A 109,021-nucleotide genomic window follows, 5' to 3' on the forward strand; every position below is an offset into this window, starting at 1 on the left:
TATTTAAGTAATACAATTTAAAATTTACCATGCCTTTGCTTTTTAAATCTTTTATTTCATTTTGATGACATTTACATTTTATGGTACAATAAAATAACACGAAACAATTGTTAAACATTCCATGTAAGAAGGTTTATAAACAAAATCCTTTGTAGAATTTTAAAACATTGCATGTAAAGAGATTAACTTCGATAGAAAAGAGGAATTATTGAACAAACGATATTAGGACAATCGTAACTTGTGTTCTCGAGTTACGCGCGATAAATTCGATCTGACTGGCTGTTTCAGTCACGCTGTTTGATCTACGGACCGAATGTTTAATCGTGAGTAATGTCATTATTCTTCCACTGCATTTACGACAATTGTAATAGGATTTCCAGTAGCCATTCGATAGAAGTTACTCGTCTACTAGATGATTCAGTCGGCCGTCAGGTGTTGAATGCGTTGCATCGACCCACCTGTGTCATGGATTCCCTTTAATTTCTTCCCTTTGGATTTTCGTATCAACGTCAATGCGAGAATAGGACCTGAAAAGCATGAATACGTCAAAATGGAGCCTCATCCCTATAACAATGGTGAGAAAAACATCTATATTTAAAAAACATTGTCGCGTAAAGGTCGAAGAGAAATTAACTCATCGTTTTTATATTCATAAAAAATAATATTAATAGTAGTAATGAGCACTTGGCATTCGGTACTTTAAATGCAATAAAATAACAATCGAGTCCAAAATTTGATTCTTAGAAGAACTTCGAGAATTTCGATAGCGTATTTTACGAGATCTTCGAAGTACCTTTATTTTTCCTCCAAGGTAATATTCTAAACTTTAAACATCTCTTCCTGACGAATTACCAACTCGAACAATCTAAAACACTCTCCTCGAGAGACCTACAATTCCCTAACAGCAATCTCAGCACAAGCCACCCTACAGTAAGCTTTAAACCCGTCAACTTTCCACCAAACTTTCCACTCACCTTTGCAATTCTTTTCGCAGCTCGCGTTAATCTCCACGGGCGGTCCAGCCTCGTCGAATCGTGTGGAACAGCAACAGCAAGATCCGCAGAAACGTCACGTACCAATTGCGAACAATTCGCTTGCCGTGCAACCCTACTGGGAGCACATGCTCCGTGAATTCGTGTTCAAGACAATCTCACCGCCGCCACCGGGCAACAACCGGCTGTACAAACGCCTGTTGGACGCCCCATTTTACGCTGGTCCGTTTCCAATGGTCTCCAACGATGTGCCCAGCATTACTTTGTCGCGCGGTGACGTTTATTACCTGCCGAACGGACACTGGCTGTTCTGTCAGGAAGGTTGTATCAGTTGCGAGGTCTGCTCGGAGCAGACGCACCCAACAGTCAAGTGGGTGCTTCGTAGGGTGAGAAGGTACTCGACTCAAGGCTCCAGCAGGCACGATCTGCAACTGACGATCATACCTCAAACCGACGGTAGTTACCACATGAATAACCTCTGGCCTCGATCTTACGTCTACGTAACGTCACAGGGCGAACAGGCTGCTTATTGGAACGACAAACTTGGTTACCATGGGTTAGGCGCTTACGTGAATCTCGAAGATGGGTCCTCAGGGCCGAGAGAGAAGACGAATAATTTCTGGAGGTACGTGCAAAGGGATTCCTTCGCTGATAGACGACATCCCGGGGAAAAGAAGAACGATACCGTTGCTGGAGAGACTTTGGAGAAGATACCTAAGGTCGATGTCGAAAATACCACCGCAGCACCTCTTGAAGAAAGTACAACTACAAAGAATTCTCCATCGAAGGATCTTGGAAAACAACGTCCACGTGTTATTCAGAATAATTCTGATAAGAAAGGAACGAACGTCACCTCGATTTCGAATGAGAATTGGAGGAATAAGTTGAAACAGCTCGTGCCGAAGCTGATCCTTGGCACTGATCAAACGGGACAGAAGCATTTGGTGCACGTGGTACCGGCTGATGTGCCGACGAACGCGACATCGATAAATTCTCTTGCTTCCAATCTCCTGAACTCGACTGGTCAGAGCAAGATAGCCTATCAGCGGATATTGAGGAGGATCTTCGATTCGTTGAACAGCAACAGGCGGCCTATAGAGAATTTTCTTGAACCTTTCAAGCAATCCAGTGAGAGGATTTGTATATTACGCTACTGAAGTAATTTCGTCAGATTCATACTAACGATTTGTACATTTTATTTTTTAGGAAAAATTAGTAGGCCAAATGAGGAACATCAGCAAGAGGAAACGAAGAATGGTGTTATGGGATTGAAAGAATTGGCTCGTCTTTATCCAGTTCTTGATGGGAGAACTCGAAACGAATCTCTGTTGCATAATCGCTGGCCTTTCACTTTGAACTGGAAAAGGCAGCGAAGGAAATCGAACGATGGAGTATTTGTCAGTAATCTTACAAAGAGTACAGGTAATCCTGGATGGAACAGTAATCATAATTCGAATCCCGAGATACAAAATCTCATTGATTCAACGATCAATCAGTATGTTAATAATCGAAACGGTTCTGTTGGATTCCATCCTGGAATAGTTAATCGTGATGATTATAGCAGTAGCGCTTCAAACGATAATTTGGAATTGATGAACGTCCATCAGAACAACCGTATGTACGAATTTACACCTCGTCACTTTCAATTATTCGTTGGTCCCTTGCAAACGAGAAAACCAGAAGAGATTGTACGTCCAATTAAAAATATTCAAAATCAATCCGATTCGATTCCTATGAACCAAAGTATCGAGCTCAAAGATGTCTAAGATTCGTCACATATTAATTAAATAAAATTCAATTCGATAGTTTCGTAAATTTTGTTTCTGTAAAATAATTTCTTCCTGTAGATAAATTAAAATATTATTTTAATTCGCGTTGAAACGAAATCCTCTCGCTATTGTATGCCTAAATATCTCATAATAAAACAAAGTAATTGCGTGGAGGCTCGTTACCCCGTTTAAACACCATAAGCCTAGGGTAGCGCCATCGGCGTCGCCGCTAAGAGGATCGACGATCCTTAATCAGTTCAGGCACGATCGTTTAAAACGATTATAACCCTTCCTTGTCCTTAGATCGTATCACCAGTCTCGTATCTAGGGGTGAAACTGTAGTTCTATCCTGCATTTGACCTTCATAAGCTTATTCTACCCTTCTAGTAATCGTGTGATAATGGAAACACACTTCAAGACGCCTTTACATATATTAAATCATAGTTTCTCAACATTTTCAACTCACTGCTTCGTTCGAATAATTTTTTATAAATTTGGGTTAAAATTGACCCCGATGTTGGTTAGACAAGTGATCGAATTCCTACAAGAACAGAGTATCCTTTGCTCCATCAGCTAGGCAGAGGGTGGCAGGAAAGATGGGGTGAGAGAAGGGTGCAGGTGCGAGACGACGGATTCAGGCGGTAAGGTTTGAGGAGCAGAGGTAAGCCGGCGCTTATATTTAATTAAGGAGGATACGGGTTTGAGCCAAGAGAGAGAGAGAGAGAGAGAGAAAGTCGGCAGCAGCCCGGAGAGACTCCTGCTGAAGAAAGTGATAGAAAAGGTCTGTGTTTCTTGTCTAATTATCTACCCTTCGCGTCCTGCCAGCCACGTTCACTTTCCACGTCTGCTCCTGCTATCTCCCACCCGATTTCCGTCCAACTTTCTTACTCATCGTTTCATTTCCTCCTTGTTTTTCCACCTTTCTTTTCTTCCTTTCCCTTTCTCTTTCGCTTGTCTATTTCTTATTGAAGTCGAAACAAACCGAGATATCGTTCCTCTTTTTCTTGGCCGGCTCCGATTTCGTCATCTCATAGTTGCGAATCAGAACGAACGTCTTGCACGTGGTTGGAAGTTTTTAATTAGATCGAAGTTTTCAGATGATTAACCATTAACGTGATATCAGAAGAGGATCTTGCGTACTGGGTAGGGAAGAGGGTGGAACAGACCCTCCTTTATCGAATCTTATCTTAATGAAAATAAATATTTAAATCAAAATGCAATATGCAATGCGACTAAAACATTCTTTATTTACTTCAGAATGTTGTCAATATAAGCAATTTATTTTTTGAGAATTGAGTAAAATTCAAGATATCAAGGAATTTTATACTAACAATGTTTATAAAGGGCATTAACTATCTGTGTAGCTAGTTTTGTTTTAAGAAAGCCCCAGTTTTAAAAACTTTCAATGAAACTAGGGGATCTAGTACATCTTAGACAAAATTCTAGTTACGACAATAATCTCACGATTTACAGCTGCGTCTACAATAATAAAAGAATATAATCTTCTTTCTGCTTTCTTTCGAAGCGTCTCTCTTTTCAAACCACCCCAACTTACCCTTCGAAACTCTTCAGCTTCCTGTCTTTCTTTTGCGTCTTTTCGAACCGCGCAAAACGATCGATTCGATCGCTGCTGGATTGGTTTTAACGAGTTTCCTTTCAGCACGGTTTATCGAGAATTGTGGCCGCTTTCGTGGAGCTCCAGAAGCCGAATACGCCGGGGAAATTTCGACGGAAGATCTTAATTAAAGACGCTCGATCAAAAAATCAGAGAGAGAGAGGGTGGTACTTCTTTGTCGAGCACGGGACCGAGATTGGTGTTATTGCTTCGATGCTAGGCGCTTCTATTATCATCTCGTCGTCGATTCCATTAACGACTGTGTATATAATTCGAGAAACGCTCGTGTCGATCGTGGAATCGAGAGGCGTCGCTCTTAATGGGATCGTTAACTAGATTCGATCGAGAAATGACGAGAATCTTACTTGGAGGATACGTAAACTGGCACGAAATTAATCTACCTTCTCAAAAAAGATAGGTCGTTCGCGCAAATAATTTTAATGGATTTTCACGAAGAAGATTCGACGCGCTGAAACAAAATAAAATTGCTTACGGAATGCTTTTACGCGCGTTGCCGTTCCGTACGAGTCGAATTGAGTTCAGTTTAATGAATTAAAAATAAAAATCAACAAATTCGAAGGAGAGAGAAAGAAATCTGAAAAGCACGGTTTATTTCCATTAGGATAATTGTTATTTACGTTTACCGGTGTAACGCAAAGAAGAACGACGATACGTCGAGGATGCGCACGCGTGCACGCTAATAAATTAATCTTTAAATTAGTCTCTTTCGTAATTAAAATATGCTTCGTCGGGATAATGATACGTTCCAGCGGTGCACACAGTTAACGGGATAAATTATATTAAAACGACAAGTCTTTGTTCCGCGGACCAGAAAATGGAGAATTACAAAAAAACAATTACTCTTTGGTAATGTTTCTATATGTATGTGCAGGAGTAAAATATTTAAAGCGAAGGGTTAAACTAAATTTTCTCATCCTGCTAGATCAGAATTACGTGATGTGTCTCTTTCAATCTTTGTTTCTGTGTTTCCACGAACAGCTTTTAATTACTTGTCTGACCACTCAAGGTGTCCGGGCTGTTCTACTTGTCTGACCACCGAGGGTGGCCGGTCTATTCTACTTGTCACTGACTTATACTACTTGTCCGATTACCTCATTGTCAGTCCTGTTGTCTCTTACTACCTACAATTAAACATTCTCCAATATTTTAAATGATACGAAATTTCAATAATAATCAGTATAATTAATTATGAATGAGTTCGTGAACTTTTATTATCTTCCAAATATGGTTGCTTTCTTGTGCAGGAGAGTATCAGGCATTTCATTAATATTTTCCAAAAATATCGTCTGACCAGCCAGAGGTTTCGGCTCAACGTGATTACACGTTGCGTTCAAAATTATAAATTTCGAATTTCGGTATTGCAAAAATCACGAGTCAACGGTTGGACGGTCGCACAATTTAAGTAATATTTATTTCAATGATCACGGATACGCACGATCACCACCGATTTGAATATTTTCTACGTTCCGACCATCGTGGAGTTTCGTTTTTATCTCTGCAGGGTATCGTTATTAACGATATTTGCACCGTCTACGTTGAAAATGCGATTTAATAAACGTTTGATTAAAGCGTACGTTTATAAAATGAAACTAAAAAGGGTGCGGGGGTTATAGAGGAAGAGAGATGAAGAGGAAAGGTGACAGTCGCTTAACGAAACGGAATTACAAAAACGGTACTTTGACCGATCAAAAAATAATGAAAATATTATTTCCCGGAACAATTCGACTTCCTTTCGGCTATTTTTACCTCTGGAATCCCATTGAAATATCTCCTGCAAATATTATTGCAACAAGAATTTAAATTTTATTATATCGCCCGATCATTCGCCATTCATTTGATTCCTCGCGTTCTCTTCAATCAGACATCGAAAATTAATTACGTTAATTTGCCATTTTCACATTATCTACGATGTAAATATTATTATACATACTTTTATAGTATGCAATTAATTTAACAAAGAAAATTTCTGTTTAGTCCAAGTGTCAAATAAGAATGTATAATTTTTTTATTACGTTACCCCATATTTTATGCAAAAGCGTCCCAATGTGCGTCGCCTCGGTTGCTCGCGAATCTCCGTGTACACAGAGGAAAGGTGATCGTGTAAACGGCGCGAGGCGTTCCAGCGAAAATAAGAGGGGCTAAAAACGAAAAGAAATCATTCGAAATAGAAGAGGTAGGGGAGGAACGAGGCTTTTAGCGTTAAGACCGTGAGGGTTTCCAGCTGGTTCGATGGAAGATTGACGCTTCGCGAGCAAGGAGCCAAAGAAGGCAGGTGTAGCCGAGCTAGAGGAAGGCGAATAAAAGAAAAACACAATGGGAAAGGCTGTCTTTTCCGTTCCCGGATATTTAAATCCGTACGCCGAGCTGCGAGCCGAAATCTCGAAGATATGGGGCGACAGGAGGTGTTCGTCTGGAACGGTGTACGTTGAACGTTGCATTGAAAGCAAGCTTCGAGGAAAAGAACCTTAAGGATGGGGAAAGGTAAGAAGGAAGAGGTAGTTGTTCGAGCGTAACGTGTATGCTTGTCAGGGTAAGGCCGAAAGACGTAGTGCTTGGCAGAGTTTTGCGGGCCTCTCCCAAGGAAACACGGAAGAAGGCGTAAGAAGGGAAGGTAGGAAAAGATTCAGAAGCTTCTTCCTTAATGGTGTGGGTGTGCCGACAAGTGGAGAAGCAAGTTTTAAAAACATCCTATCCAATACGCCTCTGATGCTGGTTTTATCATTGCCTCCTACTACTTCTACGAACAAGTCTGATTCCTCCATGAACCCCTATCCGACAAAGGCTTTTCCTTTTCGGGTTTGCTAGCCAAGCTACTCGCGTTTCACGTGCCGTTGCCTGTAAATCTTGCCGAAAAGTGTACGCTGGAATCGAGAAACACGTCAAGGAGTTACACATGGAACGCTTGAATAAGTAACTGACGAGTCTGGCGGACGATCCCGAGACGAAACGCCTTTCTCCCTCCCTACAGATTTGTTATTAAAACATTTTCCCTTCATTTTAAAACCTACTCCATTTTATTGAATTAAATTAGTATTCGCGTGTTAACCTCAAAGTTATCGCATTTTCGAAGGATAAAATATCAAAAGCGTCGAATCTTATTTTTCATAATGGATACACAGTTTCCGGGAAGAGGTAGAAGCTTCTCGACGCCGATCTGATATCGACGTTTAGACGTTTCCGTTATCCTGGCGGCATGCATCAACGCAAAACTACGTTCCCGCTTCATTCTCCGGCTCTTTTTGCGGCACGCTTTGACCGACACGGGGAAGATTGGATATTTCTTCAGGGAAAGGTGTACAGCGGCGTTTTCCTTCGACAGCCAAGTTGAACATGACGCACGCGCACATCTCAGACCGGTGCACTTCCGTTCTTTCATAGGCTTTACGCAAAATTTGCACAACCTCGACGACAGGAGCCGGTAACATGTGCAAGAAACATTCCATTGAAGGGAATGAAACGATAAGATATTGACGAACGTCGAAGGGTAGAGGTATAGCGAATATAAGGGGAAGGAACGACTAAAAACAACTCGATCTATCGACATTCTATTTCGTTTCCTATTACAGGAACGTCTGAAACACGCGATTTATTTGGTTTATTTTCATATGGAACGTTCTTTGGCACGATCTCAAAGGCAAAGTCGGGCTTGTATGCCCTCACCTATGCCACCCCTGCAGCTCTTTACCCAACGTCTCGAGCTCTCTTTTGCTCCAATGCCCTCGCGGATCGACGATTCCTCGCACATGATTACGATCGAACCCCCTCAACTAATATACGAATTTTTCTCATTCCTTTTCCTATGGATATTGAAAACGTCTTTCCATCGATCCGCGAAACTTGCTGGCTCGATTCTGTTTCTCTTCTTGACGAGTCCTCGAGTGATAGCAAATTCTGACATTTGATGACACGAAGAAAAAACATCGACAAGATTAAAACGAACTGAACTTTAATTTCAAGCGGGTAAAATTTGGTGCATCAACGAATCGTAGGAACAAGCGAAACGCTCTGCAGTCGTGTCTGTCGCTTTCGCGTCAAACAAGTTGTCGTCCACAAATTAGGTTTAAAACGAGAACAGTTGTTTTGGTAATTAGAGTCGAGAAAGTTTTGAACGGCTGGAATAAGTTTCTGGTAGCTGGTAGAACGTGAACGTGCACCGAAATATTTCATTATTTGCAATTATAACTGTTGCACCCCGGGAACTTCCGTTCTTGCAAACTAACCGACTAAAATTTCCCGTGTTTCTTGGGAAATTCTCGTTTATTGTCTTTCGTTATCACGCTTCTTCTCGCTTCCGACTATTTTTCTATAAAAGGAACAGTTACTATTTTTGAGTATCTGTTTGTAATTCGAGAGATTAATTAAAAGTATTAATTTTCATTCTGAATTATAGTACCTCTTTTTCATTCTAAATTCATCAAAATTAAATTCTATTCCTGATGAAATGAAATTAAACTAGATGTACTAGAATTCGTAAGGAAATTACTTAACTGGCTCTACGTGAATGGTTTAATTTATACATTGTATCACGTAAAACAACCCCTCAATTACAAGGAGATTTTAATAAATTCTCGGATAGAGGAAATTCAAACACGAATCACATATGAATGTAATAACAGTGCAGATACATTAAACGAAGAGTTGAGAGTACATGTTTTGCATGTTGGAACGAATATAACAACAATTACAATAGTCAAAAGCATGCATAGGATTCACGTTTCCACAAACCAACAGACGCTAGTATCGTTGCGTTTATGGTAGATAATAATAACTAACTTTGTTTTCAAAAGTTGAAGAGTTGCAGTTGTCATTACCATTATTACCCTCGTGATATCTATTTCGTTTCGCGAATTTTATTTTGCAATAAAGATTAAATAGATATTAAACGATCGTCCACCAATTTATAGGAATCCGTATTGGGAAGCACTTTGCTGATTACACGCCTCGATACGCGTATAAATGTCGAAATAAAATTCACCGTCGTCGATTGTATCCGATAATTCCATAAAATCGGGAAATTTAATCATTGCGATTGTTTCGTGACTGTAGAAATAAAACGAATTCTCGTTAACAATAATTTCTTCCCTCTGATCTTCTATTTCGTTCGGAGGGTTGAAAATACAATTTTTGTTTAACGTTAATTTTTTATTTTTCTAGTTTATTAGGGGGAAATCATCGATATCTTGATACGAAATTATTGAATTTGTCGTTGATGAGATTGAATCAAGATTCGATCGAGTGTTGGACGCGCAACAAGTTAGGTAATTACAGCTTTGTCGCTGTACTTTTCTCATAAACGAAACGAGTGTTAATTCCCTCGCTACCGGCGACAAAGAAACGATCGAAACTTTTATACTTTCACGTTTCTGTCGGAACGACAGGCAATCTCGAGGGTTGTACCGGTGCCGAGAACGAAAATGTCTCGGTGTCGCGGGAACAGAGCGAATAAAAATGTCATTAAGTTTCTTTTTAGCAGTTTGACGCACGACTGAAGGAAATTGGGTTAATAGAATTCTAATTCGACCTCGTCACGGAACAAGGTCGACAAAATTATGTTCCCTTGTTGAACGGGGATGGAAAAACAAGAAATTTTCGTTTCATTTTTTAAACACGGGCTTATAATCGCATAAAAATTTCCCATCTCGCACTTTGATCTCTCGCGAAATCCTCGGGAAAGCGAGGAGAAAGGTGGAAGAAAAAGAAGCTGAAGTGCGAGTAATGAGAGCGAAAGAATTTACGGCGAACCGGTGGATTTCTTGGCGGACGCGATTCTTTTTTGACCGGGTATATCATGTTTCACGAGCTGAACGTACAAATTGCTTCTCTTGCTACATACACCGGGGATAACAGAATCTCGTAGATTTTGATACGTTATACTGCACGCTTTTTAAAATCAAAGTTTCGAGAAGAACGGAGAAAAATCTGGGTCGACTGCGAAACTTGGGATGCATAAAATTTGAGGGGCGGAAAAGTTGAAAGGGAAAAACTGTTAAATCGAAAAATTCTGACGATGTTGCAAAAGTTTGAACCTCGAAAGTTTTCTTTATTTACTTTGCAATATTGTCAATATAAGCATTGTATATTTTCAGAAAAATAAAAAGAGTATTATCTCTGTTATTCGCTTTCAAACTGCAGACCATGGAGAGAGCCCCAATTTTAATCTAATTTCTAAAATTTTGCATGGTTCCTTTAAAAATTATTCTTCTAATATAGTATGAAACTGTTTCCTTTCAAAATGATACATTTAACTTTATGTAAATATCCTCGTATATGTTTTGTAAATTTGGGTCACGATTGACTCAAAATCCGCCATTCAAGGGTCAAGGTATTATCTGTACTGAAAAACTCGGATGGCGTTCGTTCAAAGTTTGTATTCCCTGGTACAGTATCCAAATTGCGCGTTTCGGGAACCATGTCCGTCGAACGATCAATTTTTAATTCCAACCGGTTGGTTCGCGATACAGCCTTTCATCCGCGTTTCGTTTAAAACGGTAAACAACACGGTTCATCACACAAAAGTAGCCGTCGGTGAAAATTCATTTATGCTCGAGATTCGCGATCAATCAAGTGTTAATCGACTAGATAAAGCAGGTCCAGCGAGCCGATCCACGTTTTGTACTCGATCGTGGACGATAGACGAACCATTCTCGACGAACAGAGGCGCGACCATCGATTTTGTACCTTTTTTTTTGTTTTTCGGCAACCGATAACTATTCCGTATGATTGCACGGGGCCAGAATAATTTAATAATGCCGCTGGCCAAGCGACCACGGCGAATTTAACAATCGACCAGTCTCGTCGTTCGTGCACTTGGCTATTTTTGACGCGAACTTCGCCCCGGCCAATAATGGAATTAGAACGGATGATCCCGAAACGACTGCAATGTTTTTTTCGTAAAATCCAATAAAGCGCCTATTGATCCGCCTATAAAGAGGGGAAAAAAATGTCTGTCCGCTTTTCGAGATTCTCCTTCCATCGAAACATTCCCTGCCGCTTTCTCTCCGCAATTTCGAAACACTGAAAATTCTCATTGTTTCCCAACAATAGGATAGCTTCGAGCAATGAAAATTATTTAACGACGACTTTTGGTAACAATATTTTCGAAGTGCCATTATTTTTGAACGATAGTTCAAGTAATTCGATCATCTACCAAAAATCTAAACTGACTCAAAGCGTTGATTAAACAGAATTGAATTCTCCAACTCGACGAATTTCGTGTTTTGCGAATGAACAGCAATTAGAAGGGTGTAGTTACTAGAAACTGTCGCGTCGCCCTTGGGTACAAGCGTAGTCGCGCCCCTAAATGAATCATTCGATTGGGAAATAGCATCTGTTTCTGTTTTCAGCGGAGCAAAGTTATTAAAATCCCGTGGCTCTTCGAGCGACGGGCTACGAACAAACGATTTCTCTAGTAATAATGTCGTTTAACTCGAATGAAACGTTCAATTAAGCCGTGCTTCGTATCGCTGCATCTATTTCCCCTCAGAAGTAACGCAAGCAGTTTCAACGAAGCCAATCAAGGCTTTGACATACAAATCGGGCAGCCTTTACTCGCATCCTTTTAATGGAACAACAACGTGATTGTGTACATGTATATGTGTGTGATATCCCTTCAAAAAATAAGAATAAAAGCATTATAAAACTAGACTAGAATCTTTTTCTTAACTGAATAAAATCAAAATAAAATTCATTTTAGGGTTAACTTGGTTTTAGTTGCAATTCGTAATGGAAGGGTAATAGGATGAAGATGGGTCAAAGAGAACATGAAAAAATAAAACACACCAAAAAGAGGTTTACACATGATGCGATTTACTCAGAACCTGGAGGTCTTTGTAAGACGAACAGGGACAAGAGGGTCGCACGTGGAAGGGGTTGGAACGTGTGCAGCGAGAAGGAACCAGTTGGTAAAGAAGACAGCGAACGGATATCGGTGCAGTTCCGTAAAGTTTCGATAAGTCGGTCCCGAAGCGTTTACTTCCTGGTGAGCACGACTGCCTCGGATAGGATAGGAGACTACAGGAAGTCTAGACTTTGAAAGATCAAAAGGCATCGTCGGTCTGGCAGTAAAGCGTCCTGGTGTCTGGCTTCCAGGAAACCTCTTTTCCTCTTCTTCATTCTCTCTCGTCTACCTTTTCCCTCGGCTCTTCCCGCCCGTGTTCTGTCTTAGTTCCTATTTCAATCTACCACCGTCCCCTTTGTCGAGCCTATTCGCCTCTTTTTCCCTCCGACGACGTCTTATGGGTTATGCAATCGGTCTTTAAACGGTTTAGAATCACCAGGACTTTGATATCGGAACCGACGTCGTTCTAGAAATTGCGCCACTGACTCGCGAGCGCGTTGGTCGCCATGTAAAATCCAATGCCTGCGGTGGCTGGGATTAAATGAACCGGCCAATCTAGGGAACCGATGTAATTAGGCGGATTTTGGATTCGAAGAGGATGGTAAAATTGTTGCTTTAATCCCTCTTCGGTGTTCCATGTAACCTAGTTGTCGTCTGTATTCTGTAACGAGTTTGCGCGATCATCTGATACGCAAGAAAATTTAATTCTTCATTAACTTTTAGTATATCTTCAATTCGGGTACACGGGTTCGATGATAAAACATTCGATTTGATTGTCCCGAACAACGACGGCATACTAACAGGGAATTAGTGAAAGGGTTAAACCGAAAAGGAGGATCGATTCGCAGCGTTTACACAGCCCAAGTTTTCCGATGGAATACTTTGAGGGATCACAGCAGTTGGTAGACAAAGTCTCGATTGATCTTCTGTTATAGGGCAACAGTGGCTGCCAGTCATCCCACCCTTTATAACCTTCACCCCTATCCTCCCCCTGTTCTGGTTAGTAGAATCCTGGTCGTCGACGAACAACATTTCAGCCACAACCCCGTCTCGCTACTTACCTTCGACTACGCTGAATTAAGCTAAGGGAAGTCAATTGGAAAAGTTTTTATTGAGCAACGTTTAGGAATTCCACCGCGTCTGCCCATATCGTTCCGATTCCAGACAATGCTACCCACCACCACTCACGCGCCCCTCCAACTCGTTCCTCTGCTTGGGATATCCTTCGTACCGAACCTTCGGCGAATCCTTCGCGTGCTATTGCGTCCCGTTTCCTCGGCATCCAGCTCCTTTTCCCTTGATTACGTTTTATTTCTCCTCCATTCGATGTCGTATGCTTTACGAGCCTACACGTAATGGAGCCTGCTGCTCGGATTACGCGCAAACCAATCGCGAACCGGCTATAAGTTAGCGGAACTTCACCAACTAACGACCTTGTGTACTTCGATTCCAGGTAATACATCGAATACATCGTAAATTTTAAGTAAATCATTGAGAAGCTTAATGAACCCATCAAAATTAATCACCCTCTTAATGAAAATTTAGCAATTATAGGAAAGTTTTATTCGTAATAAATTAATGACGAATGTTTAGCCCGATGTTCCGGATGAAAAATAAAAAAACGAGATAAGAAAATGTAAAAAGCACGAATGTTTAGACGTACAGTGGAAAAAGCTTACCCTTAGAATCCTCGTTCGCCGCGACAGGGTTAAACGCGTCCCGTCACACAAGCCGACGCGGGAATAAATTAAAAAAAATATTCCCAAACAGTCGGCGGCAGTTTCGTTTTAAACGGGCCGAAATTTTTGGGAACACTTTACGATCCGTAAGCGATTCGATATTTGTGAAATACGAGGGACGCGGAACGTGTACACGACTGCACGTTGGTTGCAGATTAAAAAAATGAGTGACGGAAGCTAGCGTGGCTATTTATTAAAACCGCAGAGGAAAAGAGACACAGCGCGCGTATACGATGGAATTTTATGAACATTTCCGGCTGTTGGGAGCGGACCGAGTGTATTTGCGGACAAAAGTCACGAGGCAGAAGTGCTGACGCCATCGCGACGAGTCGGTTATTTGTGGACAAACAAACGAGAGATATTTTTATTAAAGATCAAACGATGTTGTTCGAATATATTCGAAGAAACGTAAGTATTCCTTATTTGGATATTTCGTAAAAATTATTTCATTTTTCGTATTCCTAATAATTAGGGTTTCATAATTTATGGATCATTCATTTATGGAGCAATCATTCCAATTGATCGAACTATCAACTTTATACCGTTTAATCGAAACTATTCTACGTGATTTAAATTTTTCTCTCACCTACATGCACGTAGTATCCAAATATGGATGCGTTCGCGTTTTTGTCGTCGTTTATCGCGAACGACGAGGCAACATTTCGTACAAACGGGTGTTTATCGCGTGGCTCGTCCACTGATTTATGCATCGCAACAAAATCACAACGAAAAAGTACGGGTTGGTTCCACGGGTCGGTGGGTGGGGGCCATTCATAAAATTGATCAGCGTTGGCGAAGAGTAGCGCGACGCTAGACAGGCTGATTGTAAATTGTAAGCAATTTCGTAATTGCGTGGACAAAGCAATTAAGCCATTTGACTGGCTGCATGGCACGGCAAAGCGTTCCACGGTAAATACACTCCCGGCACTGACGATATAACCGTGCAAACAGCGGACGATAATGCAATTTGGATAATACACGACGCCTGCATCGAAACGTTCGGTAGGTATACGCTTGTGCAGGTGACCGGAAACGAGAGTGAACACGGCTGACACGCGACCAAGTCGACGAACGGTTGATGAATTTCGACAACTGCAAAGAGTCGAACGTTACTTTGTTCATCGTGGCAGGGCTTTGCTGTCCGATACTGTTTTCACGCTTCTGAACAACTCTGTCGGAGTTAATAGGCAGTACAAATGGCGTTTATAGAATGCTCGATTTTAACGATCGCTTTCTAGCGTTCACGCCGTTTTCCCTGCAAATGAAAATTGTCATTTTCTTTTTCTAATAAAGAAAAATAATATTTATTAATTGCAAGTACGATATCAACATAATAATTAATTTTATCAAGTGCAATCTTGATTCACTTAATTTTCTTTTTAATTTGTTTTACACGTGAAATGTTGTCTAGAAGAATAATTGTCCAGATCGATGAAACTTTCTCGATGAATATTTTAATAACCATCAATATATTTCGTGCATCAATTTGCAGGTTACCCTCGGAATCCTTGTCAAGAAGCACGACGGCGACGAACAAAAGAAAGGCAAATTGAATCGAGGTACCAATCGTCCGAGGAAGGTTCTTCTATTTCCCATAAAGATTTCCATTTATTATTGTCCCGTCCGCTCGACGGTTCAATTAATTGATCGAGCCGCCGAACCTTCGCTTAATTTCGCGGTGGAATGCCGATGGACGTCGCCGTTGAGATCCTATCGCGTCGTTGTCAGAATTTTTTTATCGAATTCAGCACGATATAGAGCGACGTAAAGCCTCGAGAAATGACCCATAAAATTGAACATTTCCCCCGGTTAGATGTAGGCTCTTTCAGGTGCGGTCTTTTCGGTTAGCCAAAAAAGACGAGGATGAGAAGGTAAATTTTTGATATTGCTTATTTAAGCAAACCGTTAATTATCGCTTCATTTTTGGTAACTCAAAAGAAATTAATGTTATGTAATATTGACGCTATTTAGAATTGATCATCCGTCAGTTGTTCGAGTATACTTTTATAATTCCAATCCCCCAGGTGTTAATAGAAAAATTTTAAACCTATCGCGGATTTAGCAGAGTTTAACCTACGATCTCTGGGAGCAATTTCAACGCAAATGAGAAATTCTCTCTCTGGTTGCGCGATAAACAATCCAGATAAAGGATTTATGGCCGCGCGGGAAACAGCTGCCGTAAAAGTCTCGGCCTGTTTCCAATCTGTCAACTGGCTCCCATCGTGGATCGAGCGAACCGACGAATCGTTTGTTTCGCCTCGTTTCTCTTCCCCCATTTTCCTAGCTATGTTTCGCTACCGTTCCGTCGTATATATACGTCGTGTAACATTGTATTTGTTGGCAATCACAATATTAGGTGCCGTTCATAACTTGTAACCGGAAGGAAGGTCCCGTATCGAGTCACTTTCATTTTCGTTATTGAAAAAGGGAGGCATTCCCCAGTGGCTCTCGAACTTTCCTTGCCTTAATGGCCCTTCATTAATTAACCTTTCGCTCTTGGCTGATTTTGCCAGCGCCGTTGACCCAATTTTGCTTCACTTATCAATATTTTATTGCGTCGCTGACGAGAAAGAAACGACGCGAACAAGAAGTACTCGGTTAATCAACGACAGCTTTGACTTTAAAGAACAGGGACGGCTTAATTATCCGACAGTTGCAGCTTCTAAGAATGCCAACAGAAGGAGAGCAGGTTTCTTAAATAGGTTATTTAATATTGCGTTAAGAGGTCGGTCCCGATTGAAAGCTTTACTGAATATTCTCTGCCTTTATTAAGTTAAGTTACCGAGCTTAGGAATATTGCAGCAAAATTTTATGACATAAAAATGAAACAAAGTGACAGTTATACTATATCAATTTGAAGCTTAAAGTCTTACAAAAATGACTGTTTCAATTTCCATAAATAAGCAGCCATTTAATTAAACTAATTGTACACGATCAATTTATAATTCGATAGCTCCCACAATTTTTCCTTTTTCCTAATCAACAAGTGACCTGTGAAGCTGCAGAAATCAATAATAACGTTTCATGCTTCGAGTAACGTGGAACAATAGAAGAAAGTACACAACCAGATGAACAAGAGGTTTTATGACCCATAAACGGGCATCTTCTGTCTCAAAGATAGCCTATCTGCTTCTCTTTACGCGAAACCTCCAAACGCTGAAGCTTTCCTTTGTATTAAGTCCACGACATGTCAGCCGTGTTGATTGTATTGTGGCAAGATTTAAGATACCTTCGAATTCCTACGGGGCAAATTAAAGTGCGTGGTTCGTCGCACGTATTAGCGAAGAACTATGGCGCGCACGTTAATGGACGTTTAAATTATGCATACGCCGTACCCTCGTCTCTTGGCTAATCAGTTATTTATACATTCCAAGTGGGTGTGAGTCAGTATCAATGATTAAAGGGACGCGGGGGTTGGAAGTTTCGCGTCGAGTATTTAACTTTGAATGAAAGCGAACTGCAATGCTTGGCGGCGATGAGAACTGGGCAAAAGAGGGATGGCAGATTGTGTCCGGATACCGTCGAGTTTATAGGAATTTAAAGGGCTGCCTTTGAAGAACACGAAATCAAGTAACAGGCTGGGAAAGTTGCTTCTAGAAATTTGGCGGCTGGCAAAAAGGTTGTCTGCCTTGATGAAGAAAAGTTAAGAATTACCCCGGGCGTGGTATTCTACTAAAATAATTATTCTTCATTAATTTAATACCAGAATAGCTGATTAAATTGAAAATAAATTAGTAGATGTTGTTAATTTTTTAAAGCTTTAAAATTTCAAATATAATTTTAGAAAATATAAAAGAGAAGTGCAAAATTAAATGATAACTTACGATACGCTCGACAGCGCGATACCGTAAATTTTCAATTTAATTTCAACAGAGTTAGATAGAGGAAATCGAACGTTTCGTTCCTTCGTTTTAAAATTTATTTTGTATATTTCAGAGCAGCAGGAAATATACGAGCGACGAAGTTTCATCGGTAATGGCTGGCAGTCCATTTCATTTACAAGGTGGCTCTCATCTGGTACCACAAAAAACTGGCACGTACGCCACGTGGGTTACATTTGCACCACAGATCGTGGAACGGGGATGGGTCAGCCTCATCATTAAAGTAAGGGTGGAAAGGAGGGCAAAGAAAAATAGAGGAACTCGCATCGCTTTGAGCAACTGCTTCGCATGCTGCTCGTATCTTCGTTTGCCCTCTTTGTTTCTCTCCCCTCCCTTTATTTCGAACTTTCTTTCAACCTCTTTTTCTTCTAGCATATATTTGGTAGTTTATCTTTCGAATTTCAAGAAACTTGTAAATATTTGATAGCTGCAAACAGTCAAGAATGTATTTCAATATCCAGAAGGAAAGAGCAAAATATGAAATTCCATCAAAAGAAAAGACATAAATAAATAAAAGTCACTGTCAAATCTTGATATTCAATAATGGTTTATAAAATACAAATTTTTAGCAAAGTATAGTATAGTAAATTTAAGTTTAACAAAAAATAGATAAAATATCATCCAAGGATGTTTTATGTAACTACATATTTCTGAAAACAGTATGAGGGCTAACTTTGTCTTGTATCCCCTTTGTCTCATTTTTCTTTCAATTCGTGGAGTTTCGTGTTTCAGGTTTTCAGCGAGCTCGCTCGAAGAGGGAAAGTGAAAAATTAAGAAAGCTGGGCACGCTCTCTCGCCCATTACCGCGGGGTAAACATACGGCTTAGGTACACGACCAGAATATCGGAGAGTGTGCTTTAAAGAAGAAAAAAAGAAGAGAAAGAAAAAAAATAGTCAGCTCCAATATCCTTCCATGGCTGTGAAAGGACGACGTTGATCCTCTGATCGGATTCTCCACTAATCGCGTTCGCCCATTCTCTTGTTTCAGTCCCTCTTGCCTCGTCGATCGAATTCTTGGAAAACTCGAATTTCCCCCGTCTTTTGTACTTGGAATAGAAAATCCAATCGGGACAGGAAAAGAAGTTAACGGTATGAAGACTGAGGTCTGGCGTTATTGGAATAATGAAGAAAATCTTTGCAACGAGATCTTGTGAACACAATGTTTCTCTTCGTTATTATATATAGATAAAAATTCATTTTTTATATTCAATTTTCAAATTGTAGAATAACTGTCCTCACCCTCAAAAAATGAATGAAATATAAGAAGACATTTATTATATCAACATTGTCGCACCCTTCTAAGTGTCTCCTATTTCCAAATAAATTGCAATGGAAAACAGTTCCATCTTCAGCCAGCAAAGGTCCCCTTTTTATTAAAGAATAATTCCGTGCCCTTCTTCGCCAGTGAGTCCCGTAATCCAGAGTACCAAGGTATCATCCGTCAGTTCGTCTTGATGGCGTCACATTTTCTCTCTGCGCCATCAAATCTGAGAACGGTTGCATTAGATTCACAAACATTTGCCGGTTGTGTCGGTTTCCCAGGAGGGTTGAGGAACAGTACGCTAGGGTGGACACACGGGGAAGTGCAATATTGAATTCCCGCAAGGCCTCCGGGCTTCGTTCTCATCCCTCCCCAGTCATTCTGACAAATCTACGTCCCGGGGATCAGAGGTCTGTGCCATCTATATAAATTTAATAACACGAAATGACGTGACCTTCGATCTCGAGGCTTCCTCCTCGAACGCATCGATACCGCAGACACCGTGCACTATCTCAACCCCTCGATCCCCTGTAAACCGGATCGTAAAACTGATTTAAGATATATGATCGTTGGAAAGAAATTGCTTTCTCGACCGCAAAGTTGCCCGTTTGATGGAGCAACTCGGCTTCACTGAAATTTTAATGTTCCTCGTGTTCGACCCGTTAACGACCATCGCGAGAGATTTTCGCGGTATACATGAATAAATTTTACGACTTTTCGAAGGGGCGAAGAAATTGAGTCTCGAGTGACGGGGCTGTCTCATACAGTGATCTGCATCAATTACTACTAACTGGTATTATCAATTTAATTAAAGAAAAAAAATGGCTATTTATACTGTATAATAATATTCCATTAGTGAACTTATCTTTGGCATGATTGATTTTTAAATAATTCACTATAGAATTTAACTGGTTTCCGATCGGAAACCGCAAACAGACACTTATTGTTCTTTAACGTTTAAGTTTCAGTTAGCGTTGGACGTTTGCCAAGTTCGAAAATCGATTTTCTATAATAAATACTTCCATTCGACGAGCGTTCGGCGCAGATACTCGAGGCGGACGAAGCCACGCTGTAATTTCTCGCCACGTCCAGGCGCTATAGATTATTTTATGTAAATACAGAATTGAAAGTGGTACTTGTCTGTGCTCCGTCCTTCTCTTTATCGAGCCGTACCTCTTCCACGCTTCTCCTCTTCTCCATCTAGCCTTTATTAATTCTTCAGATAACGCACCGGCTCGAAAGAGAGGGGAATTGATTAGTGGATAGTAATCTAATTTGCCGGAGAATGTCTCGCCGCGACAGACATTCCAGATGGCGTATTTTTAATAAATTTGCATGAAAATAACCAGGGAAATTGAAACGCTGCCGTTAATTCCTTCAATATAACGGAAATGCATGACGTTTAATTGTTGATTAGTTGTGAAACAATTGAAAATGTGACTTGACGCAAACTTAGTCGTTCGTTTTGTAATAAATATTTAAATAAAATTTTTATACGAAGGTAGATATAATAAAGAGCAAAAGTAGATCATTTTTGGTGAATTGAATAATATGACAATGTGTAATCAGAAAGAAAAATAAGTAGTATGAAGAGTACGCGGCGCGACTAGTAGTATAGGTCAACGCTTTGTCAGACCAAAGGACTGAAAATGTATTTAATCAAACAAGATCAATACTAACTTTCATATGATCATTCAGCAGACTTTTTAGGAAAGTAACGAAGAATATTTCTTTCCAAAAAAATATTTTCTGTATATTTACAGAAAAGTAATATTTTATTTTAATTTTTTATCAAAAATTTCAACTACTAAAGTTTAGCCTGCTTTATCCTTTTCATATTTGTACATTATCAATACTTTTGTGTTTTAATTTCTTTTTTAATATTTTACTACCATCATCCAATTCAAAGAAACTCAAGAACAAAATGTCGAAGCATTTATATGTTATCGCGTTGTATTACAGATCTAGTGAAATTTCAATAGGTACGTGAAACCAGTTGCACCGGGCCTTCCTGTTTCGCGAAATCAACGAATCAGTCTCCGATCTATTTGAAGTCAGAGGCAAGTGCACTTTGCACACTTGATCTGCTTGTCAGGTGCGTTAGGTAGGTACGCGAATCAATCCAAGCAATAATTTCCCGGGATTAATTGGCGAATGATTGACACGGTGATTCGAGAGGACCTGTCGTGTTCCATGGCTGAGACTCAAAGCCCGAATGCAGAAGGATAATTGGTTTCGGCGCTCTTGCAGAAGTAGCTCGCCCCGAGTCGTTTACTTTGAATTTCCTGACACGAAAGGATTAAACGTTCGCGTATACATACTAGCAGTTTATTCGCTTTCATCCATTACAAAAGACAAAATGACACGAGCGAATACAATTTCCTTCCATCCCCACCGGTTACAAATTATTTCGTTCAATTGAAAAGTTTATTTCAAAACTAATAAATGTCCCCTTTCTCTATATGTAGCTTTGAAATTGATGTACAAACTGTGTTTATTTATGATTTCAGTCACGGTATTGTATAGAGAAATAAATTTTTAACATTTATATTCAAGGAAATATAAAAAATCGGTTATAAAATACTGTGCAAACAGAAAAATAGAAGAGTCGATTGAATTTCATCAACGCGTTTCCAATTTTTGAAAAAGATTCTACTTAACTTTCACCGGCTGGTATCACTTTAATTAAAAATACTCAAGATTTCAAGCGTAAACTGAAAAGCTTTGCTTTAACGCTTCAAATTGGATGGGATTGCTGGAAACTCCTTTGAAGTGGTTTTGCCAGAACATTGCGCCGTTTGAACAAGTTTGAAACGATATTACATTAACCAATTTGTCGATTTCGTGTATCTTTGTTTTCCTATCTGTGGATTCCATTTATTACAGTAAAGTCGATCGACGTTTGATGGAAATCAAAACCGTATCCCTATTTGTTTCTCTTCAATTTCAAAATATTTCCAATAACATGAATAAGAAGCTGTTTTAACCTTTCAGCGTCTGTCATTTTGAAAGTTTCAAAATATATGGAACTTCTATGTACATATTCATTTTTGTGAGATTTCTTTATTGAGAAAGAGATTTCATTGTCTTCAGTCAATAAAGATTTCTTTAAGATTTCTCGAGAAATGAGAAATGCGACGTGATTTATTATGATATCAATATTGAATGAAACGTCCTCCTTTTATCGTGAAATACATAAGTATCCTCTTAATGTATAACATGTCATTTGAGAGGAATGCGATGAATAGAACATCTTTCCAAGAGTTCTACTTAATTCATTATTTCATCAAAATATTTATGGAATTCTTGGTCTCTTAACTTTCCATAATTAGCACTTTAATTATTGAATATTAATGTTTAGGAATTAATTACTGATTCCAAATGTTGTAAAATGAAAACTTTAATAATTTTATTTGAAAATTATCTACGTCAAGTTAACGAATATTGCATAATAAGAATAAAAAACGAATCTGAAACATTCTTTATATATTCTCCAACTTTTACTTTCCTCTTTCACCGGATCTCCATCGAATAACGTGAATGAAACATTCTTCGTATCCAAAGGCTATTTCATTCTTCTAATTTCATCGGGATGTATAACGAGCATCTAGAAACTCGCAATATATTCCTGGAAGTCTTTCAAAAAAGGCATCCACTCGAGATACAAGAGTCAGGGGGTAACAGTGCTTCCCCCTTTCGGAGGGATCTCATCGATCTTTCGCTTCCTTCAAGCCTGCCCGCTTGCTTTCCATTCATTTCCGTTTTTCGTAATTCCCTCGTTGCGGTTTCTGCCTTTAGACCGCGCGTTATTTATTCGAGCAGGAATACACCCGTTCTTGTAAGCACACTACGAGAGATCATTTGCACCAATTTAAAGGGGCGCAGTCGTGCGCATACTCTACAATTACAGTGGTTTTCGTTTCGAATTACATGTTACCGGCTTAAGGTAAACTTGTACGTATCCGTACAACCTGTTACGATATACGTATAAACTAAAGTGATTCGTACATTTGTTCATGTTAAAGTAACATTTATTCGCGTGAAATAATTATACTTTATGAATTTAACGCGGTAATTGCCGTAGTGGTCGTTAGTATACTATTGCAGAGAATTTAATATGACTGAACAATTGAAAAAATCATTTATAGCATGATGATCTTAATTGTGATCAATGAAAATTTGTAAAAATTTGTAGAATTACACGCGGAACTTGAAATCTATGAACTTTGTAATAAAAATATCTCAAGATATCGAACTCGTGGTATTCTTTCCAAAACTTTTCGTTCTTTCGTATCTATCTTCCATTATAAAGTTATCTAATTAGAGTTTCTGAGCGAATGAAACTTGGTAAATTCTCATTCCCATCGATCAATCAATAATCACCAATTTTACCTAAATAGTCAATGTATTATCAGTAAAGCAAATTATAGAAATATTCAAAAACCCTTGTTGTTTCGATCTTGACATGTATAGAAGCGGTAACAAAGTGACATGATAATAAAATTAAGAGCAAACTGAACGAGACATTTATGTTATTTCCTTGACAGATTCACAGTACGCTTTTAGGAAAAGAATTTCGAAAGGATGTTGAAAATTTCAAGTCGACCCACACTCGCTGAACCGTTGTCCATCAAAACTTGAAAAACGTCGACTAATTCCTGGCTGCAAACCGACTTCGGTTTGCTCGATGAGCATTTTTCTGCCCGGTTGTCCACGAACGGGGCTCCTTTCTCGTTTATCACGACCAGCTTTTATTTCGTTCCTGACAGGGCGCGAAGGAATTTTTCAATTAGTTTTGCAAACACCCTTGCGCGCCCTCTCTTTCTCTCTCTCTTTCAACGTGACCAGCCACGGGATCATGAAAAATGAGCTTCTTGGACCGCGTTATTGTACCGTTATTTCGAAGCGAAACACAGTGCTCGGATAATGTTTAGCGAAATGTAAACAACTCGGAGATAATTGAACCAGTTGAAAGTTCTCAGCGGGTGAAGATTCACCGCGATGCGGAAGTGAACTTGTTAAACGCTCCGTTGGATTTAAACAACGATAAAGCATTCCGCTTTACCTGCACTGCAATCATTCCCTCGAATTTCTTAACACATTACTCGCTATTCGCAAATGAAACGAAGCAGTACCATTTTATAAATTAATAATAATGATGAAAAATAAATTTTTAAACGATAGAGTCTTGATTTCTTGATTTACAGCTGTGATTATATTTTAGATATCGTTTACACAAGCTCATGAAAATTTGCAATTTTAATTTTCATGGATGCGTTTAAAAATGATTAAGACACCGAGGATGCATCTGCCGACAGGTAGTTTGCATTCGCGGAGTCGACGAGTATAAAGATTCGACGAGCCAGTAATAGACTCGGTAAGCAAGTCTCGCTGGGTACTTGAAAGTTTTTTCTTCTGCTCTCAAAGGTAGAAGTGAAAGTTCCTCAAATCCGGAGGATCCTCCAGTCTCAGGAACGCCAGCGTAATATGCTGTAGGCATGGCTACCAAAAAGACGAGGAAAAGGAGAACGTTCTATCCCCTCGACGCGACATCGTGGAATCTTGTACAAGTACGGGACAATCGTGTACTTCAGAATCATGTATACATATGAGTACTGGGGGAAGTTATTTCAATAATCAAACTACCAACGAGAGTAGTAGATGTACGGATCTACCATTTTAACATTAGAACTCTCGATGTTTGATGCAATTTTATTTTTAAGTTGAAAATAATGTAGAAAATTAAATAGATAAAGGATTAAAAATAATTTAGTATATATGTTACCAAATGTTATAAAAAGCAGGCATTGTATAGAATGTCTAGACAATATTGATCTAATATGAACTATATTAATTTCCTTTAAATTAAAATTTTTAATTAAAAACCCTTTAGGATTATTTCTTATTTTACTAATTTTTAGAATAATTATTTTACAAAATCCTTACAATACCTAGGAAAAATTTATATAATACTAAAATAATTCGAATATTTCATACTTTGCCCAAAAATACCAGGCATTCTATACAATGCCTGCTTTTCATACATTGCCGGTAACATATACATTTATGTTTTATCCCAACAATGGCCAACATACATTTCAACAAAAAATACCTCCATAAAATTTACGAATTAAAATAACTGGTTTTCCACTGAATCCACTGAAATATCCCAATAATTTTATTTTTAAACGTAGCAACGTTTTAAAATTTCAATTTTTTTAGTTGAACCTTTACTCACATCAAATATTTTCCCTCATAACATCTTTTATTTTTCGTTTACAAGATGAGTATATGGGTCAGGTATTGTTGATGTCTGAAGAGTGAGCGTGTGAAACATTTCGAAGATTGCACGCGAAATAGAGGCGAACAGACGCCGGTGTTTGTGCTAGTTCACCGACTCGTGCTTCGAAACACCGAAGTGTTCTCAGCCTCTCTTTTTCTCTCATCCGTCAAGCCATAGCGGCACACCTCAGCGATCCACGTGCAACGCGCCACCCACTTCACCGATGAAATAATATTCCATGTAATCTCCAACGCTCAAACGAAACTTGAGTGGATGCAAAATGTGCGTAAATGAGGTGCCCGCGGCGTTGACGTCCTCTCACCGTTTACACGGCACGCAGATAGGCTCTCACCGTGACTCGGTTTGTCGCACCTTCCACGCGCTTTTTCGGTGAAATAATTTCGTTTCTCTTTCCTTCTATTACCCGCCTCTTTAATCTTTCCTTTTTAATGAAACGAACTTCACTCGAGAGCGTGGCTGTTTAAAGGCACAAACGAATGTCGCTTCGCGGGACCGTCAAAATAGATACAAGAAGGGGTGGTGATGCTTCATTTGAAAATTCTTGAAATTAAAATGGAAATTTCGTTTTTAATTAAAAGGTGTAATTTCAAAAGTTTGGTCGTGACAAAAAAATTGAACTAGAACTTGACTGTAATTTGTTGAAAATTTGGAAAGTCGTATGGATATTATTTCGATAACACCAAGTTTAAGAGCAATAGAATTCTTTTTCTGTTTTATCAGCTGAGAAAGTTTGCATTCATCTGCTGTTTGACGTAAAACGTAAATTTTACTGGAGCTAGCTTAAGCATGTTAATTAAGGATCCACGAGAGAAGCAGTTGCACACTGTCCCGAATAAAGATAGCCCGGGTTTCACCACGGGACAAGTAACTTACGATGGCCGTTGTAAAATTTCACTTTTTTTTCTAGTTCTATAACGTAAACTATGCCAAATTAACTTGGACGCAGTATCCTTTGCGGTCGTGCCACAGGAGTACTGTTCCACTTCGGAACAGAAATAAAACTTTTGCGATCTTTCCTTCGACCGCTTCCTTCCCCTTCCTCCTCTTTTTTATTTCTTGCAACGTGGAAAAATAAAAAAAAAAAAGAGCAACCGGTAAATTCATTTAGAACTCTGACGAATAAAGTTGCAATTTCTGTCCGTCCTTCGGGTTAACTTTCTTCCAGAGAAATTCTCTGATCGTAAAACGTGCTTGATTAAATTTCATGAATATTTTATTTATTGATCATTAAAGTGTAACTCGATTACTGCGAAGAAACTTTTTCGATACCCCATAATGAAAATTCGAAAAATGTGAAACATGGCGCCGATGAAAAATGCACGCTTCCGCTATTCTATTTATCTCCTTTTTTCTCATCGATTATCGTTTATTTACCACATCAATTATCGTTTGCTTCCTGGATAAAATATAGCTCCCAGTAAAAAATTCCAACGTTTTCGAACAGCTGAGCGTTGGATGATTCGTTTTTCATATAAATAACAGAAAGTGGAGCTACTGTGATTTTAATTCGATTGAAAATAATTTTCAACGATGAAATTTGCAATTTTCATAAAAATTATTCTTTGCGATTAAATGTGCACATTGGTCGTCCAATTTGTATCATCTATTTACAATATTTATAAAATACTGTCTTTAGGAATTCAGAAGATATTTCTCAGAATATAATTGATCCCATTATATCTTGAAATTGTTCCGAAGGAATGTTTCGAAGATTGAAAGGCAAACGATAAAATAGAACGGAACAGAAAAAGAAAAAAAATATCTTTTGTGAAGTTTCTTTAGCTCTGTTCTTCTAGAAATTCGTTTTATTTGTAAGCAGAAAAAACCAACTCGATTCCAAGTATTCATTCAAGATAGCTCGTTAACGACTGAACTGATTCTAAAGATAAGAGTAAACTCTTCTTTGTAGTTGTTCATCCCATTTATAGAAAGGAATGGATAAAGCAAGTATGTAAACAACCTTCGAACAATACATACAATTGGAAGAACCTACCCCAAGATGGGAATTGATTTCCTACATTATTTTCTTATTTCAGGTCGGAAACTACTATGCTCAAAGATCAATGCAACCCGATTGTTTCCCTGTACTGAAATTTTCTACTGCAAAGCCTGTAATAAATCTACAAACTGGCAGACCCGATTGGAAAATTTAGCCCATGGAAATAAATGTCGCAATGAAGAAGAAGATGAAGAAGAAGAAGAAATTGTTGTAAAAATGTTTATGGAGAGAAAGCTATAAAGACGGAGGGTAAGAATGTAAGGTAGGACTGGTTTATGAGAGGGTTTAGTTGTCCATCAAAATCTATCGAGCTTACACCCCAATTTGGGTCTTATTTAACCCCTGAGATTCTTTTTTTCATTCATAGTATGTGCATGTTATCGAAGTCTACATTTAAAAAAATTTTAATTTCGATTCATATAGAATAGCAGATTAATTTTTATCGTGCATGCAACAACTCAGACGAATACCTGCAGAAGTAAGGGATGGTGACCTCCGGCGGAAGTGGTGTCGAAGGGTGAGGGGGCAGTTTACGTGGCCGCGATTACGGTTAATTATCGTCGGGTTAATAAGCCGCGACGATTGCACGTGGCTGGTGTGTAGTGGTGCTCGTCGCGGCGAGCCGAGGGGGGGTGAATTTTCTGCAAGCCTGCGCGAGAAGCGGTTGCAGCCGGCGGTACACAATCGTCTGCTTGCTAGAAACAGCCAGTTACACGATTCTAACTGGAACGGGTCAGAAGTTGAAGCAATTAGCCCAGTTTGTCGGTCGCACGGAAAACAATGCCAGAAAGTTGTTAATGACGTCGTACCGACCGCTGCCATTCTACGGTTTAAACGTTGTCCCAAGCCAAATCCAGTTCCCTCGTCTGATGGCTCCTTTTATCCTCGAGCGGCGTCAGTCGAGCGTTAATTATAAACAAATAACGATACACCGTGGAGTCGTGATATAATTTCGAGCGAACGAAGCGGTTGCTCGAGGGTCGAACCAGCCTCGAGGAAGCCTGGCAAGATAAGAGCGGAATTCCTCTTGCCGGTTTAATCGCCTTGCAAAACGTTACGTGCGCTTAATTAGCTCCGCCGTCGTGTCAGTTAAGAGGCTTCCTTCTTTGTTCGTTCAACAAGGAGGTGAACGGTGTACAACGTTCTTACGCGTACCCCTTAATCACTGGAACAGCTCGGAGAAATTGGTTTTACGAAATTTGTTGCTTTTACTGCCGCGAGATTGTCGTGCATTGGATAATCGAGTATTTAATATTCCTCGATGTTATATCTCAAATGATTTCTATTGCAGTTCACCGTTTCAGAGATTGCACTTCTATATTAGGACCTTTGTATCCAGGGCACAATGCCGCGATATCTCTTTTAACCCTCGGGTGGGTAATATTCAGTATATTCGAGTACCAACAGAATTTCAAATTTAATTTTAATTTGTAATTAAAGGAATCAGAACGAACCACAAATTTATCAACGCTCCTTGAAGATAATCGCCTGCGAGCGGGGATGAGGGCTCTTCGAAGAAGTATAATGACTTCGGTGAGCACATGCAGAGCATCTGGGTTCCCAGTTCTAAATCTGCTCGCGACAGCGCGGTGTATTAACATTTTTTGCAAGAGTCTCGTCTCGAGTAGAAAAAGTCCGAGCATTATGCTAATCGGCAAGGACACGTGTTTGTAATGGCTTATTTTTACGCAGCCGAAACAATGTTACGTTCCTTCGGCAGCCGTTCGAGCCCTCAAGGGAACCAGGCCAACGGTTTCGAAGGACCTTCGATTAGACAATATTCAAACCGAGCCTCGTAACATTTTAATATTCGATCGTGTAATTGATTCGAAGCCAGGCGTTCGGTGTCGTTTTGTGTCTCTCCTTATTGCACATTTCGTCAGTCGTAAAGGGATCTCGTTTTCTTTCCCTCATAAATATCCTCCCTCTGTGTTTCGATATCGCGAGGAAAAGGAAAAAAATATTAGGCATTACTTTCTTTTTTCTTTCTTTCTTTCTTTGGAAGAATATCAGCTGGAACTTTTCAGATTTTCTTCCCACGAAGACGAAACGAGGTATCCAAAGTTCTTCCCAAGGGCGGTAATCTTCGGATAAAATAAATCAGACGGCCGGGAACAGATTTCACCGGGACACCTAGAGGGATATTACACGCGTGCACGCGGCAGGATGCGACGATTCCTCGCGAACGATAGCGTTAATTACGCTGGCAACTTCTTTCCCGACGAGGCCGGGCAATTACGCGAAAAGTCGTATAAATATCAGACGAGATCCCGAGCTGGTTTAAACGGAAAGAGAGAGAGTTAAGTTCTCAACGATCCCCGGGGTCGGGACGGCAGCATCAGATATCACGAAAACGCACGAGGGAAGCTTATTTCCTCTTACATATTACTTTCTGGCCTTCTGCTTCCTCGCTATTACACCCAGCTGCTTTTCGCCATCCTTCCAGTTTAAAGACCTCGATATAGAGGAGGAACATTCGCAAGAGTCCCAAACCTTTAATAAATCGAACGAACGCGGTTATTTACGGGGATTGATAATTAAAATTAATATCCGCCCTTTTATTCGAACTTCTACTCGATTGTGAAACGTGAATTAAGAGAATCGCTCGTTCTCGTGAATACTAAACGAACCAAATCGTAAATTCGATTTATTTTCCTTGGTGAACGAGTGCTCGAACGTGTAAAACCGATTTCCTCTCCGACTTTACATAAGTTCAATATTTTCTTTTGTAAGGGTGTTGAAAGGCAAAGGGTTTGAAATGGTATTCGCCAAGAATACCATACGTTCGTATCAGTGTTACGACAGAAATTAATTGATTATTCTTCCACTTGCACACGTAATAATAATAATAATAATAATAATAATAAAAAACTTGAAGAGAGAGGAATCGAAGCGCGACACGGTTAGGTAACAAAAATTTGCCCAACGTACCGTGAGAAGAGTTACCGAACTTGGTCCTCTTCCTTCCTCGCGAAACTTCAAGATCTTCAGAACGGTCGTTTAGCGTTCGCGGTGACGAGGTGAATCTAAAACTTTCCCACCGAACGTTCGTAAACCGTCCGTGGAACGACGGCGGGCCCTTACCCTCTCGAAATTTTACTACCAACAGGGTTACGCTCGCCGAAGTGCTATCCTCCTCCCCATAGTTTTCTTACCCCCGCTAAAACGATGGATACCGGATCCGCATCTTACCTGACGAACTGTTACTTAGAGGGGCATCAAGCATGCAGCCGTCGCGTAGACAAGCAACCGAAGGATCCTTCCTATCCTGGCGATTCATGCATAAGCTTCCATCTCCATAAAGCAGGTAACGGTGACATCCCAGTGGGTACTCGTGTTTCATGAGGCTTACCAGAGCCACTAAGCCGCTGCCGACCCACATTCTATGCGAGCCAGAACAACGCCTCGTCTAAACAACACCCACATCGAAGCAACCCTTCTTCCGCTTTCCATCCTCTTCTACTTATAGACACCAGCCTTCTGCTTCTTCTTTGCGTTGTTCCTTAACCATTTTGCTCCTATAACAATTCGAGATATGGGTATTTATTAAATTAGATTTTTTGATGGCGTTTCATTAATTTATCATTAAGGGTTTGGTTCTATCGAATGTTGAACAAACGGAACACCAAGCAGTAGAGTAGAAAACAAATTTCGCTATCACGTTGCTTTTCTTCAGCTATATCAGAGCCAAGTCTGGTCTCGAGAGTAATCAGATCGTTTCTTGTCGCGTTCCGCGCTGTTCCTCGTGGTCGATGCTTTTTGCATTCCGCGTGTTTTTGGCTTGCCACCACCGAAGCACCGGAGAACGCCGTTTGAAACGGGCTCGTTGTCGACGAGAAAGAAACAGAGAGCAGAGCCGGCGAAAAATACAACGTTTGCGGTGTATTTTGGAAAATGACTATTTAAAGTATGGAATATAGAACGAAAGAGCGTGGAGCGTAGAATACGAAGGTTGGAATATGGAACGAAACGTTTTAAACGTTCTATTGCTGGAAAATAGAAACTCCAAAAATTCTCAAAAGTTTGCACTGATATTTTCTTATAGTTTTAACCTTTCGCAGTTGAATTTCTTAGTTCTATCCTGTGTACGGTAACGTATGCAATTGTTAACCCCTATGCAATGATTGACCCTTTTCCTAAAAAAGTAAAAAATATAATATAATATGTTTTTTAACCCTCTGAATGGTGAATCATGGAGAAGGCCCCAAAACGACGGATCATAGAAAGAGCGCCAAGACGATTTAATATAATTCTACATTTTATATTATTCACATTTTCTAAATTCCACACTGTTCAAGGGTTAAATCAATGATTCTCAAACTTTATTGTCTGGCGGCACATTGAAATCATTAAACAAAATTTACGGTACCTTCATTATTATTATTTTTTGCTTTTTACAGTTAGCAAAGATATGAAGGCTTTTATTTCGCGATACCCAGTTTTAGAACCAGTTGGTTAAATAATAAAATAAAATTACTTTTCTAAGCCTGAATACCTTTTATTCCAAATAGAATTATAGTTTATTATGTAAGAGATTATATTGTATTTTCTATTTTTTTTAAGAAAAGAACCAATAATTTTATACATTATCCTCTGTATCCAAAAGCGATCATTGAACTGACATCAAGTTACAACAGCTAATCGATCTTTGTAAATGAATCGAAGTTTTCCAGCGGAAATTCCCTGTCAAGCGCAAGCTCGTCGAGCTTACAGTGAAATCTCCAGTTTCCATCGGAGTCGGTGTTCGTATCATGTAGGACACTTGGCTCGAACACGAAATACTTAGGCAGATTCTCGACTCGAGCTCCCGTTTCGAAAGCTGCGAGCCATCCTGCAAGCTGAGCAAGAAGTGAGCATCTATAGTGCTCGCACGGTATGCGAGTAACGCGCTCCTAGCGAATTCTTTTACAAATCTCTATCCCTTTCGCGCCTCCTCGCCGTTTTCTATTTGCTTTCGCGACGAAGACGAGAGGCAACCGCTTGCAATTCGACGCTGCCGAACGCTCCGTTCCGCTTCTCTTTTGGCGCGGCGTCAGCGCGACGCTGCTTCCGAGACGGTGCTGCTGAAATACCACTCTTTCGCTCATACTTGTCGCGAACGCGACGCTTTTTCCTACCATCACATCGGTGCGAAGCTTTTCTCCCCATCATCGACGAATCTGGTTTTCTTCTTCGCGTCACATACATTTTAAATATTCAAACTATTTTGTACTTTGATTTTGAAAATAAAAGTATTTTATTAAAAACTTTGCATTTCAAATCTTTCTCCTTCGTTTTCCTTGTCTAAGGTTTCTAAACTACGACGAACAAATAGTAGTTAATTACCATTCGTAAATTCCATTAGGTTGTTGCAGTTGCAGTGAAGGAAAATTTAAACAAAACTTGGCGCGACAACGGAAAGTGTAACTTCGTCGAAGTTTCCGAAAGTTTCCTTCTCTTGAACGACTAGTTTCGCTCGTAAAATATTCGCAAACAATTGTCCATTTCAACCAAGACAACAATAATCGAGTTCAGAATTGGCCCGTGAGTTTCAATTGAAATGAAATGTCTCGCTTTTGAGTTGAAATAAAATCAAGATTACCTTTAAACAAAGTTACGTGTTCGAGTGTATATTTCGTATTACGACGATTAAACGATCGCGATGGACTCGTTGAACTTTCGAAACGGCTACGCGAAAGACTCCGTTTATACTTCCCGGTCGTTGCGACCGCGGTAATTTCCATTCTTGAAGTCGGAGGGGAACTCTTTAACGTTCTTAATATTAACGACGGTACGGCGCGAAATACGGCTTAATGCCGGCATCGATCATAAGTCTGCTGATGTTAACGAAAAGTTTCCTTAAGCAGGTCGTAAAACGCTTGATTAAACAGCCAACTGCCGGCCAGACTATTAGCTCCGTTGTTTTTCCTAACCGGGACTAATTATCAACTGTAAACAGTTTTAATTTCCTACGGGTGATCTTAAGGGTTGATTATCAAAAAAAAAAAAAAAATAATGGGGGAAGAAAGAACGGAAAAGTGTAGGGGACTCGAGTTGTATTAAGTTTTATTTTTACGGGCACGGGTAAAAACATGTTACACGGCCGGAAAGTTTGTTTATTAATATGAATTGTTGTCGGTGAAGTGGTGGCTTGGCGGCGGGCCATTCTTTTCCTCTCGCGGACGTCGGGAACTTCTGCAATTAAACGAGTGCCTTTACCGTAATGAAACGCTCGCGCTCTCGTGCTCCTGTCAAGATTTCACAAGTAAATCTCTTCATAATTAATGAATAATTCAGTAGTCACCCGCAATTTCCTGTTTTTCTACAGTTATTTCTTTCATGCACTATTCTTAACCAGTTAACGTACTATGAAGCTTGTTTTCACAATACAGTAATTTCTTATTAATTAACATTAGATAAAATTGAATTTATTAATTGGAAAGTTTTCATTTCCATGCTGTTAATAAGTCTTTCGATTGAATTTCGATATGAAACTTTGAAACAGGAAATATGTTTCGTTCAAGAAATCGCAAGATGCCTATGCTTGAAGTTGGCCTGGAAAACTGAAAGTCAATTTTCAAACTCGAATACTCATCTTCCCTTTTCTTCTTTCTCTCTCTCTCTCTCTCTCTCTTTACAGCCACTTTCTGCTTTTCACTTTCCTTGTCGTTCTCAGCAGGAATCGGAATCTTTTCAAACAAGCAGTCAGGCTTATGCCGTCGCTTGGAAGCAGCAGTTTCCGGCCTGGAATTTACCGGAAATAATATCGTATCAAAACGCTGGTCGAAGAACGAGTGTACGTGCCACGATAAGGCTTCCTGCCGTTGCGACGCTTCTGTGCAACTTTTAAACTGCCAAAGTCAGTTCGAAGTTCGCAGGATTCGTTGTGACTTCTCTGCTTCTGATTTTCTCTCTGCGAATCAGTCTCACTCTCGCTATCAAGATTGCTTTTTATTTCCTTTTCGAAGAACAGCAGTCTGCTTTTCATTCTCTTCTTATCAAACTTATTAAATATTCCTTTGTACATTATTATTGGTATACAGAAATTATTACAACACGTAATAATTGATCAACTTACAATTTAACACGAGTAATTATAATTAATCAATAATAATTGTCATCGTTAACAGAGAGAACCTATTAATCGAATTCGAGGCATTGGCGCAATCTCACAATACAAATTCCCATACACAGTTCAGAATCATTAATTATTAAATCTGCTCCATGGTTGTTTAGAAGCAATCGATCGGATCGTGTCCTCGATTGTTTGGCACGTATTGTTCGGTAATCGGCGACTCGAAAATTTGCGCATCTCGATCAAAAGCCACTTATCGACAATAAACGTAGCGCATAACGCGGATAAATTCACCGACACGTTCGAAATGTAACGTGAACCGACCAATTAGTACGTATAATTTGGGCTTACTTTTAGCTAGACCGTAACCAATACCACAAATTCGAGCCGCATGCAAATGCACCAATTCCGGATGGTTAAGCCAGATATCGACGTAGGTTTAACCTAGTGATCTGACCCGTATCTAATTTACAGGTATGTAAGTCAGGTGTTGCCTACCAAACCACCTATCGTGGATATTTATGTAGATATTCTAACGTTTATCCTCATCGGATTTGTCACGCCTAATCTGAGACGTTTCTCATTGAGAACTACTGGAGCGTTCGAAACATTTTTTCAAAATTCTCTATTATGTTTCACCAATCCGACCCTTTTAAAACTTCTACAGATAATAATTAAATAATAAAACGTTATTCTTAATTCTTTGGTAGTTGTCCTTCAAGGGATTGTTTACAAAAATCATTCCCAAAGTTAAAGTATTTTTTTACCCTTAATCATCGGTTAAAAATTTTGAAAAAAAATATATGATGAGAAGCTAATTGGTATCTACTATTTGCATTTGGATTTGTCCAACTATCTTAAATAGTTTTCGAGAAAAAAAATAGTAAAATTAAGGGTTGTTCCTTTATATCTTCCTTAGCAGAAAATGTAGGGGGTTCAAATTACTCACAGCTATTCTTTAGGCAGAAAATCATTATGTGATATAAATATAAGCCAAAATTGTTGCTGGGACTAATTATCCGTCTAAACCAATTAAGAAATTAAATTTCGTACTCGTAGTTCTTGATCGCTGATGTTTCGTTCCAACGATATTACATCTGTATAGAAAAGGAAACGTCGAATTCGAATAAAACATTCGGATGGGTAAATAAATGCGGCGTAAGAGCACTCGTAAATGTAGACAGAAGCAGGACGGCTCCGTCGTTAATGGGCGGAATTTCGAAAAGCTCGTACTTAACTTGAGTCTGCGAGGTGACGCTCGGAATACAAAATTGATCTTAGCATGACATTATCACGTTGCTAGTGCTGTCGGTATCCATCGTGTTTAACAGTCTCCCGATTCCGCTTCTGACGTTCCTACATCCCCGTTGAATCCAAAATTAAGACCGCCCGCGAGAGGAAAATTAATATTACGCGCCCATATGGCGACGACGCAGCCACCGTGCGGTGAATTAGTATGCCGGTTTGATTAAAAGAAAAGAAAAAAAAAAGGGAGGAAAAAAGCTGTCTCTGGTTAGGTTGAAAAGTTCCGAAGCGACGGAAGTTAACGTTTCATGACTTTTAATGGCTTAGATGAATATCGCGGCCGCAGAATCTACCGTCGCGTTGAATAGAAAAATTTTATTTAAATCATACATGTTCTACGTTCAACTATAGAAATATTGGAAAATTTTCAAACAATGTATTTCAACTTTAATTTACCAGCCGACGTCCCTGATGTTTACTTTCAATTGATTTTCTCAACTAAATAGGTCAACTTTGTAATTATCGAGGCAATTAACATCAGAGAAACGTTTAATTAAATATCTCAGTGATTGTAGCATATTTTTACTTTACTGCATAAGAATAATACTCTAAAGCAACGATGCTCTTACGATTAATACATTTATTATTTAAATACCTAAAGGTGCTTATATACCGTAGAATCATCGCATTCTTCAAGCATCCATAGGCCCATCGGTAATAGCGAAAGGGTTAACATTGTTCTTGTGCGTGGGGCAGCATCGTCAGAGCGGATCTTTTTAAACGCGTTCGCTCGTAGCTGGCAGAGAAACGAGCTTTACGATCGCTCCATACTTTCCGCTCGTAATTCAAAACGGACGCGGGAAACGTGCGGCCGTTCGTAATGGAGATTGAACGCGTGGAATCGGCGTTACGAGCGTCGCCGTCGCGCGCCTTCACCCCTTGGCCACCCTTAATTAATATTCCGCGTGTAACGAGCTGCCGCGTGCAGTTTCGACGATTTTTGTGCGTTACGCAAACCGACCGTTTATAGCCCGGTCACGATCTTGGTCGCCAACCAGCCGCGCGGTGCTCCCGCAATAAAATTGCATTCCTTTTTGTACGGCGGAGTTGAGATTGATAAGAAACGAAGAATAATAGCGATAGAATAATGCTGCGCGATTTATTGCAGCCAAAGGGATTTTAACGGCGCTATTTAGTAACCTGTCTACATACTTTAGTTTCTTCTGCGATCTTACTAGAAAGCGGGTAAAATATGAAAAATATTTTAGAGAAGTATTTGAAAATTGGTAGAGTTATGTAGATGATGTAGAGTAATGTATACAGTTACATCTCTTTTTCTAAAAAAATAGAAAATATAATATAATGCGATTCTTATATAATAAATTATAATTCTATTCGTAAAATTTAGAAAATGAAAATAATATGATATATTGGATTAAATTATAATTGTAACTCTCTCCATGGTCCGCCGTACAAGTGTTAATATTCATATATTTTTTACTGTTTTAGGAAAAGGGTCAATCATTTACCCTATTCTATTGTCATTTGAATCATCAAATAATTACTAAAACGAATTCTTCTTTCAATTGAAAAATAATCAACACGCACTTAATACGATGTATTTGTGGTTTTTGATGTTCTCTATTTATTATCAGCATTCCGAAAGCAATGGTTTCGACGTAGAAATCATGCTGTCAAAGCAAGAACCACCGTTCTGTGATTCCGATTTCGGTTTAAATTCAACGCGATATAATCTATTGTAATTGAAAATTATGCCGCACGAATGGTCCATGCTGAAAGCCTACCCGTATCCCCATCGTAGGAGCGGCTTTGTTCGCGAAAGAAATGAAAAAATTCCGTTGGAACAAAGGGCATCGATCTTCTCCCTCTTTATTATTCGTGACAGGGTCATTCTGTTATCAGAAATATAAATTAATTGAACCGTGAAAATCTTGAGTATTTTTAAAGATATTAGAATAATATAAAAATAACGGTACAAATGGCTATTGTATGAAAATTTATAAATAATAAATTTCTTTTAACATCGAACAAATTCATCGTATCAGATCGAAACGTTGAAAAATATGACTTCTATGACTCGGATATGATGTACCGCTCCGAAAGTACAATGTAAACTAAACGGAAGTTTTCCGGAATATTGTAAGACGAATGCATGTACGTGTTCCGTGCGAAAAATCGAAGCTTATCGGGCAGACAGTGTAGAATGCAGAGGGATGAATTCCGTGGTAAAAGGGGAACCGAAAATCGTCGTTATTCGAGCGTCGAGGAAGACACAAATCTCGTGTGTAGCGAGCTCTAGGATCTCGTTCCCATTATTCCAGGATTTTGTGTATTACCCATAACGAATACGTCCGAGATAATAAAATAGGAAGCCCCTTATCTTTCTTTATGGTCACAATACAGCCTGTTCAGTGAACCTCTTACAACGCTCGCTATATCGGACTCATGATAAAACATTTTTATCGTACGGAACCGCGTATCGATCCGTACCCGTTTGTAATAACAGCTGATCTATGAATGTAATTACAACGGTTATCGTCCAACTGCAAACTCCAATTGGAATTGCATTGAAACGCGAACCAGAACATACCTGCGTATATGTGCACGATATTTGAAATGTTTTACAAACTCAGTTGCTAAGAATTCCGTATGAATGCAATTTTCCTACGTCTACCATATCGAACAGTAGATTTTAAACGTAGAACGTCTGAACGAATTTCGAATACTTCACCAAATTTTCACATTCGAACCGCATACTTCCAAGCTTCTCCAAATTCACACCTGTAGCTCGAACAAAAGCTGTCCGCACTTAAACTGATGAAACACTTTGCACAAACCGCGACCAATTTACCCGATTACACCAAGGAGACCGCGTTAAATCAACGTCCTGTCTCGCGGTCCCGATTCTTCCACTGTCGATTCGCAGGAACTTTCATTTAACCGAGTGCGAGAAAAGTCGCGGGAAAGGATCTACTTTGAAATTTAATCCTTTCATCTAATGAAATTCCCGTTCAAGACACGATTTTACGTTAATTTGACGAATTAAAGGTTCGATTTAAGCTTTAAATTATACGTTCTACCATCGAAGGATTAATACAAAGATAGCCTGAGCAGCATCGACCGACGATGCGAATATCGTCAGCACTCTGTGCACCAGCAATAACCCCCCGAACAGCAACAGCGATCGCCGCAACGAGTCCACTGAATCTACCAAGGCCAATTTAGCAATTAAACTACCCGAGGAGAAGAACCGAAACTAACCGGACGAGGCCCTTTCTCAAGCGGGACGTAATCATTGCAGCCGGCTACGGTAACCACCATGGTTGCTACCACCAGCAACAGCATCCAACGCGTACATCGCTAAAGCCATTGGGAGATTTACGCGTTCGCCGGGCTGTTCCGTGATTCTTGTATGGACGACTGCGGAGGCGGAGGAAGATCGGTAAGAAGGTTACGTTATTGCCGCGTTTCGTGTTTCACGGCCCATAGAACAACAGATCGTGGCAGTAACTTCGCGGGGACAGTCGGTTGTAACACAGCTTACCTTTGCGGTAACGAAAGGGTGCAACAACCACTCTGCTTCACGGGAAAGATGAAACGAATGCGGCTATCAGGTTTCCACCAGAGTTGGATTAAGTTTAGTATGAATCGATGAATTGGAGTTAATTGCAGTAATAAAATTTCTTGATTCAGAAAATTAAAGTGGATTCTCGATGATTCTTTAATTCTATAACCTGTACTTGGATCCCATCTCTAGTTTCCAGAGACCAGCAAGAAACTCGATCTTTTGTTATAGGCCACTCGAAGAACGGGTCTATTTGTGCCGTGGAATTACCCTCGGTTAGAATCGAGAGTAGATAGAAACGTCGCGGTATCCACGGTGTCCATTCTTCTGTTCCTTCTTCCTCAACGAGGACAGGGGACATTTGATAAGATCACGAAGCGGTATCAGTATATTTGACGGCTATCGGGATGCTTTCTCGTTTAAGGAATAAGGTACACGGGGATACAGCTTGTAGACGTGATATTTGATATCATTCGAGATAAGAATGATCGTAAAAGAATTCATTTTAAAGATGCCGATGGAATTTGTTTCTGACTGTTTCCGATTACCTTGCACGCGAAAGATATTACAGTTTGTTGAACGAAATTTATCTAATTCATTTTGTCCATACAGAGAATAATTACGACTAGGATGTGCTCTAATTATCATGCAGTTCGCAACGAGTTCTTCGTCAATTAATTTCTGAAAATTTAATGCGCAGCTTCTCTGGGTACGAACAAAGCGTTTCCTGTAATGAGGCTCGTCGAACAGAATTTCGAACGCAATTATCAGCACCCTCATAACGGGACACCGTGCGACTAATTAACTAAAAATTAGTCGAACCGTCCAGAGGCGGCAAAGCGGTGGTTACGTCCTCGCATGACTGAAGTTAATAATGAAATTGTTTGAAAGCGATGGTAACGCTTTATAAATTCTTCAAACTCCTCGACGAGAAATTGAGTGTAACTCGATGTTCGAGTAATCTGCAGACTTTGCAATCTCAGCCACCCCTTGGATACGGAGCTGAATTATTAGTAACAGCACTTCGGACGATAGTTCATTATGTTAATTAAAGTTGGGAGAATATTCGGCGAGTGTTTTTAAGATATATACCTCCCTCTGATTCTCCTTTTCACCCCTTTTTTCCTGGCCGTTTGCCGCGTCCAACGATCTTAGGGATGGTTACAACGTCCATCCGCACATTTTTCTTTGCTCCGTGTATCCGTCTGCTGCGGTCGAGGGTTGCGCTCAATGTGCAGCCCCGGTGCCCCTCGTTCGATCGCGTTAAAACGAAGAACCCGGTAAAAATTTGGGCGGGATTAATCATTAGCTTAATGTTTCGTCTGGGAAGAGTACACGTGCATCCTGCTTTCTGTGAAGTATAAATTACAAAAATGTATCGGGGTGTCTAAAGGACCTTAACCCTTTCGTAACTAGCCAGATACATAGCAGTGTTATTAACTTAAAAATTATTGAAAATTTTCTTCGTCTTTTTAAAGGAGTCCTTTTAAAAGTGTTCTTTCAATTTTCATTTCATCTTCGTATAAAGAACCATTCTTTCCTCGCAATTCTCCCAATTTCTGTTGTACTCTGTGTACAAAACCATACTGAATTCTCTACATTCGCGCGATTCGACGCGTAGTAAAGCTCGGTTACAGCAGCAATTTGATGTTTAACCAAGAAGTTTACCGTCAATAAAACAGGTATTTACAAGGAAACGTCGGAAAATTTCGCAACGAAACGTTCGTGAAACGCAACATAGTAGAATTTCCGAGGAGAGCAACGGTCCAGTGTAACGGCATTGAAATGCAGATATTTTACGCGACGGTGTAATTGCGTTTCAATGCAAAATTCGAAAACTCGGGAGTAGAGTGGACGTTGCACCGGTTACGGTTCCCAATGCTTGCACGACGGAAGCGCGGCCGACGACCTGGGCGGAAATAAAATTTTTGGCAACATTTCAATGACAACGGCCGACGGTGGTTCGTGCACCACGCTTTTTAATTAACCGGCTACAAGTATTCCCGGACGATGATAATTTTCAACTGTGGTTCAGCAAAGTAGGCCACTCCGTGAGCGAACTACGTCGCATCCGCTGGATCACGTCGATTTACTACTTCCGTCCCGTTGCGGTTAACTTGATCGTTCTATGCAATTGAAGACAACAAGTGGAATCATTTCTTCTTCGTTCTTTATTCAAAAATGTTCCCGAAGCAAGAAAATATATTATTATAAAAACGAATTGTTATATTACCGAGAAAATCTTTGTCGGCCATGTTAAATGGGCCTCGTCATTTTGATGCGTATAATTTAATTACCTAAAGGATAATTGCAAAATTGTTTACGATATAACACAGGGCTTCCCTAGTATGTAATTCATGATTCTAATGTAACACCAGGCAATTCCATTAGCAACCAAATTTTCCGTGATAAATTATGTACATCAATAGCCCCGGAACAGAGTACGTGTCTAATTATCAATTTATTCCCGAGTCATTAACTCGTTCATTAACGATAGTAATCAACTGCGATAAACACCTGCCGATACAGCTGAACAAATCACCCGATTAATCAGGATTTACATTGAATTTTCGATCGTACTAAAGAAACATTTGAAAATTCTCGAAGAAAGAACTTTTCAATTCCATTATACTAAATTCACCTGACTTTATATGCAACAACCTAAAAACACCGTAATTATCGGGAATGATCAATGTATCAGACGATGTTAAACAGGCCGATAACAAGGTTTCATCGTACATCGTCGACTGGATTTTACGATCGAAGTCGATATAGGGAACGAGGTTGGCACGTCAACGATCGTACAGCTAATTCCCAGAGCGTGGTGCCTTTCCACGAGTAAAGTCGTTCGTCTCCCTGTCCGATCGCTTTCCAGCCAAGAGTCTAGGGGATAGAATTCACAGGGAATCAATCGATGTTCGTAGATCGAGCTTTCCACGGCTGATCGGGATTTCCTGTGGCGTTTCACACGTAGCTGGTGCTACCACAAACACAGCCCCGTCGAAATGTTAACACACAAAGTTAGGCGGGTAGGTAGCACCTACGCAGAGGAGGTGGCTGGTACATAAAGACAGCTTTCGGCCGTTATCGAGCCCGGTTGCCAGCCTCGTCGTTGGTCCCCTCCATGAGGCAAACCTCCCTACGTCGAACTCTAGCAACCTCTACCTACTGCCCTTATCGGCTCAACAAATTTAACTTGATTTCCTATACGGACTTTGCGGAGCTCCGGGGAAATACAGAGCCGGCTTCAGCCAGTCTACGTCTAAACTCGCTTTACGATAAGGGATAAAGCGTCTCACCCTCCTATCCGATGCCCGCCACCCTCTGTACCTCTCTCCTCCTATCCTTCTTCACTCCCCTATGTTCGCCTCTTTCTTTTCGATAGTCGGCTACAACCACCAACGTTTCACCCCCCGAGACTTTCCATTCACCAATGTCGAATCCTCTTGACCCGGCCAACCAACTCGCGGAGGGGTGAGAAACCCGACGGGAAGTTTTCGAACTAGCACGGGCTTTCTCGCGCGCCGAAAAAACTTTACGGGCCAATGAGATTTCTGGAGTAGGAGGGAACTACGCGTCGCTCGGTCCTGTGCTTTCTTTCGCTCGATGAGAAATAAGGATACGATTCTGAGGGTGGATTCGGTTATATACGAAACAAATGCAATATTTTGTAGAGGGTTTCTTCAGAAGTCTGAAGAATAGATGAACATGATAGATAAATTAATTTTAAAGGAAAAATTGAGGAAAAATTTGATGTATAGAAATTATTCTAAATGAATGTAGTTACTTTAGATTGAAGCCTAGGTAAATTCAATCACGAAGAGTCCGAGCAGACGTCGGTATCTCCTCGGATGGCCCTAAAGCTTGCCGCATTACCGGTATATTAAACATCGTATGTACAGGCAGTTTGAAATGACGGCTCTCAGGAGAGGCAGAAACGCGAGAGTTGGAAAGACAACGCGAGAGGAGGAGAGGACGAACGCAGAGAGTGGCGTATGGTACACGCAGTCTGGCGCATAGTCTCTGTATAATTCAGTCATATCCATGCTAATCCCACCGGCCGGCTCGCGTTATTCTCCATGATGGATGCACAGCCACCGGAGAATTGCCCTTTTCATTGAAATACAACTAAAATTAAACTCATTTGCTGCCCCCGTGGATTTACGACAAGGGCGGCGATACTGCCGCCCTCGAGCATCCTTTCCTCGATTACCTACTTGCCGCGTGTTTAGCTACGCGGAGTATTAACTATCGTAAATTCTTGCGGCAAATGTATTAGGTTGTTGCGTATCAAATGACGTAAGGGTATCGCTAAATAGCACTTGTGCTATATTAATATGAAGATTAAAGTTTCATGAAAATATAATACCTAATTAATCGGTTTACGAATGTTCTTGAAATTCATTTTCATCCTGGGAAATGTGAGACTTGGTGCAGCATAATCAAACGAATTTGAATAATATAAGACGATTCGAGTCAAAATTCCAAGACAATTCTTCGGTTAATACGTTTCAATAAATAGAGACGTTAGAACAGATGTGCCAGATACTTATTCGACAGATGTGTCGATATTTTCTCATGGAAAGGGTACAGGGTAAAAGACACGCTAGGTAATATCGGCAGAGAACACTGTCCGTCGCGAGAAAGCTTTCCAGAGAGTTTAGGGTGAAAAACGTCGACTATCTTATACGGATAAAATGATAATCGACCAACACAGAGGGTGCATTTATTTTAGAGGGAAAATAGATAAAGAGACGGGAAGAAATTCAAACATCGATAGGAATTGAAATAGTATCTACAGATCTTTATCATATGATAACACAATTTTAATAAATTACTTTTTGCTTTTCCTATTTCAAATTTTATATTTGAAAAATATTTCGTTATCGATTTAGAAAGAATATTTAGCTGATCCAAATACCATTGTGCTTTTTTGAAAATTATTTGATTAATCAAATGTGACAAATTTCATTTGGTATTATTTTAATTTTACTCATTACGACGAATGCACGAGAGGCCAGGAGCTTCAAAGAAACGTGCACACGGGACTCCGCGAATCGTCGATTGATTAAACTGCAGCTGAACTCGTTCTGCATTCTCATCAAAGCGCGTAACAGCCCAATTTGCATATTGTTCGCGGAACTGGAGGTAAACGCGCGCCAGAGAAGTACATCTGATCGAACAAAGCGGAAAATGGTCAGCAGGCTTTCAGACGATGCCCCAGTTTTCCCTTTCAAGCGTCGGTGAACCGTAGTAGAAGCTGATCGGTCGGCTTTGTGTCGATTATCGAAGATATTCCACCCCTTGCAGCGACGAGATCGCCGATAGAAAGACGAGCAAAAAGAAGGAAACTGGCTGAAAAAGGTAAAAAAGGAACCGTCTCGAAACGTTTCGACTTCAACCAGTACCTTTATCCTCCACCTTTCATCTCGATTTACTACGATGGAGATCGAACTCTCCTATTTCTTTTTTTTTCAACTAAAACTTCGCATAAACCAAGGGAAACTGTATTTTGGATATTCTGCATTTACATATTCCTATAAGAGGCTATTATTTCTCTACCATTTGCAGTAATAAAAAATATCTATTATTAATCAACCTTTTATAATGAATTAACGACCATCAATAGCGAAACTTTTCTAATTAGTTCAAACCGAACGATTAATTAAAAACGAGAAAAAAGCGATGAATGGAGGCAATGGGGGTAGAAAAATGTTGAACCGAACGAAACGATTGTTTTCGCGCAAGCAACATTATTTCGAAATATAATTTCCTAATTAGAGGGGAGGTGGAGGAGAGAGTTCAATTAAATCGTCGACGAGAAAATCAATAGCGAAGAATGAGAGGAGAATTTCATCGGAGGGGTAGTATGGAACCCCTGTACGAAGAATTCGTTAGGAATCCTCCGGCTCGCATTGTGTATTCGCACACGCGCCTGTACTCGTCCTCGTAAATTCACGAACCCTCGCGAATCAGCTTGCAAAATGGCCACTCGGTCGCAGAGTTTTCAAACGGCCACGAAACTAGCCAACGAAAGAGAAACACGCGAGTACAAAGCTTTACGAGAGTCGCAAAGATTGGGAGACGCCTTTTTCGATTACCGAGAGGGTTGTGAAACAAATCAACTGGTTGAATATGCACGGATATTCCGATGCGTTTCCCGAGAAGAACTGTAAAGGATAGTATTCGAAATTATAATTTCATCCGTGATACCACACAATATTCCAGATACCAATTAACACAGTAATTTGCAAATAATTTCTATGAATGGTTTCACGGATATTTTTAGAAAAGTTTGATGTTACATACAAAGGAAATTCGTTTCCACAAGTTTGTTTCATATAAAGCAGAGAAATTCCTCTGATGAAAAGGTAGCCCTTTTTTTGATCCAAATTGCGACAAAAACAATATCATAATCAGGGGTATAATGAAAAGCAGTGCAGCTGTTGAATGAGCATTCGAATGAAAAATAGCTTACAATCAAAAGGTAAGTTCTCATTAAAAATAACGAAATGTGTCAAGTGTGCGTATACTCACGTCCCTGTAGATGAAAATGAAGATGTAACTACTCGTCTCCTAGGTGTGGGTTGATAAATGGGAAACCTGAAACATCGAGAAACTTAAGAAATATCAAATGACACGTTTACATTAAGACAGATGATTATTATGACGAATGGTCGTAATCGAATATCCCTTTTCGATGTGTAACGAAGAGAACATCCAAGAGAAATCTTTTTTTATCAGACTCAGGCATGTTTTATTTCTAACGTAGAAACATTTTTCCACGTGGAAACGATAAAAAATAAAGTTATAATTCTGATGAATGAATCTACCGGAAAATACGCAATGAAAATACGAGTACGAATACCGGTCCGTTGAATTCGAAAACCCCGAAATTGCATATGAAACGAGCTTTCAACCTGCAGTTGAAAAAAAGAAAATCAATTTGAAGGAAATTGTTGAAATTGAAATGGGAGTTGCTCGCTTTGAACGTGAAACGCAAGCGTGGCTGTTCATTTGAACTTTGTAAAAGTAGGTCGCCAGGTTGAACTGGTGAGAATTGAAGATTGCCAAGGAAAACGGTGTTAAATCAATTGTTTCTTTAAATCGAGTTAACCCGTTCGACGAAAGGCGGTGTCACTTGAAGCTATCGCGTGAAACGTTTATCAAAGAAGAAAATTTTTCTTCTTTGTTTTCCTTGTCGTTGGATTTTCCATTTTATCTCTGACTTACCGGATATCGTGAAAGAACTGAAGATAATAGGAAGGATTAAACTGTTAACATCGAAACAGTCCATTACAAGCTATTAAAATTTCGATGGTTTCTGATATTTCAAACGCTACTATTTACTCATAATGTTACAATAGAGATCAATAATTTATTTGTTATAAATTCGCACCAACAAAATGTTATATTCGCTAATTTCTAGCATTGTACACAATACCTCTAATAAATTAATGGGTAATCAATGCACAAGGGATTATGAAATAATATTGATGCTAATCATTGATAAACATCGTTATCAGAAACATTTCACTGCAACGATGAACGTCAATTATACATAGGGAATCGATATTTATTAGCTTGCTATATATCAAATGATAGATTCCAAAACGCAGAAAGTCTGGCTTGATTTGATAAAATAAAATTGTTGAAAAATAGCAGTTACGACAAATAAGTTTAAAGCATAGGGTTTGATAAAAATGATTGTTTAGTCGTTTTATCAAATGCGCGTAGAATGCCACGCATCGCTAATTAAATTGAACGAGAAGGTAAACGATAAAATTTTGTGTTGATCAAGTCACTCCAATCACTAGCAGATTTCCATACGTAGTTGTTTTCTGTTTTGTACACAGTAAATATTTGCTCATTCTGTGATACAGAGAATGCGAGAGGATCGCGGGCTGTCTGTAAAGTTCCATTGTTTGGCCGTTAGTGAAAAAACAAAATGGAAGAGTTGTTAGTTAAAACAAAAATATTTATATAAACATTCTGTTTGGATGTACCGATTAAAATTGACAACGATTTGATGAAGTCGAGATCTGAAATTATTATTTTTATGAAAGAAAAAAGTAATATCGCAATGTTGATAATTTTACGTTAAATACATCTCTATTATTATATTGTGTTCTCTTTTAATGAAATTAAATTTACGCATAAAATTCTATCATTTCATATCAGTTTCACAGGAATTGTACGAGATCAATAAATCTGTTCACAATGTGCAACCGCATACGATTTGAAAAAAACGAAGCCCTCCGTACACTTGACGGACATGAGTAGTATAGTGCTAGCTGTCGTACGAAGAAACACGACTTTTGAACACGGAATTCATGACTGGTACCCTGCCATGGTACATTGATCGCGGCGTGTAAACGCTTCTGAGAAAAACGACGTGCCGTGTCGGCGGGAATTAAGTAACCGTATGGTTGAGAGCTGGTATCGCGCGAGTGTGGGGCTACGCATGGTTTGTGTCGTCACGAGAAAACTCGTTATCAGCGATGGCTGAAATTATAATGCGTGTTCGAACGACGAAAAACCAACTGGCGCCGTTCTGCGTCGCGACGGCAATGGAAACCCTCGACATTCTTTCACGTAAACGTCAATGACACCGAATGTTGATATCAATAACGATAGCCTTCAAATTTCACTATTTTTCAATATTAATTTGCAAGAAGCATCGCCTATAACCGTCTTATAAAAATTTATAAAAATTTCCAAGTAAATTACATCTGCTGACGCAGTGATTTTTTTCTAGAAATAGGGGAGACGGACAAATTGTTCAAAGTAATAACTGTCGCACGGAGTTACGTGGTACGCGGACAAGAACGGATGATAAAGGTGGTGGACATCGACAGCGGCGAGTATACGGTACGATAGGTCGACACTCAACAACGAAGAAGGGCAACAAAAGCAAAAGGGAAGTCAAAGATCGTCTGTTATATGGCCGCCATTCTCGGAGCCCCGGTTAATCCACTTGTCTTGCCGGCCAACTCGGACCAGTCTGAACTGACCTGTCACGTCAGACGGCAAGCTTGCTCTCCGTCAGATTGCATTACAGGGCTAAGCTTTCATTAGCCTCGTCCACCAAGCGACAGCTTAACCTTTCCCTGCCATTCCTGCCCTCTGTCTACTCGTAACTGATAATTCACTCAACATTGCGACACCGGGGCTCATACTTCACCGCTTGCCCGACTCCTTTTTCCTTCTTCTCCTTCCTGCGGAACCTTGAGAAGTTTTTGGTCCAACGACGACTCTGTATCCAACTAAATTAACCTTCAAGTTTCGTTCATTCGTAAATCTAGTTTGCAGGGATAGCAGAGAAAGAAGGTAATAAATGTTTTTGATGAATTGAAGAGCTTAACGTAACTTTTTCGTGTTTTTCACCGAACTTTTATACAGGATGTCACAAAGATTTCCGTATAAACTTTGCCAGAGTGTCCTACAGTTTAACCCTCGGATGGCGGACCATGGTGGGGCCATTTTCTAAATTGTACACTGTTCCTTTGAAAATTATATATTCTTATGTATATTCTGTAAATTTGGATCACGATTGACCCAGGCTCCATTGTTCAAGATGTCAATAAATACATAGATAATCAACACGATTGCATATGTCGATCCTTAAAAAAGGGATAAAAGAAGCAGAGCACGCGATATCCCATCGATTTCGTTGAAAATCAAAGTGATTTCTGAAATTCCTGAAAGAAGGATGATCGGTTAGGCCACGAAACCGACCCACCCCCTTCCAATACGGTTAGATATTTACGAGGGCGAAATGGCTGGTTTGCAAGTAAAATCGTCCGTAGAGGCAGCACACGGTTCGCGACTGCTGACAACCTTTGGCTTCGTATCGGCTAGGGTGGATAGATTATAATTGGTTTTATCTGACTACACTGGCGAAGGTGGGCATAATGGAAACGATAGGCTGACACGCGAGGCCAGTCCGGGCAAAAGGAAACGTGCCAACCACGAAGCCGACAACAGCAACAGCAGCAGCAGCAGCAGCAGCAGTAACAATAGCAGCAAGCTTTCGTAGCCAGTTGGTCTGCACGATATTACTATTTGCACAAAATTATACCAGGCCATGATTGCCGTACTTACGAACGCTCTTGATCGGCCGACGACGCGATGGCTTCTCGCGAATAATCGCGTGCGTGATCCCGTGAACACGGACCAGCTTCGCCCTCTTCAGTTTCAGACGATTTTTTGCTTCAATTTCACCCTTTTTCCTTCGCGAAACGGCTCGGTAAGAACCGTTTAACTGGGCAAGAATTTTGATTTGCATAAACTTGTAGAGGAGGAAGAAGGTTGTTGGATGTATGAGCCATCTTTGTGCGAACGTCAGCTCTTGGGGAAGAATGACATTAATCATTTAGTGTTTATGTCGTCAGCAATGCCATTGAGTAGTTATTTTTTTAAATATAACATAAATAAATTTTTAGAAATATGTATATTTCTAATGAGATTATGTATATCGGTACACTACCGCCAACAAGTTTGGAAACATTTGAATTGTTTTAAAAAATAATTAAAAGGTCGAGATAAGTGATTCTACATTGTATTCTTTTGCTTAATTCTAATACTGTTCTCTTCTATATTACTATATAAGTGAAGTATATATCTATTTTATATTATGCAATGCAGTTGAATTATTTATTTAAATCTCTTTGTTTCCAAACTTTTTGACGGTAGTGTATCTTTTCATTTTAAAGTAAATTTTATGTCGATGAACTCTCCAAATGCGAATAGGTGAACAAATCCCGGGTTCACAGAGAATGGTATACGTACCTACATGAAAGTACTTTGAGGTATTATAATTGTCTGTAATCTAGAAACGTCGGGTTCAGCGCGTATTACGAAGAGCTTACATGCCAAGGAAGTGTGGAATCCTCTAAACGAGTTACACTTCGCATTATCCTCTGCACACGTTATTAAGCATAAGTACACAATAGAATATTAACGTTTCGAAGGTAGCGGAATTCTGCGAGATCGCTTTGACATCGATACATATGTTAAGAACATTATAGGTTTAACTTTGACGTTGTATCGTTAATATCGAATAGAATGCCGACGATTCGAGTGAAACCCTTGCGGCCGATCCGCGCAAAATTGTAATCCAACGAGGAATTAAACGTTTCGATCTCGATGCGTTTCACGAACGGTATGCCTCGAAATTCCCTGAAACATCCGAACTAATTTACATATTATCAAACTCCGCGCCGCGGCTAGGTACAAATTGAATGATCCACGGCCCGTGGAACTTGCTACGGGACATATCTCCGGCTTTTCGTCTGAAAATTCACTTAGCACACTGAATCGTCGAAAGACAATCTCTGCCCGCGAGCCACTCGCCGAGCATACTATGTATCTTCGATTCTCGTAATTTTAACTTCAATTTCATGTCAAACAAGAAATTATTAACTTCTAACTTTACAATTTATTTTGAGGCAAATTAATTTTTCTTCAGACTATTTCATTTCATAGCAATTCTACACGCGCGATTGTTATGAAAAAAAAAGCTAACGATAAGAATTAATAATGATCTGGAAAACGTTGTATATCAGAGAGATCAGGTATCAAATCACCTTTCGTTCCTTCCACAACGACCTTCTTCCGTTGTTTCACAGTAGCTGAATATTCATACGAAGAAGGCGTCTCGGAGCTTTCTTATTTCATGATGGATGGGAATTGGAAAGCAGAACGAAGTAGAAAAGACCTACTTCTTGGATGAACGAATAGACAAAGGCGCCATCCATCACGTTTCCTAGTCAGCTAAACGTTATCGTTATTCGCCTTAATTGAAATTGGAATAGTTATAGAATAATTCTTAATTGATATCAGAAGATTTCTAGTTTTCAACTAGAACAGACTAGCTAGAGTCTCTCTAAAATCAAATTATGGGAGGGTTGATTCAGAATAGAACAAATATCACGCACCGGTAGTTTATTCGCTGCATCTATTATGTTAGCACAAAGTCTGCCTGTCGTTGAAAACCGTTATTTTTGGTTAAAAACGATCGGAGTTGAAATTCGACGAGCGAACGTTTGTAGGACCCCCCGTCGGGTCAGATAATTTTCGGGCTAATAAACGTTTATAATACTGTGGCTATCGTTCGGCTGTTCAAACGATATGCCGCATTATAATCGGTAATGACGAGAGAAATACGGTTATTTTCGGTCCACCGTTGAGCGTGCTTCGCGGGTTTACTACGTTTTCTATCTGAAGTATGCCATCTTTATTACGTTATCGTGCGCTGCGTGCCGACCGCCAGTTTACGCCCAACAGATTCAACCGTTGATACCGCTCGTAACACTAATAATTAGCAATTTCTTTTTCAATTTTAATAAGCAGCTAATCAACCACGTGTAAGGGATGATTGTGCTCACGTTACATCATCCCTTGGGAATTCCTGCCGCCTCCATTATCGGCTTCGTTAATACCACTGTCTCTGATCATGCGTACAACATTTCGTTAACGAATAATGACGATCGATTTTACGCGATTTTCAATTATCAATCACAGACGCGTCGCGATTTAATCAAGATCGTTAAATGATATTTGTATGAATAATTGTAAAATTTATCTATAACACTAAAATATGAGAAAATTGCAAATACCAGTCAAATTCTGTAGAAAATTCAGTGTTGAAAAGAAGATATCGGGTGAATCAACAAAAAGACATAAAAATGAACGGGTCATCGCCATTCTCGGTTCACAAAGTAGACGGACACCGTAATTTCCGTTCATGGGGTGGATGTCTCCGGTCTTCTCTGGATTTCAGATTTCTAAAGAAGTCGATTGATTCGAAGTACGCAAAGAAAATCTCATCATAGATCGCTTTTCCTGCGACATTCGCGGCTCACTCGTGTGCGTGCACTTTTGCTCGCGGCAGATATTAATATTCAAGGCAGGTGTAACGGTTATTTTGTGCCACGTTTTTATATTCCGTAGAATCTAGCGGGGAATATTCAATATATTATTGCCAGACGCAGCGCCGCCGCCACTGGTTACCTGTCTCAATATTTTATTGAAATATATATCGCAATATCGCTGAACGGTGCGTGCGGACAGGATCGGAATCCGGATGCGTTTCGCGCGAATCCTTTAACACCTTGAATTTCACGCTAAAACCGTAGAAAATCCTTCCGGTTAACAATTTCATTTTCAATAAATCAAGTATATTATTTTTCTGATATTTAGTTTGTTCAATTGAACACACTTATTTTTATTATAATTTGAAAATTTGTGAAAATTGTGAACTGTAAAAGTTGTTGAACTTGACAATTAAAAATTAGAATCATAGTAGGTTGAGATTAGAGTAACAAGAATGATATCGTGCCCTTTTTACATCCATAATAGCCTAATCACTAATCGAAACATTACCCTGAAAGATGACCTCTCCGTCATAGGAATTTTCCTCTAAAAATTACTTTATTGTAAAATCAGTAAAGCTTTCAGATAAGAAACAGCGAATATATAAACGTCACGTCTCTTTTGCGTGCAATAAATAATTTATTTGGTAACAAAAGAAAAAAATGAAAGAAATGGAGGGATTTATAGACTTCCATAAGTATTCATTCAGTATGGTATACACGAGCTTAGTTTTACGGTGTAAAAATTAGTTGATCGCAATGGCGATTACGTGTTACGTGTGCCTGTAATCCGGGAGAAAATTTATGACAGGGTCAAAGCTATGACATCGTGGCGCAGCCCATTTTCCATGAATTTCCCAGACCTGTACACGCACACGACTTCGCGCGTAACACGGGAAACGCCGAAATGGCAGTATGCTAAAAAACGCTGACACTGACAACTAAAATCCGAGCACACGACGATGTTTCCCTCTTCCTATTTTCTCTCCCTTTTCGCACAACTACGCGTTTCGACTCTTACGAAATGGCCTACCCTTATTTTTCCACCCTTTCTTCAACCTGGCATCTAGTTCTGTTTCAAAACCGTCTCCACGATTGTGTATTTTTCTAATAACAATTATTTCGAAGCACTATTCGAAGCACTATTCGAAGCACGTACGTCTCTATTGGAAATATTGCAATACAGAAATTAATTATGAATTATTTAGTCATGTATCGATATCCCGTAAAAATCATGCGCCTAACACTCTGGGAAACCATTAATCGTCTAACAAAGTCCGGACGCAACATCCCCTCTACCGGTATCCTCTGCTTCGGGGGTAAAGCTGTCCGTGGTGAAATTTATTTTATGTACTTTTATGACTTTCGCGAAAAAATATGGGTATTTTGGAACTGGAATAGAGGCTCTCCAGGGAGAAAAGTACGCTTACCATTGTTGGCCGTTGGAAACAAACCGCGTGTATTCGTCACGCGTGTACTTGAGCGATCTTTTGAATCATCGACTATGATAAAACAGTGAAACGATGGAAAAAAAAGAGAACACAGAGGTGGGCTTTGCACGGGTGGTGAGGTTGAACGAGCGAACGAAGGAATTAATGACGTTACATTACGTTCATTCGTCTAACCGTGCGAATTCCGCTCGCATAAGATTCGCGTTAACCTGGCTGGCGCCTGTAATTTATACAGTGGCAGGCCGTGTTTGCACAACACGATTAATACTTCCGCGTCCGAAATTGTTACCAGACGTAACGGCGCATCGCGGACGTGATGTGCAAGCACGGTAATACATTTGCGGCAATGTACATAATTCGCCGCTCATTAGTGTAATGCGGCTCGCGCTAAACGCTTGTACAAATTCGAAGCTTTATGTTTGCGAGCGATTGTATCGCGGCGGCAATCGATATTGTCCGGTCGAAAGCTCGATACCGTTTAAGAGCGTATAAATTAACGTGGAACATATAAAGCTGACCGGTAACCACTCGAATAAGCGGTTGGACTCGTCAATCGATTCGTGCAAAGATAACAGTGTATTTAACAGTTGCAGTTGATGAGTAGCGTGTTTCAATTGAACTCGATCCCTGATTATCGTTCATTGCTTTTTTCCAGTGTTTTTTTTTTAATATTTTTGCAGTGATATTATATTATTGTTATTTCAAATTACCGATATAATACCGAAAATGTAAATTACATTTTCAATAGCAATGAATGGTAAATCTTATGACAGTCAACGTGTTAATTGTTTAGTAACAGTTTACTTGCGAAGAAGGATGGCGAATTCATTTCAGTTGAACATGCTGCGGTGGACTTAGAAGTGGTTAGGTACAATTTGTAATAACCTGTCAGACGTACCGTTACCTTGCAAGGGTAGAACTTGCCCGATGGAAATCTCGTTAGATCAAGTACGAGAAATAGGGCGTTGCTAGATCGTGAATCCAGAAACTGGTCTTGTTTGTTTCAGTGATCGTAACCAAGTGATTTACCGATAAGAGAACCATCTCGGTGATTGAAAGCAAAATTTGCTCGGTTCAATTACTGAAATTAATTAAGGTGTAACACTATATTCCACAACGTTTCTTAGTAACCTTATGAAAGATTATACTTTGTTTCAACTATATTATAATATGGAATAATGAAACTGTAATGATGAATTACAAAGACGTATGACAGTATAATTTTTCGCAGATCATAGTAATATACGTGCATAAACACTTTGCAGACTTTGAATTAATGCCGCACGAAGTTGGTAATCGCAGGGACGTTAAATTTAAAATGAACGATATACAAATTAAGGGATCGTTACTTTAATTTAAGCGAACTGACGATAAATCTGGGCTACACGGTTGCAATCGATAGTTGCTCGCGTTTCGCGTGACAGCCTGCAATAAAATACTTGCATAAGTATGTTCGCGTGTACTCAAAAATTCGTGAGCTCCGAGAAACGATTAAACGCAATCTGCTGGATGAGTAAAATTTTCAAAAGAAGAAAAATTCATTCGCTCGGAAGAAACGAACATCGAGGAAGTAGGAACAAGATTCTTAATTTTCAATGTTACCACGTAACGTGGTTTGCATTCATACATATAGATCCTTGAATATACACTTCGCAAAGAGTGCATCTGCATGCTCGAGTACTTTGCATACGTTTGCTCATAAAAACGCATAGAACGTCATTTCCATTTCACCGCGTTTTTGCAATGCATAGAATTGCCCATAAATGATTAATCACTCGTTGCGTTATAAATGCATTTTCACAATGAATCAATAAAACTTAACATAACAAAGTATTCTGTATCGAACTCTACTTGATATAAAATTAAATTCGAAGGATTTATTTCCAACGAATCCTTCTACTGCAAATAAGATTCAGAGTGTCTATATTTGACATTCTATCGGTTCCAAATCACTTCAGCTATATTCCACGATCGTAAGCCTCTCCGGTGATCCAACTGCATAGATATATTTCCATTTTTCGCCGCGTGAGAACTTCGACAGCCAGTCGCGATTCTCGCGACTCCATTCAGGCGAGATATTAAAGCCAGGAGCTGTCGCAAGCTCCTGACGCGTTTGTCTACCCCTTCGATTTCGAACGAAACGAAGGAGCAAGCGAAATGGAAATAAAGAAAAGAGGAACTAAGAGAAATGATAAGAAGAAAACTGAGTATTTTGATTTTTGTTTTCTTATAGACTGTTCAATTTTTTCATCGAAATTCGAACTACTTCGAGTTGCTACTATCGAAGAGAATCAGGTCAATTGAAAAAAGAAGCCGGTAGAAGTAGACTCGGAGCTACAATACGGGTAGAAGGGAAAGAAAACCAATTCAGAGAGCGCAGAAAAAGCGAGAAGTTCGAAGCAAATGCAAGGAACTTTCGAAGAGAGACAGCTTCTACAAAAGTTGGTGAAAATCGCCAAAAATGCGAGGTAAGAAAGAAGAAGCGAAGGTGCATCGAAACCGTGCCAGGTTTCAGAGAAGAACAATCCCGAGGGTTGGTCGCGATCGAAGAGAACACCGCGCGACTGGAAGCGGAACAGAAAGTCGTGTCTGCGAGGCAATAAGAAGCCGTTATACAAGAAGACATTTACGGAACGACATTCTCGTTCGTAGAAACGGGTTCGAACAAGAGCTGCACAACAACGAACAGACACGCTACGATCTTTATGCGAGACCTCTTGGAACAATTGCACCGCCTGATTCTAGGTAAAAGAGACCATACGAGTAAAATATAGACACATCCTCGCGTACAGGTTTTACGGAGAAAATGCAAGCTGATAAGAAGCAGATGAGAAGCGATGCGATAACGTTGGAAACGCAGAGAGCTTGAAAAATAACTGAAAATTGAGGTGGTAAAAGGCAGCACTCACCGGATGACATTCCTCTCCTATGATCAGCTGGAAAAATTCTTCGTCGAGCTTGCGTGCACATCTGCTCACAGTGTTTACCGGTAAACAAGGTTAAACGATGTTCCCCACAGTGATTCAACGCGACACACTCGTTGGGACGTTTACTTAGCTTGGGAGGGAAGAAACTAGGGTGGCGGAACTGCCATTGCCACGCCGATTAAATCGGCTTTCAATGATTCATCCTCTTTTTCGTTTCGATGGAGCCACGTTAGTTTTTATACGCTATGAGTGACTGAAAATTGAAATTGTTTTCAGCAATAGGGAATACATACATCTTGTATACAGGGTGAGTTAGGAGGAGAGCGAAATATCTTGAAAAACTATAATTTCATTTCTTTTTTTAATTTAAATTAATATAGTTATTATTCTCAATAATTATTATTCTTCCTGACTCACCCAGTATAGGTGAATGTGTTTCGATAATGAAGAAAGTTACTTATTCTTGTCATAATTGAACGATATTTCACGAGGCACGAGCGTTCACGAAAGGCAACCTTTTTCCCGTATCGTACGACCCCTTTTTTCACGTTCGATTCCGTCGTATCGTGACAGCCACTTTCATGTCTCTCGTGCGAGATATACAGTGACCGCTCATAAAAAAAAAAAAAAGAGAAACAGTAGCGTGGAGGGCCCGTAAAATCGAGCGTAAAATATTTAACGATATAGGTGGCCCTGCCCTTCGTTCGTACAGTGCAAAAGCACGCGTGCATTTTTATTACACCGACTACAGAGAGGCGTACCGTTAATTCTCTTATAGAAAAAACGAAATTTCATTTTAGCACAGTGTATCGCGAAACGGCTTCTCTGCTAATTAAAATCGGTTAGGACGTGAGTACGTTCCGAACGTGGAATAAAAACAAACGCATAATGCATCGTTACAAACATCTACTCGGTCATTAATGTTTCATTAAAAAGTACTCGTAGCTGCGTGCTGTGCCATTACAGGGAGCAAAGTACGCACGTTGTTGACTGATGAAATTAATTTCGAAAAAAAAGGCACCGGTACAACCAACGAGCTAACTAACGATTTTCCCTTTATTTCGTGAGGGGAGGATTACCCGTTCGATCGCACGGTCAAACGTTACTTCCGTTTTGTACGATTACAAAGGAAACTAATTACACAAATATTGGTGAACATCGAGCGAACGAAATCGTTGTTTAAAGAGGGACACGGCGTACTCGTGTCGACGATCATTTTTCATTGTTTGCATTGTTTCTATCAGCGAGCTGAAAATATTTATTTAATTTCCTGTCGTTACACGCTCCCCTGTACACAGTCAAATTTCGTGGATCATTCGTGCTATTCGTACGACTGTTGTAACCTCCCTTTCGCTATCATTCAGAGCATAACCATGCCCATCGCACGCAACGGCAGTTCAGTTTTATGGGATACCTTGGCGAAGGGCTCACGCAAAGGTCGACGGTAGCACGTCCCATGGGAGCCTACCTTTGCTCCCTTTTCTTGCCGCTCGAACGCGAAACGCCTGAAATATCCACGAGCCGGGAAGCGGCATCGTTTTTTCATTCGATGAATGAGTAATGATCCACGCCAACGGTCATCCATCCAACTGAGACAGTTACGACGCGCGGAACCATCGAAATCCATCCACGTTCCATTTTCAAATGGGAACGTTTCCAACATGGGATACCTACATTATCAGAAACCGTTATTATTCCTGATTCTTAAAACGACCTTACGGCACTCTGAACGATAAAATATCATTTATAATTATAAAATAATAATCCACGAACCAATATTTAACGATCTTTGTTGCATAATCTTGGTAAAATTTCGGTTATCAGGAGAGTTCACGTTCCATCGGGTAACACGAGCGCAAGATTTCATAAATCAATTAATTAGCGGCAGTTCGTGGCCTCCGGTTGACTGAAGAATCATCGATACGGATGATCCGAAAGAGATACACACCGGCCACGAACAATGCTGACATTAAACGATATCTCGTTGCCGCGGTCCGCTCCTCGAATCGCGAGCGCATAAATTGCATTTCGATAACACCGAATTAACTCTATCTCTTCACCGCATTTATCACTGTGCCCGGCTGATAGAGCCGGTCAATCCGGTCGGATCGAGGATAATGAACGCGTCATCGGTGTCATCCGCGTCATTGTAGCCAGTTTTATACGAACTAACTCTTAATAACACGCCAACTGTTTGCACTGCACCGAGCCCCATTGTCGATGTACACGCACGAACAACTGACACGTGCGGTCAATCACATTTACGTGTACCGTCGAATAATGAGGGATATCGCGTTTGTCTATCGGCAATTCAATTTCAACGTACGTGTGTCCCTTTCGGGTGGTCGTGTCGATAATAGTAGAAATTTGTTCGTTTCGATGCGAATAAGATTGACGCGTGCCTGGCACTTTAAGAACCGTCAGCTGTTTCAATTCTTCTACATTAATAATTGATTTCTTCCTTTGGATTTTTTTTTTCATGTTAGAGTTTATAGTCAGGGGTTATTAGCAAGTGTACTAAGAACTACAGGTACATCAGGGATAAATAGTCTTCGTAGGTTGTTCAGTATTCCGACGGTATTACAGAATTTAATCACTGTATCCTGGTGCAATGTCGATGCGATCACTTCCGCGAGGTTGGCCTTAATATTCAGTTGTGGGCGTTTAGTAGCGTTGCACATTTCGCAAGTACCGAGAGGACTATCGTTGAGGCTGTGTGCATGTAATAATTTAGTGCAACTTGTTGTCTTCTATTAAATTTGGAATTTGTTGTTATGTCGTAGAAATTTTGCCACATTCGATTCGTTTGGATTTTTGTTAATTAATAAAACAGTGATTATTTTTCTCTGCTATCGTTCCATTCTCGTTGTTGGCATTAAAGCTCGTGAAACGGTTAAGCGCGCGCCACAGGTTCGTTCTGGAACGGTAATTCAGAGTTGCACGAGACATTAGGTTGTACCGTCGTAATAAAATCTCCATTTCCCACAGGACGCAGTCAACTCGAGGGCCTGCATATTTAATGCGGAGACGTCACGTCGAAGAAAGGAAAGGCTGCCGGCTGTTACTTTGCCGCAACTTACCTATCCCCGTGCCAACACTGCTCTCGCTGTCTTTTTGCTTCTTCTCTCTCTCTCCCCCCTTCCCTCCACCCTTTCGGTTCAACTCGTCACCCCTTTTGTCCAACCCCCGTTTGCAGCGTGTTCCGTCGAGCCAAGTCTCCTTGGATTAAAGACATGTTCACAGTACTCGACGTCGCAAGCCCCACGACGACGCTAATTCCCCGTGTAACTGGGCGATTATGAAGCAAAGCGACTTTCAACTGGAGAAAACGCCCTCGTACTCTTCCTTTACGGTTGGTCGTCGGAAGCCCTTCCCGATTATATCTGCCGGCGCTCTATTAACACAGCTTTAAGATACCGTAACTGTCCCGCGTTTATTTATGCTTATGGAAAAATAATTACATTCAGACGAGGAAAATTTTGTTTGCATAGTTTCAAAATATTTGTAAGAATATGAATGCAGTTAATATTACAGTGTAACCTGTTTTACATGATAAATTGTTATTTATCGAAAGAATTTCTCCCACCAACACTGAAGATATTAAAATATTTATTTCATCACTTAACCAGGCCGCCGAAATACGTGTACCATTTTTATACCACAGAACATCACGTTTCAGCGACCACGTAAAATTTCATCGCGTCGTCGATCCGCTTCGTTGAAACACACGGGTCTCGCGTAATTTTGAAAATTTCGTGATAAACCAGCGAAGGGATTACGACAGCCGGAGTCTGTTCCAGGAGCTAAGCTAAAGGCGTAACGGTACGCTCCGCAGGAGCGACTGCTAGCTGCCGGAAGTTTAGTGATCTTGCGAACGTGTAAATCCCTAGCCAGGGCGCTCGAGTTCCGTCGAAAGTTGGCCCGTTACATATGTAACGCGAGAGCTCGCCGACGGAGGCACATTTCACTTATGGTCCAACGTAAAACCGCGCCACTCGACGCAACCCTTTTCTTTTTTACTACCGCTCCCTCTTTGTGTACGATGCTGCTGCTTTTTTCCTGCGGACAATTTCAACGAAACAACAAAGCCTCGTTCGTGGAAACGAGCAGCTCTCGTTTATTCCAGCTCTCTCGTATTCTCTTGCTTCGTACGAAAGATCGAAGACGATACCGCTTGCTTTTATTCTTTCCAACGCTAATTACTCTTCTTTTCTTTCTCGCTGCTCGCTCGAGTTTCATATCGCGCAAAATATACGATGCCCTTGCGTTCGTTCGAGGATGCAACGCGCAAAATTTCGCGTGCAAATTGTACAATCCGGCGAATTAACGTGTTCGCTGATGCTTCGTGTTTCGGAGCTTGTCCAGGCCGCGTCGCGACGTACGAGTACGCGTTTCGTTGACACGTTCAGCAGCCTCTGCACGTTATACGCGTGTAACGTTGTTTGAGGAACAAGACTGTCATAGAAACTGACGGTGCTGCGGATGTGTAGCGAAGCAAGGTGATGATGTTGAGCATGCGAGTTCAATTATTTCCATGACCTAGATAATTTCAGTGACAAGTGCGGCTTGGAAACTTTGTTTTCCAAGCACATAGCCGGTGAAAGGGATGTAACGAGTTTCGTTAGGGATCAAATGGGTACCGATTCCTGCCGTACCTTGAAATCAATCTTACTCGATGTGAACCTCTTTTCCTCCCTGAATTCTCATTTGCTTTCTCCTTACCATCGGTCCACAAGGAAATCGATGTTCTTTTACGAGGCCTCGTCGATTCTAGGCCGCGCCATCCAGTCCGATCACGTGATTCGATCGTAAACCGATTTTTATACACCTGCGGCACGAAGGAAAATGGAAAACAAGCTATGTATAAAATCGATCATCCTTTGTATCATTATTTCCGTTTCTTCTTTCTCTTGTATACCGTTGCGTTCTGTTTACTTTCTTTCAGCTTTCTCTTTCAAGATCATCTTCTTTTTCGTTCCGTCGCTTTCCGCTTTACTCTAGGGATAAACTCTCTTTTTCATTCGCAGTCAACTGTGTGTGTGTGTGTGTGTGTGCTTAAGGATATTGTTCCAACATAATATATATTTAACCTGGTACATAGGTTTCCATGTAAAACGATCGCGGAAGATAATATTCCGCGGCAGAACGAGCAAAGACACCGCGGAGCGATCGAGCTCTTTGTTATTCTACTGGGCTGACGTATGATAGACTTGTTCTACTTAATGCGCGTACGCTCCGGGCGAGAAACAGCGAATCATACTACTTAGCATTTTCATGGATATTGTTACTAATTTGTCACTTTGATACATGGATTTAAAAATTATTATTCTTTACTTTATTTTACATTTACTGTATAATATACTTCAATCCTTTCGCTGCCACGCGAATTTTTCAACTTGCACCAGTGGGCCACTTTCATATTAAAAATTGTATAATAGCAAAGAACTGCGAAATATATTAAAATAACGGTACAATCTTGCTGATAGTACATTTTTCTTACAATTAGTGGTGGTTACCGGTGACCACCATGGCCCAAATGAAAAGACCACCGTGGCAGCGAAAGGGTTAATAGCATATTGAATCTGATAAAAATTTTATTGTTAATAATATACACCTGCAATGGATGTTTTGAATAAGCAAAGAGATTACTTATTCCTCGTTTAATACAGTAAACGGAGAATGCCATAAAATTTGAATTTAAAATCCTCCAGTTAGTAATTAATGAAAACAAGCTTCAATTCATTAACCAACATTTTATCTTCGGTAAGAAATAAATTACCTCGTGACAAAAGCTTCTTTTTTAACCGTAAAAAAGATCGGGTATATTTCATCCTGCGAGGTAAGACAAGCGTGACCCACTGGCGGAGCGTGCAATTGTCCCTCGAACATTAATGCTTATGTTACGTTTGGTCTCTAGAATGGATCGTAAATCCTGCTTAACGACCCGGCTCTTGGTGTTCAGTCAAGACAAACTGATATTTACAGTACGTCCTGCTACAGAAAACATTCGTTTTCCCTGCAATTGCAGCGGAAAGAACAGGCGTTCTTTCTTCGCGACGATAACCGCCACCAAAGAGCGGAAACGTTCTCAGCCTTCGGCGAGAATTTTATTTAAATCCACGAGAGTCGCCAGAATGGGCCGTCGTAAATATTTACTCGATCTCACGAGGGGAAATTGTAGCTTGAAATTCGTGAAACAAGCGTTGACCCGCCACGATACCGACCGTTCATCGGTTCGGATTATTACCGATCTTGTTAGCAGATAAAGACTATAGCCTGGCCAACGAAAGGTTAACACTGTGCCAGGGTCGTTTGCTCCGCTGCAACGCGCCACGATAACGTACGAGGCAATTTAACGGAACGAATTTTGAGGTACAAAGCATAGAATTCTAGCGAGGGATACGCTCCGAGAATGCAGAAGGTCGTTGTTGCACTTTGCACTGAGAAATTACGCTTCTCTGATTTACCTTGTTCCGATGAAATTACGATTCAGAACGTTTGTTAACTAATTACCGAATTGTTTGATGGAAATCTCGTTCTTAATAGATTTTCCGAATTTGATGTTAAAGCACTATACAGGAATTTTAATTAGAACAGCAGTAAATAAATTAAATTCCTTTAAATCAAAATAAAGATTAATACCTCAGAATCCGAATTTTTTTTTTATTATAAATAGCTAAAACTCGATCGTTGCGAGTAAGCTTCGAAACAGTCGCCGTTTATGCAACACGAAAATCGTGAGCACAGTTTCCGTTGACGTTCACTTCCGTTATTTGCGCCTATCTTCCCGCAGCCAGATATCACGAGGTCGAACTGTTTCCCTGTAAACGGGTCACGGTTTCGAGAAAAAAAGTGGCCGAACGCCGTTGAAATTTATCACCGGCCAAGAACAGCGGCTTATCACCTGGCCGAAAGCAGAGGATTTTATATCGGTTGCAGTTACCAAGCGCAGCACCGAAACTCAGCTGATGGTTTTCATGTTTATCGGCGGAGCTTGCGGTTCTCTCGGCAGTCCGTAAGAAACAGGAACAAAAGAAAAGGAGGAAACAGAGAAAAGGGAAGAAAGCAAGGTCACGTAGAATACAAGGGAAAAATAAGAGGAAAGACGGTGCACGATACCATTGTAATATGGTTATAATAGACAGTGGGAGAAGCAGAAGAGGAAACAAATCGGCGGAAACGGGGAAAGTGGGTTTTCGTAAAGTGAGCTACTCGTTTAAAGAACGAACAGAGAGCGAGATGAGGTTTCACCACCGGTCCCTCTCGTAACCGTTTAATTATCCAACGGATATTCTTTCTGACCTACACTTTAACAGCCCTCTTGGCAAACTTTTTAATTACCCAAACTCCTTTCCTCCTCGCGTTTCGTCCTGTCTTCCTTTCTATTTTCCTCGAACGACAGTGTACAATGGGTGTTTTGGGTGAAATCGGGGAATTTCACTTAGACGTCGAGTTCGAATCGAGTTTCCCTTCTTTTCTACGTTTTTTTCTCTTTCTCTGTTCTCGGTATCGTTTCTTACGGCACGTTAACGTGGTCTAAAGTGAAACCGCGATCAAATTCCCTCGCGACCCTCTATTTCACGGAAATTTCAACATTACGTGCAAGTGGATTTGTTTTAATGCCTTTCATTGCGCTTCCCCGGATTAAATGTTTGCGCTTAACGGCGTCATTTGAAGGCAATTACGGTTTCCACGCCGGGGTGATACAATTTCGCGCGAACCGAGTGTAGGTAACCCTTTGAAGACCGTCTACGCGCAAGCCAATCCGTGTATTTCAGTGTTCATCTTATTATTCGAGATCCGCGCCACAAAAGCTTTCGTTCTATCGGTAGAGAGCGACCGGTGTGCCGACGATACTTTCTAGCGAAACAGAAGGATTTTAAACTATGTTCGGTGTTCAAAGAATGGGACAAAGGGGTGAATCGAAGCCGAATCGCGAATCGGTTAACCAGATACATTACACGAACATTCCCGAATGATTTTCTCTAACTTTTCCAGAAGGGAAATTGGTTTCAGAAAGTGTAGTAACTTCAAAGAGGATTTAATTAACCCTTTATCATGGAAATTTGAGATATTTCCAGTGATTTAGTCATTCTATTGTACAACACTGTTGTGTAACGGATACTAAACACTTTTGAAAGACACTTTTAATAAAATTATGCACTGGATACCTTCTAACACCTTTATTACTCCAAGTTCAATTATCACCACTCCCCTAGACTCCCGGCCGAAAAGCAAAAGACAAAAATTTATTTACTATATCGCCACAACAGTTTAAAATGTAAACTTGCGCATATATATAACAAACACGATCTGGGTAATATAATTTCGTTTTAAATCTATAACATCAATCATCTCGTTTCATTTGATTAAAATGCATAAAATAATAATATTGTAAGAATTTAGAATAAAGAAAATTTTCATCCACTTCTGAAAGTTTCCTCAGCTACACTGTCACATCCGTTAAGATTCCATCCTCAGAGAGATCCCTTTAGCGCTTCAAGGAAATATCGTTTGCGACACCGAGTCTCAAGACGCCACGCATTAGGACACGCAACTTCCACCGTGGCTAATCGAATGAACGAATGGTGCCCGATAGTATTTTCACGGGAACGTAGGAAATCTACTTACTTACCGAACCGTAGGGCCCGGTTTTTCGAAGTCCAGCGAGGAGCAATGCCATCAGGAATACTTTCCTAAAGGGATCCCAGGGCGTTTAAGGAGCTAGGGGGATATCAGTCGGGTCTAAGTGCATGCCGGCTAGGGTTACCACTATGGCTTGTAATATAACCCGCGCCTTCTCGTCGGACAGAGAGGAAAGATGGCAACGAACACGAGGGACAAAGAAACGAACGCGACGAGGATGGAGTCGGGTCGGTTCGCTGCGTAATGGTATTTCCAACGAAGGGAGCAAGCTTGCCATTTCTGCCAGTGTTTACCATCGGTTGAAAGTTTTTGGCGATTGCCCGCGATATCGCGCGAATACCCCTGCAAAAAGGGACGAGTTTCGAGCCGAATACTCTTTACAAACGACGGAATTGGAATGAGTTTGAAAAAAGAAGAAATTGTACGTTTGGATGTAAGTATGAATGTTTGATGGAATTGGACTTTGTTACAAAACGATTAATCCAGGACTGTACATTTTTTCAAATAATTATTTTATACAAATTTCAGAATTTTTGTATTATGGAAAACTTCATCCCTTCATCTTGTGATTTTTATCTCATTAAGGGGAGTCGGACTTCAATTTTGGTTAAAAATTTCGAATTTCAGTTTTTTAGCTAACATATGTAAATAAAACCGTCATATGGTGCAGGGATGCACTGAGAATACGTTTTTACATAAACTTTAAATTGTTACTCGAAAATAATGTTTTTTCACATAAAATGTATCTTTTCATAGAAACTACTAGGGCTATCTACAAAAACTCTCTTTTATTTGATTCCTTGTTTTCTTCTACATATTTTGACACGAGGTTTTTTAAAATATTGCTTTCTTCAAAAATTATTCCGCTGTTGCTGCTATTTTCTAAATTTTCTTAGAGTACAAATTTTGAAAATTTGTCAAAATTTTTGGAAACTTCCTTGTTAAAGTATGCAGAAAAATAAGAGGAATCAAACAAAAAATCTTTTTAAAAATATCGCTTATAGTTCCTGAGAAAAGGAACACTGAATATTGGGAAATATTCCCAATTTGTACTCCTCTTAAATTTGTAATATTTCATAAACGTTTCAGACCTATCTGATCTAACAATAAGTACCATTTTTCTTTCTAAAAGTATATGAATCTCATTTCGGAAAATCTCACCTAACTCGACGTGGCTGCATTTCTTTACCCTCTTACACGCGATTGCGGCTGCATAAAACGATTCGTTAAAACCGGAAGAAGCAAGTCGAGCCTGCCACTCGAGACGCCACGAAGAAACGTCACAAAACCTGGCGCTGTTCGCTCGACCACGAAGTCCTATCTTTTTCGAGTTTTCAAGCGCGAGTAGGATATCCTGTGGGAGAAGTGGTTCTCGCGCTGCTGGCGGAAGACAGGGACACGGAAGGAAGATCGGCCAGGGATATCCAGACAAAGGTCTAGCTCAAGAGAGACATTGGTAAATTGGATTACGACCGCTCTCTGTTCCCGTTCTCGTTCTCCCTTCTTTCGCCGTGAAATTAATATCCGAAGATGAAAGAAGCTGCGGCTCCGGTCCACACCGGGGCTCGTTCGTTGATTCTCGGATCACCCTTTCTGTCTTAGCTGTCTTCCCTGTCCCCCCTTTTTTTTCCTCTCGTCGTCGTCCCTCGTTCCGCCATTTACATAATATGGAATAAATCGTTGAAATTCGTCGACCCTTCAGGGTGGTCCGCTTCGACACAAAAAGAAAAGGGTGAAAAGGGGGTTAGTAATCGAGGAGACTGTCTCGCGACCTAATAAGTAATTACAAGGCGATTTGGTTCGTTCTATCCTTGAAATTTGTACGTGTTTTTGGGGATCTAACTCGCAAATTGTTCGATCTCCTCCGGCAGTCTCGCTGTTTTAACCTCATGGTTATTTATCGCGGTTATCGATTCCGCTTACCGCCCTCGTATTCGTTTCTCTTTTTTCTTCTCTAGCTTTCTACTTTCATCTTTCGTCGGATGTGCTCGATGGCGCAAACTGCGCTTACCACGACGCGGAAGTAGAAAAGAAACGCTTTCTGGTGTTAACGGGAAACCATTGCGTGTGTTTTCAACTCTCTCGCGTCGGCATGCGCTCGTGAAGGTGTGTACGTGTCTAGAAAAGGCTCGGTTCGTCGTAGCCGTGAGCAGTAAAATTATCCAGGGTATCGGGAGCTTTTTGTTGCTACTGGAACGTCGGTTAGAGACTACTTTAAACCGTGCACCAGCCGCAATATAGAGGAGGCCAAGTCTTCTCTTAAATTAACCGCGAAGTTTATGTGGAGAGTAGCCTCGAGAAAATTAGTGTGCCGCGAAGATTTTAGGCGAACTGTATAGCCTGCGAAAGGCAGGATAAAGTAACAATTTCTTTTCACTTAACTGCAATTGTTCAAGATATTTTGGTTAACTATACCATGCACCGAATAATTATACTTGAAACACTTTGCTGGTGATTCAATTAAAATTGATGCAATTCCACCTTAATTACAGCTGTATAATTACAAGTCGTAATCATTTTATGCTTTTAATTTCTGCTTATAAAATCGTATACTGTAGATGGTGGAAGGTCTAACAGTAATTATTTATAACATTTCGGTCACTAGTTTATGGTGCTCGCGATGCAGGTGTTAATGGCAATGGTTTTATGACACAGTAACTATTAAACGTCTACTGAAGGTGAAAATATGGCCAAGGTAAGAAATAATCAATGTTTAAAGTTTGGTAGTTAAACAGGTAACTCGGTGGTGCGCCATTAACAAGCGATGATTAACTGTTCCGAAAAATTCATTGCGGAAAGCAACACACCCGATATGTTGTTTCTTATAATGAGCAATTCATCATCGCGCAATTTTCAATCGATCCTGAAGTTCAATACTTGGAAATATCGTACAATTTATAGGTACAATTTAGCAGCTGAAGTATTTGCTATCCCCGAAACACCATTATCGAACGATTCGTGTTCTGAGAAATTCTCGATTGTCAGAGGTCAATACCTAGAAACACCCTGACCGATATTGAACACTATATGGAGGAAGTAATCGCAGCAAGAGTAGTTCCGTGTACTAGTTTCATTACGAATCAAACGGGCTATGAATCCGGCTATTATAATATCCGATCACTGCACGGATCGATTGAGTTTCGAAGCTAACAGAATAAAAAAGACGGGAAGCGAATGTTTGACGTGTCAGAACGGTTCGATTAAAGCGAATACGTATTTATTCGCGAATCTGAATAGCCGTCGCGAAACGTACCTTTCGAATAAACTTCTATTTGCCTAGCATCATACCGGAGAATTGAGGATTATTGGATTCTCGTTAGAACGGACAGCTAACGTCACGCCGAAATCCGAGGTCGTGGCAACGATGCGCTGCAACCACTATGGAAAATTATCGATGGGAACAGGGTAAACCCGTTGCGAAGAGGGAGAGGTGGTGACTCCGTAAGGCACATCCTCCCTAACTTTATCTCATAAACGATCCTGAGGCCGCTCTTATCGATCCTCTGTCGGCACGATAATGGCTAGAATAATTACCAGAATAATTAGGACGTGGCGATGGCAGGCATTGAAGGGCATTGAAGCGAGCACGATCGACCAGGACCAAGTCTCTGGGACTACTTCAGACCCGAACACCCTCTTGCTTAAATCCCAGGATTCATCGACTAACCGGTAACCGGCTCGCTTCTCACCTTTCCTCGAGTATCTCCTTACTTTAACTGCATTCTCTTGTTTAATCACTGCAGTTTGTAATCAAATTTCTATAGTTTAATATTAGTGAAAGTATGGCAAAATAGAATTTATGATACACCAATTTGAAGCTTAATTGTCACTTAGAGCGAATAATGATTAATTTGGAATTATAATTGATAGAAATAATGAAATATTGTGAAAATAATAGACAACCTTTGTTACAAAATAAAAACACTATTTCGTAATGGGTTTCCATGAAGTGTAATTGAAATAATTGATATTTTCGTGTTGTTTCAAGGCTGTCAGAGTGTTTTGACACTGTTAATCAATAAATTGATATAGCATCGACCTTTTCATGGTCTCTAAACGTTACACGATGTCTCGTTTCTTTTTTTAACAAAATAAACGCAACAACCGTTACCAATAATATCGTTAGACTGATCCATCAATGGATCCGACTATTTCGTTAATAATAAAAGTGCATCCCGATAGATAGTATGTTCATCCTACCTATAAATGTGACGTTATAGATAACAAAGTATACAGCTGCGTACATCGAAAAAGAATAGACCTTTTTCAATTAGCGAAACCACGGTGCGGTAGAAATAAAACTGTGCGTATATATTTGAAGGCAAATCGAAATTTTCATATGTATATTAAAAATATAAATAAAAAATGTTAAAAATTAAAACAAATTTTATACCATTGCGTTTAACAGTAGAATAAAGTTTTGAGAAAGTAATTTTAGTTCTCATTAAAGTAACTAAAGTGTAATGTAATTTTACCTTAATTTCAATTTCAAGTTTTCTCGAACTTTTTACTTTCATTTTACTGAAGCATCTAAATTTCTTGGAAAAAAGATTCGTCGAATAATATCATTTTACAACTATTGTGGAGTACGTAGAATTTTAGATCTGAATATATAAAAAAAAGAAAAAAAATGGAAAGATTCTCTATGACTTCAGCATAATACTGAAAGTTTAATCGTCATCAAGTCCTTTTCTTTAGTTATTGTTGTGCCGGTGCACACGTGTCCGCAGACTCGAAGAGAACCTACCTTCGTCGCCTTTGGAAACTTTCGAAACGAATTAATCACTACTCGCGCCTCGAATTTCGGTCGACTGCATACGACGGGAAGGTTTTGAAAGGGGAACGATAGAAGGGCGACCGGTCCTTTCCTCCTTCGGTCCATAAATGGCGCAGTGATCCGAGAATGCATTAACAACTTTGGCATTATCAATTCTCGTATAATACTGCGGCAGAGAAGTTGGCCCGCAACTTTGCCAGCCGCTTTGCCTCGCAAACACGACCACGTTCTCTGTTGTGAGCGACTTGGCCATTATGTATCGCGAGTTACAGATAAGTCAACGAATCCCTTTACTTCCAAATCATTATTTTTCTAACACTAAGACGTAAAGAAAAATCGTATTTCCTTTTTGTATAATTATTTACATTTTGAAATAGGACTATTTAGAGAAGAAACATGGGACCTCATCTAAATTCAGGAACAGAACTATTTCGCAAGAAACATAGCCGAATGCAGTTGAAGTTTCCAATCAGGCAACGATTGACTCACGGTTCGGTCTGCCTCCGAGCCAAGTGAATCTGCAAGTTGCACGCGCTCGCAAGCCGTGAATGTATACACACAATAATTTGCACACACGTACGACTATACAACGTCGTTCACAGGTGTCTATATCGAGGTAATACATAGACGTTCAGAGAACAGCGCATCCGAAAGGGTGCTCCAGCCTATTTAGGGTGGCGCATTCGCGCGCGACTAGCTACGTGACACATAATTCAAGTAACTCCATAACCAAGTTCCAAGTTATACCACCATGCCAGCCACACCGAATCCCTTGCACCCTTAACGCACCCTGTACCACGTTTTCTCCGTCCCTACGATAAGTTGCTGGCGCGATACTTGCCTGGGAATTGCACCGATGCTAACGTAGCAATATCGCATGGTACCGAATAAAATTACAATTTCAAATTCTGTAAACTTGTCGCGTCTTACAATTATTCGAATGGATAGAATAGAAGAAAGTTTTTTAGAAACCGAATATCTATGATTGCGAATGAAACGCAATGTTCGAGAAAAGAAATCCTGACGTCGATGTAATGAAGCGTAAGTAAGTCATGAAAGTTGGAAAGAATAAATCGGGTCAGAAGTTCACTGATTGCCAGACGTGAATTCGAATTATTTGCTTGGGTAGTCGGCGAGACGGTAAGGGAAAACGTCTGTTCGAGATAAAAAGCTCCTCCTAGAGGATCCAGGATTTATGTTTCGATATATTCGAATGAACGCAAACAGTCTAGCAATAACTTTATATGTAAAATTGATATCCACCATCAATCTGACCTGCCCGCACGACATATACGTAGGAATATGTAAAGAGGAGAAGAGAATCGAGAACGCGGGTTCATCGAACACTCTACGACTGCTACTGTTTGTACTCGTTCGTCTACGTACAGACGGAAATCTATGAATGCAGCGGCCCGTGAAATCGTCGAAATCGTCTGACGTTAGCACGATCGCTGTTATTTTTATCCTCTTCTAGCCCGTCCGGAGGAAACAGAATCTTCCAGGGGTGTTTTTATCGCGACGCGACCATTCAGAAGACGATCGTTCGATCAGACGGACGGCAGATAACTTGTCTCTTCAACTTTTCGGCGAATCTGCTGCGTAAAATTCCGCTACGACTCCTTTTATCGAGCAACAATTCTATTAACAAACTTTCCAATCGTTTTACATTAAATTAAACTTTATAATACTAGTTACAAATGACTCACAGTGTTTCGCCTCTAGATTCAACCCAGTTTCACGATAATTATGTCGAATGTAAAATTAAAAAGAAAAAAATTTCGAAACAGAAGGGGCAAACGTAATACGCGTCAGTCGTAACTGGTACACGCAGAAATTGGAATCGTTTACGCGGCTAATGAGCGCTCTCGTTCGTTCGGAAAAGTAGATCTCTGAAAAGGGAAACGAGAGTGCGATCGTTTCGGGAATATGGGCCAAAGAGTAGCGTGTAATTTCGCGGCGGCAAGTTTTCCGCCCGAAAAGGGAATGCATCGTTTGAGGAGGGCGAGCATCGAGTCCAGCGAAATATGAACGACGAATTCTCGGGAAATTCTCAAGTTCCGTAATCATCGCAATTTCATCGTACGTGACGTAATTTTGAATAGGGATTATTCAAATTCCGCGTGTTCTCACGAAGTCGCCGTAGCCAGACGAGCGGGGAGCCTTGCTTGTAGATGAGCGCCCCGTCAGCCTCCCTAGACTACCTGTCAAACTAAACTCTAACGATGTTGTACGTGAAGGGAGATAAGCTATAGATACAGAGAACAGACACGAAGGGAGAAGGGTTGAACGCGTGTTGATAAATATACAACACCTGAAGTTGCGTGAAATTTAAAAACGCGGATATCAAAACAGTGATTATTAACCCTTTGCGGACGATCGACGCATATTTAGGTCCATACACAATTGTCATAGTGATTTACAACAAGTGTAGACAGTAAAGATTTGTAACTTATGCTTTGAAGGATGAAATTATTATTTCTTTTACTTTGAAATAATAACACTCTGCAAGCTTAACCCTCTATTGCATTCTTTTCTCAATTGGGAACTTAAATTTCAAATGTTCTATAGTAAAGTAAGTAGACAATACTGAAGACTCTGAGTTGGTTCCAAGTGGGAACATTGCGCAATTTTATAATAAAATTTTATTATTTATATCATGACCACACTCATTTTTAAGTAGACTAACAGCCATATATACTTTTTTCAACTCGTCATAAAAATTCATGTAATAAAGGGTTAAGAATGCTTCATCCCCAATGGGGTGAAGAAAAAATTATTCGTATATTTTAGATTCTGTGCGTTTGCAAATGATCAAGTGGCAATTGAATTTTAAGGGATGAAACCTCAGAAGTTTGGAACCATAATAAATAAAGCACCTACGATAATGATAGCATGCAATTATACGTTTCCTCGAAGCGAAAGAAAAGCAAATCGATTCCTGGTTTACTCGAAGACAAGCAAGGAAGCAAATACGAGCCTCCCGCAAACGAAGCAATCGTAAAAACTTTTCCAATACGATTCTTTAACCAAAGTACTAGAAAAGGGAGACTGCCGCGCCAATAAAGTCGTTCGGAAACGAGAAGATGTTGAACGAGGAATCGTCTGCAAGCTTCGTCGATGTAACTCGTAAAACTGACGCTTACCCTAGGACTTCGCGCGTATTCAGAATTTCATTGACGCATTTCGTTTCCGCATCGACTCCAAGAGTCGCCGAACTTTAAGTGATTTCATGTTTCAAACCTTTTATACTTCTCGCTGCTCGCCACGATCATGTCTCGGCTGCAGTAACTTCAACCGTGAACAAGTGTAACTCCTCCAACGGTTTTCGATATTTTATTGCACATCAAATGGAAGGGAATTCTGTTTCAATAGAGACAGGTGCTAAATCGAGTGGAACCTAGTAGTGCAATTGAAGCATGAAAACTTGAAGAAGTCAGAAAACACTGAAAAGGTTCTTTTAACGATCACCGAATTACGTTAAATGAAAAATATTTTCAGAAGTGAAGAATAAAGCTAAAGTTAATTTCCTCTAATTAACACTGATTAAAATGAGGCTATAATTTAAAAAAAACCTTCCTTTTCATAATGAATGTTGCTTGAAAACAAGCTAAATACCAAAAAAGTTCAGAATATTGTTTAACCTTTCACTTTGTATAATTTTCAACACGATCGAATATCGATTTCCTCCATGGTTTCCAGTCAACGAACCGCTGAAAGTGTTCGTAGCCGTAGTATGGAGATTTTCTTGCGGTTAGCTGACAGGGTTCCGTAGTTTCCTCGCAGGAATGCACTTTGAGCCCGCCATTTTCGAGTACAACGGTTCTAATTAAGTGTCAGACACACCAGGCGGAAGCGACGCGCGGCAGGCGCATTAAGGCGGTTAAGGGGTTAAGGCTGCGGCAAGTGTCGAAAAAAAAGGTGCGACCAAGAGAAGAAGCTGCGGCGTCTGCGGGGGAATTAAAAGCCCGGAGGGCAAACTCTTATCCAGCTGACGAAACGCGATAATGGTTTAGCAGTGCTGTAAATCTTTCGAATTAATCCTTTGCTCCTTTACCCTCTGTTTTTCTCTCGTTTACCACTGCGTTTTTCAATTTCGTCAGTTTCCGCTACCTTTGTCAGCTTTCTTCAACGAGCATATTATATTTAATTGAGTTTTCATTATTGACTGTCACGAAAGTAAAAAAAAAAAAATATAAAATAGGATCAAGATTAATTGTCAATATATCAATTCTAAATTCTAAAGATTGTACCTACTATAATTTAAAATTATTACTTCAACAAATGATATTTGTTGTATCCACCTAATATTGAATTGAAGCAAAGGTTGCTTACTAAAATAAGGAAGAAATTATGTTCCCAAAGGAACGTTCGTTTACGAACAACAGCGGAATCGCAGCGAGAACTGAGTTCTTAACGTGCCGTTCAATTATTTTCGCATTCACTTGCCGTGTTCAAGACTGAACAGAACGAGTTGACGTAGCCTGGCAATTATCGCTAATGCGCTTTCTCGTTGCCGTTTAAAGCCGAAGAAGAAGTTCCTACGTAGCAATCCTCGTTGACTCCTCGAACCGAGGGACTACTCAGGAGGATTGCAATCTCGAATGTCACGAATTCTGCCAGACACGTTTGCAAGTGTAAGCGTAGCAAAGGAACGTCTTTCAGATGAAACGAATGCATCATGAAATATACTAAAATACTGTCATTCGGAGCACTGTTTTTATAGAAATTATTCTCTTTCATTAATTTGCATCCACTCAAAGACAGCGTATGGAGCTTCTTTTCTGCGATCATTTTGACTAATTATCGGACACAGAAAATACTTTGGGTTACATAAATACTTAATTAATACATAAACTGGGTTACATCTATTCATGAGCAGCTTCGTTAATGACTTCAACGAATACCGCGAAAATATATCATTTCCACTGTCCCAGATTTCTAATTGAAAAGCGAGTTCATTAATTAATTCCTAGCTTTTATATTAATTATCCTCTAAGAGGATTATTATTGCATTGTACAAATTTAAATTTACGAAATAATCATAGATATTACATTTATTTCGAAGCGTTTCGTCCTGAAAGAACGTCAATATCGAGAAACGAGGATTTTCAATGGTCTTTGAAGGATCCATAAACAGCGGGTATCAATTTAACAAACACAAAGGAAATACGCTCGAGATGGAAGCAGACTTTTGGTCCAAAGACTAACAAGAGGGAGCGTGGGTCCTCTAGAAAACGACCAGTCAATAACGGCGCTTTAAAATGGCTTAAGAGTTGCGAAACAATTCGCGAAGCCCCGGGAAACTGACAAATGCCATCAAAGTTTTAATACCGAAGTCATTTAAAACTTCGACCCATCCGTCGCGTGGCCCGCGATTGGAACTTGCCTCTTTACCAGCGTCCTCGTTCCTCCTTTAACCTTCTTCATTTTCTTCTCCGGTTCTCTCTCTAATCCCATGACTATCCTCGCCTGGCCATTTCGTCCTGCATCCCTGCGCTCGTTGGAACGCAATCTCGCAAATTTGCTTTGTCCCGACGCGACGCGACGCGGAGGACAGCGAAGCGAGACGAGTCGCGACGCCCGAAAATCGTCCGCATGGGATCAGGTTACATTATTATTTAAATCCCTCTCTCTTAATTATTCCGATATCAGGTAAAACGGATTGCTAACCGTTGTACTCTGAGATATCTTTTACATTTCTCACTGTTTCCGCGTCAAACAAATTCTAGGACATCGCAAAGATGCGATTTATGAAATGGAAAAGCATTTATCGAAAAGAGTTAATAGATTTTTTAGAAAAAAAATTCTCAAAGCCCCGCGCGCTTCATCTGCAAAAGTCCGGATCAACTTCACTCTCGTTTGTGTTACAAATTCAGCGGTAGAGAAGTTTGCAAGGAGAGATTCTAACGAACGTTTCCAGCACGCCTGATCGACCATTCGGTATAATTCAGCGGGGAAAAAAGCAATAACGAGGTTCGACGGGATCGGACGGAAAAAGAAATACATCTTCAGTACGGTTTGGAGAGGCGCAGAGAAGGAGTAACCGAAGCGACGACCACTTCGCCATACGGCCAAAGCGGGCCGATATTATTTTAATTAATTTACGGGAAAATTAATTGCTTCGCCAATTAAAACTTTGGTAATTCGACTTAAAGCTCGGCCGCCGACTGACGTTCGATTCCGTTTCGTCGATAAGACGGCCAGTTCTCGCGGTTTACTTGCGATCGATCCGCGTCGATTCGTTCGAGTTCGTTCACCGTGGACAGGTAAACAGTTTATGAATAAAACAGAAAGCAGTTTGCGACCACGCACGGCTTCTCGTACGAAACACGACATATTATGGCGGGTGTAAGCCGAAAGTTGAATGTAACTTACGAGAAGCAATCACGATCAGTCATTCTTCTCAATGTCAAGGATTCTTTATATTTCATTCAAGCTGTCGAGACAAGGAATTTTCCCGCGAAGATCGTGCCCTCTCATTCTGAAGCATCGAACCGTCGGGAAACCTTAAATGGAGGAAATTAAAAGGGACAGTTCTGTTTGAATCGTGGATTGACGTTCTGTAATTGAAATTCTGATCGTCCTCGCGACCTCGAAGGGAGATACGGAGGCGCGACACTGGAATAACCAGCATTCTGAATGATCGATTTAATTCCTTTTATTTTTTTTTGCGGAACATAACAAATTTGGCACATTGAATGATAAAAATGTCGACAATAGTCCTCTGGGGTTTTGCAAAATTAATTGAAAGTTAAGGATAAAACAAGTTTTGCATCGTTTAAGAAAGTTACCATTGCGAAAGATAATAATGAAATATTAATTAGTTCTTTGAAACGATGAACTACATTCAACGAAGCTTGGTAAGCAAACTGTTAAAAAGTCGTTTCCATCCCTGTAAAGGGCATAAACAAGGAAAAACGAGATGCATTTCATTTTTCTTTGAAATGTCAACTTCTAACAGGCTAATCATGGACGCAACAAACGAGTTCCGTGCAATGAGAAACAAAGAAACCTTAAGTAACTCTTTACGGACAATGTTTTAATTACAAGTTTCAGAGACAAGTTATTTTTATCAAGTAATCTCCATTTTACAAGCACAAATAATATACACACGAAGGTTACTATAAGAGGACAAATGTACAATAGAGAGTGTTAAAGTTTATATTAGATTATTATATACCAAACAATGGAATTGGAAAAAATTATCTCGATATTTTCTTTTTTTAAACAGCACTGAAACTGAAATAGCGCAAATACATAAAAATCCAATCCTCGATTTGTGACTGTACGCGTTACATGATCCATAGTATAGTTTTTTCTACTTTCGCTAACAAAATCTTTGATCACGAAACTTACGAGTTGATATCCGCGTTTTCATCAGGAATGGCAATTATTTGTCGGCGAAATGCACGCTGTATAATCGGTGGAAAAATAAATCCTATCGACACAGGCTGGAGAGCTGAATAACCCAGATACATACATTACCTTTGCCATCGGGAAAGAAATACAAAAAATAGCGTCGAAACATAGGGGAAAAAGAGAAGAGGAAGGTAACACGAAGAGATTCGATGGCGCCCATTCGATTTACAGCTCGATGCCGTATCTTTCTCGCAAATTAATCGTTTCTCCATGTATTCGTACGCCTTCGGATCCGATCGCTTTTTATAAGTCAGCTCGTACGAAGGAAGAAAGATGAGAATTGGTTCGTCGATGAAAATGAGAAAAAGATGGAAGAAAAACGAATCGAATGGAAAGCATGAAACGACGTGCAAATTGCGAACGAAGAGACAAAGAATGAGTAAGAGAAACGGATTGAAACTGCCCTCGCAGTCGTCGCGCAATATAAATTAACTGATAATCCTTTTGATAACGAACACGGTGACCCAGTTCGGGAACCGTATCATTGATGCTTAATCATCGAACTGCGTGCGTATGAATCGCGTGGAAAATTGACGAACAGATAGTTGCGTTTGAATTAATCGAATTGTACTCACCGTGCCCCGAATAGCAATGACAAACAAAGAAACAAATTAGTCGAGTTCTCATTGGGATTAAACGAAATTCATTCTGGCTTGTGTAGTTTGAGAGAAATAAATTGGATGTCCTGATGTCTTTTGAAAAATAATCAAACGGGAATTAATGACATCTCATACAATTGTTACTAATTAAGAAATTTGAAATCCTAAAAGCGTGTTAAAGTTTATAAAATAAAATTAAAAGGGTAGCTAATCTAAAGGAAAATTAGTAGGCTGTACGAAAAATTATATAGGTACCTATGTAAACTTATTAAAAGGATTAAAAATGATGTCTAAATTTGTTTGACAGTAAAGTGCATTATTTCAATTGTTCTTCCTCATCGTTTGGTGACATTCCAAGTATTCTTCGATTAAAATCCACTTTTCACGATGCAAACGAGCAAGATGAAACGTTTCAGTTTCAAAGGGCCTGTCCATACACAAATGTAGGAACAGAAATTGATCGAATAAAAAGCGACAAATTGGTTTGGCGTTTAATAATCGAGATGGAATGTCGATGGCCAATTTATCGCGCCTTTTTAATTTCCCCTCTGTTCCACCTGTTTCCTTGCAATTCAATTTCGTCCATCAATCGTGTTTTTGCATCTTCCGGCAATTAATTGCATTTCTCATAAACAGTTTCAATCAAATAATTTGCAAACTGTTTGAATAATTATTCTTTCACCTTCATTAAAAGAACCTTTTTACAAAATAATGATTCTGTCATAAAAGATCACAAAGTCGAATACGGAAGTTGTTACAGCCCTGTCAGACTGCGATGCACGAACGTTGAACTAATCGTAACTTTTGGGTCTGGTCTTAACAACGTTAAGAACATCGTTACCGATAATCGAAACGAGCAAAGGCGAGAGTCGATTTCCAGAGCGCCATGGGGGTGCCTAGAGTTTTTCTTCATTATAGTAGTAGCCGACCCTTTTGATTCCCTGAGGAACCAGTGCCGTACAAAGGTCACTCATATGCAGGACGCTCATAGATCATGGTTAGTCGGACCCCTGCTGCGCCGGTGGTTAGCCATAAGACTTTACCTTAGCATCCTCAATTATCCACGGGACGGTTCTTTTCCCCAAGGAACGCCGACGATGCTCTGGTATCCCGCAAAACTTTCCCTTGTAATTAAATCATTAATTAGACGAGTTTTCTCCATTTTTCGGTGCACGATCGATCGCCTCATCGATGATCATTAGTTTAATTATTATCGTGAAACATTGATTGCAAGAACTTTCATACTGCCTAATTACAAGTTTAATAAAGCATCTATATTTTATTGTTTCCATTGAATTGCAGATGAATGATCGCCGAAGATTAATAGTCCTTTAATTGCAATTTGTCTAAATTTTATTACTCCAATTCAGGTGGAGATGAATCATCAAGGATCAGAGGTTTATTAATAATCCTTCAGTCGTTAATTACTTCTTCCAAATTTTCATGACAGTTTCTCAGGTAACATTGTGTAGCTTATCAAAAGTTTCTTTTCATTCAAACTCCATTATTTTCCTTTTTTTCTCCACATGGATGATCAATGCCAAATAATTTTTCATCCCCCATAATAATAGATTGAATTCCTCGAGGAACTTTGATTCGTTTGCGCCTTAATTAACGTCACCGGAACCCTCTAAATTTTTTAACGGACCGCCGGAATGGAGAGTGAAGGTTTCAATGATTCATCGTCACAATGCGGTATCGGGAGGTCAGTGTCCTGGAGATAATATCCCTTTAAACGAATAAAAGGGTCGGAAGAGTAGTTGGTTGAGTGACAGGCCGGGTTCCCCGGAAAATCTTATTCTTCCAGCATGAAATAAAAAAGAAGTAGAAACGACCGAGACACGCCACGGGGTGGCTACGACTCCTCTCCCTTCTCACATTCTAGGGATATTTAAATCATCGTCAGCCTCGTGGAACGTCATTCGTCTCAGTTACTCCGTTGTATCGGTGTAATGTATCTGGAATAGCGATAAATCATGCTTCTTCCCATGCAATTTTCAGCCAGATAAAATACTCATCTGTAAACTGTGATGTCTTATTTTGTGATTTCGAGTTACATAGCTCGTAAAATGTTCCCGGGGCGCGAATATTAACACCTGTACCATCGGTGTAATTAGGATTTTGTCAAAATTAACAAATAATAATTCAAATCTGTTTTGTTACTTTTAAAATGTAAACTAATAAAATTGATAAACAAAGAATGACCCACCGGAAATCACAAGTACATTGTTAAAATGCCATGATTGAAGATGGACATCGCGATTTCAGCAGAGAAACAAAATTTAATTGGAATTTCTAGTGCAAAACATGGAACGAGCTGATAACAGACAATGCTATCTGGTAAAGTAATCATTTTGTTCGATTCGGTCGTCAGCCAGAAATAACACGAGCTTGTTCACCTGAGGAAGAACAGAACGAAATAACGAACATCTGTCTACATCCAAAATTACATTATTCGTAGCGGGTGTTATTTTTCCCTGTCATTCAGCTGTTCTATTCGCATTTCTCATGTTGCAAAGGAATCGATAATACAAACGTTACTCGACAGTATAAGGTCATTTTTGCTCTTTTCTATTTCTGTTTCTGGGGGAACAATTTTTCAAATATTAACCACCTTTCAATCTTATTATCACTCATTACCTAAATCAATAGTTTATCTTTTTATAAGTGCGTACCACTGAAATCAAGATTCAAGAATTCCAGTACCATCAAGGGAAACACGTCCAGTGCATTTATATCTGCTCTTTCATTATATTATCAATGGAATTGTAAGGATTAATCCTCTCAACAGGGTGATTTCCCATCGGATTAGACACGTAACAGATGATCAGATCACACAGATTTCATGTATTCAATAATAAAAGATAAATTTGTACTTCCTTATCGAACGTTGCACACCTCGATGCAATAATGAAAATAATGAAACGTCGCCAGAAACGATCGCAAATATTATAGAAAGCTATTGTTTCGACACGTGTACCGTGGTTCGAGGGAATTTCAGTGTATTCTGATTCTGGTCCGTGTTAGACTCGCGACAATCGATTATCGTACGTCGAATTAATTTCGTTCCAATGTTTCGATTGGAACGTTTGAAGGAAGTGACGGTGGACGGATAACAAACTGATGGAAATGTGTTTGATAAAATAACAAGAATCTACTCGAGAAAGGAACAGATGGTGGAGCCTTGCCGGAACGTGTACGTTCAATTTTTATCGTCAAAAATGGAAGTTATGAAATTGAATGATTAGATGTATGATATTTTAGCGATTTCGAAATAGCTGTGAAAAATTACAGGAAAACGTTAGACATTTTTCTCAATTGAACGTATTTCGTGTTATCTTCGTTACTTCGCTTGAAATCGCACGAAATTCGACGAAGCTTTACGACGAAACGGCACGAACTTTCTCACCGGTGAAATATTCGACCGGACGGATAGAATTCGAAGATAACCGTGGAACGTGAAGCAGAGAATTCGAAAAATGAAGAACCGAACAGTTCAGTGAACCGCTGCGCGGCTCAATTGATTCCATGTCGCTTGACCTATCGCGCGTTATCAAACGTTCACGTGAAATCGACAAAGTGGTCGATTCTTCTTTTTTTCAATGTCGAAATCGTTCCACGACAAATCTCAAAGGAATGCCGATCGATCTGCCCAACTGAGTCCGCTTTACAATCTACTTCATTTTCTAAAATACTTGCCTGTGATCTTTTAGTTATTTAACTCTTGAAACAAGAAATTCTATTATCCTTCCAATAGCCATAAATTCTCTAATAATGAATCAAAGATCGAGTGCAACGATTAATATAATAAAAATATATGAGTTCCATAAAATGGTATGAAATTTTCTAAATAAAATTATTCTGTGCAATACGTTTCGAAAAAGCAGCACAGAATGGATTCAATATTTGATATCATCTTCCGTCCAACTCTTTCCACGATAAATCCTTGATTTAATTTTCAACGATGGAACAATGTCGAGGAAATAACTGCTCTCGTGAGCGAGTTTCATCCATTTAATCGATCTATCCGAGAAAGGAAAGAAACTCTTCGACTTGGTAATAAAATTCCTTCGAACCGGCTTCTCGAAATCACGTAGAATTTCGTGATAACGTTACCAAATATCAGAGCGAAGATAAGCGGTAAGCCGCGAATGCTCGTCTCGCTTCGTGGCCGGAAATTAATATGAAATTGGTCTGTAATCCGGATAGTCTGCACACCATAGACGCAAGAAAATGATCCCGGTACACGTGGCATTGCGTGCTCGAGTCACTAGTTTAAATACGATCGCGCAGATTATCCCCCTTCTACTTCATCCCCTCGTAATACTCAAACCACCCCGCTTATTTATAATGTATTAGTATGGAATTCCTGAGCCGATGTAAACGTTCCAAGAAATATTCATGGTCGACGTAATTTACTGATTGTTATCTTTTATTACACTGCATATCAGTTTCGTTAAATAGTATATTTATTAATTCGCACTGGCTGTACTTGGACTTACCATTAGGCTAGCGCGAAATAACAGTTCCGTAATAGTTTTATTTAATATATGGCACGTGCAAGATTGAAATTTAATATTAATTTAGATCAGTTTAACGTGTAGACTGATATAGAATTTTTCATTTCAATTTCAATTTCGATTGGATTTGATTTGCAATTTCAACTGCAACCATTATCGAAGACATTATTCCTGATCCATCTAGGATCGTTAGAAACGGTACTCACGTCTCTAATGTTCTTGGATGCAACACACTCGATCGCAAGATAGTAGGTTGCAACACCGTCACCAAATCACGAATCCATTAGAATAATCGGAAATGGCAGCGTTAACCGGAATTATAGAGCTTGATATCGATAGTTGCAGATTCATACCGGATATAAGTGATTCTGATTGCATTGATCTCGATACCTAAAGCATCGAGATCAGCAGATTTACCACTGAAGATAAGACGGTACTGACATCAAATTTATGATACAATATTATCTAGTTAAATATTATACTATTTAAATAAACAATTAATTTGTATTTATATGAACGTTTTTCAATTCATTTTAAAAGACTATGGATTTAGATAAAAATCTAACTAAATTAATTGAATTTGAAATGAATTTGAATTTGATTGCAGGTACATCTATTTACTGCTAATATGTGTACATGGAATAGCGCTATTAAACGGGATAATAAACAATTCGAATAAACACACACAATTCAGTGTCGATTCCCAAAATCCCTCTAGCAGACGATGGGGTGAAGGGTGGTTAGGTCAGAGAGGTTGGACATCCATTGCATCGATCTGGGTCTACTCGTGCCACCGCAAAGAGCAACAGTTGGTTTTTATATAGACTAATATTCGGCGAGCGTGACAGGGAACGATTTCAACTTGGAATTGCTTCCCCGTAACGGTACCGTTGCGCCTTGCGCCACTTCCATTTTCCGCCTCGTCTTTGGAATTTTCCCTTTCTGTCATTCTCTTGCCAAAAGAACAAACTACCTTTCATTGTCCACGATAGTTGTGCAACGATTCAGTTGTCACATTTAACAAAAAGCTACCATTAAATATTTAATGGTCAGTCCAAATATCCAACAGTCTATTTAAAAAAAAGTGTATTCACGACATGGTGTTCATAATTTAATTGCCAAAAATGCTGTAACGAATATTTCGAGGAATACCTTGGAGAAAAGACAAAGGAGATATAATACAACCCGCACGGAGCTAGTTTAAACTAATCCTTAATACGTTGTACTTAACCCAATTGGCAATTGTACCAGTCGTAGATCAAATACCACAATGAACTTTGCCGAGAGTTTACATTTGTCGCACGTTTGCTCATCGCTTTCACTCAAGGAAACTTAATTCCGGCATAGTTTAGTTTACTGTGTCAAGATTCCGTATCGTGTTACGTTACTTCCTACAAAGGGTATACAGCAACTACTCACGCGCCACCCTTGCGATTCCATTCGATTCAAATCGTTGAAAGTATTTCAAATATAATACCACTATCTTCCAAATGATCTACGAGTAGTAGGTATCAGTAATAATCGCTCAAGAATTAAAATGAAATTTGCAAAGTTCATAATGGAAGGAGAAGAAAATAATTTGCGCACCCTTCTGAAAACTCCACGTGCTAATATAATTTGGAAATATCCGACACGCGCGCGAGGGGGATGAAGCGAGTAGATAGACTTAGGATGCGAGGAGGAGTAGTTTCACGGACGTCATGTTACGGTCGCTGTCGATCCCGAGAATTAGGGAATTAAATCGACCCCTTCTCACCCCCTTGCACCTGACGTATTTCAAATACGGGCATCGGATAGGAGGGTCGGACGTCTGACGGCAAGTTCACCAACACACAGCTCAAACTGATGCTGGAGGCGCGTAGTTACTTGCCGGGTCGTCGGCGTTATTGACTGGAGAGAGCCAAGTGTGTAACTTTGTTGGGTCGAGGAAGCAACTACGTCGTGCGTTGAATACACAATCGTGGATAGCCGAATTCCTGCCTACCGATGGAAAACAATTTTTAATCCGTCATGGTGAAAGCATTCGCTCGTCCAGTCTATCCTTTGACAAATGCTATATTTCTCAGCAAAAATAGCTGACTGTTTTGCTGATTTTTCTCCTGTCAGATCAACGACAACCATCCCATCGATATCTTACCGGAAATCGTATTTTTCTTGAAGATCCTTCGATATTTGTAAATATCTGAGAAAAATTGCCACTAAACTGATAAAAGATGTAATATTTTCATTTTTATCTCTGGGATAAAGAGAATAAACTTTCTTGCAAGTAGATGTACTAAATGGAACTTGCTTCGCGAAACTCTCAGGTCTGACACACACGGTGTAATACTACTTACTCGTGAACTTCTCTACCCTAAGCTCACCGATCGTATCAAATGATTAGCAGTATAGACCTGGGAAATAGAGGACAGAAACAGCGACGGGACATGGTATCAATCAGACATGAGAATTGAGCCATCGATGCGAGGATTGTAGCTTTCAGGTTCAATAAATAATTTACAACGTTTAGACGGTCGAAAATCTAAGCGATAATTCAATTGAATTTCTTCGTCCAATTGCTTACTAACGATCATCACTTTATCATAGAAACATAAAAAGCAACGATTGTTAATATTCATTTATTCTAGCATCCATTGTTCGACAAATTGAAATGCAAACAATTCGTCAATTTCTCTCCATCACTATGTAATACATCAATGTTTCCACTTTTTTGTTGACCAAGGTAATTGATCGATCTGTATCGTTCATTTAATTTTCATGTAATTGATGAATAGTCATAGCTGGTAAATATGGGCTTATGGACGTGACGAATTTCTGATTGCCTCAGCATTATTTCCGCTTCGTGTAACGATATTCCGGTTGAGGCTGGATTAAAAGTTTCCCAGTTGGCAGCGTGTACCATAGAGTGAAGGAAGGAAAAGCAAAGCACGGCTGCAAACAGCACACGGCATCGACAAACGAATGTAAACGAGGCTGAGTGTGATAATTCATGCAACGAGAGTTTGATACTTGTTTACGCGTGTTTGTCTTCGCTCCTCCAGCGTTGTTGTTGCAACTCTCGTAATACTTCTTGCCAAGTGTGTGTTCATCTATTAACCCCCTTGAGTAACGATTTAATTGAGGAAATTTTTCACCTGGGATCCGATTTCATTTCTTCCCCCATCTTTTACATCGCGTTGGCAAATAAAATAATTACGAGTACAACATTCCGTAAAAGTGACAATGCATTGAATATTGCGAAAAATATAATTAATCTCGTGCGAATTTTCGAGACTGAAGAGAAGTTAAATCGTCAGGTCATCGCGTTTAGCAAATCGGCCGGATGTTAATTCGTTTTTACACCGGACGAAGGGGTCCGAATAGGACAGTGGGGAAATCGATAAAACCAATAAACTCTGGCAATAACGCGCTAATATCCTGAAGACCATTCTCGCCTACGGCGTTCCTCCGCCCCCTATACTGCCCCGTTAAGTGTAAACGATGTTCGAATCACTTTGTAATTGCTCCGCGATGACTTGTTCTATCATCAAATGAAATGTTTCGATGCAGAGAGCAAGCAGAAATTAACGATCTACTTCATCCTCTGTTTGTTTACGTTTCAATGAAAGAATCTGTGTAAATCAGAAGAAAGAAGCAGATTCATTATAATAATGAGTTTTATCAATGTTGATAATATCCCTGGTCGACTTAATTTATATTTTAACCAATATTCCTATACATCGGTCAAATAATTCAGATACCTCTCTCGAAAATTAGCTGGAAATTGGGGATTACCTTAATTATTAACAGAATTATTTGATGTTTCATATAATATTGATAGCATTATATCCGATGTATCGATTTGACCATGGAAATATAACATACAGTAATTGTATAATTAAACTGAATTACCATATGAATTCAAATTAAATCATTTATCGTTTCAATTTCTAAATAATAAATAATTATGGGGTATGAAACCATCGATATTGACACCCAGCCTATTCCATAAAAATTTATAAAAATAGACGTTTTATTCAAAAAATATTGATTATATTCCTACGTCTAAGATATTTCTTTCAGTCTCGATGAAACATTCCGAATTCATGCATATCTCGAGGGGAGGTTGGAGTCTCAAGAGCAAGATCCATGCTGGATCTCTTCCATTCGGATGTATCAACGCAGATGTAACGTCAGCAGCGTACGTCTAATTTATTCGCTCGCGCAGGGGGCCCATAGGTATGCATTGAATTCTACGAATTCTTTGGGAAATTGCTGGTTGCTTGCGGTCGAACTAGCATACACCGGCGAGTTCCGACGTCCGCATAGAAATGACCGCTCGATTCTGCCCGTCGAAATACGAAAAATTCTTATCGCAAATAATATTCATCGCTCAAGCGTTGCCCGGGGGCGTCCGACAGAAGTGATGGAATTTCGATGCAGCATTATCGAGCGCGAAAAGTCGAAGGTTACCGAACCTTCCAAGGAGGAACAAGTTACTTTCTCCTTCTTCCTTTCCCTATACCAGCAATCTCTTCTTTCTTCCGCATTTTCAGCTTTTTCTTCTTCTTCCTCTTTCTCTGTATTTGTCTTTCCCTCCCCTTTCTCTCCGGTAATGCCTACTTATTCTTTATCCTTGTTCGTTGGGAAATGGATATGTTTTCTCGAGCCGAACTCTCTGCTCTTTTATTCCACCCACACCGGAAGAATAGCCTGGTTATTATTATGCCGCCGCTGACCCGTACAAACAATGACGTCGCGGAAAGTATCCATCGGCGTAAACAGGATGAAAAATATCTTGGACCGTGCGGTTTCTTTCTTTCCCTTTTTTCTTTCTGGCTTTCGTGTCGCGACGTTCTTTCGTTAAGCTGATTGAACCGGCCAGAGAATTTTCAAATTACAGTTTTTCCTAGTTCGTTATACGGTTGAAAGGATCGATCTCGGTGACTGCCGTTCGTTGGTTTCCGAAAGGATTTCTCGGGAAAGTAATCAAAAGTTTGGGATTAACTGGGACATCGGGCTGGATTTTCGACACGCGAGCGTTCCTTGTGGACTTTCGTCGGCGACAATGCGCGTCGTGTGTCGGTGTGAACTCGTATAAATTGGTATCGAAATGATTGCGTCGCTGGCGAAGGAACCAAGCTGGGCTATTTTCAGATTTCTCTTGAGTTATACTCCCAGAATATTCCTCGTCGAAAAATTTTGTTCTAAGTCAATCATGACATAGCACACGTAAAATTGGAAATAGTTTAAGTCATCCTTTTGCGAATTTCAAATTTGTTTAAAAAATACAGCCTTTTAAATTTTGCATCTTGACTATTTTCCTGAAGACGGGATTGTATCTATAAATTTTTTTCTATGCAACTGTTTATTAAATATATTTGTGTTCGAAAAATTCATTTTATAATAGTGAAAATTGAATTCGAAGCAATGTATCATCAGAACCCACCCTAGAAACAAGCATTGGTTCCCGCAAACGGCAGGACGATCGCTAATCGAGACCGCATTCGCAAATTCCACGACGGGATCGCGTATCCATATCCAGCCATTAATAACCCCAATATTACAGCCCCCAGTCTCTGCAACGATATTTCCAACCTGGTATCGCGTCCCAGCGAAAGGAAGACGCAGAATCGATCTCCGCCAATGATTGTCCCGTTTCAGGGAACGGTTTCATAAAAGCAACCCCTTTCGCAGGTGGTAAATCCTTCAGTTTTCCAATCAGTAACGGCGCGATAATACGTGCCGGTGTCGTGGACGTAATTAATTAGGCGCATAGTAGTACCCCACGGAGACATTCGGAGATTTTTGCATAAATCCAGTTGGTCGCATACACGGGGAAAGTACTAACTGCTGATTCAAGCCGTATAGTTGGGAGACGCGAACGAGACCTAGCTAACGGCCGGCCATGGGGTGGACACACAGTGAAACATTGTTTTAGGCCTATAAATAATCGTTATTGCCGCGTTAATCATGGATAGTCGAGAGGCTCCATTATTCGTAGTGCCTCAGGGGTGGCGTACGGTATGTTATTGCCCCCCTTGAACGAAGGGGTCGCGGCATAGCGCCAACCCTTACGGTTTCGATGCGGCTGGTATTGCTCGACTCCGAAGCATGCCGCGAATTGCTGAGAACGAGCCGATCGAATCCTGCCCACCGACGAATGCTATGGCCTAGACTAGAATCTCCTTTATTGATATCTGCATACCTGATGAGTTTTCCCATCCGCGTATCGTGAACGCCCTGTTTATGGGATTCTTCCGAAAAGATGGTTCAAACGCGATATTCCTAATCACTGCTTACAATTGCTGACGTAGACATGAAATCTATGAATCTACCTCATTTCAAACGATCTCAAGTGTATCAACTCGAAGGGGGGACCAAACTTCAGATCACAAATATAATAGAAAAAGAAGAGTAATCCCTACTGCTCTATTCGAGCCAGACAAATCGATATCACGTTAAACCGATAATTCTATAATTAACGAAATTTAATTAATACAAACATTGTTGTTCGGTAATTGGAACCTCTCTGGTGATTTCGTTAATGAACTAACGGGATAAAATTACTTTAATCGTATTAAATTATTCTGATGGGAGTAGATGGCTAATAATGATTCCGTATTAATTAATTCTGGTTTCCATGAAATGCGAAAATATTTTTGGCTAAACAAATGATTGTTCGTCAAACACGATTTTGACGAAACGGAAGCATGTTCGAAAGTGAAGGAACTTTATCTAAAGAAGACATTGTACAAACAAAGAAGCCGATAAAGCTTCGTTGCTAGCACAATCAATATAACGTGCAATCTTTACCCAGGCTAATATTTTCTTTCGTCGAACGTCGTTCTACAAAGACTCGGTAAAAGCAACGGACAAGCAAACAGACGCATTCGAAATTCGATACGAGCCATCGCGCGACACTGATCGACGTTCTAATAAATCAAAGGCGAGTGTCACGAGCACACGGAGGAGCAGACAGGGGGAGATTAACTTATCGAGCCGGGTCAAAGCCCAATCTAGGAGGACTTTCGGTCGGCACCAAGTCAACTGTGCGTGCAATTTTTGCGTGGACAACCTCGACGGACCACCACCCTCTAAAGTTCTTCTCTCTGGAACACGAGATACCACAATTACCTACAACGTGTGCGTCGAGAAAAGAGAAACTTGAGACGTTTGAAATCCTGTCTGACGATAGATGGATTATACTACTTACGCTGCGTTTTACTTACAACTGATCCGTTCTACGCCTATGAAAAATGAATTTTGTTATATAGTGCTATGGTAGAACCTTCGATATCTAAATATTATAATATTTGAACAATCTTTGAAAATGTTCAGTGAAAAATTAATGGAATTGCCATACGTTTAACTGAAATATATGAAATTAGAAAATTAAATAATTTTACTTATATAGGATTGCAGTAATTTGTATTTTTATCCTGTTCGCATGTTTACGATTGCTTTATATTTTCAGTATCTCTCTCGATATGTCAAAACAACCGAAATATCCCGACGAAAAAAAAAAGAAGGGTACACACGTGACATTTCGCTTTTTTCGAAATACTGTGTCAACAGTTCACCTCACCGTGACAACGCGTATTTATTGGAACATACTATTCCTTCGTATTCGCAAGCACGTTCCCTCGCAAATATTTTTCTCCGTGCGTCACGCGTGTACATAAACGTTCGTTAGCGTGAAACAATGTTGTGGACGACGGTGCTGACCCGCGAAATTTTATACATCGTTACTGCCTTCATGGTGATAGGAATCCGCGTGAAGCTGAAACAATCTGTTCGAGCCAAGTATTGCCTACATTTTGATATTTTTTTCGTTCGAAAAATATTACATTCATCAACGATCTCTTTCATCCACCTTTAAATATGTAATTTCAATAGCTGTGTATCAATAGGAGCGTTAAAACCGAAGCACTTACTCTGCGCAACTTTCTAGCTCTCTAGGTCAATTTGACCCGTAAATCCCGATACGTCCGTAGTCTCGATTCGTGGTCCCAGGTCGATACGGTATGCGGAGGATCCGGTAGTCGGGGCACGCGTCAGTTTCGTTGTTTTAGGACTGCGGTCCATCGCGAGGGACGAGTCCTTCGAGCGGATACGGCGTTAATTGTAGAAAGCTAAGCGACGCCAGGTTTACCGGGTCAGTTGATTCGAAATCGTGGCATGGAAGCAGGTAACGATCGAGCTAGCAGCCACGATCGGCAGGGAAGCAGCAGGGCGCATACACTACGATCTTTAGGTTATTAGATTAGTTTGGTCCTACCGTCCGTGCAGAATATCGTTAACTGTTCGTAATTTCATTCCGTTGCCTAAACCGTGATGTGACGTTGGTTAACCGACAGATCCGCACGGCTTCTTTGTAAACTTGGCTGGAATTAACACGTGACCTTCGACTTCTCTACATCAACCCTTAATTTCGATAATCAGATTGAACTAATTAATTCGAGTCTTTCTGGTATTAATTCGACGAAACAGTAAGAACGATATTTTTCATAAATATTTATGTAGAATGTTTTATAATCGCGCTAATTACACAAGAGGGCTATCGTTGTAATTAAACGGTGCTCGAATGATTTACGACAGAAAGTGTTCGTAATGAAAAAGCGCGTCAAAGCAACATTACCGTTCTTGCATGTTTTTAACCGACGCTTCCTCGCGATAGGCACGATTGATTTTACTCTCAAATATGTGAATATCGGATGCTCTCGACAAATATGTATGCACGAAGGGCGCCAACGCCACTCAACTTTGTTGGAACGCTGATCATCGAAAGGGTTCGCAGTACTGGTTGCATCAAAAGTGATGGAACAATGTTACAATGACAAAGAACTTCCAATGCATTTATCAAGATACAAAACGAAGAACAGAAATGATAAACAATCGTAATTAAAATTAGTAAAATTTTCAGGATTCCGAAAACAGACTGAAATAAAATAAATTTTATTTTATTGCTGGTAAGTCTGAAACCCTGAAAATTGTCACGATTTCGTATCGAAAATAACGCAATTTCAATAAGGATATCGATACCTTTGCTTAACTTCAAATTAATCTCTCAATCTCTTCCATCGAATCAACTCGACCCTTAGCTACAATCTCTTCTTCGGAATAAATTAAATGCACACCCCTCGTCTCCCCTGTCTGATCTATCAGGAAAAGCAGAATCCTCGTTTCGTCTAATCGATACGTCGATAATTACGCTAATCTGGAAACGGTAACAACATGATCAGGGACGGAAGCTGGTGGCGATATTCGAGGTGGCAGGACGATCCCGTCATCATCGTCGCCATCAACACCGGCTACACGGCTGGTTATACACGACGGATAATATTCGTACATATGTAGGGACGCATTATTACACATTATTAGCCGCGTGGCAGGCGTACGCGGCTCACACGACGGCATCGATTTCCCTCGATTATTGTCGCTACGAATCCCGCTAGATCAGCCGTACCAGCCGTCCCTATGAATACCTATGGAGACCGTCGGCATCCCGTTTCCAACACGAACGCGCCGATAAACGCATCCTTCGTGCCATGGGATCCCGTCGAGGGGTTGTATGGGTACCCGTAAACGATCCTGACAACGACAACGAATTTCCTCGACGAGGCATGGGGCAGTTCTCGAGTTCGTCCATTGAGTTGTTCGTTCGTGGCACGAGAGTAAACGTTTGTACAGGGTGTTTTAAACGGAATTAAAATATGTAAAAAAGTGACCATATCTTAAGCGAGACAAAATAATTCTAAATCTATGAAATTCTTGGGATTTTCAGTTTCAATTTATGATAGTTAGAGGAAGGATAGAAAGACGCAGCAAAGAAGAGGCAGAGAAATTCAAGTAAATGTCAATCAACGAACTCGTTTCGCGTGAATTTTCCGACGAGATCGGATGTTACCCTCGTGGAACGCAGTTTTGTATTTTTTATTTTTTTTTCGCGTCGGGAAATTTCGACGACGATATTATTACAGCCCGAAGCGACGCGACGGCTGAATTTGCGGGACGCACGCACGACAACGATAGAGGAAGCAATTACTACGGATGCGACGGGTAATTTTACATTTTTCGATCCTGGTATAATGTTACTAACTGAGTGACGATCAAGCGAATATTCCATTACACGAGCAATTTCCCGAAAATTATTCCACGGCGACGCGTAGCTAATAGAGGCGCGAGTGTAGCAAAGATGATTGCCTTTTAACCGGAAAATTCAATTATCCTGCACAAGTGACCCAATTTGTCCGGAGAATCCAAAATTCATGACCGGGAAACTCCGTTCGGCTCCCATCCCGTGGAGAGTTGACGAAAAGTGAGCAAACAAGTTTTCGAAAGAACACGTTCGATCCATCGTTCACCCTCTTGCTGTGTTTAATTTTACAGGCGGCGCTCTTTCGACAAGCTGATCAGCGCGGAATAAACGTATAACCGTTGAATAAAATCTGAATCTCGTCCCGGCACAAAGACATAAAAGATTCGCGGACGAAATCTTATAGAGCACGCTCAGAACTTTTATTCCGATTATGGAAATGTCTTATTACGGAAGTGGCTGGAATATTTCCAGCAGTGTACGTCGACGGAACTTTAACGAGTCGGCAGTGGGTCAAGTGTTGCTGTAATCGCGCAATCTTGGCTCGTAAAGCCACTGCCAATTCACGTTTCCTCAGATTATGCAACATTGCCAACGACCAGCGATTATTTCAACGGATAAGACTGTAAATAAAGTTTCATTGAAATACGACCGCTTTACGAAGTGATGATTCTATCCGCGCTCCTTGCAATTTATCGTTTCTTCCAAGAATACGCGATGCATGCCGTAAATCTCTTTATTTAATTAATAACTTCATACTAGTTTGCAGTTTATTCTCGACTTCGAGTTTGCGGGAATTTTGAAATGATTTAAAATATACTCGTCGGGGAAAATGTCAAAGATTACGTACAACTCAGCCTCGCACGCTTTTGCAAACGTCAATTATCCGGGAAACTTTGCCGCGTTCGCTGAGCAAACCGATATTATCGTAAATATTGTTGCAGGCAATCTTTTCGCCGTGGTTGGCCAATGAAAAAGAAACAGTCTTCCAAGTACACAATTATTTCTTCGTCTAGAAAAGCACAGTAACAGAGGGTGAATAACCGGAGAAAAAGTTTCAAACAATCGCGTGCACCCTGAGCGAGCACGAACAGCAATTCCGAACGCGTGTCGCGTTCCCTATGTTTGATTTGATTTCCAATTGTACAACTTTCTAATTCGACTTCGGTATCTTTAATCGTTTCGCGACAACTCGAACTCTCCTCTAAACACTGCATCATCATTATGAATTATTCTCTGTCAGATGGTTTCAACATCGAATAAAAAACAAAACAAAACAAAAAACAAAACAAAAACAACTTTCAACTCTGTTTCACAATTTAATTCGATCCACAGTTATGTTTTGCAGTTTGATTCGCATAAAGCTTCATCGTGCGAGTTCATCGACGCGTTATTTCGCGGCACAGGTAGATAAAACGAAAACAACGATGTTTCATGTGTCAACGATACGATATTATTTTCAACGGCAACGAAAAAGAATTTACATTATAATTTATTTTCATGCCGGTGGTGAACAGAGAAAAAAAAAATGAATAAAAACGGCTAAAGGTTGATTTATCGCATGGACGAGGCTCGCTATCAACGGCTACGCCACTTCCGAAAATATAAATCGGTTTAATTGCATGGAAAATTTTTGGCCACGTTGGCACGCTCGCAATGCGCATTAACAAACTGACGGAAGGGTACGGATAAAGGATTCCTCCGAAGGGGTGAAGCAAACATTTCGTATCACCTCCGTCGGTGGTCCCTCTCTAAATTAAGCTTTTGTTTAATTGCGTCGACCGTCACACTTCGTTGGAACGTTGTCGGTAATGCAGCCAGTGAATGCCATTCGTGAAAACAGAAAACGTAATACAATGTCATGGAATTATGGAGTTCATTAGCTGTTTTTCAACGGTACGACCTCTTTTTTTTTGCTTCATTTTCCATTCAATTATTCGTTCGCATAATGTTGAACGTGGCAACGATGCAGTCGGCAGAAACAATGGAATTTGATTTACGATTTATGGATGTTGCTTTTCATTGGACATTTAATCTAGCTGGTTAATTTGTTGACCGTATAATGAGTGCAATACATTGCATCGCAAAACACGTTATATCACCAATAATGATATTTCTCATGAATTTAAATATTCTGAAAGAATTATACTTAGAATTACATTAAAATTTGAACATCTATTCAATTTGACCGGTCATAAATAAAATAAATACACACTATTACCTTGTAATGAACAACAACTAAAGATTAAAAGGTGTAACCTATCTTTTCAATTTCCTCTTAATTTAAGTACATTTAACTTTCATTATTTCAACTGAGTTATACATATATGAATTTGTAATAATCAAAAGGTTATTGATTGATTTTTCTTCAACAGCCGATACTGTCAAAAAGCTTATTAATAGGCTTCCGGTAGATAAAGCGATAAGTACATTATTCGATAACGGGAAGAACGAAATAAGAAATAAGATAGAAGGAACAGTTGTTCAGCGAAGAAAGAAGCTTCATCCCTCGTCCGTATATCACGCGAACGCGTATATTTCGGAATTTTTAATCTCGCCAAATTTTACAGCGAAATAAGGAACGCGAGCAATCCTCTGCTATGCCTGCTGTATTTAGACGCGAAATACGTGTAGCTCTGTGCTGAAAGCCGCTGTTCGTTTATTAAACGCATACCTCAGAGCAAACCCGGCGAATATACAGACCGATTCGTTCTTATTTCCGCGAAACGTGAAAATCCCCCGTTAACGCGTCCTTGCGCGAGTTAACCAGGCGTTTGCGATTCTGTTGTATCTTATTTCAAAATTGTAAGCCCTCCAGTTTTAAAATAAATAAATAGAAATTTTTTAACGAAAAATGTTTTTACCTGTATCCTATTATACCGATCGTCAGTCATAAATGTCTCGAAATTTCGTCGATTCTCCGAGCTAACGTTATCCTACACCCTTCGAATTTGCAAGTAAATAAGATTTTTCTGTAGAAAAGAAAGGTGCAGAATCAAAATGTACTCTACGGTTGCTACAAATCGCAATATCCACAATTAACTGCGCGATCGGGCGGTAACGAAAAACCTCTATTATTGGATTTCGTTTAACCTTACCGACATCCTTATAAATATTTATGGAAACGCCTCCGTGAAAGTCGGCCGATTTTGTCCAATAGTGTACGGTCGGGCCGTTTGTGAAACACTTCAACCCCTGTTCCATGAATCGTATCCAGAAAACTTTGCTTCGTAAAGTGGAAAACTTGTCGTTGGATCGATTGTGTACCACGAAGGATGGCCAGATAGCCACCAGGGAGAATGTAAATTTTTCCCAGTTACCATTATATTAACCCTTTCAATCCCTAGTCGATGTGTCTACACAAGTTTTTGATAAATATATTACCGTTACCCGCGTGATGGAAAAGAATGTTAGCTTTCCATTCGCAGTGAAAGAGATCATTGTACCATTCACGGGCAAAGAGATTTTACAACTTTTTCTATGACCTCATGAATGGATAAAGTTCACCGAATGATATATCTGCTTGCGGTGTCGTGTCAATGAATACAAGCTCGACGTTTTTCGATTATCCGTGCGTATAAATCGTGAACACAAGGCTGCATCGAGGCCACGTCGGCCCGCCACTAAATTTACGAGAATCAAACTATAACATTCTTATATTAAAGCCTCGTATCGGTTTACGAGCTCGTAAACTCGACCTGTATCGGGCGGCAGGTGCATTATAATATCGTGATGAAGGTACGTTGGTCCTGAGGCTGAGCATGATGCTGCCTTATCTTAAATAAAATCGAAAAACTCTGTGTAACGTCGCTCCCAGGCGATTGTTTCGTAACCATGCTCGACCAAGTGCTTCTGATCCTGTATCGCTATGTAAACTTTCAGCTTACCGATCAACACGGACCCGCGAGCAGAAAAGAGGTAAAAAAAAAAGAAACCATGGGGTTTTCTGAATTTCAATACCCTGTGGGAAATTTTCTTTTTTTCTAGGAACATTTCAAGGGCGTGTAAACACAGACGATGACACACTGAAAGACTTAAGGTCCATTGCTGGTTGGCATCACGAATTTAATTAAAGAAATTAAATTGAATTAAATTCATATATAATTAAAGAAATTAAATTGAATTAAATTTATATTGTTAGTATAATCATCTTAGCATACGACTATGTTCAGGTTTCTAGATATTTTGCTACGTTGATAATTTGATATTTTACGACTTCAGATAGAACTAGTTCTGGCTACTACCTGGAAGTAGCATCACTTGGTTTATGATGATCCACGAGAACCATGAATACTCGAATAGCTTTTGAACTTTATGATTATCGAGTACCATACGATACATTACGTGCGAATTTTGATGTTGACTGCATATAGAAATATGCAATCATGAAATTAAGCGTACAAGGTGTTACCATGTACCGCGATACAATATTTGTTTCTTTAAAACAAAAACCTTTGTAAGACATTTTCCTGATGCTCTGTACATGATTTAGAAACCTAATTAAATATAAAATATTGAATATGAGCTATGTGGAGGTACTAGGAATGATCGCTCGAGGTAAACGCGTTACTTGATGATAATGGTAATTGCAGCTAATTAAAACGAGGGGATAATTAAATAACCGATCCGCTGTGTTACAGGCGCTCGTGCATTAACGTCACAGGAAACTATAAAATAACTTTTATAATTTTAAGCCAACTAGCGATACGTTGTCGAGCGTAATTACATTTATCAGTTTGAGAGATGAATTATGCGACACGGGAACTGGTATAAAATTCGTTCAGCGCGAATGCGAGGAGCGCAATCTAGTACAAAGAGCAAACGAATTCGTGTTCGTCAATCGTAATAAGACTTCGTTAATTATTAACATTATTCGGTCTCGTGGAAACGTAGTCGTTTAAAGCGATCCCTGGAAAGTTTAAATTCCAACGATACATTATTCAAACCCAGCAAAATTGCTCTGACTGTTAATTATAATATTTCATAAATGTGGTTAATATTCAGAAACGAGAAACAGGTTGAAATTTTCTCCAACTCAAAAGGATTTATAATCCTTCAATTTAAATTTGAAGATATCGATATCAATGGTTAAGAAATGTTCACACCGATATATATATAGTAGAGAAAACCGAATTTCAGTGATACTGTACAATTTTAAGCTGTTGATTGATGATAAAAACGACTGTTGGCAAGGTAAATCGAAGTTTGTTATTTTTTAAATGAAATCCGGGTTTTTGTTCACGTTATCGCGTGTTCCGATAATTTGAAACCGTGTACATCCACTTACGATCGGAAACATCATGTGTAGAGGATAATGCTTTTTTACGAAGGGTTGCTTTTAAAGAGTCTATTTTATCGGAATTCATTGATCCCTCTTACGAGCTCGACTTTTTAATAAACAAGCATTTGCATGAAAGTTAATCATACGTTTTATTGGCGTATTTACAAATCGGATTTCCTTCACAATCGAAGGCAAAGTAAATTCAAGCATCAATAATTTTATCAAAGACGTAATTTTCGAATTGGAATAATCTTTTCAAATTGAATTACAATTTATTGTCTGTGTTTTCAATTGACTCTTCGAGGGTTAATACATCTCGAGTCACTCCAGCCACAGACGATATTATGAATATGTATTCGTTACGAAATAATAAGAGTCTCAGAAGCATTACTTTAAAGGTTTTCAACCCTACGTTCTCGAATTCACGTATTTGAAGAGAGAATTTTGGTAACAGCAGCAGGCAACCCGCGCGAACTTACCTAATTAAAGCATCCATTCGACCCTATGGATTATTTAAATCAATGTCACGCAGCTTCTCCAGAGACTCGTTAGAAATACGGGCCAATTACCATTAAGAGGTCGAGCGATGGGTCGAAGGGGAAAAGGCGCATTTCCGTGCAAAAGCAAAGGAGTCTAAAATTGCTCGACGCACCGGTCCATCCCTTTCGGCAATAAACTCGAAAGTCTTGTAATAAGGCCACCCTTTTGGGTGGCAAGGTTCGTCTAATTTCGTAGCCTTCCTACCTATCTATTTGCACAGTCAGAAACGTGGAAATAGTGGACGTTTATATCATCAAAGTGGAAACAGTGACAAGGAATTTTATTGATTAATTAGAATTTCAATATTGATTTCAATTTGATTTAGAAAATTTATAAAATTTAATCCATGTATTCCCCTCACGTACACAGAATATAATGATTCTAAAATTCTAAAATCCTGAGATTTTTAAATTCTAAGATTCTAAGATTCTAAAATTCTAAAATTCTAAAATCCTAAGATTTTTAAATTCTAAGATTCTAAAATTCTAAAATTCCAAAATTAATTATTTAACCTATACCTCCCTCTATATAAAATGGAGATTCATTGCAAATTGACCCAAACCAACCCTATATCTCCCATACACCCACTGTGCCATAAAACAACTGGAACATATGAATCTGCGTAAGGTACGTACGTTGCGAATGACACGCAGCACTAATGGTCCTTTGTATAAGACCGTGTTACCCCGCAATATCTGGTGGAATTAGTTGTCGCCCAGGTTTCAGGGTTAAAGGGATTGCTAGACAACTGGTTAAAAGGATTATCCCCGCTTACGTTACTCGGGTCGACTAATGCTCTACACATTATTAAATCATTCCTCGAGCTGTTGCTGGAAGCTGCTGTTCACCCCTGTAAGACGTTATCCTTCTCCTACTGCTTCAGGATCCTTACCAATGTGACTGTAGAAGCAGTAAGCACGAAAATGTGGAGAAATCCTTGGGAAGTGACTCTCTTAAGTATCTTACTCCAGAACGCTTGGTCCTTCCAGTTCATCAATATTTAATTCTCTACTCAAGAAAGGGTTACAGGTAAAACCACTTTCAATGACGAAGGTCAACCACACGTAGACTTGTCATTAACGTTGATTAATTTATGTTACATTTTAAATTTCTTATTGTTTCTGGAAATTAATAGTTCGCTTTCTGCGTTACCATGAAAATTCTTTTCACGTCTGCTATACCTTTACATAATAATTGTAACTTCTGGTAAGAGCGTAGTTAGAACTTCATATCTTAATTTTGTTCCCGCAGCAGTGCAACTGTATTACGTACGAAGTAACTCAAATAATTTCATTTTACGTCCCAGTAATTCCTTGATACCACCCGCGAACAACCTCGTCGCGGAGTAATATTCGCTCGTTTTGGGTAATTATTAACAATGCGTCTGCAAAAAGCTTGCTCCGCCAAGCCTTTGGCTAAATAGAAAATATGTATAATTTTGTTGCTTAATTAACACAATTTTAGTAAAATGAAATTCTTGGATACAAGTGATTCGAAAGAATATTCAATAAATTTTGATGCACTTTCGATGCAGCGTTATCTTCTCTGACCAATGGCATACGCGATAAAGTGGAATATTGATCGGTAACGTGTGTCGTTAATAATTGACGAGTCTCTTAAACGGCGACCCTTTAAAAGCTAACGCTTCAACGTTCCACTCGATTTTTATCAAAGCTGTTGCACGATGGACGCGTCAAGCGTTTGATCGCTATACAGCCTCTTTTTACATTATTTCTCATGTTCTTTTTCTAAGGATATTAATTCGATATAACGAAAATGCTATTAAGATTCCGCAACAAATGCGAAATCCAGATAGCGTAACGTTAGAAACTGCAAAACAAGTTAAAACTGCGAGGCAAGCGAAAACTGACGAATAAACGCTAGTAAATTATTTTCCCCCGCTGAGATTTTATATTTCTCTTAGCCTCAACTTTCGCGCCCCGTATAATGGCTTAATTGGACTCCAACACACGCGTCTAACAATTAACCGCACACATGGGAGGCTGTTACCCCTTGAACGCGCACTGCCATGGTTAAATGTCACCATAAAACCGAATTATATTCGGATTATACCGGGTAAAAATACGTTTCTCTGACGGTGGCTGCACGCTTTCCGCTTCGAAAGTTCCGTTCTTTTCATGCTGATCGTTTTGCTATCAATATTGCAAAAGCTAAATAATTTGCTGGTATCCAATGTCTACTTCATTTTTATGAAATTTTTAATAGCAACTCAAGACAAAGTTTGTTTCAAAATCTTCGAAAGCCTTGCATCGATAAAAAATGTACTATTACTAACAGAGAATAAATGAACACGAGTATCGATAGAAAATGTTCGACGGAATACTGCATAATGGAACGTGCCCCGGAGTCTCTCAAAGTTCCGTTTTCAGAATTCGATACCGGGAATTTGATATCGCGTTCCATCATCCCACACTTGACAATGTAAAATGTCGAAAGAAAAGTGGCGGGCGAAACGGTGTAAGAGTCGCGAGCGTGAAAACACGTTGCCCGTAAGGTTTCCGGGAGGATGGAAGAGGTGAAACAGGGGTTGCAATCCCTGCTGCGGGGTGCGCCAGTCGTCTGGGAATAAGTTATGAACTCTATGCATTTTAAATGACTAAAACTCTAGACCGAACGTACTCTTCCCTGGATTTTTCCGCGAGAAATGCATTATTGGCCTGACAATCTCTCCGGGTTGTGAAACGCATTCTGTACGTGTACCGTTATCGCGTATCATAGTTCCTCGGTTTTGTCCTTCGAAATCACCTTACGAGTACCTTCCTTCGAGTACCTCCTATCTCTTTCTGTACTCATCTTCCTGCCACCGGAATTAGTTTTTCTTTCGGTGCTATTATTCCCCGACAGAATTCGTGAACTCCTCTTCGAAGTCCAAGAAGATACCTTAGATGTTCTTCAAAAACAACGAGAATATATGTGATATGTGTGCAAAGTATTTCAAGAATGATGAAACGAAACACGTCTCGATTAGTTAATGTAAGGCTTCGAAGTCCCACAATGCTCGGTCGTATTTGAGAAATAAATGATGTTCCATTTTTTATTTAATAGGAAATTCTAAACGTAACACCCGGTCAAAAATATGTCTTTCGTTTCATTACTTTGAAATTGAGGAATTTATATACCTATACTACTTGTTTGACCATAGCACCTCCTATTTCATTTATCTTCTCAATTATCGTACTCCTCCCCAAATAAGCACATCGCGAGAAGTTTGAAATATCTACTAACGACAGAGACGTCAAAAAAATTGATTAAATCCCTAATTAAATTTAATTCAAGTTAATTGAACCGCAGAATACCACTACACGAAGCGGCGAAGTCAAAAAGCGAGAACAAGTAGTCGCCTTTGAATTCGAAGAAAAGCTCGCTTCGATAAAGTTCCCACGATATTTCGCCTGGAGGTCGTCGGGGGCGAGGTCGAGGGAAGAGATCGATGGGAAGTCGAACGATGAAGTCGATCGACAAGAGGCAAAGAGTGGAAGTTCGAGGAGCAAGGGGGAAGTAGAAAAAGGAGCGGGTGGGTAGGTGCGCAAACCGAACGATTTCCACCGAAGGTGGCTCCCTTCGTCAGTTTAAGTCGAATCAATTGGAAAAGTTCGATTTCCCTCGTTTGATGGCGGCGCGTTCCACGGGATCGCCGCGGCTTTCTCTTTGGTTTAAACTAACGATAGATCAACGAACGTTCCCTGCGAAAGTCCGAAACTTCGTCGCTTCGTCGTGGCATCCGGTTCCTGTCCGTTTTCCCCGGTCTGCTTTCTTTCTCACGGAAACGTGGCTGCTCGAGAAATTTCACCCAACTCGGACGATTAACCAACCCTTCGTACATGTCCGCCCGAAGTTTTCGCGATGGAAACGTTAGTTTCTCATTTCAACCACAATAGCACGACAATGTGTGTTTTACAGATGTTAATTAACGTCACGGGGCTGTTTTATAAGCCTGTAAATGCGCGTTTTCTATGATGCATGCCGCGCTGCCGTGTCGCGACGATGTTAATTATATCTGGAAATGTATAGAAAATTAAAAGCTAATTGCATTGAGAATTAAAGGCACCCCCGCAGCCTGTTACAACGCGGTACCATGCAGGCACCGGAGCCATGGGACCGATAAAACCGTTTTAAGCTGATTTTGCGTTTAGCGAATAAACGAATTTTGATTAGCAGCGGTTTAAATGAAATAATAATACAATGGTCGCTCGCATTCATGCTGATGAACATCATTAAATTTCACAGGAAGAGACGGATGACGTGCAATCACGTCATCCGGAAGCTGATTAAAATCAATCTTTTGTTAAATTGTTTCGTGAAAAGCTATTGAAATCTAAGTCTTCTATAAAATCAGTATTGCATCGCAATTATTCTGAATAACTGCTACTCTGTTATTTTCAATTTATAGATTAAACATATTAGAATTTTAATGATGGCAAAACGTTCCACGGATCACCTTCTATAAAGTTCCAGAGATTTATTCAATGACCACCATTTCCTGCACGGTCCATCGCGGCTGACGATCTTCCCAAAACTCTACGAACGCTCGTCGCAGCGATTTCTCTGATAGACCCATCGGAGCTGGCTGTCGCGTGAGTGATTTGTGCCATTGGAGGCGGCGCCTGACAAAACAAGTCGTTACACCACTGTCCGACCGGCCGACCCATGCCGGACACTATCTACTGTGACGGCCGGTACTCGTAAAGGGACGACGTTTATCTCGCAGCTCGCCGCTAGCAGTGTCGTCAAAAAGTTCAACTCGTTTCTCCTTTATCCCGAACCGTACGTCGTTAAGCCAACCCCTCGTTCCGCCAGTATTTTCATCGCGCTAGTCACAGCAAATCGCCGCGTGGAAAACTCTTTGTCCTCTCCTTCCTTTCGGCGACGAGCAGTGCAGAACAGAGGACTGCGTAAACTTTCCGACGAGACGAGCTTTTTCCTGGACGCGAGAAGCTAAAGCTCGACGGGCTGTACAGTGGAACGTGGCAACTTTTCCGTGGGAATACTTTCACGAGGCGTTTCGGAGATATTTTGCGACGGACACCGCGCCGCTATCGCGAGAGGAACAGCCGTAAACTTCGAGGCGGGAAAACGACGAGGCCTGCAGTTGTCCGAGCGCCAAGTGAAAAGTTCGCCGGGTAATTACGTTGTAGCGGTCGCATTTAAGTTTCCCGCCATGCTTTTTTTCTCGCTCGCAGCCTCCTGTGAACCAGGAAACCCTGTTACAATTTCCACGAGACGGTGCGAATTTTCACAGAAAACTTCGAATTATCCTGATGCTTAATTGCGAACTTATTTCGAGTCATTAATAATTATCAGCTGCATCTTCGAATCTTGGAAACGTTCGTTATAAGTTAATTTTGAAAATCAGAAAAATTTCTCCCCTGTAGAATTTTCAAATAAAATTGCCAGGAAATTGCCTCTTCATTCTGTCGTTACCATCTTGAAAAATCCTCCGACCTCGAGCTCACAGTTCGTTTAACAAATTCCATGGTAGCAAGGTCTGTTCTCAATAATTCAGAAATCGGTTGGCGACGGCAGACAGTGGCGACCATTTCGTCGGATAAAAGGGTGACTCCTATCTTCTTTCATTAAATCCTGGTACAATTCACGGAGACCGCTTTGTTTAAAGTACAATGGCCATCGACTTGGTGGGCGTGGGTACACGACACGGCCGAAGATCGGGCCTTGAGAATTGCCGGGTAGGTACTCCTTCGAGGTGTAAGGGACACTTCCAAAGGGAATTGGAGAACGGTGATAAGGCAGCACACTGGAACAATACCCCCTCAAATTCGCAGTGAACCGGATTAGAGAGAGATATGTTAGCCACGCTTCACCGATAGTCTTATATCATGGCTTCTTAACCCTTCTACTGTGTAGGACTCCAATTTAGTTTTCACAATCAGTGATTTTCAACCGTAATTTTTCAGGATTCAATCACGGTCTTTTTTATTCATCCAGATCATATGTAACATGTCGAATACCAAGAAAAAATGTTACATAGTGCGGCACAGTTTGATCTGATCATAATATTGATTGATGTTTGATGATGTATCGTGTCTTAGGGATTCTTGACGCACAGCTGAGCCTTCAGGTATGTATGTGGGACCCGACCGAACGGATAATACCGCTTTAACGAACTGTTTTCCATAATGCAAGTAAAGCATTATCAGGCTGTTGAGTGCAGCATAGCCCTATAGATCGAATATTGGAAGCCGTTAACTTAACGCCTCGATCTACTCGAGAACGGCATTATGAATTCCTCCCACTACCGTGGAGAATGCAAGAAGACGTGCGAGAGAAACTGCTCGTAACAGCGGATCGATGAGTAGCATTATAAAAATTTGAATATTCGATATATTCAAATATTCAGATATCAATAGAACGCGGAATTCAATTTAGAACAATTGAACTATTTCGATAATCCCGATAATTAGAATATTCAAATATTCGGTACATTTCCCTCGTACTATTCATTACACGCAAAAATGATATTTTTTATTTTAAATACTCACAAAATTTATTATAAATAAAATTTATCCTTTGAGAAATACTCGATATTGAGTTTCTATTTCTATTTCGTAAGAAAGGGGCAATTCACGGAAATGCGACAAATGCAATCTGGAAATGAACGTAGTTGAAAAAGGATAAATCGAGGATGAACGGGGAGACGGGGCAACTAGGAAACGGAAATTTAATTAGCGAGACACGTTCGTCGAACGTATGCTCGGTTTCGTCGTTTTCTCTGATCTACTCTGTGGCGGACTGTTATCTAATTGAAAGCTTGCCTGATAAAGGCCATCTTTAGCATCAACTTTTAACCAGTGAATTCTATTTTAAAACCGGAGATGAAAGATAAATGCTCGCGAACGATTTCCTAATGGACGGGAATAATCCAGAACGCGATATCTGGAAAGAGAATAAAAAATTGTTGCGTCAATGAACCGAATGACCAGGTTCGCGATGAAATCTGTTTCTATGAACGTTCATTCGTAATTGGACGGAAATTCACGGCGATTCATCGTGAATACTTAAGTCTTTTTTTTTTTATCACAACGATAGAAATATCTTCTATTGCTTCGTTTTAGGTAGCCGGATTCTTTTTCAAAATACTCATAATAATTAATAAAATGTCTTTAATACAGTTTTCAGTATTCATACTATTAGTACAATGTTGGTATTGTTCGTCGAATAAGAGAGTTACATAAAAGCAATTGAAAAGATAAGAAAGAATAGTTGGTACGTTTATGCTAGAAGTGTATAGAAGAATAAACAGCATCTCGTTAAAGTTTCTATTTTACTGCTGCCAACCTGTGCTTAACAACGAACAAATGATTTCTATTATCAGGTAACACCGTAAGCAAGTGCTGAATAAAAGAGACAATAGATGTTAGAAAATATAACAAAATGAATACGATGTAACTGTATTTACTTCTTACTTCTTGGGAGAGACCGAGTCAATTTCCTTGCGGAGATTGACGCAAGGATCTTGGCGAAAGAAGAGGTGATCGGTCGATCTCAGTATCGTGATCGAGCTTTGAATATCTCAAGGAAAATCAGCGACAGATGAGAGAAAAAGAAATCTGATAAAAAGACAATTTATTCAATAACTGTTATAACTCCGTCCGCGGTCGAATATTCGGTTCTGTCGATGTTAGATCGATCACAAACGCGACACGCTGTCTGCAAATAATAAATATTAGATCGAGTAATCGGCGGTACAGCTTGCGCAGGTCACTTAATTTTCCGGTGGAACATTGCAAAGGTTGTTGATCGTATCGGCTACCGATTATCTAGAACGACTCCGCAAAGAGACAATAGATTTTGAACGAGAGACGTTAAATTACTCGCAGTTATACTCGGGTGAGCGAAGGACACGTGAATGCAACGAAAACAGATTCTTAAGAGATTCGAAATACGACAACACGAGGACGTCTAATGATACAGGGTGATTCTCTCGGCGCGCAACACAATAGCCGCCCCGCACAATGGAACCCTGCTGTATTTGCGGGTAAAAAGACCCAGGGGCCATATCGCCGGACCCAAAACTGCTCTGTATGTGTTTATGGCTGAGAATGAGACGAAGACAAGAAACGGAATAGCAGGGGTTCCATTGTGCGGCACGGCTATTGTGTTGCGCGCCGAGAGAATCACCCTGTAGAACAAATTCCTCTACTTTTTGCCGATGTTGTGGCTCTGCTCTAGCTGCTATGACACTTTTCAGAATAACGACGCACGACCATTAAACTACGCTCGTAACGAGCGTGTAACGTGGAAATGTCTATAGATTTGAAAACTACTTGTTCAGACTCGACATTGACCATGTCAGCATTGGCTTTGCACGTATGACTCCATTTTGGATTAACACTAAACCTACCGATACTTCAACCTAACCTAACCTATTCCTACGGTGAACGGTCAAATGGCCGCTTTGAAAAAGACATATTTCTTAATACAGAGTAAAGATTATTAACAGTTAAATAATGATCAAAATATTTTCATATATTTAAAAATAGATAATGTTTATTTTATTTCTTTTTACTGCATTTCTTACAAATTATAGGATTCTTGATTGCACATCTCCTACATACGTTTTATGACGCCTGATAGGTTTAGTGTTAAGTGGGTCTCGTTTCTCGGATCTTTAAATATACAAAAACTTACTTGATTTTAATTCTCCAGAATCTAGAGTCCAGATGCTAAACTTCCAACTCCGAAATCGTGACCTTCAGGCGTAGCACTGCCGTGACATATTTGGATTACCGATTCCACAGTTTGAGGCGCGAACAATAACCCCGAGCACTAACCGTTTTACTATGTACGCGAATGTCAGTTTGACTTTAGTTATGTTCCGTGTTTTGCTATGCGGAATTCCACTTTCGAAACACGTGTGATCTACACTAGGCCTGGTCTAGACGCCCGGAAAGACCAGAGTGATCATCGATCTATCGACCGGTAGGCCCCAAGTTCATGCGACACTTGGAGGGGATAACAAGCATGCGCGCTTCATACGCATGACGAAACGGCCCCCTCTCCGGCTCTCTGCCCCACTCCAGCTTCTAATCTCATTGATACAATTTTGTGTCTTCAAACTAGTGGTACGTATCACTAATATTACGTAGATAATTTGTGCAATATACAGTATAACAATTTTAATATTGTTTGATAATAGTATCAAGCATGGTAGAATTAATATTTGAATTAATATTTATGTTATTATTCATACTGCTTATTTCTATACTAAATTTTACAATATTTAATAACTAAAAATTGTATTATCTTGTTTCTAAATCACATTTAATATTAATACCGTCAAAATTAAGATTTCGAGAATTCCTACTTCCCCTATATTGCCACTTTCCTCAGGGACGCCTACTTTGCTCGATACTGTAAATGTTAATTTATGAAAATTTAGAACATATTTTCCTTGATGGTACTAGAATTCTTGAATATCAGTTCAGTATTACAAATATCCGTTTAAAAAATTGCGAAAGGAAAATCTAAACGTTGTATCTTACCAGTTTAAAGGAAACAAAATACGGGGGACCACTTTAACCCAAATAAACTCTCGTTGAACCCATCGTACGTTTTCCACGCGGCGGAGCATACCGGTAAGGAAACATTCGCAATATTTTACAGATTAGTAGACCCCCCATAAGATTTCGCGATTCTCATCGAGCGGAACGACACAGGGCGTACGTCATACGATAAAGCCGGCTTAAGTGGCCAGTGTGGTTACGAAATATCTCCTAGAATTGATTGCCCCTCTCGTATGCAAGCGTTCTTGCGGTGAACCGTTTGTCTTACACCGGTTCCACCAGTTACAGCTGGGCGTTTCTTTTTATTGATGGTACTTACCTAAACGTTGCTAGGGGATGAACCACAGTTGTTCCTGAAGAACGGCTCTTCCAAACGGTGCTTCTGTTCTTTACGACTTCTTCGTACAGTTCAGTTGATAATCGCTAAATCGACGACGTTTGCGTTGAGAAAAATAGTTCTTATTTTCTTTGTAACGTTGCTTATCACGTTGACCATGAAACTGAATATATTTCTTTATCAATTTTATATCTTTCGCGTTCGTACATCGCACACGATGTACGATTATGAAACTTAAATCAAGATCAAAGCTTTAATTACCAGTTTAAGGACGTACGCTAGCTGAAATATTGGAAACAGCCATGAATACCATGCTTTATCCTCAATTGCGCTTTGCAGATCCGCTTGTGTTCAGATTATCCAGCCTGTATCCCGTTTGAAGCGTTTCTAAACGCGTTTGATAACTCCACGGAAAGCCTTCGTTGCTCGTAACCGTTCGATGAACGTCGAGATACCTTTCATACTCGATCGACATGCAAAAGGATAAAATGTATCGTACCCCTCCACGGAATCGTTTTATCTCCATTCGTATTAAATTTTTCGTTCCCGATTATCCGATAAAATTTCGGAGAAGTGCTCGTCGAGGATTTTATTAAAAGCATTTCGATCAATCCATTGCGAAATTATTTATCTTAATGGAGCAGTTAATTAGTTCCTCGTTTGAGGAGTTACAAAGCTGCGGAGAATTAATCAAGTCTGGCGTCATTAAAATTTCATTGCATCGGT

At 39.9% G+C, this 109,021-nt stretch overlaps 1 protein-coding gene and 1 long non-coding RNA gene across 5 annotated transcripts; one reads left to right on the forward strand and one right to left on the reverse strand.

Annotated features, from left to right (window-relative positions):
• Nucleotides 1-490: 490 nt before the first annotated feature.
• Nucleotides 491-2,932, forward strand: LOC114879705. Its single transcript, XM_029194910.2, has 3 exons — nt 491-575; nt 995-2,120; nt 2,199-2,932. The coding sequence occupies exons 1-3, from the start codon at nt 537-539 to the stop codon at nt 2,756-2,758; spliced, it is 1,725 nt and encodes a 574-aa protein (XP_029050743.2). The 5' UTR covers nt 491-536; the 3' UTR covers nt 2,759-2,932.
• Nucleotides 1,345-107,336, reverse strand: LOC114879713. Of its 4 annotated transcripts, XR_003789962.2 has the most exons (5): nt 107,084-107,336; nt 45,841-45,906; nt 30,611-30,936; nt 29,801-29,911; nt 22,592-23,877 (listed from the first exon to the last, which is right to left on the reverse strand). It is a non-coding gene; the product is annotated as an uncharacterized LOC114879713 (long non-coding RNA). The 4 variants fall into 4 exon arrangements; XR_003789961.2 differs by lacking the exons at nt 22,592-23,877; nt 29,801-29,911 and adding an exon at nt 1,345-1,423; XR_006829327.1 differs by lacking the exons at nt 22,592-23,877; nt 29,801-29,911 and adding an exon at nt 1,349-1,417.
• Nucleotides 107,337-109,021: the final 1,685 nt, after the last annotated feature.

This window comes from Osmia bicornis, chromosome 4 (genome assembly GCF_907164935.1).
Source record: "Osmia bicornis bicornis chromosome 4, iOsmBic2.1, whole genome shotgun sequence".
In the NCBI taxonomy this organism is placed as follows: Eukaryota; Metazoa; Arthropoda; class Insecta; order Hymenoptera; family Megachilidae; genus Osmia; species Osmia bicornis.

Excerpts from the sequence above, each read along its gene's own strand:
- LOC114879705 (XM_029194910.2), top strand. The coding sequence starts at position 537 with ATGAATACGTCAAAATGGAGCCTCATCCCTATAACAATG. Across the intron at positions 576-994 it reads GCCTCATCCCTATAACAATG|CTCGCGTTAATCTCCACGGG; the intron begins GTGAGAAAAACA and ends TTCTTTTCGCAG. Across the intron at positions 2,121-2,198 it reads TGAACCTTTCAAGCAATCCA|GAAAAATTAGTAGGCCAAAT; the intron begins GTGAGAGGATTT and ends TTTATTTTTTAG.